The 116,349-nt window shown below is 34.2% G+C and overlaps 4 protein-coding genes across 5 annotated transcripts; 1 reads left to right on the forward strand and 3 right to left on the reverse strand.

Moving 5' to 3' along the window:
• The first annotated feature begins 38,244 nt into the window (after window positions 1-38,244).
• Window positions 38,245-44,559, forward strand: LOC147073997 (uncharacterized). The gene is made up of 4 exons (XM_085944469.1): window positions 38,245-38,319; window positions 40,000-40,226; window positions 42,084-42,360; window positions 44,064-44,559. Exons 1-4 carry the CDS (start codon window positions 38,265-38,267, stop codon window positions 44,456-44,458), a joined length of 954 nt encoding a protein of 317 aa, XP_085800595.1. The 5' UTR covers window positions 38,245-38,264; the 3' UTR covers window positions 44,459-44,559.
• A 4,988-nt stretch (window positions 44,560-49,547) lies between these two features.
• LOC147073998 (uncharacterized) lies at window positions 49,548-53,640 on the reverse strand. The gene is made up of 4 exons (XM_085944470.1): window positions 53,575-53,640; window positions 52,010-52,236; window positions 51,278-51,554; window positions 49,548-50,126 (listed from the first exon to the last, which is right to left on the reverse strand). The coding sequence occupies exons 1-4, from the start codon at window positions 53,630-53,632 to the stop codon at window positions 49,807-49,809; spliced, it is 882 nt and encodes a 293-aa protein (XP_085800596.1). The 5' UTR covers window positions 53,633-53,640; the 3' UTR covers window positions 49,548-49,806.
• An 8,323-nt stretch (window positions 53,641-61,963) lies between these two features.
• LOC147073999 (uncharacterized) lies at window positions 61,964-74,790 on the reverse strand. Of its 2 annotated transcripts, none has more exons than XM_085944467.1 (4): window positions 74,710-74,790; window positions 71,167-71,393; window positions 67,833-68,109; window positions 61,964-64,896 (listed from the first exon to the last, which is right to left on the reverse strand). In XM_085944467.1, exons 1-4 carry the CDS (start codon window positions 74,762-74,764, stop codon window positions 64,493-64,495), a joined length of 963 nt encoding a protein of 320 aa, XP_085800593.1. In that variant the 5' UTR covers window positions 74,765-74,790; the 3' UTR covers window positions 61,964-64,492. The 2 variants fall into 2 exon arrangements, with proteins under 2 accessions (XP_085800593.1, XP_085800594.1); XM_085944468.1 differs by lacking the exon at window positions 74,710-74,790 and adding an exon at window positions 72,618-72,662.
• Window positions 74,791-98,697: 23,907 nt separating this feature from the next.
• Window positions 98,698-105,808, reverse strand: LOC147074000 (uncharacterized). Its single transcript, XM_085944436.1, has 3 exons — window positions 105,723-105,808; window positions 105,160-105,381; window positions 98,698-102,991 (listed from the first exon to the last, which is right to left on the reverse strand). The coding sequence occupies exons 2-3, from the start codon at window positions 105,370-105,372 to the stop codon at window positions 101,750-101,752; spliced, it is 1,455 nt and encodes a 484-aa protein (XP_085800562.1). The 5' UTR covers window positions 105,373-105,381; window positions 105,723-105,808; the 3' UTR covers window positions 98,698-101,749.
• Between the last annotated feature and the right edge of the window lie 10,541 nt (window positions 105,809-116,349).

Consider the following 116,349-nt stretch of genomic DNA (forward strand, 5'->3'; position numbering starts at 1 on the left):
CCTTCCACCCGAGAGTTCCTGGGTTCGATTCCCGGTCAAGACAACACAATATTTATGTGTTTTTCTCAAAGCCTGGGTGTTTGTGATTGTTCAAAATTACTAACAACCACCTTGTACGAAAAAGCAAGGATATGGTTATTAATAATTCTAAAAAAAATAAATAATATGTAAGATTAGACTAAGAATGTACCGTATAAGTCGGTGTACAAAAAACAGCTAGAAACAATTTTCAAATCGATCATAATTCCGCGAGCTCGTAATTTTCTTGGTATCTGTAAACGCAATCCCTTCTAGATTAAGATTACCTATCTTTTGACACCTCAACGAGCTGATTAGGAGAAAGCTCATTTTTTCGGAATGTTCGTGTGACAGGTGAAAGAATGGGGTGAGAAATTTTCAAAAGAATTTAAATGAACATTTTCCGGAATTTCTTTTTGGAATCAAGTACACCCACTTATATGAAGAAAAAAAAAATAACTACAGCCTTTGGAAATGTCAGGTCGCCAAATAAAGTGGAGAAAACGGCGCAGCATTTTGTAAACACATGGGCTCTTTAACGGTCACTTTGGGAATCGACCAATCACAACTCTGCAATGGCCGCTGCGGATCTATGAGACCGCCCACTTCTTTTAAACAAAACAGTTATAAATTACCACTCAAAAGGATACCACGTCTGTTGTCTCAAAAAAACAAGCACCTGCTGTCACATTGACAGTTTATAATTTAATTACTTTCCTTAATTAATTGAGTTAGCATTTACTTGGTAGAATTCCATTTTACAAGAAATGAAAATATAATTAATATTAAATTCTACAGGTTTTTAAAAAAGGTTTGTCGATAGCTATTTCGGTTGTAACACCATTATCAAGACTATTCAGATAGGAAATATAATAATCGTGTTGATTATTTAAATATAAATTACTATAAGCGAATAAAGACGATTAAGTTAATTGATAATATTACTAATGTAAATAAATAATAAGATTATAAAGTCAACCTGTCGCGGATAAACATAGTTTCAAATTTAATAAATATTAAATTACGCTGACGAGCAAACAATATAATATTAACCAGTGGTTTCCAATTTTGGTTCAATATCCTGAACGGGTTAATTTTATTGTGGATAAACATAGTTTCAAATTTAACAAATATTAAAATACGTTGATGAGCAAACAATAAAGTATTAACCAGTGGTTTGAAACTTTGGTTCCATGTTCTATAGGAATTAATTTTAAAGGTGGATAACGTTAAACTAAAGGTTCTCAAGAGGAGTTCTAAAAATTTATTTCTTAATGAATACAAATTCTACTTAAGAAGTCGACTCCGACGAATGGAGTTGGAAATAAAAGTAATACTAGACCAGAGGTACCCAACTAGGATCCTGTTCCTCACTTTATTAGTGATCGTAATATAAACAATGTGTATCTGTCACCTGTCTCACTGGCAGAATAGTTTTAATTACTTCGAGTAGAATAAGTTAGTAAATAAATATTACATATTAATTAATATAAATTAAAATAAGTTAATACCAGAAGTTGGCAAATAATATTATGTGTTAATATAATATAAAAAGGAATATATTACCTGAATATAAACTAAAATAAGTTTATAAGATTAAACTGAATAAACATACCTTAGAAATTAAATTTAGTGCTAAAACCAAACGTCGGTGTGTAATAACAATGTGAACTTCTGTGGGAAATATAAACAATATCTAAACTTCTGACGAGTTTCATTTGACTGCCCCTTGAAAGTAATTTGGACAGTTCCGACTAAAGAGAAACAGTTATATAATAAAAATATTTGTACTATCAGGGGTGTGAAACAATACCATCTGAGTTACCCGACGCCCCTAGATATGTCAGTACGTGTCTTCCGTAATTTTAAATTTATCCAAATATTTTTGTCAGTCACTCGCGAAATTTTAGAAGTTATCAGGCGTATTTTTAGTAGATATAATATATCTGAAATTCCGGTAAAATACTGTTCATTTCTATAATTATAAAGAAAGTGTCAATAGTTCAACCACTGGGTATTTATAAAGATCAGTCAAATCAAAACAATTAGTATCTCTACCTTTACCTATTTTTAAAAGTTTACGTCATATAAAATATGTACTTATTTAGATATTTTTGCTATAGAATATTAATATTTTAAAGAGATTTTTATGTCTATATTTATTATTGATAGATACTTCTGTGTTTTTCCGAATACCGGTATTGATATTTTCATTCAGTGTTACAATCCCCATGAACTATGTATCACATGCTTACTTTAGCACTAGTAGCACAAATTATTTGAATATTATACGTATCAGGCACAATGTGACGTCACTTTTAAAGATAATATTCCTATATACTCCGTGTCAGTCTACGAGGAATTCACCATAATTTGTTCTCCAAATTATACGGTGTTTTTCTATGCTTGATATTATGAGTGCCATTGATAAAGATTGCTTTTGGGTCAGCTAAACACCTTTGTCTTTGAGACACTTATATATAATAAACAGAGCTCATTTTCTTTACCCTAATATATATTTAAGCGCACGTATCTATATTTAGTTTATATAAAATTAGATTGGCGCGGGAAACCGATAAAGTTGGAAAATTGCTCGGAACTGGCTGTCAAACCTTAATTGTCATTCCGCCAATATACAATAGTAAAATCAAAAGTATCAAACAACTACAAAATACACTTCCGGTTTCTGAAAGCTTTCACACAAAGATATTAGTATTCTAGATTTAAAAATACTTTATAATTATTCATAAAACAACAAATTTTACAATATATACCTACTCGCCGGGCCGGATTTATCACATGGCTATAAGAGGCCCTAAATTGACAGGAGCCCCTAGGCTCTAGAAATAAATTGACAAAATTCACGAAACTCATGAGTTATTGAATGACTGTAGAATTTGGTGAGATATTTCAAGGTAAGTTTTAACAGTCAAAAATTTCGCATTTGTGCGAACTTATAGAAGGTGAGAAACCAATTCTAAGTATCCACCAAACTATATTTTTAAAAAAGGTACCTCTCATCAAATTATTGTGATAATGATTATATTATATACCATCATAAATTATTGTCCGATGTTCGAATTTAGAACTAAGCTCGTCATAAAATAAAAAGATTTACGTCGTATGTCAAATGTTAGCATGTGGCGCCCTCACTTAGCGGACAAATAATTCTGGTGGATCTATACTTCTACTTATTCTTTGAATGTCGAACAGCAAATTAACGGGTTGGCCGAACTTTTCTTGATTCAAAAGACCTGTGGCCACTAGGGGACAGGTGGCAAAATGGTGGAGCTATCTGTAGAACCTAATGTTTGCTTTAATATTCCGATGTAACATATTGTCTATAAGACAAGACAGCGCAAATGATACAAACGGACACTAACAATCCTAATAGTTACGGCCATTAGACTATGTGCATTCGATAGCCATTTGTAGATGTGACAGATCTCAACAACTTTTTAGTGACAACCCGTAGTTATAAATTCAAGCTAGGTGTTCACTGATAGGTAAAGTGCGGAGTGTCTGGGTATAATTAATGTACCCGAAAAAGTGCGGATGGGGTCCATAGTACGGTGTGAAGCAACGCGCATTTGATACGTTTGCTCGCAATAACTTTACAGCGTTAGTTATGCCTGCAGGTTATGTGTTTATAGCTAGACTCAAAGTGTTTCGGTATGGGGAATGTATGTGTAAAATTGCAGCATTCCGTTGTTGAAGCGACAAGAAGTTATAATTAGTATGCCGAGTATATGTGGAAGTCAGTGGCACTAGATTTTCTTAATCCCTTCCCCGCCAATAATCTATCTAAAAATCAATTGAAAATTTCATGGGTATTTATAACAGAAATTCTTAAAATAATAACAACGTTTTCCATGAAGTTTTCTTTTTTCAGATAAAGTAGAATGTAATATTATTAGGTATTAATGATTTATTTAAAGAGGTTTGATCGTTAATAATAATAATATTAAATAACTTCACTAAGTGTAATTTATTACTATTGTTATTAATTTGTTATACCTACCCAATCCCACTCTTTCCAATGGCTTAATTTGGGGTTTATCTAAACCTAAATGTTCATGAAACGATTGCTTTCAGGCAATTGAATTCCGAGTCTTTACGAAGACTTTCATTTACATTTATCCATTAGCTTGTTACAGTATTAACTAATGTATAATTTTTATAAAGAATACTGGATATACCTAACTCCTGGCAGAAAGTTACCTTTTTATCATTTAATTTAATATCGACGTATTTCAATTAAATCGAATTGTTTGTAATTAATATTTCTTTAAACAACTTTTAGACACGGTATTTTTTCCGACCATGTCCGATCCTAATAGGATCATATGGGTTAGTTTTTTTTTTACGAGAAATGGGTGTCAGCCACTTGCTCAACCTATTAGGTCCATACCCTGACTCACACACAAATTGAAAAACAATATGTGTACTTGCCAGACCCAGGATTCGAACCTGAGACCCACGGCGTGGTAGTCCAACGCTTAAGCCGCGCGGCCACCGTGGGCGTCACGGTATTACTATATAATAATTATTATAGACTCAGGCAAGGAGTTCCTACCTATCTGATATTCAATAAGGCTAGAAAAGGTCATCAGAGACTGTTACATCTAAACAAGTGTTATATATTATTACTATTATCATACAATATAGCAGTGCAACTTTTCGGATAAGTTGATGATATAAATATAGTGGAAGATCGGAACCAGCTCTAAAAGAAGCTTTTATCTCACTGTAAAGAGCTTGCGAAAGAAAAGAGGCTGTGTTTAAATAAAGTGAAAACCATATACACGTGCCTGCGAGTGAGTCCCCACAAAGCACATTACTTATGATCAATGGTTACGTTTATTACTATGTAATATTAGGAATAAAACGAATTGGCATCTGGACAAGATATTAGAATACTATAATAAAGAAAAAAATATTTTTGACTATACCTAGTGTGACCAATATAATAATGCATCAATAATCAAAGTGAACTACATATTGTATGATTGGAAATTAATTTGACAAAAATATGATCATTTGATTTTTGTATTAGGTAGATAGGTGTCCTGATCCAGATTTCCCTCTGATTAGCGACGGACAAAACATCGAGAGCGTCGACAGCTTCTAGTACCTGGGGGTACACATCACGGGAGATGGCATTTTGCAGAAAGAGCTCGCTATCCGAATGACAATGGCAGGAGCAACATTCAACTCGATGCGGAATATCTGGGACTCACGTTTGTACTCGGTCAAAACCAAATGCCGCCTAATCGACGCTTGCATTCTGACGGTGCTGCTTTACGGTAGCGAATCATGGCACCTTACGAAGGCTCAGAGCAACCGTATACTGAGCTTCGAAAACAGATGTTTGGGACGAATACTGGTTGTGCGGTATGGTATTAGGAGCAACGAGGAGATAAGAGAATGCACCAAGCTGCTTCTCATCACGCTGGATCGACGTTGGATCTGGCTCAGCCACGTGCTGCGGATGCCAGAAGAGAACCTCAACCTGGCTTGCCTGTTTTTTAAGCCGACCGGATTCCGGCGTCTTGGAAGGCTGCTAAATACTATCTACAGGGTGTATACGGCGGAGCTACGGGATGCTGACCTGGAACGAAGCAAGAAAACTGGCGAACGACAGGGATTCTTGGAGGTGCCGCGTGGTGTCCATATGCCCCAATTAAGGGGCGGATATGGCCAAAGAAGAAGAAGAAGATAGTGAATAGTAGGTAGATGGACTGTGTATCTAAATATGAAAAATATCCACTGAAAACCATTCGTTAAGTATCTAGATCTCTGTTAAACAATAACGTATTTAATAAGTAGGGCTAAAATATAATTTAGTATTCCACCCGTCAGTGTTTTTCGGGGCGTGAAAACAGGACTTTGTCTTGAGACTGGTTTTTGCATTTTAAATTAAGGTAACTGTGTAACTACAGAACAGATTAATAGATAGAAATCAGATAGGATATACCCCAATACACTACATTTTGAAGCATAGTTTTGGATTTGTGATAGATGTCCTACGAAAATTAAACATAAATTCAAATTTCTCATCAATTTCAAAACCTTCAAATACGCCAATACGCCTCAGTACGTAAACCAAGAGCAGTTGTCAGAACAAAGGACAAGCAAAGACGTATTCTTGATATGTGTTTAAGTTTATCCCATATTCATGCATACTCGAGATCGGTTGCCTGTTACTCCACACCCGTTAGGTATTTCAGTTCCCATTAATTCTATGTTCCATGAATGTAACTGTGTGGCAAGAAGTGAAAATATAATTATTATTAAATTCTACAGGTTTTTAAAAAGTTTATCAATAGCTATTTCGGTTGTAACACCATTATCAAGACTATTCAGATAGGCCGTTTGCCTTTCCTTAAATACTACTAGATATAGTATATATAAGCAAAGGCAAATGGCCTATCTGAATAGTCTTTATAATGGTGTTACAACGGTATTGCTACCGACAAACTTTTTAAAAACCTGTAGAATTTAATATTAATTATATTTTCATTTCTTGTAAAATGGAATTCTACCAAGTAAATGCTAACTCAATTAACAAAGTAACTGTGTGGCTTCAATAATATAATATATTATTGTTTTAGTGCAATAAATGATGATATTATAAATTATTCTATAATATTTTTTTTTTGTCATAGCAAAGGTAATATTCTAAATAAATTATTGGAATATAATTTTCTACTACTTGAGGCCAGTCACTTTACGGAAAACACGTCGTATCGAGCCCCTATGTCATTTTCATCTGAGAGGCGCAGACGGTTTTATTTTTAGCTTTTCGTTTTCCCGATTTTCTTTTTACGGCTTCATTATGTAGAACGCAGGCGATCGAGCATAACTTTCATTTGAACCCTTATTATCTTGCGATATACAGTCTTCGAGGAAAGCTTATATATCAAAGAGCAATAAGAAAATAATAATGACTGCAAAAACTTTTTAAAGGGATACCTACAAACCTACCCAAGTTTATTTATATTGAAACCGTCTTATTTCAATGCCGAGTAGGTTTGGAATGTATGAATCTAGGCGCGCACACAGAAATATGGAATGGGGGAATCCATTTCTAAAAAATATCAATAATAATTATTTTTTTATTTTTAGGGCGCATGGGGGTAGGTTTGGTTTTAAAAAATCTAGCATCTATAGTCGCTCAAACTACGGATCTCACACTTATCCGGGTGCATTCCCCATAGCCAAATACTCCACAATTTGAGCCTAGATTTTAATACTCAGCCTACAGTTATTATACGGATGCTCACTTATGAGTTATTACGACCCGTCGCATTCACGAGTGGTTAATGAATACACGTGGCCTAACGGTCATAATTATTAGGATTGTTAATATCAGTTTGTGTCAACTTATCTTTTAGACACATGCGTCAAAATATTACAGCAAATATTTGATGCATTAGATGATTGCACTATTTTACTAAGTTTCGCGGGTCTTCGACTGACATATGCTTTGCGTGTCGTAGAATGCCAAGTGAATATAGGTCAACTCTTTGAGACAGCCAAATCATTTGGGTCACGATCCTCAGTCATGCGTCCCGACAAAGGAAATAGAAGAAGTAATATTGCATTTACCTTAATAATTTGTATTTTTTCATTCCTGGGCCAGAAAACATCCCCTTTGTGTGCGTGCCTGTGTGAAGCTCTTGAAGATTCTTCGACTGTGGATATTGATATGTTACTTTCCTACTTAGCCATTTGCTCAACCTATAAGGTCCATACTCTGACTCCAAACACAAATTGAAAAACAATAATGTGTATATTTTTCCAGACCCAGGATCCGAACTTGGGACTTAACCGTAAGCCGCTCGGCCATCGTAGGTGTAATGAATGGTTAATGACAAATTACATTATCTTTACGTATATTAAGATATCAATATTAAAACCGGTCCTGCACATATAATGCTGAAGGATTTACTGACATGATAAATTATGTATGCATCCCACGATAGCAAGATAAGACCTGAATAGCTGAATCTGAGATGGCTAGATGCACACTAGGTGATTTAAGGATGCTCTAACAATGCAATTAGAAAGGGGTGGCACTGGATTACCTCCAAGTACTAGTAGCACAGAACAGATAATTAATAGAATACCGATAGACTATATTCAATACGCCGCATGGTGAAGCAGGCTTTTGAATGTGTGAGTGTCCTACGAAAATGAAGCACGCATTATGCACGTGCAATAGTGTGTGTAAAACACCAACATTAAATGAGCGTAAATGCTTAAACCGAGAGCAGTTTTGAGTATTCGACGTAAAACGTATTCTAGACACGTGTGTAAGTTCAACCCGGATTCTTCCTTACTCGAGTCGCTTACCTGCTATCGCCTTACCCGTTGTGTATTTCAGTTCCCATTATTTCTGAGTTCCTTGATTAGTAGTGACAAAAATTATGATTAATATTAAAACTAACCTAACGTAACACGGTAAAAATATGCGCATTTTTAAGGAGATATTTTATTACATAATAATTATAAATGAATACATGCTGTTTTCAAATTTTGGTAAAAAATACATTATTATTTTGAGAACTTATTATAATATAAATCTAGATATTCCTCAACTTGTAACCTTGTTCAAATTAATTAAGGTTGGATGTTCAAAAACTGTTGTGGTTTACGGCACGTTTTACAAAATCTAAAAATAACTTATTATTTCCGCATTGAAATTTACATCTTTTAATAGCTATCCCTACATTATCTGTTCAACATATTGTTTTTTATTATATTAATAAAATAATATTATCTTCTTCTTCAATGTCATAACCTGTAGTTGTTCATCACTTTCCCCGGGCATCCTTTGTAGTTATTTATAAATGAATCTGACACATATTTTAATACACGAAACTATTTTTGGATGTTATCTTTATTGTTTACTAGTAAAGACCATCTATGTTATAATTTGACATTGTAATGTTATGCTATAATGATTTAAGGTTATTTAGTTTTACATCACTTTCGGATGGACACATTAGTTTATTCAAATTCATTTTTTATTCAAATTTATTTTACATACCTATAATGAACATGACAAATTATAAATTCAAAGCGTTCACGACATGACATAAAGTAAGTATTAACAATTTTTAAAATAAAAATACAGGGTAATGTGAGTAAATAATACAATAATAAATAAAAGTACATGGAAGCACACCGAGTGAACAACTTTGATAGAACCTATCGTAAAAACTTATAATCCACCTAAATTTACCCTCACGTAAGTGGATTATATCAATATCTGAAGCGATTTGATTAAACATAGTTATTGCCCTCCCAATTGGCATTACTAATGATAGGTTGATTATGCGGCTCTCGTGGTGCAGTGGGTAAGGCGCTGGCCTTCCACCCGAGAGTTCTGGGTTCGATTCCCGGTCATGACAAAAACATTTATGTGTTTTTCTTAAAGCCTGGGTGTTTGTGATTGTTCAAAAATTACTAACAACCACCTTGTACGAAAAAGCAAGGACATGGTTATTAATAATTCTAAAAAAAAATGATAGATTGATTATGTAAATTTTTCGGTGACGAGCACAGAACAGATAATAAATAGAATACAGATAGGCTATATTCAATACGCCGCATGGTGAAGCAGGCTTTTGAATGTGTGAGTGTCCTACGAAAATGAAGCACGCACTGTGCACGTGCAATAGTGTGTGTAATACAACAACATTAAATGAGCGTAAATGCATAAACCGAGAGCAGTTTTCAGTATTCGACGTAAAACGACGTATAAGTTTAACCCGGATTACTCGAGTCGGTTACCTGCTATCGCCAAACCCGTTGTGTATTTCAGTTCCCATTATTTCTGAGTTCCCTGGTGACGAGTGATTTTACTGTCGACAGAGACAGTTAGTTATATTTTCTTTTCAATAGATGTTGCTATATACGAGCCAAATCAAGCCTAAACTTTCTGACTCCACTATATTCAGTCTTCCGCTGCACCGCTCTAGTTATTCACCACTAGCTACGCATTGGCGTCATTTCCCATATTATCTCCCAAAGGGTCGCTCCTGCCTTGTATGGTAACAAACCGCTATCTGGTTGTGGATTAATATGGGGGAATCGAGGAGTAACATAGTTGAATGGTTTTGTTTAAAGTAATGGGATGTTTAAGGGTGAATACTGATTTTGCAAAAATGATTTTTTATGATAGATGCACAGTAAAAATTATAAAATGATTTACACTGCAAAGTAAAGTCCACGACGTTTGCGTCGGAACATGTATTTTTTTTCATTATACAACGCGTGTATATGTACGAAATGAATATTGATTAAAAGTGCATCTTAATTAACGACCCACGTGCACCACGTAAGTCAAAATGGAGATTTTGTGGTATTTTCAAAGCATAACCCTGGACATTTTTTAAACGTTGTAGATAATCTATTTATATAATTTTGAAGCCTTATTATCCTTTATATTTATTTTAAACATTTGATGACTGCATAAAGTATTTTATTATATAAAATAGTATTCTTTTAAACGTCTCGCTCTAATGTTTTAGAATAGTCATATTTCAGTACATCCATCTGTATTGGTGTTCAGATTTTTTAGATTTATTAATTTTTAAGCGCATTTACAAAACCATTAGTAAAAGTAATGTTAACATTATATAGTGAAATATTTACGGGAAAAAATATATTTTATAATCTCTGTGATCCCAAATTTGACAGAATTAGGCATTTTATTATTCAAAAAATGGGCACAATTAACACATTTGAGGATAATTCTAAAGGTATTGATTATAAGCTATGTCTTTGATCATTCAAATGTGATAAACAGCTTACGAATAATGATTGTTTTATAATAATTATTGACCTTAGAATAAGTTAGTATTTTTTATGAAATACGCCATTTCTATTGGCATTTCCCAGTGGTTAAGCTACAACATACGGCCGTAGCCATAAGTTGACAAACGATAACTGAAGTAGGAAGTAAGATCATGTTAACGCGCATGTTTGAACATGTACCTAACTGAAAAAAATCGTTTTTTTTAAACGGTTTTATGTGATAAAAATACTTTATGCAGTCATCAAATGTTAAAAATAATTATAATGGATAATAAAGCTTCAAAATTATGTAAATAGATTATCTAGAACGTTTAAGGAATGTCCAGGATTATGCCCTGAAAATACCATAAAATGTCAATTTTGACCTACGTGGGGCATGTGGGCCCTTAATAATGTAAAAAACTAATTCTAAAAACACTTTGTTCATATGGGGAATTAATTATTACTTATTGATACTAAGATAAACGTTTTCTTATTATTTGTAACATGCAATTAAGTATAATAAAAAATATAGTACGCTGAATCTAAAACAGTAGGCACGCTTTATCGTTCATTTGATAGGTGAGTATTGCTGAGTGACAAAAATAGGATGTATTTTGGGGGATTTTTAGATTGCGTATTGCAATACCGACTTCGTCCAAAGGTACACGACTTGTCCTACGCATGATTTTTTTTAAAAGAAAATCATAAAACTTTTTCATGATGAATTTCACACTCCTCTGCTAGACAGTCTACCTACACAATAATCAAATATGGTACTTAAAAAGTAAAATACTGTGTATTGCAATAAAGTGGTAACCAATATTTAATTTGCTTTGCTTTTTTTATTTGCAGAATGGGACGAGAGCGTGGAAGGTCCTCCAGCCGAGGTAGAAGTAAGCGTCAGGACAGGGCCTGACGACAGAAACACCACTGATGGATATCCACTGCTAGAAGGTAAAATATAGTCCATACAGTTTATTGATTTATACTAATATGATTACCTCTAACAGTCTAACACATAAATATACGTAAAAGTTGCGAACGCGAATTACGATACGTACCGTTATTGTAATGGTCCTATATAAAACTCGTTTTTCAACCACATACTACAGTTTTAATTAATTTGGATTTGACAGTATTTAAGAAAAAAACGGTACTGTTCGGTTGTCAGGAATACAGCAGAAAACACATTTTGAAAATAGCCGATAAACTGGATTATTTGTTAGGTTAACCTAACTAAACTTAACCTAACTTAACCTAACCTAACCCAACCTAACCTAAACTTACCCAAACTACCGAACAGTACCAAAAAAACCATGCAAATATGATAATCGCCTCACTCCACAACCACCCTACACCACGCCCGGTCTTAATCGAGCGTATCACGGAACCTTATACATGGATGTGAAGAATCATTATCTTCATTTCTGGGAATGGGACCAGTTACTCAAGTTCGCCATGGACTCGGGTGTGTTTTGACTGAATTTACACGACTTTAGGTTAACAGTGCCCATGGGAGAGACGTATGAATTTAGAGGCAAAATTTAAAAAATGTTGCAAATAACAATAGTTAATACAAAGCTACTGAATGATATAAATAAAAAGAGATCTTTACATATGACACCACATTTTTTTAAATGCAACGAAATTGGCATTTATTTTATGTGTATGTAGCAATATTAAATTTGGCAGACACGTCCTGAATATTCAATAGAAGACTAGGACAGGGGTCGGAATAAGCGGCTCGCGAGGCGCATGCGGCTCTTTGCATATACGTTTGCGGCTCTTCAGACATGAGCTTCAATTTCACCTCATCTCAAGCAGCCTTATAACTTATGAGTTTATGAGATAGAGCCGCCGAACAAACTTAGACTCGTACGGCATACTCTCTACTCACATCACGCGAAAAAACATCAAACATCAGGAATTGGAAAAAGATACATGGCTATAAAATTACAATTTATGGTCGACATTACTTCACATTACTTTGAATATATTGTTGCAAGGGAAAGGATATCTCGCATATACATTATTGGAAGAAGTATAGTGCTTTGAAAATAAAGTACAAGTTATATCTCACTAAAGATATAGAGAGAGGTGAATTACTTCATTTCAAGAATTTAAAACAGAATCGTGACGAAAAAAGCACTTTTCTCGATGCAATTTATTTCAGCAGCGTACTAAGAAAAATGAAGAATAGTTTTGGTGAACGTCTTCACCAGTTTAGAGCAAATAAGACTACACTAGCTTTTATAGTAGGTACGTCCTCTCATAATAAATGTCAATGAACTTAACTTGACACCATTCGACACAGATGCTGGTCCACAGTTAATAGATTTAGTGTGGAGTAACAAATTAACAGATCTGACCAGTCGCTTGGAAGAACTCAAAAGAGAGAAATCCAATTTGATTTCTCAGCACAATTTCAAACAACTGCCTAAAATAGAAACAATAATATAAAATTTTATACATGGAATAGTTTGCCTGAAACATATTATTATGACGCGTTAAAAAAACTACCTTTTGGTATTTTCACAATCTTTGGCTTTACATACGAGTATATATGCGAACAAACATTATTATCTATGAACCAAATATAAAATAAACTTAGAAGCAGAATAACGGATGAAAATTTACAATCATGTACATATTCAATAAAAAATAAGTAACTACTTGCCAAATATAGTAAAGCTATCAAAAGCGATGCATGGATGCCAATCTAATTATTTTATTTAATAAAAAATCTTGAACGTGTTTTTCTCCTAAAAATCCATATCCATATACATACTTATGTATATTATATATATGCGGCTCTGTTACCTTTGGTATCCTATTTCCTTGACAATTTGGCTCTTCTCACTTGACAAACTGCCGACCCCTGGACTAGGAAAACGATACTGTAAATACGTTCGAACTCCAATTTTCAACATACACCATAATTGTAATGGAAATAAAATTTATTTTTAACTGTATGTTAATGAAATAATAAAATTCATACCAGCAAACGTTAAAGGGGGCACGTTTATCCTTCAGATACTTTTATCCATTAGTAAATTAATGACAGTAAAAATAATTCTAATGGATTTAAGTTTTGTACTATTCTGTTTGAGTCGTTTTTTGCGATCCGGGTTTCGCCTTTCGGCATCTTCAGGCGCCGTGTACACTCACCAAAGGCAAACACACACTGACAATGAATACTCTTAACTCTAGCTTATATTAAATCAATACAATAAAGTAGGTAAAAACTCCATTACCTACCTGTCAAGTCAAAGGTCACAAAAAATATGAAAATGAAGATGCCGAAAGGTGAAACCCGGGTCGCAACAAACGACTCAAATGGAATAGTACAAAACTTAAATCCATTAGAATTTAAATGCAAATTCCATCAAGTACCTTCGGTCGATAATAGTAAAAATGTCTAATCATTCGTCGAAACGGAATAAAAAAATGTATGACGTATTATTTTTATAATCTTCCATAGTTTTTTTTACAAAAATAGTATAGGGTGGCAAATATTAAATTAATGTTATTAAGGCTATACTTCAGCTGGGGCACGGTCTAAAACGATCGTGACTACGCTACGCGATGATTGTGCAAACGACGCGTGCAGAACAAAACATAATAATTTGTCATAAAAATTCGACATGCATCCATTTTATGTTATATTTATTGTTCTAATAATAATAATAATAATAATATATTCATTGACATTTTTTCTTTTTCAATTAAATGGGTAACGTTTTTTAGTCATCTTAACACGATTTAAGAATTCATTCCCCCGACCCCATCACAAAACAAATTGACGTGTTCACAGCTCGACTTTCGCTTTCCGATTGGCAGCGATTCCGAAATTTCGTCGCACCTATAGTTGAAAATTATTTGCCGTTTCACTGAAGTATGCTCTTAAGTGAGTGTTTGTAAAGCCTACGCCACACGAGGTTAACCTAATAACTTTGTACCTATATGAAATTCTCGGGAATACACAATAATATAATATGTCTGTTTACTGAAACAACATAAACTTCAGTTGTGTATAATCCGTCTTCATTATACAATTGTTATTGATGGAACAAATATGAATATATGTATGTATTGGGTTATATTATAACAACTGTATTAATACAATACAATATAATATTAATATGCCTATGGGGATGTGGATAAGGACGAGGGTAGGTAAGGTTGTAATGACAAGACTCAGATAGGATGCGTGTGATTGAAAAAAATAAGCGGTTTATTCCCCCATAAATATATTCATTTTTTTCGACCATGTTCGATCCTAATAGATCATATGGGCCTCCACAGAGTGGAGGTTTGTATTGAGAGGTTTTGTTTTTACGAGAAATGGATGTCAGCCACTTGCTCAACCTGTTATTAGGCTATATTTTATATAGGTTGTATTTTATATAATACCAATTAAATTAGTATTATATAAAATACAAAGTTTGTTGTCTGTTTATTCCATCCAATTTTAAATTTTTTACTACATATTAATACTATTAATAACGTTTGCATATTCTGGATTCGTTTTTATTTAGTGTTCTTTTGTTTGGCCTTTACTCCTATTAGAATTATTTTCATATTGCCATATTGTATTACACAGATATTTTAATATTAAAAAGATAATTACTTATTATTATTTTTTAAATATCTAAGATAAATGTATCCACGAAGCAACCCTGTGCGAAGCCGGGTACTTCAGCTTGTAATATATAAATAATTTAATTTGATCATACGGAAATGTATAAGAGGAAATTCGTTAATGAGAGATTTTATTTATCACATGCTACGTTCCTTTGTAAGTCACTCAGGATTATATAAATATTATAATTATCAAAATAGAAACTAGATATTTAAACAGCTTTAAATAGTGACTAGCTGAATTTGTAATAAGCAGTGTCTTCGAAACTTGAAGACAAAGGACAAAAAATGTTACTTATTTATGTTAATGACTTTTCTTAGTCAAGAGCAATTAAAGTGAAATTGAGATTGCACGTTTTGCAAAACGAGCGAACGATTCCAAGGAAAGTGGATCTGACTTAATAACCTGCTATTCGACAACCGTTAAAAGGAAAGTTCTATTCGAAAAACACGTATTCTCAACATTTTTCGAGTGCACGGATTATAAACTTAAATGACCAGTAAATTTTATACAAAAAAATATGTGCAGAAATTTTCTTCATTTTTTACGTAAGTAGATAAATGAACTCTGTAAATTATTAAGTCTTAAAATAAAGTAAATAACTTATAATAAAACAAATTGTTTTTTTATGTAAATTACACAATTTTGCGTTAGGTTTCTGTCAAGTCATTTTTTCAATATATTATAATTATTTGTTGTTACCATTAAAAATACAAAAATTCTGTATGTAATACGCGTACAGTAAAAACAAAACAATGATTCGGTTCGTGGATTGTATGCGTACGAATACGTGTACAGTTGTCAGCGCTACAGGCACACCGGCTGCCAGGTAATTAGTACCATTAGTAGGGCTTGAACATCCGCACCTATCCGCACGCACACCATCGACCAACCGAATCATTGTTTTGTTTTTACTGTACGATAATATTATTTAATTCTGTTTTTTTTTCATTTTACTAAAAATAACATGAAGAAAAAATGGTAACACTGATTACTTCTCCTATAATACTGAAATAGTTGCCGTGAAAAGGAATATTATGTTTTTACAAACTGTCTTCTAAAATGTGAAGGACAAAATCGAACAACGCGACGATATATTTTGTCCTGTTAGATAAAGTAAATTAAGAAAATATATATTTCTCTACAATGTCCAATCCTAACAAGATCGTAATATGGCCTCCACAGAGTGGAGGTTTGTAATAACATATTTGTTTTTACGAGAAATAGATGTTAGCCACTTGCCCAACCTATTAGGTCCATACTCCGACATGTCAATATGTGCATTTTCATGAATCGAACCTGGGACCCACGACTTTATAGGTAGACGCTTAAGTCGCTCGACCATCGTGGGCATTTGGTGGTGTATTAATAAAATTTAGACAAACCAAAAATCGGAGATCTACTCTCTACAAAAAACCCGTGTGTTTAAGTTGGAAACACTTGTTTAATAAACGCAAGTAACCTACAATTTCCAAAAATATTTGGATAAATGCATTGTTAATATGAGATGAAAACACATTTAAAAATGGTGTACTGTTTTTACTTGGGGTGAATTATCATCTCGAATTACGTTAATTTTCGCCCACGGTGGCCGCGCGACTTAAGCGTTGGACTATAACGCCGTGGGTCCCAGGTTCGAATCCTTGGTCTGGCAAGTACACATATTAATTTTCAATTTGTGTGTGAGTCAGGGTATGGACCTAATAGGTTGAGCAAGTGGCTGACACCCATTTCTCGTAAAAAAACAAAATCTCTTAATACAAACCTCTACTCTGTGGAGGCCCATAATTTGATCCTACTAGGATCGGACATGGTCGGAATTATCAATGTTTATATTTTTTTATTTTTGACTGTACCTATATTTCACTGATATATTGTTTGATTCTGCTTTTAAATTAGCAAACATTTCATTGGGTTTCAATTAACATTTGGTTTTTTTCTTTGTAAAAATTTTGTTCGTTGTACCTGCCTACATAATTTATTAATTTTATACTCAAATTAATCAGATTCTGCAAAGATCAATTTTCAGCAGTCTGTTATTCGGACATAAAAGGCTGATTAAAAATTAATTTTAATTGAATTTTCCATCAGAGGAAAAAAAACTGTTTACTATTTAAGAGCATACTTCAGTGAAACGGCAAATATTTTTCAACTATAAGTGCGACGAAATTTTGGACTCGCTGGCAATCGGAGAGCGAAAGTCAAGCTGTGAACACGTCAATTTGTTTCGTCATGGCAACGGGGGTATTCATTCTTAAATCGTGTAAAGACGACTAAAAAACGTTACCCATTTACTTGAAAAAGAAAACATGTCAATGAATATATTATTGTTGTTACTAATAAAACAATAAACAGAACATTAAATGCACGTATGTTGGATTTATATGACAGATTATATTTCGTTCAGCACGCGTCATTTGCACAATCCGCGCATCGCCTAGCCACGATCTTTTTAGACCATGCCTCAACTGAGGTATAGCCTTAATAGTTTGTGACCCTAAGCAAACACCTTGCAACCCCCTCCCCGTTCTGTGAATCACGTCGCATGGGTTGAGGACCTGTGTTCTTAAACAAAGCAAATACTTAACTCGACTGTCTCGCGCCTAACCCTTTTTTGTCTTTCAAAATTATTTACTTCAACCATTCTAAATTGAGATTGTCTGTAATAAGCTTACTGAAGACCACTTGGAATGTAACAATCGAGTCAAACTTTTAGGATCTAAATTGGGAACAAGATTAATCACTTGGGTCTTAAAACACTCCACCCGGGTTAATTTACATTATTTGAATAAAGAACGGAGACAAACAGTAAACTCACAACTGTATTTTAAACGAAATAATTTAATATAAGTAAATAATTGTATTGTTATTCTTCAATAAAAATATATGCTTTCATAAATACAGCAATATAGTCAGTCAACACTGAAATTAAAACTGTTATCGAAGTATAAATTCTTAATGAAATAATAATCCCTTCTCTCGCGTTATCGCGTGAAAGAATAAATTAAAATATAACAGAAATAACAGAATGCTTTCTATCTTTATAAACAAAAATTCTTCTTCTTCTTTCGACCATGTCCGATCCTAATAGGATCATATGGGCCTTCACAGGGTGGAGGTTTGTATTGACAGATTTTTGTTTTTACGAGAAATGGATGTCAGCCACTTGCTCAACCTATTAGGTCCATACTCTGACTCATACACAAATTGAAAAACAATATGTGTATATGCCAGACCCAGGATTCGAACCTGGGACCCTCGACTCTATAGGCCGGCATTTAAGCCACTCGGCCATCGTTCGAAAATTCAAAAATTCATTCAATGTAAACGATGTTAAGGCAGGTCCACACGAACCATTAGCGACCGCAAAATCACATCAACCTAGACGCGTTTTTGTGGTTACTTGTGGTCGGTATTGTTCGGTGACGTCCTAAGAGGGTGGGAAGATTATTCACTGTTTAGGGGTAGTCAATAAAATAAATATGTGAATATCACAACTTTCTAACGTAGATTTAATAGAGAAGAGATGTTTTGTTTGCCTGCGGTGCTGCTAAAATGTACATACTCTGAATATCAGTGGGTTTTTGTAAGAATGTAAACTATGTTTTTCCTTTAATCATCCGCGCACATGAGAACCATTAGATGTTACTACACACCGTAAAAAGTAACAGGCTAGCTATTTATTTGCGTGACGTTTTGGACATGGGGATATTACGTGGGGAGATGTGAAGGTATTGCACGTACACGAATTCACTGGGAAAATTATTAATTTATTAATTTAAGAAAACAAAACATTGTGGACATAACAAATCTAAATTGAAGACGTGCACAACATGAGATTTACATTATAACAAATATTACCCTCACAAGAGAGAAGAAGAGAATATATAAAATAATAACAATAACAACAAAAAATAAAAAAAACATACTAAGTACAGAAAAATAAAATTTTGAAAACAAAAAAACATGCAATTTTATACATAAAACTGAACTTTGAGCTGCTTGATTGAAAGGTTTGATATCGTCTGATTAATATGATGTTCGAGTGACGAGTACTTAATAATCGTCCGACCTCATTAGATATAACTTATGTTGATAGATGTTACTATACATTGTTTCATATTACAAATATCATACATTTGGTTTTATATAATATGCCATTTACTGTAGGCTTATCATTGTAAGTCCCAGTGTCATCTTTTTTGAGTAACTGATAAGATCAATTGAATTCGCGTACCCCATAAGATGTACAGATTTTGTGAAAATGGTCCCTGAGCAATTTATTGAGAGTATCAAATTACTTTTTCGGGTGCGACTTCATTCTAGTAATTTCTCTTTAGGGTTCATAATTCAGGGCTATAAAATAAAAAGGTATGTGTTTACACATTTTGAAAACCCTTTTTATGTATCCTTGTTAACAAGATATAACCAGTATCATGTATTTACCTACAAAGACAGGATTCGCCTGAGCTTGTCGGACTGATTGTGTTTTAATTTAATCCCTTAACCTTTTACGGGACACTGAATTCCCAAAAATCGATAGTTAAAGGGTCACTGATAATTAATGATGGTGTGGCTAAATAATAATGCCTTCGTGGCTAAGTATACAGAGCATCTAAGTGTACTTAGTTGTTAATTTGATTGGATATTTTAGTGTTTGTAAAATAATTTAATTAATTTTCATTAGCTATTTGAAATACTCTGGGAATGCTCAAAAACTACCTAAATTTTAATTTATTAATATTGTTCAAAGGCTGATAATTAGAAGCCTCCAACTCTACTACAATTTACCAATCCGTTTATTGGTAAAACCATAATTTAGCGGTAAATATAAAATATCACGATGTGTTATAAAAAACATGATAAATTTACGTATGGATTATTACAGCCTTTCAAAGCATGGGTGGTAGTGCTGAATATATGATGCAGCGCGTGTGTAGATATTTATATGTATTGCGATAAGTATTACATCAGTGTTTTCCAAACCTTATGTTCTACGCCTCCCTATTGAAAAAATCTAATTTTGGCGCCTCCCCCCCCCTTTATTTCATTAAATAATACAGACACCTTTTTAAATACCCAACAATGTACGTAGGATACAAAAATGAAAAAAAAACTTAGTTAATTATAAAAATAAACAAGGTTTTACTACTTAGGTATATTATATTCATTTTTAAATTTATTTATTTTTCATACGATGGATGTGCTTGTTTATTAGCACAAAGTGCTCTTTTCCTACTAAACGGGATCGATATTTGGATTTCATTGCAGCTAATGCAGAAAATTCCGTTTTGCATAAATATGATATTACGAATCAATGGTAGCAGTACTTTACTTACAACTTGCATTGCTTTTCTTGACAAAGTATTATATTATTACACTTTGATTCAACCAAAATTGAACTAGGGTTTTTGTTTCAATGATCTATCGCATGATAATTCTATCAATTTTTCCTTTTCAATAGTAGTCAATCTAAATTCATCATCGTTCATTGACAAATGGATTCTATCATGTGCCCCACATCCTGAAGCGGGCCCCCAGGCCAGGATCTTTGTCGGGCCCACTTACCTATCGCTGAGGTTAAAGGCAGTGATTTGCTCTGAAGTAGTGTTCCTAAATTATACACGGGAGTTATCATTTAAGTATAGCAATCATCATATAGGTATCCCATAAAATAATTGCAGCCCACGACCACATATTTAAAATATTTAATAGTCCTGAAACAAAGAAACGCCGCAGGCAACTTTTTTAAACTATTAGAGTAAATTTGTGATGTGTGTGTGTTATGCACGGGCCCCCAAGCTTTTTATTAACTATGCATTTTCAAACTGAAAACCTGTGGCTACATTTGTGTTATACTTTTCGCGCCTCCCTTTGCAACACTCCGCGCCTCCCAGTTTGGAAATCGCTGTATTACATTATATTACGTTTTGATGCCTTTGTTAATCTGTCACTGGTATAATATCTATATATATAAAAGAAAGTCGGGTTAGTTACACCATTTATAACTCGAGAACGGCTGGACCGATTTTTACGATCTTCGCATTGTTGGATTTGTCTTAGCCCCAAATAGCAGAATAACTATTAAAACATTGGAAAAATTCACGGGAAAAAATTATGAAGAAAATTAATTTTCTCATACATTTTGACATTTTGAACAATGAACGCGCAATCGAAAATAAAAGAAAATCACAAAAAAATTAAATCCATATACAACGATACATGACAGAAAGAATAAACAAGAAACAAACAAACAAATGAAAGGCGTTGTGTGCATTATCTATCATTTGACAGTTGATTCAGTTCAGCCTCAGATAATCCCGAAAGACTTTGTTGTATACTCCGGCGAATTTTGGAGGAAGTTGTCCTGCCTGAATCTTTTTTACTTCTTCGACAGCGTCCAAAAATAAAGCCAAGGATAAAATTACATGATCTCATTGCTGGTATTGCTCATTATTTACCTACCAATTTCAAAAACAATCATTCGAACTTCATTCGACAATCGATCTACGTGAATAATCGAGCCGATTACCAGCTAGGTGCGCAAATAGCTATTTCGATCGTGATTTTCAAACGGTAAGTTGCCTTCGAAGATGTTCACTTTGTGAGGTTATCAAATTTGTGATTGTGTGTGCATCGATAACTGCTTCATTATGTAATTTTGAATTATGTGATTAATTTTCCAGTGTTTATCATTTGATGATTCGTCAAAATGCTGACAACTATTTGCTGCGATTTCGTCGATTGCTTAAAATCGAGACGGAGCGCCTCACTATCATTCGGTTGAACCAAGCCAAACTGCGATCGGAGGAGTATATTCATTTACGCGATGCAATCAGCACCGTAGGAGATGCAGCTAATGTTGGTCGATTGACTATTCTATCGGCGATGTACATTGGCAGCCCACGTCATATGCATGAATATGCGCAAGATGCAATGACATATGTTCGTCATTACGGTCGTCCAGATCTATTCATCACCTTTACATGAAATCCGAAATGAATAGAAATTGTTCAACTGCTACTCCCCGGACAAACATCAAGTGATCGGCACGACATCATCGCACGTGTGTTTAAACAAAAAATCCTGTCGCTGATGAACTACATTGTTAATCATCGCGTCTTTGGGGATACTCGATGCTGGATGTATTCGATTGAATGACAAAAACGAAGCTTGCCGCATGCACACATTCTTATTTGGTGAGTCGAAAGAATTCGACCAGACCAAAAAGATGACATCATATGTGCCGAGATTCCTGATTCCGAAACCGATCCAAACCTGCATGATGTTGTAATTACTAACATGATTCATGGACAGTGTGGCGCCATCAACCCCCAATCACCGTGCATGGTCGACGGCAAGTGTTCCAAGCGTTATCCATGAAGTTTAACGGCGGAGACTATCACTGCCAATGATGGTTATCCACTGTATCGGCGTCGATCACCCAATGATAACGGTATAACTATCACAACGAAAATGAAGTGAAACAATATCGTGGTCGACAACACTTGGATTGTTCCGTATTCGCCACTTTTTTCCAAAACATTCAAGGCGCATTGCAACGTGGAGTTTTGCAATTCAGTGAAGTCCATCAAATACATCTGCAAATATGTCACCAAAGGCAGCGATATTGTAGTTTTTGGCATTCAAACTCCCAACACCAACGATGAAATCACGCACTATCAAGTTGGTCGATATGTGAGCTGCAATGAAGCAATTTGGCGTATTCTCTCATTCCCCATTCATGAACGTCATCCCACTGCTGTACATTTGGCGGTGCATCTGGAGAATGGTCAACAAGTTTATTTCAACGCATCGTATGTTGGTCAACGTGCTGAAATATCTCCAGCGCCAACATTGACCAGTTTCTTTTCGATTTGCCAAAGCGATCCGTTTGCACGAACGTTGTTCTACTCTAAGATGCCACTATATTACACTTGAACGCTTCATCGAAGAAATTTCAGCGTCGGAAGCAAGGCGATGCGGTTCCTGATCATCCGGATGTGCATTCTACTGATGCTCTTGGTCGCATTTACACAGTTCATCCGAAGAATGGCGAATGATTCTACTTGCGGTTGTTGATGGTAAATGTTCGTAGGCCGACATCGTTTGAATCACTTCGAACTGTCAATGGTATAGTGTGCTGCATGTCAAAAGCTCAATTTGCTTGAAAATGATACTCATTGGGACATGACAATCGCTAAAGCATTTGTTTCTGCATCTCCAAGTCAGATACGCACATTATTTGCTATCATTATTTCGACATGCTTCCCATCAAATCCACCTGAGCTGTGGAACAAGTACAAGGATGACATGTCAGAAGACATTTTACATCGAATTTGTGTCAGTTCAGAGAATCCCGATCTCGAAGTGAATGAGGAAATACATAACCAGGCTTTGCTTTTGATCGAATACATGTGTTATCTCATGTGCGGCAGTTTGTTAGTCGAGTTAGGAATGCCAACGCCTAATCGTGGAATGAATGACGCTTTTAATCGAAAATTGGAACGTGAACGTGAATATAATCAAGATGCATTGAACCTATCGGTTCGATCGAATGTACCAATGTTGAACCTCAAACAGAAGGAAGTGTACGATACGTTAATGAAGGCAATTGATGATGGAAATGGTGGTTTATTTTTCCTCGATGCGCCTGGTGGAACTGGGAAGACATTTCTCATGACATTGATTTTGGCCACTGTTCGTGCGAGATCCGAAATTTCTGTAGCAGTTGCTTCTTCTGGGATAGCGGCCACGTTGTTAGAAGGATGCCGAACGGCTCATTTAGCGTTGAAATTGCCGTTAAACCTGCAAATGACTGGAACACCGACAAGCAGTATTGCGAAACACTCAGCAATGGCCAAAGTTTTGGTAGCAAGTAAAATCATCACCGGGGATGAATTCACAATGGCGCACAAATGCGCATTGGCAGCACTCAATCGAACTATGAAAGATCTGCGCAATTACTCAAGATGTTTTGGTGGCGCAATGATTCTACTATCTGGCAATTTCTGCCAAACACTACCAGTCATTCCAAGATCGACCGCTGCCGATGAAATGAACGCTTGTCTCAAATCATAGACTCTGTGGCGCTATGTGAAGAAACTTCGGCTGACGACGAACATGCGAGTTGCATTGCTAAACGATCCACCTGCCGACGATTTCTCTAAGCAATTGCTGACTATCGGTAACTGCCGTGTTCCTGTCGACGAATCGAACGGATTGATTTCGTTTCCGCCGAATTTTTGAAATTTCGTCTCAGCGAAGGACGACCTCATCAACAAAGTATTCCCGAACGTCATTGCTAACCACAAAAATCACAATTGGTTGAGTGAACGAGCAATTTTTGCGGCAAAGAAAAAAGATGTGGATCACTTAAACTCCACAATTCAAAATCAAATCGTTGGTCCAATGCATTCCTTCAAATCTATCGACTGTATAATAAACGAAGAAGAAGCAACCAACTATCCAACTGAATTTTTAAACTTATTGGATCTGCCTGGCTTGCCACCGCACAATTTATAACTGAAGATTAACTTGGTAGTTATCATGCTTCGAAATCTGAACCAACCAAAACTATGTAATCTATTTCATTTTGATTTGATTTTTGCACATTTATTGAACTCAATTCATTTTGAGTATTTTAATTTAGCTAATAAGTTAACACAAGATTATTGATTCTGAGGCGGCACGAAGTTCGCCGGGTCAGCTAGTAATATTATAAAATTTATTTATTTTAAGGTAGGCTCTAAATAATCACGTCATAGCGGTGAGTTTTCACTACTGACTCGGACCATGTCTTGTTTAGTGTGAAAATTATCGAACCTCACAACCAAACAAATTTCCAATAGAGATAATAATTTTTATTATTTTGTATCAGTTATCTGTCTTTACACTAATAATGTTATTATTGACAATCAAAGAAATGAGTGAATTTGTCTCAAGATTAAGGAGTGACATGCTCAGCTTAGGTCAAAATGGAGCTTTTATTCTATTTTCAAAGCATGATCCTGGACATTCCTTAAACGTTGTAGATAATCTATTTATATAATTTTGAAGCCTTATTATCCTTTATATTTATTTTAAACATTTGATGATTGCATAAAGTATTTTTATTCTACAACGTGTACCTAACCGATTTTTTTTAAACGGTACATGTTCAAACACGCGCGTTAACATCATTTTACTCCCTACTTCAATTATAGTTTGTCAATTTATAGCTACAGCCATATGTTGTAGCTTATAAATATATAAACAATTATTATAAAAATATAAATAAATAAAGTTTGATTTTGTGTGGCAGAACTAACGAAGTCATCAGTAGAGTATGTTTGTAAAATGCAGGATATTTCTCCTTGTCCAAATATGTTTTGTAAAAGTCTTCCAAACCAATTTCTCCTTTCACTCTTCATCGCAACATATTTCACAATGATTATTTGTAAATTTCCCGGTAATAAATTCACGTCTACGGAGAATGGCATTGCAAATGCAGCAAAAAGCACACGGTGCTTTTTTAAATCTTGAGCTAATATCGAATCTCAATTTGCGAAATAAGCACATCTAGCGGCAGCATTTGATATTATTTTTTATTTTCTCACTGCTTCACGGGCCATAAGTTGACACCCAGTGGGCTGCGGGTTGACCACCCATGGCCTAGTTTATGCAATTGCTCCGAGTACCTAATAACAGAGTTAACTTAGAGTATTAAAAATAACGGAAACGTGTTAACTATTTAAAATAGCTCTGCATGTTATCAGCTAATTCTCGGCGTAATATAATAATATCTCCAAAAAGCTAAAGAATACGGGTGTTGACATAAGGAATTCCCAATCTTTTATATTAAAATTATTTATATGACTATTTTCTATTGTCGATTTTATTTGTATATTATCATCTCTATTATATTGTTCGCAGATGGCGCTGGCGTCGTGGTGAGGGCTGAAGAGGCGCTTATTGTCCTGTTGGTGCTTTTGTTATGGGTGGCGGCGATCGCGCTATTTTTTAACCGATGGGGGAAAATAAGGTGAGATTTATGTAATATTTATGTGTCCTAGCTATACAATGAAGACCGGATAACTGCCCCATATTTTCTATTCCCATTGTTGAATCATATTACCATTAACGGTCCACATGCTCAGCATACGTCAAAATGGAGCTTTTATGCTATTTTCAAAACATGATCCAGAACATTCCTTAAACGTTGTACATAATCTATTTGCATAATTTTGAAGCCTTATTATCGTTTATATTTATTTTAAACATTTGATGACTACTACCTAACCGATTTTTTTAACGGTACATGTTCAAACACGTGCGTTAACATCATTTTACTCCCAAATTCAATTATAGTTTGTCAATTTATGGCTACAGCCGTATGTTGTAGCTGAACTACTGGGGAATTCCAAAAGAAATGGCGTATTTCAAAAAATCACTACCTTAGGTCAATAGGTCTTAGGTCAATAATTATTATAAAGCAAACATTATTCATAGAATGTTTATCACATTTGAATGGTCAAAGACATAGCTTATAATTAGCATCTTTTGAATTATCTTAAAATCTGTAAATCTTGCCTATTTTTTTAATAATAAAATGCCTAATTCCTGTCAAATATGGGATCACAAAGATTATCAATATAATTTTTATTGTAGATAGTTCACTATAATAATGTCGACATAAATTTTACTAATGGTTTTATAAATGCTTTTAAAAATAATAAATATAAAAAATCTTAACACCACTTCACATGGACGTACTGAAATATGACTATATTCTAAAACATTAGAGCGAGAGGTTTAAAAGAATACTTTTTTATGTAATAAAAATACTTTATGCAGTCATCAAATGTTTAAAATAAATATATAGGATAATTAGGCTTCAAAATGATGTAAATAGATTATCTACAACGTTTAAGAAATGTCCAGGATCATGCTTTGAAAATAGCAAAAAAGCTCCATTTTGACGTACGCTGAGCATGTCCCGGGTCTAGGATGATTTGGCACCGGACAACTGGACGCCACGGAATTCGAAAATAAATAGACGTTAGGTACTTTAAAAAAAATATTCAATATTATTATGTATATTTAAATGATTATATTATGATTTAATAGTTGGTGAGAATGTAAATATGCAGACGAAAACAATGATTTAATCGTGCATATGTTTAAGTTCCAACGAAAAAAGAGTTTTTTATTCTATATAAAGCCTTAGGCATGGTAATTCTCAATCCACGATAAAGAATACACTATGTTAAGAGTAAAATGAATTGAAACTACTAAGTAGTAGATAGAAACTGATTAAAATACCTCGTCTACGTTCTGTATACGTGTCTACGACAGTGCGGCGTCCAATTGTCCAGAGGCCAGTCGTCCCATTCCCGCATGTCCCCTCTTAATACATACTTTGCATTAATAGTTTGTTTACCTATACCTAAACAAGTGCCGATAAATAAACACACTTAAGAGGGATGCTCATACCGGCAGAGGCACCTAGCGGAAAAATACGAAGCTTGCAATTTAAGACATTTTTTTGATAATTTAAAATTTCAACTGTAGTAATTAATAAATATGTATCTGAAAACATTAAAAAGTTACCATTATAAAAAAATATCTGAATTTGTTACATATTTATGTCTACAGTTACGGTTATTATTACATATTATATTTTATGGTAATATTTTTATTATTAAAATTTAGTTTATTAAGTTTTTTATGTTTTGACATAGAGATTTTTGACTAATTCATATTTTTTATATTTATTTAAAAAAAACATCGATTTTTATAAAAATATAAATGTGTAACTTGAAATCCTTTTACGATTCCCTTTAATCCTTTTTAAATCCTTGACGATACACTTTTAAAGAATAAGGTTGATGAATCACAGGAGTCGGTATCACGGCTTACTAAGACAAGTGTTCAGAATTAGATATAGATCAGATTAGTTCGATTGGACGACAGTTACCCTGTATCAAGTTGACCCGGTCATGGTCTATGAATGACTGACTGTTATCAAATCACGGTCTACTGATGACCTGTACCGTGAAGTGTCTGAATGACGATAATAAATAATGATGGTAGGTGTGGCATATTTTTACGGATTTAAGGATGAGATTGGGATTATAATTGGCCCAATCATTCGACTTTTTTAAAATCTTGTGAATTATTTGTCGATTAAAAAAAACAATTTATTGAGTTGGAATAGTTTAATTTTTTGAAATTGTATTTTTCAGAAGTTTGGAGCCATATCAACCGAAATTTCAACAGCAGCACCGGCAGAGTTGCGCAATGGTTGAATCACAGAGCGTCTTACCGGTAAGTTCATTAATCCCATCTGCCTGTTAATCCGCTTAAGACGTTTACGTTTCAGCCAATTATCATTATTAACGTTACGCTGAACTGTTCGTCGTGCTCTAGTGTCTGTATTTCTACTCAATTTATCATGCTGTACAGTGCGTCATACATAAGTACTCTGTTGGTCAACAACAGCATGGATAAATGGTGATAAGTTAATGGACTGTATTGATTTCACGGAATGGAAAACCATGGGCACTAACATTATGTTCCAAAAGGTACTCCCAGCACCGGCGTTTAACATTAAGGCCATACCTCAGTTGAGACACGGTCTAAAAATATCGTCGCTAGGCGATGCGCGGATTGCGGGTCGCGGGTGCAAATGAGGCATGTCAAACCAAATATAATTTGTCTTATAAATCCAACATGTGTCCATTTAATGTGCTGTTTATTGTTTTATCAGTAACAATAATAATATATTCATTGGCATGTGTTCTTTTTAAAATAAATGGGTAACGTTTTAAGTCATCTTTACACGGTTTAAGAATTATTACGGCCGTCGCCATCACGAAGCAAAATGACGTGTTTCCAGCTCTACATTCTCTCTCCAAATGGGAGCGAGTGCAAAATTTCGTCGCGCCTATGGTTGAAAATTATTTGCCGTTTCACTGATGAACCACCTTAAAGTAACACTCGACACTTTTAACACTAAAATCACATACAATTTGATTCAGGTTGTATCACATAAGGTATGAACAAAAACCAACAATTAGTGGGAGTGAGAAAGCATTCGGCATTAGTATAATCTCCACAATATCAGTTAGAGTAATATAGAACACATACGTCGTGCTGAAAAATATAGTATTTTATGCGAATTATTAAGTTAGTGTAAATAACGTTAGTCAATTTAGTATAAAAATGGGTTAGTTGTATTGAATTATTACTATTGATTTCATGGAAATCAAGATAAATTCTAATGTATTTTAGTTTTTTGCTATTCCATTTTCGTATGGAATATTACAACACTTAAATGTATTATCCTTCCATTAGTATTTAGCTGTGTTGTGTTTAAATTTCGTAGCCATATTGAGAAGTAAGATAACGTTTCATAGGTAAGTTAAAAATAATAAAATTGAGGTTCTACCGTGCGTCATTCGCAATGAAAATGGCTTTATATAGCCGCACAATACCTCATATCTTTAGTATTAATACTCTGAGGTATTCAGAGTGAACTATCCTTGTTTTGGTACTGCTTTAATCTCGTTCAGTCACTTGTAGTCGTGTGTATGTATATGTTACGCCGAATGTGCGAAATTGAATATTACATGAAATGGGCAAAATTTTGCCTAAATCATGAAAAATGCAAGCCCGTTACCTTATTCATGAATTAGACAAAATATCTGGAGAGTGCGTGAATTCGGCAGTAATTTTTCTGTCTAGTTCATGTATTTGACAAATTAAATAGTAGCGCTACGGTGGTATTTTTTGCAACTAAACTTTAATGTATCAAAATGCTCATGCATTGGTCAAAATGTACATATATTATCTATGGTCAAAATAGATGATCGCGCTCCGGTGGTATTTTTTGCAACTAATCAAACTAAACAAATGTGTCAAATGTCATTGATTATAATATAAAAATATACCAATCAATATTCATCAATATGACGTTCATATCCATTTACTATGCGCAAAAAAAATCTAGAACTATAATATGATAACGGAAGAATTTTATTGAAAAGTATTTTCGTGATTTGATTCGTGCTTGGTCGATTGAATGTTTGTGATAGTTTGTTTACACTTTATAGCTAACCTCAAAATGGACATTCAGTTGAATACTTTAATTCAGAATTACAAAACCTAACCTAACCTAACCTGATAATAGTAATATTATATTATGTCCAATTATAACTAATAAAACCATCCGTATTAAATTTACTTTTTCTTCTGTCATGTTGACAGTTCAAGAATTCCATACCCTGGCGAATTCATGTACTCAGCAGAAAATTTACCTACTTCATGAATAAGGCAACAGGCTTGACTGTTACATGAATTAGCCAAAATTTTGCCCATTTCATGTAATAGTCAATTTCGCACATTCGGTGTAACATATACATTAATGATGAAATGAACTCGTAGCTGCTGACCCTATCAAGGTCGGTGAGTCAATGGTGTCTGATTCTATAAAATATACGGAGAGGAAGAGTTATTCGAAGAATTGATTTGCAATATATAAAATAATAGCGCATGACATATAAGTGTTTTTATTAAACAAAATTACATGCTACTATTTTCTTCCTGGCAATACATATAACCCAAATAATGTGTTACTATAAATCAATGACATTAATATGGACGAAGCATCTGGGAAAAAAAATGACACTCACTTTTTTGTCGGGTCTGCCGAATGGCATAATCTGTTCTAACGCCATTACAATAAAGGTGATATTGCTATAAATTCCCGATGCCTTTTTTCGGGTCTGCCGAATGGTTTGGTTCGAACGGGTTCGCTCAAATTAACATTGATACTAGAAACACTGTTCTAACGCCATTACAATAAAGGTGATATTGCTATAAATTCCCAACGCGTGATATCGCATAATGGAAATTGCGTGACGTCACCTATACATGTGCGAATGTGGCTATGCACGAATTTACTTGCTAGCTACTGTACTGAGTGCGTTGTCCATTAATAATGTCATTGCTATAAATAGAAGAAGAATCTTTAAAAATCGATTTACTAAAAATGATACTTCTTCTTCTTCTTTCACCCTGTCACGTCCCAACGTTGGGGCATAGGGCAAGCACAAGTTGGCGCCACTTCCCTCGGTCCATCGCCAACTCCTGTGCCTCCCGCCATGTCAGACCTGCAGCACGTAGGTCGCTTTTGTAGCATCGCTGCAGGGTGAGGGAGGGCCGGCCACGGCGACGGAACCCTTGAGGCTGTGCCACAAGGGTACGAAGTGCCGCACTCTTTGGCAGCATCCGGAATACATGTCCCAGCCACGTGAATCGTCTCTTCGTGATAACTTCAATCACCGAAGGCTGTTGTGTCTGCTCACGAACTCGGATGTTTGTAACGCGGTCGTACCAATGTAACAGAGAATGATATTTGCTTGTGGTCTTCTTGTAAAGAAATGCGTTATATCAGATTATATGATTATTTTGAGTATGTATGAGATTGACAAAGCCTCTTAATTTATTATTGATAATAGGAATTATTTTTTTAATTCATCATAATATATAAATCATAATTTCTGTCAATTGGAATTATCAAATTAACCAATATCTACGTTGCGATGTCTGGAAATACGCACAGCAATAAAATAAATTAGGGAATTAAAGTTAACATTTCCTTCTTACGTCTTTTTTGTTTCATACTAAAGTATATTGTTCTTGTAGAAGGAAAATAAAAAAAATAATAGTGAGTTAATACTACACATTATTTCCCCATCCAAAGTAGAGTGGTGGTAAAGTGTCCGCCTTTGAAACTGAGGTTTGTATCGTCGCCTACTGAACAACACTGAATGCATATGTTCAATAATATATTGTAACTATACAATAATACATAGTTATGATTTTTAACCGCCAGATGGTAACGTTAAAACCATTCTACCAACTTTATAAGAACAATATAAAATCACCAGGACGTTACTAACTTAAGCCTGTAATCACTTTCCCTCCTCAAGTTAACATATGATTTTATTAGATTCACAACCAAGTCTCCAAGTATTAAAATATCAAGCTATGTTCAAATAAATCAAATATTATAACGAATTCCTAACACTTAAACTCTTTTAATCCATAGAATCCTTCAAATCAATCCTGCCGTATTTCCTTCGTACAACATAAAGAACAATAAATGGGGAATGATTTCTTCTAGAACCATAACCAACCTAGACTGACAAAATTTCAATGTGCGCTTGATTGATAAGGCGTAGCGCGTGGTCAATATCAATTGAACAAAATTATGACTGTCATATTATTATCTTGCAAAAATTGTTAATATTAAAGTGTAAATAATTACACTTTTGTCATTAACAGCGAACCAATTGAACGTGTGACCCATTATAAATGTTTAGGTACATTTTAATAGTCAATGAGTCAATAGCAACTAGAATTGAGATCGTAAGGAGTGCCTTTCTCAAAATGTGACACCTCCTTAGCAATCGAAACCCTAACTTAGGTCTGAGACTACGTACGGTACGTGTATGTTAGCTCAATTCTTTTCTATGGTATGGAAGTATGGACGCTAAACCAAGAGATGTCACGGAGAGTTGAAGCTTTCGAGATGTGGCTGTATAGACGCGTCCTCAAAATTCCTTGGATTGACCGGGTAACAAATGTTAAAGTTCTCAATCGAATTGAAAAACAGGAAACTATAGTACCTACCTCGGCCACATTATAATACGATAAAAATACCTACAGCATTCCCCAACTTGTCATTCAAGGAAATGCGTGGCATAGGAAGACGCCGCATTTCATCGCTTAAAAACCTCTGTGATTCGTATAAGTGCAACTCCACTGAACTGTTCCGAGTAGCAGACGACAAAGCTAAGATCGCCTTAATTGCGGCCGACCTCCACGAGAGGATGGCATAATCATAAAAATAACATATACAATTCAATGTAAATGATTAGTACATAGGTATATCTGTTTTCATAATATAAAAGTATAAACAAAGTAATTTATTAGCCCTCTTTCTTTATATGCATTAAATCAACCTGATCATTTACATCCTTTTGCGTTGATTCACTGATCACATGGCAAACTTTTGACTGGGTTCGTTATAAAGCTCATTGAAGTTTACATAGCACAATAAACATCACTACGTGTGTTTAACTACTTACCATACTATTATTTACGGCCAGCTCATACTTTTTTAACTGTCCATATATTATTTATTTTATAATTTGCACCTGATATTCTCAATTGATAAATTAAAATGTGAATTTGTTGGAGAGTTGTAGTAAGTGGGATAGATAGACAAATATTCAAATTAATCAGCGCCCTGGGACTTTTTTTATTTGACACTGCAACACTGACAATGATCAATAAATTGGACGAATGGCTGACAACATTCTTTCTAAAATAGTTGTTAATAATATAATGTCCTAGGAGAACAAAAAATAGTTTATAGTGTTCTGACTTATTTTCACAATAAAGAGTAACAATAATAAATGATGAATTTTATTTAAATGTTTTATTATGGATAAGTAGGTACAAGTTTTCAGCATTTTTTTAGTCTGGAAAGTTTTCAAATAATAATTAATAGCTTCGAAACAAAACAAAACAAACACAAACTTGTTAACGATGGTAATTGTTTGTTACATAGAAAACTAAAACGGTTGTTCAAGCACCATATTGTTACCAAAAAAATCATACCATTTAAAAATACAACAATTTAACAATAACAAACTTTCTACTAACAAAATGTTATATTATTAAAAAAAAAAGTTTTCAATGCTCTAATCGTTTTCTTATATTAGGTAGGTATTGCGTACCTATTACATTATAATATATTCGTTCTGATATATCGGTCTGATTATCTATAACGTACGAGAGAAAACTTAATATATAAGTACGTACGACAGAGCGAGACAGGGTAAAGACGTATTCAAATGGGTGGGTGAGAGAAAATTTACACGTAAAGGCAAATTCTAAATTTGAAAAATAAACTAACATGCGAATAAAGGAATCGTTTGTTTTAATCGGGTCGTGGTGACAGAAAACAAATGATAGAATACCAACGTTCATAATAATAAGACAGATGCTTACAATTAGGGATTGCAATACCGAATGAAAATGTCAATACCGGTTCTTCGGTATTTCTTATTGAATACCGGTATTTCTTAAACATTAAAAAAACATAAGTAGATGCTTATCAATAAATATAGCTATTAAAATCTTTTTAAAATATTATTTTATAGCAAAAACCTATATACCTACATTTATTATGTTGACATTTAAATATATATATTCATCATCATTGTAGAACTAGTGATTTTTTACAAATAATTTGAATATGTTGATAATTTTAACTAAAGCCCTCAAAAAGTGCAAATTAATAAGTCCCGGCAGCAGAAAAAGCTTCTTAAATTCAACGTTTGCACGGTCATCAATAAATTATAGAATAATTGAACATTTTTGTCACGGATGTTTTCTATTTCGAAATAATATTATGATAATTTATCGCAACAATTACTTATATAAATATATTTGATGAAATTTGTTTTATTATTTTTTCACTTCTGTTGAATTCACTTAATATATTTGCATTTTAGCAGCACATAACTTATAATACATTTTCAAAAACGAAAACGAGTGTGCTTTCTTAATTCCGAAAATTCCGGTATTTTGGATTTTTAAAACCGGTATTTCGGTATTGATAAATACTGGAATACCGGTATTGCAATCCCTACTTACAATGCTGTACTAGCATACTATTATGAACATAATAATATACGAATATACCTATAGATTTTATAATTAATTTATGCCAGATTGACCGAAAGGTGTGAACAATAATGGTATCGAATAAGAAACCCAATTTTAAAATGATATATCTATGAAAATGTAAATTTCTATTATAATTATGTCTGATTCAAATTGCAGAGATTTTAGTACTCGATAAAATTGAAGTTAAAGTATTAAAAAGTCACTCGAAAAATAATTCATCACTATACTAAGTCCGTTGCATGCTCATTCTTATTTCAGCGAGAGATATACGAGAATTTATGTCAGATACCATGCACATGACGTAAACAGTAAGTGAAATTTTATGTGAGATACATGATATAAGTATCACGATATAAATATCAGATGTAAACTTAGCATTACGCACCGCGTCAACTGTCTATACGTCAAATAGTTTTAAAAGTTTCACAGGATTTTATAATGCTGATTATAAGACAAAGAATAATATGTAAAAATCAAAGAGATTGGATGGTGCCCAAAAAATATTATTTTGAAAATACTGTAAGTACACAAAACAAATGTTTTGAATCCTTCAAAATTATAGTATTTTTGCTTACTTCGCTTAAAATTATAGTAGGTATTTGACTATTATATTTTTTTCTGCTTAATCATTCGGTTGGCAACACTGACGTGATGTTGAACAGAAATTCATCAGTGATGGAGCTATGTGCGCCAGCACTTTCATCACGAAAAAAGGCCATTTGAAAGCAGTTTCAAGCAAATAATGCGCAAGCTATAGGTGTTTCGTTCTACAGCGACACTGTTGTACGCTAAAAACGATTTGCAGTTGTGTTGGTGTTCTTTGGTAGTATTGACACAGGGTGTGCATGAAGAATTACGGTAAATAAGCATATTTTTATGACTTATTTTTTTAATAAAATATGGAATAAAAATGCGTACATTAGAACATATGTACCTATATATTATTATTTACTTATACTGATAGTTACAATTCAATGGCCCTTATATTGACCATTATACCAATGCACTACGATGCATTCATCTAGCAAAGGAAAAAATGTCTAAATGTAACTGGCATATTTATAGCGTAACTGCTGAATCATTATGTCTGACTAAGATTAGCGATGTTGTTAATTATTTATTTATTTAAGTCGTATTTACATTACTATATTTTATCGCGATCATAATAAACATAACATATTTGACACACCCGACAATATATAATACACAGTGACGTCCATATGCAAAGTGCCACCCTTAAGCAACCTTAGAATACCATCTCCTTTTAGTTTTAATTTCAAATTATCTGCAAACTCATTAGGTAACTACCTAGTTTATTTTATTAATTATTTTAGGCATAACAAATAAACTAAAGAATTTTAAAATGATAATTACAGCTTTTCCACGAAACCTACTCTCAAACAGTGTTGGCTTTAGGCGCATGGCCTGTGGCGTTGACAAGATTGGAGGCACCCCTGTAAAAAAAATGTAATAAACTGCCATTACAATACAATAACAGTTAAACATATATAATTTTGAAAAACACTTTCTGAGAGAATATATTATAGCCAATAGAAAAAATCTTTTTTGAAAAAAAGTAAGCCAACCCGACAGGGAATCGAACCCCGTATCTCCCAGGTTTACGCCCTATCCGTTGCATTACTACTATGATATACTAATTGCAACAAATTTTAACTATTGGTCAATTTTAATACCTACTCATCAGTGCTCTTCCAAATGTCACCTCGTAAGAGGGCTTAGTGTCAAACAACACTATCTACAAAAGTGCAACTTTACAGGAGAACCAAAATTCGTTATTTTAGATTCTTGTAACTCAACGAGGGAAATGTTTATTTAAAACCTAATGTTAATATTTTATAATTTATTGTGTATTGTACATTTATCTTGCTTATGATGATGTTAAAATTTATAGGGATAATTTAAAAAAAAATATGAAAACAAGGGTAACTTATGTAGTTAGCGTTAAACTTTACTGACGATTTAATAAGAAATTAGAAAAGATTGACATAACCTTGTTTGACTATCATGTAGCCATAAATGTAAAATAACGTTATCTCAAAAAAACACTTTTTTGTAGATAACGTTGTCTGACTTTAAGCACTCTATTATATTCTCTCAGAAAGTGTTTTTCAAAATGATATATGTTCAATAATCAGAATGATATATTCTTAAATCTTGTGAATTATTCGTTGAATATAATAATTAGTTAATTATAAATAACAGTTAAGTTGTCAGATTTTTTGACCTTATCTGAGCCTAAAAACACATAATATGGGCCTCCACAGGGTGAAGGTTTATAATTATTAATAGATTTATTTTTATTTTTAAGAGAAATGTATGTTACCCACTTGCTCACCTATTATGTCCATACTTTAACTCCAGACGTACATTGAAAAACAATATGTGTTTATGTGTCATATATGCGAGACCCATGATTCGAATCTGGGACCCACGACATTATAAGCTGACGCGTAAGTCGCTCTGCCATCGTGGGCGTTTTTTAGAAGGGTAGAATTTTGTATTCTTCGAATATTTTTAAACTAAGATATCGATAGTTTCTAAAAAAGCAACCGCATCGTTTACTTCCTATTTGTATCCATTCATTCATTTTCCGCCTTATCTAATGTGCGCTCTTATGCAACGCATGCCCTGCCTACCCCCAAAGGACGTCACTGATAATATATAATATTATAGTATATACTATAATATATTATGATGATATAATTTGATAATAAGATATCGGTTGATGAAAAAGATATTGTAAGATTTAATCATAGGTTTTTTTTTATATTAAACATGATTTTTCTGGCACTTGAAGAGAGATAAAACAATAATTAAAAATACAAATACAAATTCCGCCAGTGGAAAATAAGATTTAATCTCATTTTAAAAAAAACTATGACAATTTTAATTGTTATCGTGCGATTTTAATTGGTGATAAGCAGGTCAATTTTTAGTGTAGTGCTTTGTCATTTTTTTAAAAATCTATAGGTATATAAGCATAAAAAAGGTTTATATTAATTAGTATAGACGAATAACACACACAAAAATGAAGTTTTTTGTGGTTTTGTTCGCCGCTTTGACAGTCGCCAGTGCCGATACGTGTAAGTTACTTTATTTTACTAAATTATAATACAATTAATTTGATATAGTATTGTAATTAATAATGTCACCTTAGCTATCTGTTTTATGTAAATATTTTTACTAACTATTTTTTTATTCAACGAATAATTCACAAGATTTAAGAATGTAACATTCTAATTATTGAACATACATAATTTTGAAAACACTTCTTGAATCGAACCTGCATCTCTCGGGTATCGCGCCCACGCACATATATCACTATGCTTAAGGAGTTATACTTAATTGCGACAAATTTTAACTAATGGCTTTTGTTTAATATTCACTGAAGCGCTTTCCAAATTGAGCTGCTTAGTATGTATGTTCAATAATTAGAATTTTACATTCTTAAGTCTTGTGAATTGTTCGTTGAATAAAAAATAGTTAATTAAAGATTATTGTTAGCGAGAGTTGTTAAGTTTTGAGGATTAAACGAGTACAATTGAAATATAATTAAAAACTACGGTAGAAACAGTTTTCACTTTAACACGCTCTATTTATACATTAGACAGAATTATTCATACATGTAAGTATGAAAAGATATAACCATTTTACTTCCAATATTGGTGATGACATGGTATATAAAATGCAGTTATTATTTTGGCTGATTGGCAATAAAAATAAAACATACATTTATACGTAACATTATGTATTCTTTTTAACATTATATCAAGCCATGAGGCCCAATGAGAAAAGTGTAGTAATAGAAGTGAATTAATCACAAACACCCAGGCTTTGAAAAAATCACATAAATGTAATAATATGGCCTCATCGGGATCGAACCCGGATACTCAAGATAGTAGACTACGATGGACTTGTCCTCGTTCAAACATTCAAAGCATAAAGATATATCAATATTAAAAAATCTTTCTTTTCTTTCGACCATGTCCGATCCTAATAGGACCATATGGGCCTCCACAGAGTAGAGGTTTGTATTAACAGATTTTTGTTTTTTACAAGAAATGGATGTCAGCCACTTGCTCCACCTATTAGGTCCGTACCATGACAGGCACAAATTGGAAAACAATTCGTATACTTGCCAGACCCAGGATTCAAACCTGGGACCCACGGCGTTATAGTCCAACGCTTAAGCCGCGCGGCCACCGTGGGTGTCTAATATTAAAAAATAGTATATAATAAACAGTTGAGAATATGAATTTATTTATAGAATGTTGAAAACAGTTATAGAATACAACCGCAGATTTTACTTTCAAATCAGGGCTCGAAATGGACCGGAAAGCACCGGAGCACAGCTTCTGTTCGTGAAATCCCCGAGGCTATCACTATGTCTCGCGGAAAAATTAAATATTGCATTACAGTTCGTGAATCATTAAAAAGTACTAAAATACGAAACTTGTCGGAAGATATTCGTCAGCGTCGTCAGCACAACATTATGCCGTAATCTTGCATACTACGAATTTGAAGACAGTTACTCGATTTGAAGGGTTTTAACTTGACAATCTTTCTATATAATAAATACTTAAATATGTAAATATTTTCGTAAAATTATCAAGCGCTCCGGTTCGTAACATCTTCCATTTCGAGCGCTATTTAAATCGATTTTCTCCCCGGCCACCTATATCAGATCAGACTTAAGTATTACAATTATTAACACCCTAAAAATTATTCGAATTGGTTTTTTTTTATTTTAATTCTATTTTCAGCAAAATGGAGCCAAATTCGTCTCAAATTTGGCTTCAGTGGCGTACTGGAAAACATTGACGTATTTTGGACTGTCAATAATACTCTGACGGAAGCTTTGAATAGCAACTGGGTGAAAGTGGACAGTGTCAATGAACTTGGACTAACAACAGTCTGTGTCTCGCAGGAGGACGTGAGGGTCTGCCCTCTTTACGATGCCAATGGATTCGTGGCTGGAATGCAATTGGCTGTTGGTTGATTTTTTTTACTATTTTTTTAACCGTCAAAAATATTAATTAATATTTTTATTAGATGTAGTATTTTATCTGTAGAATTCAGTTTTACAATAGTATGACAATAATATCATTAAATTCTACACTTTTTTTCTGTTGGTAGCTAAGTCGGTTATTCGGTTTTCGGCTAAAATAAATTTGTGGAATTTTATTATATTAATAATAATATAGGTACTTATTATCCTTTTTTAATATAATTTTTATTACTTTAAGATTTAGAATTCCGTGTTATTTATTACCACGTTTTTCTTAGCTCGTATTCTTGTTTGTCCGGTGGTTGTTTATCCAGTACAAATCTTGCAATCGATTTTGAACTAACTTCCCGACTAGCTAGATATTTAAAACTTTTAAAATATATCAGAACACGATGCCAATGTATTCTTTTAAACTTTTAGCCATCTTTAAGTAGAATTGAATTCAATTTCAGTTAATTCTGTTTTGTATGAAAAGTTATTTCGGAAGAAATCTGTAATCCAATCCACTATTATTGGTTGCTAAGGGGGTGGTCCTGGCAACTAAATTATTAATATATACGTGCGTTACTATGGAAATCAAAATTACATTTCAGTATTCTATATTTGTTTGTTTGTTGCAAAATAGCAAAAAAATGTTTTTTTGACAATTGCCTTATTTGTCCTAAATTATTAATAGGTACATAGAATTGTCAAGTTTATATTATGATTCAACAAAAAATTAAAAAACGTGGTATATAAAAAGTTCTTTTTATCTTGAAATTATTTATATGTTTAGCTTTCTGTGATAACAAAGTTTTAAAAGAGATTTGCACTTTGAAAACTACTTTAATTAAGATGATGTCATGAAATCCCTGCATATGACGTTTTTATTTTGGGACTATTATTATACTACCTACATATATATATATATTAGGACATCAGCTCTTCTTTGAGATTGTTTTTGTGTTTCGCCGAAATAATATACGCTGAGAGAAAAGCATTTCCGTATTGGGGCAAAAACCACAAGGTCGCGTAACTTACCTCGGTCCATTGCCACGTCTCACGCCTCCCACCATGTGTGACATGTGGTGCGTATATCGATTTTGTAGCACCGCTACAGGGTGAGGGAATGTCGACCACGGTGACGGAGCCCTTGAGGTTGTGGCACAACGGTACTGAATGTCGCACTCTCTGGCGACATCTGGTATACATGTCTCAACTACGTGAAGCATCTCTTTTTTATTATGTACAATATATATACATATAGACATAATTTATGACATAATTGAGAATATGGAAAATTAGTAATAATAATATCAGTTTTTATTTGTATGAGTGTGAATACGTTTTTTAGATTTACGTATTATATACTGGATTATTCATTTTAGTCATAAAAGTTAAAAAAAATATATATATACGGTTTCGAGAACTAGAAGGAATGACCTAGAAAACACAAGCATCATCGTGAGTTTATGGTTAATTTCATTTTTAACGTTGGTGGAATTCGAAATGCGACCAGCCAATATGACGGTTTGATTACTAAGGATAAATCCAAAATCGACTCAATATGATACTTTTAACATCCGGTAACTAAGAAAATAGAACAAACTGTTTTATTCACATGATTAAAGCCGCTATTGTAAGGACTTTGCGATATATATATTATTAATTATGTAAGCACAGGAAATTATTGATGTTTAATTGATAATTTATGATGTGTTAATGGATCAAGCGAAATTCTATTTTAATATAATTAATATAAATACGTAATATTATGACAATATAGCACTATACCAGATAACAGCCATGCGTTAAATTAATAATTTATTACGAGAAATATAATACTATCTTCAAACCCAGATCCCCCCTACTGACGTAGAAGGAAAAGGCATCCCTTACGACTTCAACAATTTCCCAGTGTACGAAAAGAAGACAATTAATGGAGTTGAGTACTGGACTTCTACTTACTATGTTGTGAACCCTGTGACCCTAAGATCTGGTGGAAGGTCCTCCATGGCCAATCTTGGTGATGGTCTCTGGCTGAAGAATGGAACATCTCACACAGAAGTGCCTACTGACGAGGCAACTATTGCATCCACAACCCCTTACACTAAACAGAACTGCCTACCTAATATGGGTTAGTAATTTTTTTTATATGTTTATACGAGCTTATGGATTAAAAATTATATATACAATTATTTGATACAATGATACTACAGTCAAAATAAATTGTAGAAGTTTGCACGATTTGATGTGTTCAAATTCAAGCCAGACAAGCCGATAAAATTTTGTGATACCGATTGACGCTAGTAAAATTAGCGTTGCTCTGTTTCTTACAGAAGGAATTTTATTTTCTCACATTATTTGACTCTGGTACCTAGGCTAATTACCTGACTCGATTAAAGTATAATATTTATTTTTTTAATTTAATCATTAAACTGAAATTTACAATTATCCCGAAAAAGGTTCTACGTTGATCACAAGTAAAGCTTTGCGCAGACTATAATACATGAGACAGTTTTTAGTCAGTTTTGTCTTTGTCATAAAGAAATTAATTGTGACAAAAGAGTTTTGTCACAATTAGCGCACACTAGGTCAAATCAGTATTCAGACTACGACAAATTTATTAGTTAGTATGGAATTGGACATCACCGACGCTACTTAACTGCCCTAAGCAGGGATGCGCCGGGGGTGTTAGGGGTGCGAAACACCCTGGCGGCAGCCAAAGTCCAAAACAAATATTTTTAGTGATATTATTAAAAAATATACGTTATTCAATTACATAAAATGAACTTTATGCTTAAAAAAAGGCTTAATTATTCTCTTTCATGGCATTAAATATCTATTCATAATTGCTTCCATGCTCCATCAATACATATATATCGATTTAACACACTAAGTATTATAATTCAGAACATTAAAATGTTAAATAGATAAATATGTAAAAACTTTGATGATATTAATACAATAAGAAGCAATTATTGCAACTTTTCTTTGAGTTCTGCCATATTTCTTAAAATAAGTTTTTATTTGGAAGGGGCCCTGAACGTCCTAGTATTACGTATATGTACATAAACCAAAACGTCGCGATTGTTGGATATAAAAATGTGTATTATTCAATAGATTTTTTATGCTTCGATTATTATTTAAACTAAGATCTCGAGCCTTTCTAATGAAGCGACCGCATCGTCTGCTTTACGGAAACCTGTCACTGCTCTCAAAAGTTGTAATAAATTCATTTCTTCATCCGCCGCCTTTTATTATGTGTATGCAAGTCATGACCTAACTGCCTCCACAGAATGGTTACATGTAAATTTATTGTACTTAAAATATTTCATCGTAGCACAGTTCGCAGTGAGGTTTCTATCGGAAAGATATGACCGTATACTATACGGTCTCCAATTTTATTAGATTCAATATGAATATTTATTCAATTTTCATAGCCGGTTTTTGACAGATTTCATGAATTCAAGAATGAAAACCTAACCTAACCCAACCTTACAATAATAATCCAGTATATCGGCTATTTTCAAACTTTGTTTACCGCTGGCTTCCTGTAAACAGTGTAAACCGATAAAAACCGTGTTTTATTATTTAGACATGAATTTTATCTCAGTACTATACGACCCAAAGAAGTTGGACGGTCTTTAATATACCACCATATATTTCCGATACAACATTTCACGGTGAAGTGTTATATGGCGAACTGCGTACATACAAATTTCCGGACACGCCATGAATCGTCGTAGTGTGTGTATGTGTTCAATATGAATTAATAAAAAAATATATGTAATATTATATTTTGAACATCTACTGTTATTGATTTAATTCATTTCACAGGAACTCATTACTATTTCGATACAACCAAGAATCTGGAATGCAGCGCCTTCCAACCATTCTTCCTGTTGACCAAAGATGGAAATATGGACGGCATCGGTTGGCAGTTTTTCGGAAAGACCAAATTCGTCGAAAGAGACTGGTATGACTCCATCAACCGTCAAGCCGCTGACACGACAGTTCCTAACGGGCCCGACTGCATGGGGGACTGGACTGCTAAATATGGCGTCATCTCTGTCCATATGTACTTCGTGAATGAGCCTTGGACCATAACTTGCGACCAGGCCAAGGATAGCGCAGTACCAATTACAGGATTGAAGAATATTTTGCTCAAGGCTATGTATACTGCCGCTGATGTTGCAGGCAAGGCGAAGAGAATCCTTCTCGGATACAATTAAATTGTTTTTCTTAATCTAATATTCAGCATATGAACATTTGTTTAAGAGATTAAGTAAACTTCAGCATAATATTACTTAACAGCAATAAAAATTCAGTCATTAAAAAAAGTTTTCATTTACACCTTATATTTCCGCTCTACAAAACTTGAAATATTATCTACTTTATCTTTCCAATATAATATTCACTTTTTTACCCCTACCACACAATATTGGCAATGCTGCATGTGGGATTCGACTCCACTGTGGGAGTCGTTGACATGTCGTAGGTCATGGTGTTGAGGATGATGATGAAGAAGTCAAAGATAGATGTAGGAGCGAGTTTTATTTGCGGCGTAACGGTCGGTACAATAGTATGTTACAGTATTTATGTTACAATACTTATGATAATGTTCCGAGGTCCGGATCTCGGTAAAATGAGATGTTGTGCGAAGCGATATAGAAACTGCGATAGTAACAGGCCGGTAACTTATATTCGAGTGACTTTTTTATTATTCGCAATTTATACAATCAAAATAATATTATTTTTATTGAAATAATCGAGTCAGTTTTTTCTATCTGGTGTTTGCGTCAATGGATAACTGACTAAGTGAAAAATGGATATGCAGAATTTATTCTTGATGTCAGCTCCTTAACAAGTTTACTATATAATTTGAGACTACGAAAAATAGATATTTAATTTGTAATTCTATATATCTACATATATTTGTTTTGATTTATCTATATGTATACCTATACGTATATACATTTTATATATTATGATATTTCTAATATCGGTAAAGGTAGGTATATATCGTAGGATTGCTGCGAAAAGTTAGTTAGGTAAGTCGATAATTGAGGTATTTAAAGTTAACAACAAATGTGTCTATATGCATATACATTTATATATATATATACATATGTATGGTAGAAAAAAAATCAAGGTCATCTGATATGTAGAACATGCACAAAAAATTGACATTATGCCTGATTTTACATGCATTTTAGAGCACTTTACAAGCATAATGATGGCATAGCACATAATATATAGTACTTAATATAAAAGTACCATCATTCAATTATCAAATCTAAAAAAAAACATTAGACATTATTTTCGCTAAGTTCTAATTTTTGACTCAGTTGTTCGTTCTTCAATTCACAACAAAAATGAAAACTGACAGGTTAATTATTTTTCTTTTTATCATAAAAGGTTTTCCAAGAAAAACATTTTTCCTTTTGTTTTTATCATTGTCAGTCAAGGCTTTATTACGTACGTAACCTTTCTTCACGGTCCGTTTGACTTTTAAAATTTAAAAATATTTATTATTTTTGTACGTCTTCCACTCTCTTACCAAACACAATATATTTTTTTAAATAATTATATTTTAAAATTATGCTTTTTTATGATTTTACCGAGACTTTGACTGCGCTGTTTTTACTGTCATATTATCACTTTTTTTCATCTAGAAGAGGATCCGCCGATCAGGTCCTCACTCCTATTCGGTTAAATAACTTTTCAATTTTGCCAAGCTCTTCCGTCTTACCCACCGCCAGGGCACCTTTCAATTCATCGACATTCTTAAAGATATCCGCAATTCGCACCTGTACTCTGTGTCGTTCATATTTTGGGCATTGTACTGCTATATATACAATGTCATCCAAAACATCACATTCACCGCGGAGCTGCGAATCGCTTCTTCACATGAGGACGTTAAATCTTTTAACCATTGTGTGTCCTGTTCTTAGCCTCAGCATCAGCTTAAGCTCTAAAATTATGTTATAAATACTAATTACAATGACGTGTGTGTGCTTTAAATATAACCAATGAAAACAATAAATTATTTATTTACATGCATAATTTGAAAAACCTCAGATATATATCTATTAGAAAAAAAACTTTGAAATAAATTCGACGCCAGGCGGAAAGCGTACCCCATTCATTGATTTCGCGCCAATGTGCTTTTCCATTGGGCCACCTGCGTCCTATCAAATAACGACGAAATAAGCTAATATGCATGCATGCTTTACAAATTGCGTTCATTTTAACAATCGACATTTGTATTAAATACCTACCTACCGAAATACAAAATTTAGAGAAAATAACGTACAAAAGTAGACAAAAAATTAAACAATACCTAGGTACCATAAGTAGAGTATCAAGTAGTTGAAAATTAATTGTAAGTACCTATTAAAAGAATCATGAATGATTTAAAACAATATAACGTAGGTATGATAACATCAAAGATCATTGACAAAAATGTTTTTTCAAATGCATTTATTTTATAAGACACGAGATGGCTGCATAAGATACACTGAGTAAAACATTTTTTAATGTAAGTTTAAAAATAAACAACGAATCTATATGTGTTGTATACAGCGGCGGCTCCTCTAATACCATGCAAGTGCAACGCACTGCCTGCATTTTTGAAGACATCGCTCAACTTTTTATTGTTATTCATACGTGTATCACTCACTTCGCGAAGTAAAACATGTAGCAGTATTATTAACGATTCTCCGTTCATGAGCGCAAAGCAATTGCGTCCAAATAGATTTTCAGTTTGCACAGGATAACAATGAGGTCATTGTATACTGCTTAAACGGTGGCCGAATGTTCCTGTAATAGCATTTTCTGTAGTTTTTTTTACACACTTTTAGATCGGCGCACGAAACGAAGGACTCTAGAAACAAAAACGCCAGTTTCTGTTTTATAACAATTTTGGGGAGTTAATTTTTAATATTTTTACAGTTAACATATTTAATGAATTGCCAACATTTTACGAAAATACAAACGTGCCGCGTTTATTTCGAACACTCAACTTCATTCAAAATAATAAAAAAATACATCAGCGGTTATTTATTTGGCTAACGCGCTAAAGTATTATTCGCGTAAGCCATAAACTGTGACATTTATATTTCTTTATTGATATTAAATCATTCTTGCTGTTATATATATGTATAAATAAACAAAGGCATATTTAATTTACCTACTGAGAAGTCGGTAAGAGAACACGGTATCCTTCGGTGATTGAGGTAATCATGAAAAGACGCTTTACGACCTTACGTGGCTAGGACACGTGCTCCGGATGCCGCCAAAAAGTGTGACACATCGTACCCTTATGGCACAGCCTCAAGGGTTCCGTCGCAATGGCCGGCCCTCACTCACTCTGCAGCGGTGCCACAAAAGCGACCTACGTGATGTAGGTCTGACATGGCGGGAGGCGCAAGAGTTGGCGATGGACCAAGGGAAGTGGTGCGAACTTGTGCTTGCCCTATGCTCCAATGCTGGGTAGTGACAGGGTGAAAGAAGAAGGTCTTTTCTTTATAGAAGGTAAATCATTGCGTACTACCAGAAAATGCTATTCTGAAGACCACCGGCCGCCACTGGGTGTATATCCACAGTCATGCAATGTTTGCATTTTTAAAAAATTCTTGTTTCTACCAATCCATTTTTTTTATTAAGTAAGATCGTTCATTTTTATACATATATTTTCAATCTACTAAATTTAAAGAAAATCATCTGGCAACTCTGAAAAACCGCCCAGACATTGCCGCCAAACCAAATCCGCCGGTACCAGTGCTCCAGATACCGTCCAGACAAAACCGCCCGCAAAAATACATAAAACAAGTGCTTTTTTGGGTTTTCGAATTGCGTATCGATAGAAATTTACATAATTACGATAATCAGTGTAATTTGAGATTTAATCACTTGCAGCTATAAGTAGAGACTACACTACTACAAATTATCATACATAGGCTTACACTAACACTTAATACTAAAAACAAAAAATACCGATAATACGTGTTAAATCCGATGTAGCTGCATAGCTTATATCTGAGTTCCTTAATGGAATACCTGGAATATCTACGAAATCCCGCGATATATGCCGATAACGAGCCATAAAGTCTACTTATATACAAATATCGAATGAAAATAATTAAAATTTGTTAAATATCTTTATTTTTACAACGTTTTTATTAGCTCGTATTCTTGTTTGTCCGGTGGTTGTTTGTCCAGTACAAATCTTGCAAACGATGTTTAACTAGCTTCCCGACTAGCTAGACATTTGAAACTTTTAGAATATATCAGAACACGTTGCCAATGCATTATTTTAATACTTTTAGCCATCTCTAGCAGAATTGAATTCATTTTCAGTTAATTCTGTTTTGTATGGAAAGTTATTTTAGAAAATTCCGTAAAAAGTAAAAGACTATTATTGGTTGCTAAGGGGGTGGTCCTAGAAACTAAATTATTAATATATACGTGCGTCACTATGGAAATCAAAATGAAATGTAAAAATGACATTTCAGTATTCTATATTTTGTTTGTTTGTTTTTTATTTATTTCATATCAAGTACAAGTTTGAGTATATTGAGCATAATAATTCAACAGAAAATTTAAAAACGTTGTAAAAGTTCTTTTTATCTTGTAATTAATATATATCTTTATTCGTATGTTTTTTTTATTTGTGTAAGTAGGTATCTAAATATAATATTACTTACAAATAAAAATTGTCTCATTTCTAAATTGTCTGGGCGGCAGTGTCTGGGTGGTTTTGTCCGGGCGGCTTTGTCAGGACCCACGTAAAGAGTGGCAGCTTTTCTTAATGCTGTCCAATTCTGTGGGTCTATTCTATGCTTATCGACCGCTAAAGTGATAAAGTGATAAATATTATCAAACTTAGGGTAGGTTTGTATCAAAATATTAGCACTTATTGTAACAATTACACGAAGCTGGTTTTTATTGTTGCAATAAGTGCTATATTTTAACAGCACATATCTTGCTGCTGTTAAAATATCGCACTTATTGCAACAATAAAAACCAGCTTCGTGTAATTGTTACAATAAGTGCTAATATTTTGATACAAACCTACCCTAAGTTTGATACTATTTATCAATTTAGTGTTCGATAAGTATAGAATAGACCCACTGTTAGTGTTATGGTGTATCGTCTAGTAAAGAACTTTTCTCTGAACGTCGTTGATTAACGTAGACTACTTGACTTTTCTTCGTCACAACATCAAAATAGCATAAATTTAATTTATGGTACATTTATGGAATTCTTTCGAATTAGGTGTAAATATTTTTTTTATTCAAATGATAATACACAAGGTTTGAGAATGGAACAATCTTTATTGAATACACGTACTTTGGAGCCACATTAGAAACATTAGAATTATCGAATAATCTTAAGAAAATATATTGAACCGAATAAAACTTCCATCGCAACATACATCGTAATTCGGGCGAGTGAATAGTTAGTAAATATTATAATCGGACAGTTTTTGCAGTAGAAATAAACTCCATAGACTGCAAGTTTGAACAACAACGTGCAGTCTCTATATGTTACCTTTTATATTACATTTATTAACCACTTATGGAAGTCCAGGAATTGGTGATACGCTGTCAATCGCCTGTGTGCATGGAATAGTCCAGGGTTTGTCAACAAAATACATATGGATGGAAATAACACCATATTTGTCGGCGCCGTCAGACAGGCAAGATGGTCCATTTGGCACTATCTTCCTAACAGCTTGACCGTTGATGCTGTCATACCAGTTTCTTTCAACTACTTGAGTCTTTCCGAAGAACTGCCATCCAAGTCCAACGAGATTTCCGTCTTTCACCAGTAAGAAATATGGCTGAGCGTATTCACACGTCAATGTTGACGTCATGTTGTAATAGTAATGGATTCCTGTAAATAGAACATAATATTATGGAGTAGGCTCAATATCAATTTACAACATTTTTTTACAACTCCTCGTTAACTCAGACAAAATAGCCATTATCTTGAAAAACGGAAATGCGTGCCCAAATATGCCTTTGGTGTATTGAAAAAATCTTTATATTTATGAGTATGAGCCCCAAAATTAATTAAACTATGACAAAGTTTATGTCTTGATGCATTTGCAGGATAAGTAAACTTCGAGCTGGTGTATATTTATTACGAGGATTCGGTGTAGAGCGGTTCCGGTGAAGAATGTTTATTCATTGTAGATACGTATCAGTGAATAAGCTGACCCTGGTCAGCATGAATTTCGACAACGTAAAATCAACAATTCATTTAACTATCAATTGCTTCATCTAGCATCAGCGTTTTTGTGACAGGCAATGACATAGCAATCGGCTATCTCATATTTTCTCATCAAAATAACTCGTAGTCATAAGACACTGCAATTAGCAGGTTTCTTAATCGTTACCTAGATAAACAGTGATTTGGTATGATTTATTAACTTAGATAAACAGTGATTTGTATAATGTATTGATTTAATTTATACAAAAAATGTCGAAGGACGATTACCAAGACTCAGTCTCACTTCTCAAGTCTCACTCCGTCATTAGTTTTCGATATTATAGTTAATAGTGGATCGGTAGTCCGTCTGAGCCGTTACGTCGTTAATCTTTACTCATACCATTGTAATCCTATGTAACACTTCATCAAAATAATAAATTCTACTTTCATCTCCACTACTGCTGCCTTTATCAAACCAAATCACCATCTCGAAGTATACATACCTGCTGTACAGCATATAATAAGTGTACAATAGTCAAGCAGTCAAACATTTTAAACACAAAAGTGTTAGTTATGAGCTAGGTATTGCCATATATTATCCGATCCCAACTTAAGGTAGAGAAGCCTGGTACCTGTGGTCTGCCTTCCCGGAATTGGGCAGTCAAGACAAGTATTTTCTGTCACATTTCGTATATCTAATTTATACATAAAATATGAGATACTTAATATTATTATATTTGTAAATTCTAATTGAGACCACTATCCTCAATAATAAAGCATCAACTGAATAAGACACTGTTTAGAAAAATTAAATTAAATGAAATAAGTCTTACCCATATTAGGAAGACAGTTTTGCCATGTGTATTGAGCTCCACTTTGAATGCTAGCCAAATCAGTTGGCACTTGATTGTATGTATTTCCACTCTTCAACCAGAGCCCTGTTCCAATAAGGTCAGCGGACGGTCTTCCTCCGGCTTGGATTACCTGAGGGTCTACGATATAATAAGTGGAGGTCCAGTAAGTTACTCCATCTATGGCCTTCTTCTCGTAGACGGGGAAATCGTTGAAGTCGTATGGGATTCCTTGTCCTTCGACGTTCTCTGGAGGTACCTAAAGTATCGAATAGTATTTTTGAAACTATAATATTGTACAATTAATAATTTATGATTAATTAATTTAGCGGTCATTATGTTATAGTTATATCATTTCACTTAGCTCCACAAGCTGGTATTGTTTGAGACAATTTCTTTTGTTACCCTCTTTAAACACTCCCAAACCTTTGTTGTCTCTGGGCTCTATTATCAGTGTTACTTTGACTGTGAGGGGAAAGAGATAGGAATGGCATTCGTCCAGCAATGAATAATAATTGACCACTGTTCATGATCAGAACTTAATTATAAATATGTGTGTTGTTCTAAACGCGTGTATAATCATTAATCAATTTAATGATCTAGCTTCAAGTCGTTATATAAGATATAAAACTTGTTAAGTGAAAATATAAACTATGGCAGTTAAAGAGTTTTATCTCTGATCTGAGATGATAGTATATATAAGTAGGCACTCACTGCCAATTGCATGCCAGCAATGAAGCCATTAGCATCATAAAGTGGGCATACTCTGACATCAGTTTCCGAGTAACAGACAGTGATTGCTCCCAAAGAATTGGTAGTGGTGACCTTCACCCATCCCGCTGATAATGCGTCTGATAGAGTCTTCTCGATGGGCCAAAAGGCATTGGTGCCGGCATCAGCGGGGTTTCCTGAATACTTCACGCGGAAGTCGACCCATTTTGCTGAAAATTATTTGTTTTTTTAGTTAGATATGTATAATTGTACTTAGGCTATAACTGCTATGAGCTGTCATATCGCTTCTTATCCTCTGTGACGTTTCTCAAATTCTGTTGAAGAACTTTACGATTTTACCGAGCTTTATTTACCCAACACTATGGCAACTATTTAACCCTGTCAAACGTTGTAGTAATCACTATCACATGTTGTAGTTATAACATGAACCCCTCAAGCTAAGCTTGTTATAGTTACTGATGGATAGGTTGCTGGAATGAAAAGGGAATAACTAATTAAAAAGGAATCACTGTAGACATTTAGAGCCCGATCCAAGGCTGGTCAAATGACAATAACATTATATTTCACACTCAAGTTCTTATTTCAAAAATTGATATTATTAGAATCTCGGATTTTGGGATAAAAAAGACATATTTTTATTAACAATATATTTCATAAATAAAAAAAACATTAAATTCTCAGAAATCTTTAACGGTATTATGGGATAATACATAATAAGATTAGTAACTTGTCTTCATATAAACCAAATCACCAATTAACGAAGTGCTACTAAATTTTGTTGTATCTAGTTTATTTTTTAATATAAATTTATCAATTGCTGAGCAAATACAATCAGTCAGCTGTAAACAAGATGTAGATGACATCTAAAAGATAGCTGTCGTTGTTGACCCTGGATTAACGAAATCGTTGTGGATAACATATTTAAATATAATTCAATACTCAGGACAGAAAGAAATAAGATTAGTTTAGGGATATCTTCATTTGGTGAAGATTCATGCTCATCACGAAATATTCATACTATATTGGTGTCAGATGCTAAAAAAAGGGGTGAAATTGACTTGTTTTTGTCCAATCCCTGGATCCAAACACCTTATCGCAAAACTCAAGCACTAAATTATAATTAATAATAATATAATGAACATACGTAATTCTGAAAACACTCATGAGAAAATATAACCAATAGAAAAAATCTTTTTAAAAAAAAGTAAGACACCCGGCAGGAATCGAACCTGCGTCTCTTGGGTATCGTCCTGTGCATTATGAGCAGGTATTAAAAAAAGGCTAATAATTAAAATTTGTCGCAATTAAGTATGGCAGTCGTAGTATAGTGGTTAATGCATAGGGCGCGATACCCAAGAGACGCAGGTTCGATTCCTGCCGGGTGTCTTACTTTTTTCAAAAAAGATTTTAGATATTCTATATTTAGATTAAGATGGTACATTCTTAAATCTGGTGAATTATTCGTTGAATAAAAGAAATAGTTAATTAAAATATTATAATGAATCGATGTTCGTCAATAAAGTAAAATTATTTTAATAACAACTTACATGTGCTAGCATTCGCAGCGCAGACAAATGCCAAGAAAACAATTATTGAGAGCTTCATTTTTTGTTTATAATATATTTCAAATACATAAGTCATCTTATATAGATACCGAATTATCAATTTAATATTTTCAGGTGTGACCTTATCTTTAGATATTATTAAAACGATTAAAATATTGAGGAGACTCGCCGGGAAAACGACATTTTTACATCGTTTTTATTAGCTCGTATTCTTGTTTGTCCGGTGGTTGTTTGTCCAGTACAAATCTTGCAATCGATTTTTTACTAACTTCCCGACTAGCTAGACATTTGAAACTTTTAGAATATATCAGAACACGATTCCAATGCATTATTTTAATATTTTTAGCCATCTTTAAGCAGAATTGAATTCATGTTCAGTTAATTCTGTTTTGTATGGAAAGTTATTTCAGAAAAATCCATTAAAAGTAAAAGACTATTATTGGTTGCTAAGGGGTGGTCCTAGCAACTAAATTATTAATGTGCGTTACTATAAAAATCAAAATGAAATGTCAAAATGACATTTCAGTTTTCAATATTTGTTTGTTTGTTTTTTATTTACTTCATATCAGGTACAAGTTTGAGCATATTGAGCATAATAATTCAACAGAAAATTTAAAAACGTTGTATATAAAAAGTTCTTTTAATCTTGTAATTATTTATATTACCTAATAATTAACGTTCCCTTTTCCGTTATAAAGAACTAAATTGGTGCAGAAACGTGTTATTCCTATTTATTATGTTAAGCAATGTTTTTCGATGTTTTTTATTTATTATTTTAAAAGTCTCTAGTTATCCGAATATTGCGACATGCTTTTAGGACAACCTGAAAAAGCTTATAGTTATATGTAGTAAAATATATATACGTCAAATAGTTTAATAAAAAAATACAGCTATTTATATTGTAGCTTAAATTTTAACTACCCCACTCACAACAACTAAGGTCATTATATACTTATATATCTCTTCTTCTTTTCTTTCGACCATGTCCGATCCTAATAGGATCATATGGACCTCCACAGAGTAGAGGTTTGTATTGACAGATTTTGTTTTTTACGAGAAATGGATGTCAGCCACTTGCTCAACATATGAGGTCCATACCCTGACACCCACAAATTGGAAAACAATATGTGTACTTGCCAGACCCAGGGTTCGAACCTGGGACCCACAGCGTTATATTCCAACGCTTAAGCCGCGCAGCCACCGTGGGCATTACATATATATAGTGCAGAATTATGGATTTCCATGCGCTCGTCTATGTTTTTATTTGCATAAATATATATGTATAAAAGATAAACACATATGTACTTTAAATAATAACATAATACAAAAACTAGATACCTACGATTATTTACAAATAGCGTCGATAGCTTCAAATACCTGGAGGTACACATCACAGGAGATGGCATTTTGCAGAGAGAGCTCGATATCCAAATGTGAAGTGTTGGAGCAACATTCACCATGATGTGGAGTGTATGGTACACACAATTGTACTCAGTCAAAACCAATTGTCGACTATTCGACGCTTGCATTCCGACGGTGCTGCTTTACGGCAGCGAATCATGGTACCTTACGAAAACTGATGAAAATAGATGTTTGCGATGGATACTGGGTGTGGGCTGGTATGACTTTAGGAGTAACACGGAGATAAGAGAACGCACCATGCAGCCTCTCATCATGTTGAGAGTGAAGAGGCGACGTTGGATCTGGCTGCGGATCTCAGAAAAGAATCTCAAACTGGCTTGCCTGTTCTTCAAGGTAAACGGATTCCGGTGTCCAGGAAGACCGCTAAATAGTATATGTCGAGTGTATACGGCGGAGCTACGGGATGCTGGTATGACCTGAAACGATGCAAGAAGACTGGTGATCGACTGGAATTTTTGGAGGCACCACATTGTGTCCATATGCTCCAAATAAGTGGCGGATCCATGGCTGAAGAGAAGAAGATTTACATATTATATAAAAGTTGAAATTTTTTTATTTCCGTTACCTACTTGCCCTCAACTGCATCTACATAATATAAGTAACAAGTCAGTTTGTTCCAAATAACCTTTCCTGCTAATTCTAATTTTAAAATTTCGCTACAAATAAAGTTTGTATGTTTTGGATTCGATTTCAAATTCCATTGTTTGACTTGACCGCCAGAATAATTTTGATTTTGACATAAAAGAATGTAATTGTTATTGTTTTGTTAAGTAATATAAGTGTATATCGATCAATGAAGCGACCTCGTGCAAAGCCGGGTACTTTCTTTTTCTTATTGTGGCATCCCCTAGTGGAGGTCGGTCACTATCAAGGAGATCTTATCTTTGTCGTCTGCTACCCGGAACAGTTCATTGGAGCTGCACTCGTACCGAAATATCGAAATGCGGCGCCGCCCTCTGCTACGCTTACCGTTGATCTTTCCTTGAATGACAAGCTGGGAAACGCTGTACTTTTGTCCTCTCATAATGTGGCCGACGTACTGTAGTTTCCTGATTTTGATACTACGTAGAACTTCTCGGTCCTTCCCCATTCGATTGAGAACTTCATCATTTGTCACCCGGTCAGTCCAAGGAATTTTGAGGATGCGTCTATACAGCCACATCTCGAAAGCTTCAAGTCTCCAGGACATGGTGACCGGGTGGGAACTTTAACTAGTTGTAAATATAATACTAACCATGATTATTTGTTGCTTCCTCGTATTTAATAAAATTAATGCTAATTAAGTAAATAGATAGGTACATACTATATTAATTACTTTTATACGTTTAATACCAATTTAATGTAGACAACGTTTTGTGAACATCAAAATATAGGACAGAACCACCCCTCGCGGCTTTGCTCGATGGGTACTTTTTTGATCAATTATAAATACGGCTTCTTTGCGCATTACATTAAAGTGTTTATTTAAAATAAAATGAGAATGTGGCATTTTTATTTAATTCAAAAATTATCAAACATTATGTTAGGGCGTTGTGAAAAATATTTTTTCACTAAGGACGATAGGAAATGAAAAAGTTTGAAAACCTCTGCTCTAAAGAATATGCTGGAAATGGGAGGAGAGCTTTCTCATTCGCACTACTTATGCTTAGATTTCAGGCCTTGATCGTCAGCACTACAATCCATAAGATCATTCATTCTCATTTCATTCATCTTAGTGAATGCCAGTTCAATATTCATTTTAATAATATTATATTAATAATGTTATTATTTCGTCTCTGTTGACCCCAGTCCGTAATAATTACGTAATTTAAATCTGATAATCACGACATCTTATCTTAGTCAAAATTAGCAATAATGTGACATGAATTTTAGATAACTACATCTTATCTTAGTCAAAATTAACAATCAGTGTGGCGTGAATTTTTAGTTTATGTCAGTGGTATTCAGACTGTACGCCGTGACCAATACCAAACGGCGCTGAAACCCAGATAATTGTAATAAACCACCAAACACAGTTTGTGACGGGATGGTTTCCAATTCTGGCGTCCTAAAGAATTAAAATTTTCATGCGCCTTTCAATTACCTACGTGGTCGCAGCAGCCATGACCGATTTTCAGTCAGAACTTTACTGTTTAATCGAGTCAAGCCTATCAGGCACCTTCAGCGAGGGGTGCAAGACTAGTCAATGGGCTCCCTAAATATATTGACATTTTTAATGATGTGCTGTGCATTTTGTTTTTAAAACCTTATTTTACTGTATAAAATTGTTTATGTTTTTTATTTTCTTCTTCTTCTCTCTTGTGAGGGTAATATTTTTCTTATAATGTAAATATCATGTTGTGAACATCTTTAATTTTTTTTAATTTGTTATGTTTACAATGTTTTGTTTTCTTAAATAAATAAATAAATTACTGTCATACTCACAGCTGCATTGGCTTGATCTATTTTTTTAAGTTAAGAATAATATGTATATATATTATGTATGTTTGTGTATATTATATTATCATCATCATCGACATCATCATTATCCAGGGTCGATCCACTACTAGATGAAGGCCTCCCCTATTTCTCTATACTCTTCTATTAATACACAATATTATGACGTATATATTTATACATGTATATTCTTTTCAACACTACAACAGGACATCAGGCTCACAGGCAGTAGTGTAGTAAAACAGTAGTAGGTACTTTAATTAGCAGTAGAAGAAAAACAAACACCCAAGCTTACCCAAGAAAATTACATAAATATATTATGAAGTCACCGAGTCGAACCCGGAACCCCTATAATCTAGGGCCTAGATGAAAGGCCAGCGCCTTACGCACCTACGAGGGCTCTAAGGTACTAAGCTCAGTCTAATATCCAGCACAAAATATGTGCACTTCTTCCCTTCCTCCCATGGGATATCATCAGTTGCTCGTGCTGCTCTCTGTATCACTGATAACTAACTGAAAAATAAATTACAATCTCTGCGTTACAGTGCCTAAATGACCTTGAAAATGTCAATTGGGGCGGCAATAACTGGGTGTAATAAAATTGTTTTAGATATCTATATTATATTCTACTTAGGTACACTAGAGTGAACTCAAATGGATATTGTTTTATAAATTATTCTTAAAATGGAGTAGGTATATTAATCTAACTTATTGTATTTTCTTGAAACTTATAATATACCTATTTGTCTTTTTTTAAGTATTTATATGTATTGCTTTACTGTTTTCTTTGCGTTATTTATTCTTATATATTTCAAGTTATCTTGTATTTAAAAAAATGTAATTTGTTATGTTTTCCCATCTAAACTAATTGACTGGTAAGGGAAAGACTTACTACACTTACTTATACTACATATAAGTACTTACTAAAATTAATATCTTCGTCGATTTTTATTTTTTTTTCATAAATATATCTACATCGACTCGGTTAATACATATTAAATTCGTTAGGGGTATTTTCTATTAAGTTTTTATATATAACTATTCCAAATTTACAATACATTATTCTGATATCCAATCATTTTATATAAGATTTAAAAAAAATAAAAACCAACTAATACCTATTTCATCTTTTGTCACTTGCATAGAAATTGTGTTTATCTGATAATCTATTCTCTAATGCCAGAAAGTGTCATTTTAAAAACGCATTTATGAATATTTATTGCTAACTTGGATTCCCTGAGAATTTTTACAATTCATTTTCTATATCATCTAAATAATTATTTTGATAAATAATTAAGATAAATTTGCATTCATTTTTTTCCAAAATTAGTAAGATCAGAATTCTAAGAATTATTGCTTATCTAACAAATTTGGATGTCGAATGGGCAAGGTAAACCTTCAAAGAAATTGTAATGTACTACAACAGCATAATAAATGTAATTATATAGAAGTTATTGGACCCACCTGCAGGCATTTAGTGGTATTATTTCTTTAGCAAAATAACTTGGGTGCCCTCAAATTTATTAAATATATTTTTTCTGTCGACTTTTGATACATATTATAATATATTCAATTTTTGGCAAGTATAGATATAAGAATAGCCATCTAACAAAATTGGGTATAATATGGACAAGGTAAACATTATTAATTTTTTTTATGGTGAATTAAGAATTTTAATAGATACTTCAACTATAGAAAGAACAATAGATTTAATCTACATTTTTTTTTAAATAGGTTTTATTGTATAATAACGTTGTACACGACTAAATACACGTTTTGTCCAAAGGATGTAAGCTGCAAATGCCAAATTATTATCTAAATTTTTCTCGTAATTAAAAAAAAATGAGAAAGTGAAATGGAAGAAAAGACTTTTATTAGTTTAATAATTATTAATATCAGATTGGGGATATAAAAACCAAATTATTAATTGTCATGCACTTCAAGCTTATGCCTATTTTACATCTTAACTTTAATCAAAAACCACAACAAAAACGTTTTTATGCTTTCTTAAGATTTGATTTGATGTGGGAATTTCCTTTTTTTCTTTTAATAGTCGAATTATATTATTCCACTATTATGTAATATTAAAACCAAATTTGACATTTCCACTGTACCAATTTTATGTTTCATTAGCTAATAGAAAATCTCATATCATACCATATGTTCTTATATAGGGAGTTGTTCCTGGTAGTTAGTATAGGATTAAAGAGAATATGATTCTTAATCGTATGTTAATATAATTTATACATAATATAATAATGTGATTTGGATATGTGAACAAAGGTTGTGAAGAAATCAAAGACTTTGTTTATTTTATAATTGTTTATTTGAATTGTACTTGAAACATACTGACATTTCAACGACTGTATTTTGGATAGATCCAAGAAATTTGAGTAGTTGCGTATGTGCTCAGATGGTGCATAAAACGAAAAATCTTAAATTCATACCGAAAAGTATGGGTGAAACTAGGATCCCATTGCTCGGAATACCAGCTGGTCGTCATCTTCCAGGCAAACTTTCCAAGATATTGTGAAATAACTAGGTCTTAATTTCGCAAAAACCCAAAGAATCTGAATAAAAACGACCTAACGGTCTACAACAATTTGTTATACGAAGATGAAGAGAATTATTATTGGTAGATACCTAAATAAGAGATGACTTATAATGTATTGCTGCAGATAGTAAAAGGGTGGTGTTAACTTGACGACGGCTTGTAAAGGTAGAAGGAATATTAATTCGGTTTCAGGCAATACATCTTCATCGATTATTATAAAATTTGAAAACATCGATTTATCTTTTCTAGGTCTTCAGTGTTTATCGTATGTGTTATTTCATATGATAAACAGTATTGTTATTTAAGTTTAATCTATATGAAGACAGTAGAAAGGAAAAAGGACGTAACCCTCAGTTTTTTTAAAATAGGTTTTATTGAATAATTTCGTTGTACGCGAAAAAGATGTAAGCTGCAAATGCTGATTTATTATCAAAATTTACCAAGCAATTTAAAAAAAAAAGAGGGAAGTGATGTGGGAAAAACGACTTAACCATAATTTTTGTTGGTTTTTCTTTAATTAACTGAATAATTAATAACAGATTAGGGATATAAAAACCAAATTAATAATTATTATCATGCACTTCATGGTTATGTATACGTTGTATTTAACCTTTGACTGAAAACCACAACAAAAACGTTTTTGTGTCTCCTGTAAAAATTGATTTGTGTGGATTTCGTCTTTTTTCCTTTCTACATTCGATATTATGCAGTGAAAACCAAATGTTAAATAAATATTTTATAAAATAAACTTTTTATTGTAAGTTTTAATAAATTTTTAACTACATATTTATGTGCGAAAGGAAAAGAAAAATAATATATTCAATTTCTAAATGAGTTAAATATGTACATATTTAGGTACGATTATCCGTACCATATACATAAATTTAATGACAAAACAAATGAGTCAAATCAACGCCTCTCAGCCTACATAAAGGTAGAAGACGTTCACATTTAACTTTGTCCAAAACTCAATCTTTAGAGCAGGGGTTCACAAAGTGTGTCCCGTGGGCCAATTATGTCCCGCGAGATTTATGTGAAATCTGTATTATTTTTTATTCTTCATATCGAATATTAAAAATTACATTTAAAATTAAATATACTCCAGCAAGAATGAATGGCCAGACACTTTGATATTAATTGTGTATGTGGATGTGCGATCAGAAAAATACTCAAGGATCATTCAATGGATGTTAGATGAATTTTCTAAGCGCTTCTTGGATTTTAAAGAAACATCAAATGAATTTTAACACAATGCTTACGGACCCTTTTAATTAATTTTGTAATTAACGTGTTAATTTGCATTTGAAAAGTAATTAGCAAAAACACAATTTTGTGCGGCCCGTAAGCTATGGGTTAATAATTTTCAAGATATCTTTTCATGTAACCCGGACGCTGTTCCCGTAAATATTCTGTTTGAATCAATTGATTTGTATGATAACATGGAAGCAAAAGCATCTTATCGTGATAAGAATTTAATTGAATTCTATAAAGGACTTTCACTTAAGGAATATCCAAATATAGTTAAACATGCTCATCAAATAATGGCTTATTTATTTGATTTGGAGATACCCATATTTGTGAAAAAACGTTTTTTACAATAAGCATTAATAAATCAAACTTAAGATCAAAATGAACAGGTATTTTGCATATTCACACCACAAAATTTGATACTAAATTACAGGATTTAGTTTCAAACAAACAATTGCATAAATCACATGGTAAAAAAAATAAATATTATTTTTTAGTATTTTAACAAGAGTAATAATAATGTATATTTAGTTAAAAATATAAGTTTACACAATGAAATTTTATTTTTATTTAAAAAAAAAAACAGAAAATTTTTGATTTCAAAATTGTCCTTTTGACGAAAAAGTTTGTAAACCCCTGCTTTAGAGTCTAAACATATCTCCCTTATCTTTTCGCGCACCGATAGATGTTATGTCATTTTTTTTTCGTTTTCATTACTTAACCGTTTTTTGCGACGGTTTTTTTTAAATTCTACTGATTTTAAAAATTGATCATAACAACAAATATTATGTGTATGTCAATGTGTATGTCAGGAAAACACACAGAAACAGAACATTTTTTCCGTAATTCTGTTTAGAGTGTATTTAAAAAATATTTTACCGTGTAAAGGTCAAAAATGAAGAATTCTATTATAATGACCTGTCTTTTTTCATCGTTGAAATCATCATTTCATAATCATATTGTCATTTAATTAACATTATAGGGTAAATAAACGTTAAAATGAGAATTCAGCCATATTTTGGTACATTAGACTAAATGGTCCTTTATAATAATTCTTTTTTCAATACGTGCAATATTAATTTTTAATATTTCACAGTGCCATATTATTGGTAAACTTTGGATTGGTCATTAAGTAAAGATTTTTTTTATAGTCTAAAATCTTTCTTTAGGCACCAAAGTGCATGATTGCTACATCAGTCCCATGCAGTTTCGTCTCGGGACAAGGAAGCGTGGCACTAAAAAAAATTCAGTCTGACGCGTTTTTAGAATCATGGAAGGCGGCCGTGCACAAATGCGGCTTCATATACACGACGGATGGAGATGGGGTAACTCAAATCGTGGCCATTAACTAATAAGTTTGGAGAAATATTTTACATTCTATATTCGTGTCCCGAAACTTGTACGTATGCAGTTCACCGTGAAATGTTGTATCGAAAATATATGCCCGTATATTAAAGACCGTCCAACCTCTTTGGGTCGTATAGTACTGACATAATATTAATGTCTACATAAAATACGTTTCTTATCGGTTTACACTTTACAGGAAGCCAGCAGCAGACAATTTTTGAAAATAGCCAATATACTGGATTATTAAAGTTGTTTGGTTAGGTTTTCATTCTTGAATTCATGAATTTTGCCAAAATCAGCTATGATATACATATTGAATCTAATAACATTGGAGACCGTATAGTATGCTGTCATTTCATTCCGATTAGAAAGCTCACGGCGTACTGTGCCACGGTGAAATGTTTTACGTACAATTTACATGTAACCTTCTATATTTGCCATAATCATTAAATGCGTAATTATCTCAAGGTCCACTCCTCCCCATAAAAAATACAAAAAAAAATATATTTTAAAATGAAGACAACTCTTTTATTTAATTATTTTACAAGTCTTAAGAATATTGAGATAACAATCATCAAATTATGCCAATGCCAATTACAAAACGCAAACTGGTGAAATTTCTCCATAAACGACGAGTGGATTGTAAAACTCAATGCAAATATTTCTGATTATATTTTACTGTGCAATGATATTAATTAGGTAATTAATTAAAATATATGGCAGTATTCTCAATTTCAAATGACGATGTTTATAAAATGTTGTTGTCTATGATAAAAAAAAGATAGAACATAATAATGGTATATATCAGCGGTGGCGAACCTATTAATAAAATTAATTTACATTTTTTACAAGAACATAATATTGGCTATTCTTCATGACACTTGCAATATTGCGCTTGAGTCAGTCTGATGGTCGTCATTGTAATAATATATACAAGCAAGTTTAAATAGCTTGTCACCAGGAAATTTTTTGGGTGGTCATAGTTTATAATTATAAATGCATAAAAGTCGCATTTAAATACATTACCACTGGAGAGTTTTTTAGTCATTAAATTTCTAATAAAACAAATATATTGTGAAATAAATTACTTGTCATCAGTTTTATCACCAGCAAGGTATTTTTGGTGGTTATATCATAGGTTCTACTTGTAAATTCAGAAATATCATACTTTTGCGCTTTATCCTTGGTTTTTCTAATGAAAATGTATGTTTAACTAGGCGAATGTTATGCTTGTATAAGAATAAACATCGTATTTATAAATGTTTTTATCACTTTATGGAGATGGTAGAGCGGAAATTAAAAAAAACAATATATGAAGCGCCTAGTTTCAAAGGACCCTAGAACGATTTTAGGTAGTTCTGAGAAAAATGAGAAAAATATTAAATCTGTGAACTTTATGTATTTATTTTTTAATTCGTTACATTTGAAATGAAAGAGTATTTTGGCTTTCCATTTTAGGGGTATTTGAAAAGCACACCCAACCATTTTAACGGGTTTTGGAATTTACCCTAATTTTTGATGATACGTATTGACGGTTTTTGGCGTTTTTTAAAGTTCAATATTTGGCCATCATATCATACTAACATATCTAACTCAAAAATTTTCAAAAACCGTTTTAGGGGTTTTTGCAACAAGGCACTTAACATTTCCATATTTTTTTAATAATCAATTAAGTAATACTATTAATAGACACCTAATGCGGTTCCTAATTTATAATTAATTACCCGCAATATTAACCACTGGCACGCCACTCATTATTACGAATATTTTGGCATGTAAGCATTAAAAGGTTCGCCATTGCTGGTATATATTATATGAAGTGATGGTTCTGCTCTCAAATATTATGTAAAATAAATCTTATTTTTTAACTTTACACGACACTTCAGCCATTAATTAAAAGATGTATCGCCCACTCAAGAAGCTTTTAAAAAAACTTCCAATATTTCCAATAGTATATAGACTGGTCAAAATAAATCTACCCCAAAAATTAGTGATGGGAACCGCACTTTCTTTTTCTTGATCACACTTGATCTCCCATGGGTTATCCACGAAATAAAAATGAACAGAGATGACTCCGTACATATCCGTCCAGTCTCCCAAGCATTTAGGTCCATTAGGGACAGTCAACTCAACGGCCTGGCGATTGATATTGTCATACCAGTTTCTTTTAACGTATTTTGTTTTTCCGAAAAATTGCCAACCAATACCGTCCATGCTTCCATCTTTGGTCATCAAGAAGAAGGGCTGAAAATTCTTGCAGCAGCTTGTCTTGTACATGTCGTAGTAATAATGCGTTCCTATATTTAAAATATCATAATATGAATGAACAAATGAATGAAAACCATCATACAGAGCGTCAATCAATAACTCTCCAATTGACGTGGATGATGTGTTTACATGTATTACAAATAATTTTCACTCTGAAGAGACCGGATATCCTTAGATTTTTAAAGGAATGTAGTAACTATGTAAAAATATGTCGACAGGGGAAAGTGGAAGTTGTCAAAAGTCACTCCAAATCATAAAAGTGGTGGGTGCTTACAGAAAACTTCCGTGTCCGGAAACTTGTACGTATGTAGTTCGCCGTATCATACTTCACCGTGAAATGTTGTATCGGAAATAATATATGGTCGTATATTAAAGACCGTCCAACCTCGTTCGGTCGTATAGTACCTAATGAGATAAAATTCATGTCTAAATAAAACGCGGTTCTTGTCGGCTTACACTTTACAGGAACCAGCAGCAAATAAATTTTGAAAATAGCCGATATACTGGGTTATTTGTTAGGTTAGGTTAGGTTTTCATTCTTGAATTCATGAATTTTACCAAAATCAGCTATGAAAATTGAATGAATGTTCATATTGAATCTAATATAATTGCAGAACATATAGTATACGGTCATCTCTTTCCGATATAAAGCTCACGGCGAACTATGCCACGGTGAAATATTTTACGTACAATTTACATGTACCTAACCGAGAACTACAACATGTTAGTAGCTGTTATCTCTATACCAGGAAAAATTCTGGCGATGATCATGCATTGTTGGATTTCTCCAAAACTTGAGAGTAATTTGTTATGAATGAACAGCGTGGAATTAGAGCAAGCTGATCAACGGAAACTCACATAAAAATATTTATCGTGAATCTCAGAATCACATTAATTCCAGGCGATTTGTCTTTAGTTTCAAGCGGCTTCAAAGGTCCTTTCTTCACCATAACAATAAGTAATAATGTCAATTGTTCAATATGACAAGCAATAACTTGCGTCAACAACAAATAAGCGGGTAATCTAAAAAACCATCGGCAGATGAGAATAATTTCCAAACAAGTGTGTCTGTGTCCAAGGCTGAAAGATTATCTATGGGGGAAAATAGTGTTATCTAACAATGCAAATACACAATATTACAACCTAAAAAGTCTTCAGGGGGTGCTTCTACCTACTAGAGGCACCTAGCGGAAAAATGCGAAGCTTGCTATTTGAGACATTTTTTTGATAATTTACAATTTCAACTGTATTAATTAATAAATATGTATCTGAAAACATTTAAAAAATATATATTTTTTATTTTAAGTCAAAGATAAACTGCAATTGTAAAAAAATGTGAATCTGTTACATATTTACGCACACAGTTACGTTATTGTTACATTATATTTTATGGTCATATTTATAATTAAAAATTAGTTTATTAAGTTTTCTATCTTTTGACATAGAGATTTTTGACTAATTCATAGTTTTAATATTTTTTTATATTTATTTTAAAAAACATCAGTTTTATAAAAATAAAAATGTGCATAACTTAAAATCCTTTTTATTTATATAAAATCTTATTTATGTATGGTCTCAATATTTAAGCTCGATTAATAAAAAGGATTTCAAGTTATACACTTGTAAAGCCAGTGCTCACCTACACATCGGAAACCTGGACATTAACTCTGCGAAATGAACGAGTCGTGAACATTTTTGATAGAAAAATTCTCCGCCGTATATATGGACCGATCAGGGACGGCACCATTTGGAGGAGAAGATATAATGCTGAGCTCTACGGACTGTACGAAAATTGCAGCGCAGTTCAATCAATTAAGATTGGGAGACTGCGATGGCTAGGTCATGTGCACCGTATGAATGACAATGAACCGGCAAAGAGAGTGATGTCCAGCAATCCAATAGGACGTAGAAGAAGAGGGAGGCCAAAGATTCGCTGGTTAGATGGAGCTGCCAGTGACTGCCGTATTCTGGGGGTACCAAATTGGAAAGCGGCCACACTGGATAGGGACAGGTGGAGGGAGCTGTTGGAGGAGGCTAGGACCAACACCGGGTTGTCGCGCCCCTGATGACGATGATCAAGTTATACACATTTTATATTTTTATAAAAATCAATGTTTTTTTTAAATAGATATAAAAAATATTAAAACTATGAATTAGTCAAAAATCTGTACGAGGAAAAATTGAAAACTTAATAAACTAAATCGTAATAACAAATATGACCATAAAATATAATGTAATAATAACGTAACTGTGTACGTAAATATGTAACAAATTCACATTTTTTTTTACAATTGTAAGTTTATCTTTGACTTATAATAAAAAATATTTTTCTTTTTAATGTTTTCAGATACATAATATTTATTAATCAATACAGTTGAAATTGTAAATTATCAAAAAAATGTCTCAAATTGCAAGCTTCGTATTTTTCCGCTAGGTACCTCTGGTAGGTAGAAACATCCCCCTTAACACGCTGGAACAACCAATGACATTAATATGGACGAAGCATCTGGAAAAAAAATACACTCCTTTTTTTGTCGGGTCTGCCGAATGGCATAATCTGTTCTAATGTCATTACAATAAAGTGATATTGCTATAAATTCCCGATGCTTTTTGTCGGGTCTGTCGAATGGTTCGGTTCGAACGGGCTCGCTCAAATGAGCATTGACACTAGAAACACTGTTCTAACGCCATTACAATCAAGGTGATATTGCTATAAATTCCCGATGCGTGATATCGCATAATGGAAATTGCGTGACGTCTACCTATACATGTGCGAATGTCGCTATGCGCGAATTTACTTGCTAGCTGCTGTATTGAGTGCGCTGTCCATTAATAATGTCATTGGGAACAACACATTCAGGATTTTATTTTTCGTCAAGTAATATGGAACAATAAAAATACAAAGACAACAAATGAACACCCCGTGCGAAGTCGCGTACAAATGCTAGTAAATTATAAAACTTACCCATATTAGGCAAGCAATTTTGTTTGGTGTAAGGTGTCTCTGAAGCTATTATAGCCTCGTCTGTAGGAACTTCAGTAAAAGATGTTCGATTCTTGAACCAGAGTCCATCTCCAAGAGTTTCGACGACATCTCTTCCACCATCCTCGATGGTCTCGGGACTGACAATAAGGAAAGTTGATGTCCAGTATTCGACCCAGTTAATAAATTTCTTCTCAAAAACTCCGAACTTATTGAAGTCATAAGGGATTCCTTTGCCTTCTACGTCTGTCGGAGGGATCTAAATAATGATATCAAGAAAATTTGCAATTCAAGGGTCACAAAATCATCGAAGTAATTAAATACTTCATTCACTTATATTTTTATGTTTTAATAATTATTGCTATTTATTTTAACATGTACTCAGAAGCTATTTTCAAGGAAACACGGTGAATCGGTGGGTATTATGGTTAATGGCAAACATATTAACAATATACGATATGCCGATGATACTGTGCTGATTGCTGATAGTTTAAAAAGTTTACATCAACTGGTAGAAAAGGTTATTGAGGTCAGTAATTCTTATGGTTTAAAAATGAACCTCAAGAAAACTAAACTATTACTAGTATCAAAAACAGCGACACCAGACACCAACACAAATTTTGTCATTAACAGCGAACCAATCGAACGTGTGACCCATTATAAATATTTAGGTACATGGGTCAATGAGAAATGGGACCAGTCTTAGGAAATAAAAACTAGAATTGAGATCGCAAGGAGCGCCTTTCTCAAAATGAGACGCCTTCTTAGCAATCGAGATCTTAACCTAGGTCTGAGACTGCGTATGGTACGTTGTTATGTGCTCTCAATTCTTTTCTATGGTATGGAAGTATGGACGCTAAACCAAGAGATGTCATGGAGACTTGAAGCTTTCGAGATGTGGCTGTATAGACGCATCCTCAAAATTCCTTGGACTAACCGGGTGACAAATATTGAAGTTCTCAATCGAATGGGGAAGGACCGAGAAGTTCTACGTAGTATCAAAACCAGGAAACTACAATACCTCGGCCACATTATGAGAGGACAAAAATACAGCATTCCCTAACTTGTCACTCAAGGAAAGATCAATGGAAGCGTAGCAGAGAACGGCGCCGCATTTCGTGGCTTAAGAACCTCCGTGATTGGTACGAGTGCAGCTCCACCGAACTGTTCCAGGTAGCAGACGACAAAGATAAGATCGCCTTGATGGTGGCCGACCTCCGCTAGGGGATGGCACAATAAGAAGAAGAAGCTATATCCGATGACGCAAACTCCATATAGTGGCTGACTCAATTAAAACAATTATTTCCTAAATATACTTTTCAAGATATTATTTTGATTGTGAGTAGGTACGTCAATAAATAGCGGATCATAATTCATTCGTTATCTCTCGAATATAAGGTCCCGGTCTGTTAGTATCTCGGTGTCGGAATCGCTCCACACAACATCACATTCTACCGAGATCGGACCTCGGAATAGTATCATAAGTATTGTAACATAACTACTGTAACATACTCTTGTACCATCGGATCAACCACCAAATCTCGAGTTCTCGTTTCTCCTTCTGACGACCTCTTCACCAACAACACCATGACCCTCACAGTGATGCCTAGCATAATGGTTCGTCTCAAAATCATGATAGGAAATCTTCATCGTAAGCCGGTACGGCCACATCTCGATCTCTGATGGCTGTCCGGAAATTTGTACCTATGCAGTTCGCCGTATCACATATATTATATTAAAGATAATTATATTAAAGACCATCCAACCTTTTTGGGTCGTATAGTACTGAGATGAAATTCATGTCCAAATAAAACACGGTTCTTGTCGGTTTACTTACAGGAACCCAGCGGCAAAACAAATTTTGAAAAAGCCGATATATTGGATTATTTGTTAGGTTAGGTTTTCAATCTTGAGTTCATGAATTTTGCCATAATCGGCTATGATAATGCTCCACGAACAACCCGTATTTTTTTCATCTCAGTACTATAATAGAGATGACCGTATAGTGTACGGCCATCTCTTCCGATAAGAAAGCTCACGGCGAACTGTGCTACGGTAAAATGTAATACGTACAATTTACATGTAACCCTCCAATGGTACGTTTCTTTAACGTCTAGGCCTCAACACCATACGTCTAATTCGGTTGTAATTGAGTATCTGCCTACCACCGTAGGGGATGTATCTTCATTAGCTACCGGTAGTCCCAGAAGTACCCGACCTGATGTATAGATAGCAGTTTGTGTTTGAAAATAATGACCATGATAAAAAGTACCAACCTTATAAAGCCTAAGTTTTAAGTTTGACGACGCTACGTTGTTCAGTAATTATTTGTCAGCCATCAACAGTGAACGCTCTCAGTGAATTTGTAAACATGGAAAAAATTGGTCATACTTATGTGATACAATACTTTCATTTGAAAGGCTTCAGTCCAACCAATATCAAAGCGGCGCTAGATTCTACTCTGGGGGTGTCTGCTTCTTTGTTTACAATAGTAACATATTGGGTGGCTGAGTTTAAACGAGCAAACAAAAACAGCATCGTGAGGATGTTTCAATCGACTGTTTGGCGAAGTTTCACAGCAATAAAGCAGAGTTTTTGCGTCTATTCATAACCATGGATGAAACATGGATCCATCACTTCACACTGAGACGAAGGAACAGTCAAAACAATTGACTGAAAGGGGAGAATCGGCTCCAAAGAAGGCGAAGACAGTTCCATCTGCAGGCAAGGTCTTGGCGTCAGTTTTTTGGGATGCGCGTGGGATAATTTTCATTGATTATCTTCAGAAAGGAAAATCAATCAACGGCGTGTATTATGCAAACTTATTACAGCGTTTGAGTGATGAAATAAAGAAAAAACAACCGTATTTGGCGAAAAAGAAAGTTTTGTTTCATCAGGACAATTCGTCAGTTCCCACATCCGTTATCGCGATGGCCAAAATCAATGAGTTAAAGTTCGAATTGCTTCCTCACGCAGCCTATTCGCCAGATTTAGCCCTCTCGGATTATTTTCTGTTTTCAAACTTGAAAAAATGGCTCGGTGGTAAAAGATTTGCCAACAATGAAGAGGTGGAGTATGCGGTTGATGGCTATTTTGAGGAGCTCGACGATTCTCACTGTAAACAGGGTATCGAAACTATTGAACATCGCTGGGAAAAGTGTATCGACCTAAAAGAAGACTACGTAGAGAAATAAAAATATTTTTTCCCATTTTTTTTGTATTTTCTTTGTTAGGTCGGGTACTTCTGGGACTACCCTCGTATCAGTGGTAATAATAATAAGACTCGTCTGAGTGGACGTATTTTCTTGATACTTACAGCACATTGAATACCAGCAATGGACCCCTGAACATCATACAAAGCACAGACACGTACATCCTCTTGAGATAAGCAAAGAGTGGTGAGACCAAGTGAATTAGGGCATTCCACCTTTACCCATTTGTCGGCCTCGGCATCTTTCTGGGTATTGCGAATAATCCAAAAGGCATCCACATTTTCCATATATCCACTGAAGGCAAATTTGACACGAATCTGGGTCCAATGTGCTGTAAAATATATCGATTATAAACATTTATTTTTTGATCAACACTGCCTTACCCACGTTTCACACTTAGCGAATACTATCGTCAACGTGTGTATTGAAAATGGTGGCGTGACTTTATACGGTGCGATAATATTCACTCCGTATAAAACTAGGGTTAGGTGTAAGGTATCAATATTAAAATACATACCTGACGAAAAGAAGTGAACGCAAATTTGAAATATGTATCCGTATTTAAATGTCGGTAGAGTTTATTTATCTACTGCATAATATATTTACGAATGAATAAAATTTGTATGAATAGGCTCTGATGTATATGATCAGGGTCGTTTCAGGGTCACTTTATTCTTCAAATGATACCGTCCACCTAATGTCCTAACACAGTGATGGCGAACCTATGGCATGCGAATGTTTTATTTCGAAGAGAAAAAGAATTAAGTACCTGAATTAGTTTAAAAAATATTTTACAGGTAATATTAAAAAGAAGGACGACTCAGCCATGCATATTTGCTTCAGTTTTTAATATCATTTACGACGCAAACGGAAACGACGAAATTAATGCATAAATGACAGATTGCATTGTATAAAAAATGGTAAGCAATACTCTAAAAATAAGCATTGCCTACGATTAATGTAGATATATAATTGGGTTGGTCGATCCTTGGTTTTTATGTATCACACATAATATTATTGCCCTGACCTCATCAGGTGGCGGGAGAAACCGTGCCGCGAACCTCTGATTTTGATCGATTTACAATGCTTGAGACCACTGTAGCGAGAAAATACCTCACATTCTGATCGAAGCAATTCTGGTATCAATTTGTGCGTAAAGAACCAAATTAAGTAATACAGTAATAAACAATTTCATTTCTACCCACAGAAATGGCTTTACCAAATAAGAATCAAAATTTTCGTAAAGCTTATATTTAATAGTAATTCTGACAAATAGTTTCAAAATTGGTGGACTGAAATGTATGGCAAAAGTGAAAAAAGTGATAAAGCTAGGTTTACTTTTGTGTGCTATGTTCTGACGTGATATCTATAACATTATCATTTTTTTTCATCATCGAATTTTGAATACGGGAATTTGAAGAAAAGGTATTATGAGCGAGACAGAAAAACGTTACAGCTTTTAGCTTACCTTTTAGTTTTATATTATATACCTACTAGATACTACATAATATTATACATACAATCTAATAAATAAGTTATATATAGTTTATAATACCTTTTGTTAATAGTATGATGTTTTTCTTCCTGTGCTACTATTCCATCGTAAGCCCGGTCGCACATACAAAACCGCCTCGACTGGCACATGCTCATAAATCAAAACTGACGGCTAATGTTGCAACTCTCTTCCTCACACACAGGCGGGACCATGTCAGGACAGTGACGTCACATGGCTAGCCGAAGCGAATGACTGACAGCGAAAAGCAGAATCTATGAATGTGCCGTCGAATTTTCCTATTCTACCTGCGGCCCCGTGGCGAGGGGTGGAGGTAGGCTGTTCTTCGACATAACTAGTGCACACTAAAATTTGTCAGTCATAGTTATTTGTTTTCATTGAACTGTAGTAATCATACCACTCAGCATTACAAGTGCGACACACATCAATATTCATGTTTTGATTTCAAAACAAATCGGAGTTGCGGTTGTCAGCATTTCTTCAATCATAACCTAGATCAACAGTGTCTAATATGATTTATTTAATTGCGACAATGACTTTTGTAATGTATTGATTTCATTTATATAAATAACGAAAGACAGTTGAGAAGAACTCACTCCTGACTCGTCACTTGACACAGTCACCTCACTTCTCACTCGATCACCGTCACTCTTAGTATTATAGTTAACAGTAAATCGGTAGTCGTCGCTGCGGATCGCGGCTTGGCCGGAGTACGAGCTCACCGCAATTACTCTGCACCGTTAATCTTTACTCCTACCATTGTAGCCCTTTGTCACTCTTCATCAAGACAATAAACATCTACATCCATCTCCGCTACCGCCGCGCAATCAACTCACCTGCCTAGCTTATCATACTCCCCAAAGTGGTGACCCCGACTTTGAAAACCACGCAACCTTCAGATATTCAAACCTTCTCCGTTTCGACATCCCAGCATCATGAAATTCACTCGCAGCGTCATCACCACGACATCATGAACTCTACGGCGACCGGACAAGAGACCACCGGCTACGACGATGGCAGACTAGCCCGGTTTTGCGCTTGTCACCATTTACATAGTAGGCATGGTCATCCCAGCCTATTTCACTTGGCGGACTTGCGGGAAGGAGGAAGATGACCCGGCAGGTCTTCGAAGAGCTCCGCGTCAACGGAGAGACGCGGATGCAGCCACCTCCACGCTAGATTTATCCAGTCACTATTTTCACAGCACATTACACACGACATACACAAACGTACAAAGGTTTTTCACGTATTCACATAATAGTTTATATTTTCATATACTATGCACTGATTTCAGCACATGTCAGACATCACGATTACACATTTAACATCACTAGAAACATGTTTAATAAACCTTAGACCATCGTTCATTAAAACCATGTCCGGAATTTTGTACGTATGCAATTCGCCGTATAACACTTGACCGTGGAATGTTGTATCGGAAATATATATGGTCGTGTATTACAGACCGTCCAACCTCTTTGGGTCGCATAGTACTGAGATAAAATTCATGTTTAAATAAAACACGGTTCTTGTCGGTTTACTTTAAAGGGAAGCACTATGCTGCACCTATGCTATGTGTGGTAGTACATTAAGTTACATGTGTTTTGTGAATGATAAAATCACATCGACAAATTCGATGTGTTGCAGTCGAGATAAGTTTCAATATGCGACGTGATTAAAAGTTAATGCCATCTGCGGCACGAACTTGCAACATCTGATTGTAGTGCTTGTTATTTCTACAATCTTCTTTATCTATACAAACAATTTATCGTATTGAATTTTTACTCAAAGTGTAAGTAATAACTGGCACTAGAATAGAAATTTACAATTTCGCGCACAGCCTAAATACATAGGACCTTCATAAACAGTTTATTAAATTTCTTATGAATACATTGTCACCACGTCAATGCTAAATCGAATATGTCACTAGCAATGTTCCCTGCAAGATATGCTCATGCGTGCGCGCATACCTACAAAAATGTGTCCGCATTTGTGACGGGTGACACCAACCGTAGTTACGCCACTGCTCAGATGCGTCGATGATCCGCACACACAATATAAAAATAAAATTAGAGGGAATGTTTGTTACTGGTAATAATAATATAATGTAGATAATAAATATTATTGAACTCACAAGTATTACAGAAGACATAACCCACTAGAGCAGCAAATAAAATCAAAGACTTCATTTTAGATAGAGGTAATTAAACTGACTAGTCAAACACCTCATCGAATCTGTTTTATATTGAAATATTTAATTAGACAGGAAAACAGATGTTATCAGTTATCATCAACACATGTGGCAATAGTTAATTTAGAACTGTGTGCAAAATTACGTAAATGAATAAGTAAACAAAAACTTTCCAAAAAACACAGTCGGAATGTTATAAATTATACCTATTGGTATATAGCACAATAATACATCGTCAAAGCATGTGAGGAGATGTAGTATTGTATCGAGGAGAAGTAAGGTTCGACAAAAAACTAGTAGACGTAGACAACAGTTTGTCCTGTATTTCATCAGGGCGCTTCTACGAAGCTTTTTCATGGGAATTGCTACTACGCTGCCAGCGTATGGTGTTCACGTATCCATAAAAGTGTCAAATTTAGAAGCACTCTGTTAATTGGGCAGAGCGGTGTGCTGTTATAAATTACGAAGGCCTACCGCTCAACTTCAACGGACACGTTTCCAGTCCTGGCTAGCATTCTTCCACTTAACCTGCATATACAGGTACGCGGTGCATCCACAATGTTCTTCAAAAGCGAGGAGGCCGTTGTTGGTGACTTTCACCTTGCCCCGCCTCCTCTGCTTGTTGCTGAAAAAGTAACCTAGTTGAAGTGGAGAATACGTCTTAAAATGCATGTATTATAATGCGGCGTCGAAGACCTGGCAGCGAAAGTGGAATGAATATACCTGCACACATATATGTTCTTTCCGGATATTAAATGGCGATTGGAGATAACCAGGTTGAATTCTGACCATCACAAAAGTAAATTTTTGACAGGCTACGGTGGGTGCGCTGCCAAGCTCTTTGAGCTTGGACTTGTTACCCGACCGACATGTCCATGTGGCGGAGAAAAACAGGATGCAAACCACATCCTCTGGGAATGTACGAGAATGTGCTTCGAGAGGGAAGAGTTACTCAAGTCGGTCCAATCAGCTGTTGGGCCCATCGGGCCGTCCGACCTGGTCGCCTCCAAGGCCAATTATCTTGCATTTAAGAAAAATGCGGCGTCTTAGTGTGGGCGTGAAAATCTCTTCACATATTTTTTGCCGTATGATTAGCTTGATTTTTTGTTATATTTATTAAATTCCTTTAATTTTTGTTAATTTTCTTGTGCCTTTTCTCTCCCCAGCACTTGGAGTAAAATCAGTAAACTCAGTCAAAGCTCACTTGAGAGCGTGGCGACCTCAGTCTCTGGTAACTACTCCTGGGACATTACTAGGCATACACAACTGCACAGATGCTTCACATCAAACGTAGTGCCTCATAATACACTCGATTAAGACCAAGTGTGGTGCGGGGCGGGTTTGGTTTGGAGGGCATGTTTGTGATGTCCGTATTTCATCCGCGGGCCGGATTTACTTTAGGGCTATATAGGAGCTATCCCCAGTGTCCCCAAATTGGTAAGGGGCCCGGACCCCGTCTTTCGCGCCAAACTAAAACGAATGTATTATTTTTTAATACAATAGGTATTATTGAAATCAATTTTCAAATTGTATTTTCCACCATAAGAAATATTTAAGTACAATGCACAAATATAATATATTTGAGCATTGTGCAATAAATATATTATATAATATTATATAATATATTTATTTATTTAAGAAAACAAAACATTGTGGACATAACAAATCTAAATTCAAGACGTTCACAACATGAGATTTACATTATATCAAATACATCATGCTCAGTAAGTTCTCTTTTGTCCGTTCCTAATAAGATCATATTATGGGCCTCCACAGAGTATTAACAGATTTTGGTTTTTTCGAGAAATGGATGTCAGACACTTGCTTAACCTATTAGGTCCATTATACCCTGACTCACACTCAAATTGAAAAACAATATGTGTACTTGCCAGACCCAGGATTCAAGCCTGGGACCCACGGCGTTATAGTCCAACGCTTAAGCCGCGCAGCCACCGTGGGGAATGAAAAACTACTCGGTGATATAAAATTCAGATACTCTCTGAATGATGAAGAGCCCTTCAGAACAATGAAGTTATTAAGGAATTCCAGAGGGCGTCCACATATTCCTAGAATACCGAGGACTCATATTATGGCACCTGTACGAATAAATCCTCAAAAAAAGAGGACTTACTGAGCATGATGTATTTGATAGATCCCGTGTATCATACTTTCTATAATTCACTTGAAACTTAACCTTCTGTACCCAACATTGGTAATGCTGAAACCAGTGAAGACAATTAAACATGGATGTTATTTTTAAGCTACTTATAATATATTAATAATATGCCTAACCTAGATACATAATATGAGATATGGTACATTATTTTTAATATTGAATTTGCCAAAACCTTATATGTTCTTTAAAGTGATTTTTAAGAAAAACTATGCTATTTAAATAAAAATGCTTATAATTGATTAAAACTCAGTTAATTTCTTCATAATATTTCATTAACTTTCCTTCATAATTAAATAAGTAGTTAAGTACTTATCACCAGAAACACAACATTCAAATTGCTCCCCTGAAAAGTAGGTGAAATGACTATAATTATCTGCTTCTGCCAAATAGCCACAGATATTTATAAAAATAATAATAAAAATTTTAAAAACATGATTTAAAATATAATTATTAATATTCTTGCTTTAAAATAACTTGGCAGTAAGTTCTTATCTATCGATATTTTAAGAATATCACGTATCGAGGCTTCAACTTTAGTAGGTATTTTTGTGTCAAGGTAAAAATGCAATTCACTGATTACACAGTTGCTACACGTAAATTTACCAAATCTTTGTCACTGATCCAATGTCTTATATTGATTTAATAAGGTCCACTATATTGCGGAAGTGACGATGTAAAAAAATATTACCATCATATACATAATTATATTATTATTATCGTATTTTAGATAATTTCGCTTCCTTATAACTACTTAAAATGCAAAAACAATTAATGACAGCATTTTATTCTATATAATATCGCTCATGAGAAAACAATACCTCGTATGCCACATAACACTAATTTATACATGAGATGAAAAACATATGTATTTCTCGTATTCTACTCTATATCGGTAAATTAATCGGAATAGTGGTATTTTGATGGTATACAAGGTATTTTTTTCTCATGAGCGATATATATCATTAAAATGATAGATACTGTGTTAACTTAAATTAATAATAGTAGGTATTCTCTTAAAATGTGGGGAAAAATGCAATAATAGGTCACCATACAAATGCAAAAAATCTTAAAGCTTATTCAATTTCAATTCAATTTTTTCAATTCAATTTAAATTTTAATTTATTTTACATATTGTGGACATTACAAATTATAAGTTTAAGACGTTCACGACATGACATTTAGAAACAAAGAAATATTATTAAAACAGTATTATGTAATACTGTAATTATGCAATATTAAGTTATTCTACAGTATAAATGTATAAATACAAAAAATATGAAGTATATAGGTACAAGGAAGTACACCGGATGAGTTAAGCAGACCCTATTTTAATAATTTATAAAATAACGTCCACATATACTCATTCTCACGTAGATGGAATATATCAACATCCGAAGCAATTTGGTTGCCCTCCCAATTGGCATCACCAATGGCAGGTTAGTTCTGCTCCTCGGGAGAACAAACAACTGATGCTCCCGATTTCTAAGATAGTTATCAGGGACACACAAGTCAATATTAGCAAGAATGGCAGAGTTCTCATTCACACCACGTATTAGTCGAAAAAAATACGTGGCCAAATATTGATATCTTCTAGCACTTAAACTACAGTATGTAAGCATACCTAAGAGAAAGTCAGTTAGATAAAGCCACGGATAGTATCCATATACCCTCAAATAAAGGAGTCTCAAAAATTTCTTTTGAACTCGCTCCACCATAAGGTCATATTTCAACTGATGCGGGGCCCAAACAATCGACCCACTCTCAAGCCGGCTTCTCACTAAGGAATTATTGAACATGAAAACCTTCTGACGATTATAGTAGATACTTATAAGTACTTTATCAGCGTCGCAGGCGAAATGCTCCGTGAAGCATATTCTCAAGTTACCTTCTTCACTTTTTTCATTTATTTGCCACTTATTAGTATGTGCAGCCTCTGAGCAGTGAATGTTCTGCCTACCCTCAAGGGACGTCACTGTCCCATTATAATATATAGTATTATATGGTTTAAAAAAATATATTAAATCGGTATCGTACGCATATCGTCTTCTTCCATGTCACGTGCCGTTTACCACGGCGATACGAAAACAGTGTCAACTAAAGCCGTTACACTATACCTACAGTGCCACAAATTTATCTGAAGAATTGATGGGGGAGCCACAGTCGAAAACTACCCAATCGAGACTAGCGATGGGACAGAATTTGACAATGGAATGACGTATTCTATATGCTGGAATAGTAGTTCCATTTTTGTCCGTTCTTCAGATAAGTTTGTGGTACTGTACATACTTAGTTAATAATCATAATATCTGAAGTAGACATGTGTCGTTCATGAATGAGTGAGTTGAAACACAGAGGCCATGGCCCCCACATCCTTAAGCGGGCCCCCAGGCCAGGATGTATGGCGTGTCCCCCTACCTATCGCTAAGATAAGGGAATTGTGATTTTCGACAGTAGTGTTCCCCAAATGGTTTCCGCGTATTCTTAGCGATTTTTAAATAAATCCAGTGGATTTATTGAGTTGTCTGCACTCATCGTCATATTATTATGAAGCACTGATCGCGACATCCTTTTGTGGTAGCCAAGTATCATTATCATGCAAACCGTCGCCATATTAGATAAATAGCCATTTTGTAAATCAGGAAGCACTTATATTAGCAATAATAGAATAAAATTCTACACATGAATAATTGTCATTTAATTATGTATATCACTCATCATACCATATGAAATTGCATCGCAACGCCACATATTTTAAAATGTTAATAATCGTATAGGAAAATAGCGCCGCAGGCAACTTTTTTTTACTAATACAGCAAATTTGTGGTGTGTGTTGTCGACCTGCCGCGCCGGGCCCCCAGGCTAGAGCCCTGTCAGCCCCCTCATATGGGGGCCATGACAGAGGCTGTTTGTAAGGAATACGTGTATTAAATATGGTTCTAAGTACCAAAAAGTAGTATTGCCTGTAGTTACAAAATACCGAGTCATTGCAGTAAAATTTCATGAAGCAGACCTTTTGAAAAATGTAGTTTTACAGTGTGAAGCAATCACGGCAGCTTCTATAATTTTAAGTATTAAGAACTCGCAAGTGTCAACACACCATCGTCAGCTATTTTATATTGAATGCCGTTGACCACTGCAGTGCTACTTACACCATTATAAATAAAACACGCCAACGGACTTACAACGTCGACAGGTTTAATTATTTTGCTGTATTTTTTTGACTTGCTTGAGGCACTTAGACTATAGTTGAAGTTATTGGCGTTGGTATGTAGAACATTTTTCTATAAAAATGTCAGTTTTTATGTTTTTGGTACTTAGCGCCTTAATTAATACATGTATTCAGTTAGTCGTACACCGTCGACTGACTCAATATCATGGCGTCTTATCTAAAAAATGCTACGTTTCAGTCCATTAAGTCAATGTTATTTGAACGCTCTCAAGACAGAATCGAGTCAGAACGTTCATCATGAAGGCGTTCAAGCAGAAATAAAATAATGTTGTTCTCCTTGGGTCAAATGACCTAATCAATCGGAACGAGACATACAAAGTAATTGGCGCGAAGACCTACATTCATACAATTAAATTTGTATGTAGATACATAGTAATTAACAATCTTTCTTTTTTTTCAGCATCGAACATCCTTTTCCCGAATGTGTTTGGGAGACAACGCTCTCTACGCCACTGGCCCGAATTATCCTCTCGTCCGTCCTAGACAGGTGTGTTACAAATTATTGATATATTATATTTTTAGCGTCTAGCTGGGACGATTTGGCGCCGGGACAACTGGCCGTCACGTAATCGAATGAACTTTGAAAATAAATAATAGACGTTTGTCAATTATAGGTACAGTCGAACTCGGTTATTACGATCCCGGAGATAGCGAGATCTCGGATGTAATGAGGAAACATTCGTTGACATTTTACTTTATGATTTTCTCCATACATTTATTCACTTTTATAACGAGCTCTTTATCGGATATACCGAGCTAAAATATCGTCAATTTTTTTCTTAAAACTGTTATTGTGTCGATCGTTTAAAAACATTTCGACCCTAAGCAATAAAATCCGACCGGACAGGATGCCGCCGGGGTCGGATTTCGTTTATGACACTAGTTAAGTGTCAAAGTACTACCTAATTGGTGTTTTCGCCGGCAATATTGAAAAAGTATCCACGCATATGGTTGAAATTCCGTCTAAAAATTCCAAGGTTTGCGAAGTCAGTAGGATACAATAAACAACTTCTTTTGTAGTTTATGAATGCCATGCTTGTTTAGGGGAAATATTCTAATTGTGTATTTTTGTTTGAATCGTGACTTTTTGTTATATGTGACCGCTCATTTAAAAATACCTATTCTCTGATATTACTACTAACGCTATAACGATATAACGAGCAAATACAGTCGGTCCCATCTTCCTCGTAATAACCAAGTTCGACTGTATTTTTAAAATGTAGCTACTTATGTTTAATATTATTATTTATATTTAAATTATTATTTTATTATTTAATAAGTAAGTACTTGGTGAGAATTTAAATATTCACACGTAAATAATGATTTAATTGTGCATATCTTTATGTTCCAATGAGAAGAGAGTTATTTTATCTTTATATAAAGCCTCAGGCATGATAATTATTCTGAAGTCACAATAAAAATCATTATGTTAAGAGCAAAATTAATTAAAACTACTAAGTAGTAGATAGAAACTAATTAAAATTCCTCGTCTACTTTCTGTATAAAATCGTAACGAACGTCTATCTATTTCATTCGACAATGCGGCGCCCAATTGTCCTGGCGCCCAGTTGTCCCATTCCCTATTATTATACCTAATACATGGTGATCATTTTTTTTTTAAACCATATCCGATTCTAAGAAGATCATAATTATGAGCCTCAAAAGATTGGAGATTTTTGTTTTTACGAGAAACGGATGTATAATATGTCCATACGTGGGTTCAAAATATAATTTTACTTTTCTAAGCTATCCAATAAGCAAGTATTGGACAAGTTTAATACCCCATGTCAATACAAAAAATACTTATTTCTCATTTACAGAATTCAGTATTTGTCGGCAGCACTACAACCATGGCTTTCATTCCTGAGAACGCTCCACGCAAGAGCAAATCAGCGATGGACATCCAATCGCTGGTTATGTCAGAATCAGCGTCTGAATCCAGAGACCCTCGATGTCCACGCATGATGGCCCGCTCTCACTCCCCAACCGTTGGATTCGTCCCTGGCAACTCCCTAGGCGTCTCGTGCGTAGGATACACCTCGCCGTATGGAAGCCATGCCCATTCCCCGAGCCTCGGAACAATGCGAGGGAATTCACCCAGTTTGTGCACAATGCGGGGGAATTCTCCCAGTTTAAGCGCAATGCGGGGGAACTCCCCCAGTTTGAACGCTATGCGGGTGAATTCCCCCAGTATGACAACAATGAGAGGGAATTCTCTGGGTGGGTTTGGTACACCGGGAAGACTGGGTTTGCTGACTGCTTCGTCTACGGGAAGACTACATCGGAATTCGATATGCAATATGCCTAGCACGAGCAAGGGGAACTATCTTACTGTCACTAATGTATAACTTGTAAATTGAAAATGTCAATTCACATTTTATTACTATATTCCATACTTTTGTTAATTTTCTACAAACACGTATCTCAATTTTTGTCAGTTTTGAGTTGTTTGATGGAATGAATTCTGAATTTGAATACACACATATTCCACTAACACGTATCTCAAAACATACTTTATAACATAATAGATTTAAGCAATTACATAAAACCTGTATCACAATAAAAGAGTTTTATAAATATTATAAACTCGTATCTTGAGTTACGTGTTTGTAAATATACAAAATACTGAACTCCGACAGATGATTATGCTGAAGCTCTTTCTCGTAAGTTAAGATACATGTTTACTGCAGTAATATTCACAGTAAAGTTGCAACGCATTCTCGTATCTTCGACAATATGACTGATCGGTCGAAAGTATACTGCGATAAATTGAAGAAACATTACATTTTTTTCATGAAAATATGTATAACTAAACGAAATGGATATTTCATAGAAGAAAATTTGTTTCTAAATTAAAAACCGAGAGAATAAAGTTGTTATTTGCCTCTCCTGAAAAGTTGTGTTTTTTGAGATACGTGTTTGTAGAAAATTACTGACATTACGCTATAAAAAGTCAGTTACCTGAATCAAACATTCTGCCCCTGTCTTTTGATATCATGTAACATTGTGTCGACCAGTGACGTCCCGTGGGGGTAGGCAGATTGAGCGTCGCTTGGGGGCGGCAGTTACTCGAAGGGTGGCAAATGAAGAGATTCATTAATTTGGTATTTATAGGCATATAGAAATAGCTACCTAAATTTAGTAATAACGAAAATATCTTAAATTAAAAATTCAGTTCACTAGTTGGAAACAGAATGTATTAATTAACATAAAAACATACAAGTCTGTATTTTTTTGTCGCGATGTCTAGTTTACTTCCGTTGCCTTTCAACGTCCTTGGTGACCAGGAACGGCACGTGCAGATTTGCAGTTTAGTGCAGGTTTTGTGAAGAAAAAAGCGACATGGATTGTCCTTAATTCATCAAGATAGAGCAAATTATATGTAAGAAACCACTGTATTACCAACGTCAAAAAATTCCCACTTTTGGGGGAAAAATATTTATAAATTAAATTTTGTATACTCAAGTATATGTACATACAACACATTTTTTAGATATTGGAGTCATTGGAGGGTGATAAAAAATACTGTATAAAAATGGGGCGGCATTTTGTCTAGGGACGTCGCTGGTGTCGACGTATTTTATACATATAAAAACATCCATAAATCCTATGCATTCACAACACTATCTTTTAATAACAATCAACATAACAACACTAAAATAAAGTGTAAAAATTAAAATAGCACCGACACTTGTAAAATGTTATATTGTATTAACAAAATGTTGACATTAAATACCATGTGGCACTGCATTAAATTCTATTGGCCATGTCAAAGCGGGACAGCATGTTTATTACAGGTAACTGTTGTCCTAATTCGGATCGAATATAGTATGGATATTTACAATATCATGTTAAATATTTCTTTGGCCAATATTATATATCTATCAGAGAGAATAAATAAAAATATTATGATTGTTAAAATAATAACCCCTTGTTGGTGAAGTTGGTACACTGCCTGAATCCCCCGCGTCTTGTAAAAATTACAATTATTAATATTGTTTCTATGTATTATTATATTTAATTTCAATAGTTTGGGCTAATAATAACTAATTGCGCTCTGCCTGCTTAGGGGCGAAATTGGTAATTTAAGAGTTGGATTGAAGGTGGGCGTATTTGATTACCCATCTAATTAAAGTTTCCAGAAAAATTTAGTTGCACAGTTGCAACAAAAGCTTGCACCAATATCAGTACCTATATTGTTTACGTTTGAACTACTAGTGGCACCTATAGTCTTAATGTCGAAACAATTTTTGTTGACATTGCAATTGCAATTAAAATGGTTGATTAAACCTTTTTATTATAAAATTTGGAAAAAAGCATTATCATTTTTTTGAACCTTGTAAAATCCTATTGGAGTTTATGGGTTATTATTATTATTTAATGGTATAAAAATATTTTCTTTCATTCAAACAAAAGGTCCTAAGAGCGATATTTGAAGCCAATAATAGAGTGATACACATTGGTTATAATAACTAAATCTATGAGGAATTTGGGAAACCCAATATAATTCAAACAATCATAACTTCCCGACAAAAATGGGTTAGTCATGTTCAACAAGTGTTCCGATCAGTCTGGAAAGTTTTTGATGCAAAGCCATCTGGATGGCGAAGTGTTGGGGGACCAACTTATGATCGTAGGATGGTGGAGCCCGTGATGCATGTGGAATATCGCGTTACAAATGATGATGATGATGGTATCAACATATTTTATTTGATCTATCTGTATGAAAAAGGAAAACGGAGATAAGTCTAAAATCATGACTTTTCAGGAGAGTTTGTATGGGAATATCTGAGTTCTTGTATGAAATTTAATATTAATTTAGCTGCCTCATACCTTTAATCTTTTTTTGCATATTCAATAATTAAGTTGGCATATTTAATTACTTTTACTATTTTTCAAACTTGTCCCCTTTTTCCGTTTGCACTCATAAATAATGATTCATATACTTAATGAGAAAAGGTAGAGCATCACAATGACACAAAGTTTACCAATTGTTCAGGCTTAGATCCCTAACATATATATCTAGGTTTATTAATTTGAAATCTTTATACAGCACTCAGTTCCTTAATGAGAATAATGAATAATATCTTAAAAGATTTATTGGCCAACAAAATATTATACTATGTAATATATATTATATTAACTTTCATCATATCTGCTACATATTTTATTGTAATAACTACCCACAATGGGGGTACACATAACTATCTAAATAATATTATTAAATCTTTAATAGTAATTATATTATAAAATTAAATATTATGCTTACTTTATAAGATGTCCAATTATTATACTACCTACTAACTAAAAGTTTTACAGACCAATAATCATTTACTATTTCTATAAATGTATAAATAAACTATTATAATTATTATGAATTCAAACATTAATTATCGATGCGTTTTGTATTATGCTTTTTAGAAATATTCTTTCAAATTGCATGTAGTCATTAGTCATAACGTCGCTATAGGACTTGTTTCCCGAATATCCATTTTTGTCGAAATCGACATTTTAATGCAGTTCAATTTCTTTTATCGAACTCTACCGAAATCATTTATAAAAAAAATATTTTTTTATCTAGGAACAGAGATATTTTTTTAAAAAACCCGAATACGCCATGTTAAGTTACAATTACTCCGTGTTGTTCTCCCGAATGTCCAACTATTCGTACCTGAATATCCAAGTTAATTTCGGTCGAAATAAATCTCTGGCTGAGTTTTTATTTCCCGAATATGACTTTTAGCCAATCAAACCGCGCTGACGCCGTGCATCTCGCTCCCACATTCACGCTGTCTAGCTCTAAAACAATCACGCCCACTTTCATATTTTTTGGCCGTCTGGAATCCTCTTTCAAATTTCGTCTTATTGATATTGTTTTTAAAGTTACTATTGTTTTAATAGTGAATTCATCTAATTTGAAGAGATCGTTTATAGCTGATACATCACCAGTTTGCCCTGAACTTATAGTAAAGTTATGGAAGTGAGTATTTTAACCTAAATAACTGCATTTTGTTTTGATAAATGACACAAAATCCCAACGGTTATATGAATTCTACAGTATGACCCGGCAACTACTATGACGTAAAAAATAATTATTATTTCAAATTATTATTAATCAAACATTGTTTGTCTTTATTTTACTTTTAATCTAGGTATTTCTATGAAAATAAAGGCGATGCTATGATTTATTTTTGAATGCGCTGATAGTTAATTTAATTTAATATGTATGTTAGTAACTATTCATTTGGTGAATATTATATACTTAGGATATTGGTACCTACCTAATATTAGCAGCCAATGGTAATTAATTTATAGATGCTATTATTTTGTGTTGTCATTCCAATAGTAAATATATAATATTTATTTGGTGGTTTGTAATAAGTTTAATTGTTAATTATAGAAATAATATATAGGTATAATAATATACAGATATATATACATAGTTTTTTTTTTTTTTTGAAAAAGTATTAATATAAAATTGTTAGCAAGTACGAGTAAGTACCATCATAAAATATTGGAGAAATCCGTGACGTCGGATAGAAATTGAAGTAGTAGATACCTACTTTTATTTAATAAACAAAAACCGATTGCCAATAGTCGCTTGATTTTGAAGAATACTGATGAGCAGGTATTAACAGGCCAATAGTTAAAGTTTGTCGTCATAAGTATGTCACCTCGTAGCATAGTGGATAATTCGTGGACTTGGTCGTAAACCCAGGAGATGCAGGGACGATTCCTGCCGGGTGTCTTACTTTTTTCAAAAAGATTTTTTCTATTGGTTTTAATATATTTTCTCAGAAGTGATTTTCAAAATTATGTATGTTCAATAATTAGAATGGTACATTCTTAAATCTTGTGAATTATTCGTTGAATAAAAAAAAAAGATTATTAAAAACTATTTTATTACTTATTACGAAAAAAACCGAAAAAAGCGAATGCCGCAAGTTATTATTACCTACGAACTTGGGTTATTACGATCATTAGGTATTTAAATAGTAAAAGTAATCATTACCAAATATCGTGTAAATAAATATAATATTTGAAGTGCGTACTTTTTAACCACTCAGTAATCCGTGGGCCGTGCAGCAATATGCTACGGTCTTAAGTCCCGAACGTCCATGTTTTGTCCCGAATATCCATTATTCTGAGAGAGCGCTAAAAATTTCCCGAATATCCACAACGAGTACTTGTAAATAAAACGCATTTTCTGTGCATTTACTGATTTATACCAGTATATTATTCTTGGAATCTATTCTTAGATAATGTTGCAATCATACAGTGTAGAAAGAATGATTGATACATCTACTGATATTTCAATATACGACAATGAAATTTGTTTTTCGTCTCCTGAAAAATTGACATTTGGTCTATTCGGGAAACAAATCCTATAGCGACGATAAGTCTACATTAACCTATTCTGCTGTCATAAAATGAATAGTCTTAACTCACATTTTGCTCAAAAATAGTTGATGTTGTTTTTTATAGTTTTACTACACTGATTACCGAAATTACAGAAAAGTGTTATAAACCAATATGTATAAATCAGCCTGCAAAAGGAAGGAGATATGTCTAAATTCACTATATTTCAGGGGAGTCATTAAAAGATTTTGACATCTTTATAATGTGAATTTCTATATTCCAATGTTAAATTAACTACTTAATTATTAATCCGTGTTGTGTTGATTCAACACGATCCTTATATCTTTATGTATGTATGCATTATGGTTAATTTGAGATACTTTTTCATCTAATTTTAAAAATATCTGACTTATCTCATTTTTTCTTTGACACATTCAATTATTATCTGTTGGCAGTATTCTTCCATGTGAACGAAATTGATTCTGATCAATATTAAATTATCTTGCATGACTGAGGATCGTGACCCGGATGATTTGGCTCCCTGACAGCCATGTCCAATTCTTTGCTCCACCCCCTCAGCATTCAGCTGCATAGTTGCATAAAGAGTGTCAGTAGAAAATTTTCCATGAAAAAAAAATGGCATTATTGATTTGGTTCTTCCATCTGGAAGGAGCTTCGACTATCGACCCGACCAAATGGCACGAGTTTTTCCACGCTATCTATACAACTAAAGAAAATGGAATGTTCATCACATACAAACCGAGGAGAGTATGTCCTGAATCTGGAGTCTGCTGATAATCGAATCATTTGTACGTTTGGCCATGCATGAGACTCTCAGCATCTGCCCCAACACCACATTTTAAATATGTCTAGTCTCTGTCTTTTTATTGTTTTAATCATTTACGTTTTGAAGGGATATGTACAAATTGATATCAGTCTCGCATCCACGTTTATCGAAAAATATGCTCTAACCAAAATAAACATAATTATTATTTGCTAACCATTTCCATCCATGTCTTTTATTAGCAGACTGGACTGCTGCATGGTAGGTATTGTCATGGTCTATGAATATCAACTTCTTCTTGAATATGTTTACCTTTAGACCCATCAATAATGTAGTAATAATATAATAGTTGGGTACATTGTGTTTTCTATAAATTAATAAAAAGTTTAATCATGTATATATTTTCATCCCATCACTTTATGTACTAATTAATGTATTTGCAAAAATATGATGATTTTTATGCTATAAACATGGCAGCCATTTATCTCCTAATCATCTAATATGGAGTAAAGGATATTTATTTTAAGATGGCGGGGTACGTAGTGTAGTTTTATAGATTTAAAAAAATTAGAAGCCACTTGGATCTTATGACTCTGACCACTAGAATAATACTTATTCAAAGCAATTAATATTCTGACTTATTCTAAACACAGTGTTCATAAAATCAGACAAATTACCATATACCTATTTGATATTTGTGTATTTGCAAAAGCTGTCATGTCAATTCAACATGAACATTGTTTTCATATTGGTTGATTTTTTATTGTATTTAAAATATGATTATAATAATAATATGGAGGTGAATAATTTCAGTGGGTAGTATTTGTCTCCAGCAATTTTCATACCTAAATTAATATGCCTACATATGAGGCGTCTAATTCCAAAAAGCGATAAGTCCACATTTGGTCAAAATAGAGAAAAAAATACGCACGTATTCTTTGTATAATTTTACACAATATGTATTGATCTATAAATTCCACAACGCGACATAACCCTAAGAAAAAAAAAATTTTAAGTCTCGATTTATTACAAAAAGCGTCAAGTCCGTGTTTCATATTATTTAAAGCTTGGGTTATTTTGCGCGTGTTTAAGTCAACCAATAAGGGAACGTTCAATATTGAAAAGGGCGTCTCCCATGCTGTGGCATCTGGTAAACTCATGACAGTGCCACGGAAATATGTGCTTTATGCGGAATAAATTAAAAAGTGAGGTACAAGTAGCGCTACGTCCAATTTTATTTTGCCTATATTTATTACATTTAAGAGTTTATCGGCTGAAACAAATTGCCATTTGGTTCTAATTTCGACATAGAATACAACGGAAAAAATAATCTCACGTTAAAACAAATTGAAGCTTGAAACATAATAACGTTGTTTCCCGAAAATATTGAATTGTGGACTTATCGCTTTTTGTAATTAGACGCCTCATATACAGCAGTGTCTGTCAAAATATGTGCCGCAGAATACTAGTGTGTCACGAAAGAAGTCTGTGAATCTGTGTATATTATATTACAATATATTTAGTATTGTGTACGTTTCTTTAAACAAATTTTAAATTTTGTCAGAAGTACAGAAAACAGTGGAAACCCTCACTGCATAGGTATTTTCCATCACTTAATTAATTATCAAACATCTGAAAAGAATAATCAATCCTTTCGCAAGATATGATGGTAAATACTTACCCGGCATTAACAGTGGAAGAAAATGGAAGAAAATGGAATAAAATTGAAAAATGATCCTGTGCAAGAGGTTTCATTTTCTGAGCTAGAAATGTCTTGGAAACATTTTGGATTTCGGTTTGAAGTCAATATCTTGTTGCAGTTTAGAACGTCATATCTTTGTAAATGAGGTCTTTATTATATATTATTTTATTCGTATCTGTACTTACTAAGATTTTTTTTTATTCATATATAAAGTAAATTTAATATATTGGGGGATTTTTATTTGGTGTGCCACGAAATAAATACCCCTTCTCCAGTGTGCCGTCAAGTAACAAAGTTTGACAGACACTGGTATACAGGGACAGAAAATCAGACTGACATCTCACGATTTCATGTATGATTTTAATTATTAAATAATGGTTTTGCATTTATGTTTACAATTTGGAATACCTAGAATACACACTTACTTAAAGCATATAAATGATGTATTTATTAGAAAATATCTACATGGTTGGCACTCAGTTCGGTAGCTTAGTGGTTACAACTATCACCCAGCAAACAAAATATGTGTGTTTGAATACTACTCAGTCATTGCCCACTGAAGAAGAAAGCCGATACATTACACGACTGGTCCTACTTTTCGCCCCTCCCGTTGTCTATGGATGACCTGTCATTGCCTGTCATTGTCTATAGAGTGCTCATACTGACGCGTCTGTTGTGTTCACTTGTTGGAGTATTCTTTCAGATTGTTTTAACGTATCTTGGAGACCTTGGAGTTCATCTGATTTAGTGGTTCTGTGTCTTTAATAATTGGAAGTGACGATCAAAGTAAGCCTTGACACAGTGAATGGTTTGATTTGGATAGATGAGTTAAATGATAAATAATACACTAGCATTAATACACTTTCAACAAATGTAATGCATAGATCAACGCTACATATTTTTTTGAAATCGATGTTATCACCGGTTTTTGTGTGAAGGACTAGTCTGACTTTGACAGCTGATGAATAACAGGAATGTATTATATTATTTATAAATAACAATGATAGTTAATATATTTGATTTGAGAATTTTTCATAATTCAGTTTGAAACGAAAAAGTGCGAATCAATATGTCAAGTAATCTGGGATCTGATTTTGACAGCTGAAAAGTGGACCACTCGTTGCTTGTGCAAAAAGTTATGCTCAGGCTTTATTAATATATAGATGGCGGTGACTCAGTCCAAGACTTATCTAATAGGTTTCCCATGTCTGAGGCTACTAACGCTCATGCATTTTATCCTACTGCTGCCCTGGAAAATAAATCTCAGAGCATAAGTGTGAAAATTGCTGCAAAAGCTTATTTAATTATAAACCTTAGTAAACTGTTTTTCGGTTTCACTTTCATAATATAAATATTACAAAGGAGCTTGTCTTAAACATATTTGGTTAACACTGTGTTTAGAATAAGGTAGAAATCATATAATAAAAATTTAAATCATTGCATTAATACCAAACTAACAATCTAAAAATAATATTAGATGCTAGTTTTTCATTATTTCTGTAAAAATGCAAAATTCATTTCTCTACATCAAAGGTAAAAGGTTGGGTGTCAAATATCAAATAACTACAAGATAAAAAGAACTTTTTATATACAACGTTTTTAAATTCTGTTGAACCATATAAATTTGACTTGGCTAGCTTAAACGATCAAAAAAATTTGTACTTGACGTGTCATATTGATTTCCATAGTAACGCACGTATATATTAATAATTTAGTTGCTATGACCCCAGCCCCTAGCAACTGATAATAGTGTCGAAATAACTTTTCATACAAAACAGAATTAACTGAAAATGAATTTAATTCTACTTAAAGATGGCTAAAAGTATTAAAAAAATGCATTGGCATCGTGTTCTGATATATTCTAAAAGTTTCAAATGTCTAGCTAGTCGGGAAGTTAGTTAAAAATCGATTGCAAGATTTGTACCGGACAAAGAACCACCGAACGAATAAGAATACGAGCTAAGAAAAACGTTGTAAAATGATATGTAAAATAATGCATCTGTTTCGGCACATACTCAACTGTTAAATTGATGTATTTTTTTCTCTATATTATTCTATTTTTCTTGTTACTAATAGAATATTACTAGGCTTTTAACTATCTGAACTTCAGAACATTAACTTGTAAAATACCTATGGGTATCGCTGACTTAATACAATTATTTAGGTTCAAATTACATTGACAGATTCTCAGATCAACTGTCTGGCCCGACTGTCTGCAACGATCGCCACGAATTGTGAAATGTCACTTTTGAGTCGTTCCCTGGAGTCATGATCAAACTGGAACAATTACTATTTTTGGGCATGGTCGTGTCGAAGATTTATCTTGAGCTTCCAAGTGTGACCACACGTGGCGGGTCCTGTCTTAAGTTTGACATAACAACACAAATTTGATGTTTACATAATGAAGGCTGTCTGATTTTATTCATATTTTAACAGACAATAATATAATACAAAACAAAAATAATACCCTAGTAAATACAATCAGGCACTTGTTACGAATTATCTAAATACTATCTCCAATTAACATAATACATAATACCCAGTTTACACGTGCATGTATTTACTGCTGACAGTACGTATTATCGCAGCCATAAGAAGAAAATGCACATGTTAACATGTATTATCATGCAAGTTGCAATATTGCTTGCATGAGTAAAAAAATTCGGAAGCTTCTGAATTTTCATGCGACAGTTGGTTTGTTCGATATCTGCGCCTGCGCAGTAGAACGATAGTGGCAAACCTGCCGGTATAAAAACAAACTACACCGCCACACAGAGACTCATTTTGAGGTTAACCGATTTTCACACCCTGTCAAATAGTACTATAAAATGACAATATTGCGTCTTGCTTACTCTTGAAAAATGAAATTGGCAAGACAGTTAGAACTTGTACGTGAAAACAGTTATTATCGCGATAGTTTAAAATACACACTATTGCTGCAAGTAAATCCATGCATGTGGACAGGCGCTATAACGAGGGAAACGGTTTAGTGTATTTACACTAGAAACAGCGTATAATATGAACCAACTGAATCGTTCTATGCAATTGCTATTCAAAGTCAAGACGATTGTTGAATCTTGTTCGGTCTGCGAGTCTGCTGGTTTAATTAGGACTTTAAATTTTAGGGTATCCATTATTTACAAATATGCAGATAAAAGTAAGTTAAGAATGACAGCATAACTCATTTTCATAAAAAACTGACACCCGACCTTTTAGTTACTTCAGATGCACAGATTTATTAATCAATTAAAATAATGTATTCTCAGTTATGGTGTAAAATACAAAATAATCTTTCACAAATCTATCTTTCTTGTAGTCTAATATGTGTGTGTGTGTGTGTAGATTAGATTAATATATTATATTTCTGATTTTGAAGTCTTATAAAAAGTCTTATAATCAACTCAGTCAATTGCTCAATCAGTGTAAATATTTATAAATATTTTTTTAAATCATAAGGTCAGGTAAACTTTTAACTAAGTATTCATTTCACAAAATCTTATTATATTATGATAATAAATTATAATTATTCAAAATTATATTGAATGACTAAAATTTTTAATATTTAGTTAGAAAACTGAATGCAATAGTTTATTATGTAAGGAGATATGAAGGGAACATTTTTTGCCACTATGGTTGCATGTAAGATACAACTTTAAAGGTTCAAATACATTATGATCACATTACTTACTGTCACATGCTGATATGGTGACAAATTAAGTCTATGGTTTCGTCATTCTGCAGAATATTTTAAATGATCACTATCTCTATAAATTCAATGATAGAGAGTGCCAACTCTAATGTGTTAGTTTTTTAATTATTATTCATGCTAATTTTAACAGTTTCTATGAGTGAGTATGTTAAAATTACTTGCGATATTGCATCCATTATTTTGAATAAAACCCAACCTGCAGACCATAGATAATTTAATGGAAAATCCATAGAGAAAACCACAAAAAACATAGAATATGCGATTTTCACGTGAGTCGAAAATGTATAGGTATGTAGAAAATGTTAAAAAATGTTCATTGAGTCATGCAGGTGTTGATGTAGCGCGGTATGGGTGAGGTGACCTCATTATTGTTCTGGTGATTACGGTAGATTTTGCTGACAATATTCATTTAAAATGTGTTACGGAATGGGAGCATCAGTCGGATAACATTTTAAATACCAAGAAAAACAACATTACACACTTTTTTCCCTTAGTGGCAGCACATAACGTGATCATAATATATTTGAACCTTAAATGTTTATTTTTTCAATAAGCCGGGTCTCACATCAAAACTCGTCTTGTCTATGTGTCGATATGACATCATCGTTATTCACAAAATACAAGTTGCCAAATGGAGCACCACAGATTAATCGAATACGACTGTTTAGTTTGAAAAAAACATCTGCCGTTCCAATTGACAAGTTGCATGCTTCTCGGGCTCCAAGTTGATAATGCCAGGTGGCATATAAGCACCTACGAATTGGTCATTCCTATAACGGCTCGCCGATTGCAGCATTCAAATATCTATACGTTTCAACTGTTGCTAAGTAGATCTACGCGGTCTTCATATGCAACACAGGATCACCGTTCTTGGAAGGTTTGATTTATGGCTGTGCGGCAGACGAGGCGAGTTTACGTGTGAGAGCCGGCTAACACACTATTAGTTTAACTCATGACATTCGTGAATGAATAAAGAATAATGGACCATTTTATTATATTCTTTTTATGTTTCCCTAGAATAGGAAATAATTTTTATAAATATTCTCAAAATAAGTATAAATGTGTAGCTGTAAATTCTTGTGGAAAAATAATTCTCTAATATTATACCATTGAATGTATTAAAAAATGTTTTTGAAATGATAATAAAAAAATATTATACTTTATATTATGTATGAAGTAAGCTTGTAAAACATGTTATATTTTTTTACAAGTCAAATCCCCATTAAAATAATCACTATTTTGAAACAAACCATCGACCGTAATGATGCCTACAATGTCAAATAAATTTTTTTGTTACGTTAATCTAACTTGAAATCAGTACTTATTACACTTTTAATCGTTATTATAACATTTTATTTTGACAATTACCCAAAAACATTCATATCAATCCATGTCAATTCAAAAAAACAAATGTCAAAACTTCTCAGACTGTTTATTTAATATATTATGTATGGGGATTTATTATTTGACCATATCATATAATGAAAGAGAGCATCTGTTTCTGATTGTATATTAAGTATTAAAATTGATTTCAAACTTACTAGATAATAATATTAACTCATATCCGTGTTACTATTATTATTATATCCCAAATCCTATGAATTTAAGTACCTATCCAATATAAATACACTATAAAACTATTTGAAATTTTGTTTTATTTTTATATGCATTATGACATATTCTTATACCCTGTTTACATGTGCATAGATTTACTGTGCACAGTAAGAAAATGTATGGGGAAACATGTATTATCCTGCAGTTGGCAAGATTGCGTGCATGAATCAAACAAGTTCGGAAGGTTCCGAATTCAACGCGCAAGTAAGATTATTTTCGATCTGCCCCTGCGCAGTAGAGCGATAGGGGCGACCATGGCAGTAAAAAAACAAACTAATCATTTTGAGCTTAACCGATTTTCAATAGGACCTGTCAGACAGTACTATAAAATGACAACATCACGCCTCGCTTACTCTTGAAGAATGAGATTGGAGAGACAGTCAGCACTTTTACGTGTAAACAGTTATTGTCATGATAGTTTAAAATAAGCACTATTGCCGACAGTAATTCCATGTATGTGTACAGGCGCTATAATGCCATAGATTGTTATCACATTAAACGAGTTCATCTAAGTTCAAGTCACGAGCAAAAAGTTTAATCGCATCACACCATAGCCACCTAGGCCAATGCATTCTTTTTTCTTTCGACCATATCCGATCCTAATAGGATCATATGGGCCTCCTCAGAGTAGAGGTTTGAATGAACAGAAGTCAGTCAAAACAATATGTGTACTTGCCAGACCCAGGATTCGAACCTGGGACCCACGGCGTTATAGTCCAACGCTTAAGCCGCGCGGCCACCGTGGACATTCTACCAAATACATAAATGCTAACTCAATTAATCAACATATCATTAAGAGGCTTGGGATGATTTTGGAAGCTGCCTACAAATTAATAATTAAAACAATATTTTTGTAGGTTGTCAGTTTTTATTATTGATTGTTCTGGTGGTTCTAGGATGTGAGCTGGCATGATGTATTAACAATCTATTTCTGGCCACATGCAGTATAATGGAATGGAATTTAGTCGTGTCTTACCCGCTTACTTAGCTGTTTGCCGTTGATTTGCAGAATCACTGTTGACCGGGCTTCAGTCATTTAGAGCTATGTCTACATTAGATTGCCTCGTCGTTGTAATAATGGAAAATTTTTGGATTTTCTTTTCTTCAAATTCTTCATAAAATTTTTAATCTAATTTTTCACTTGTTAGCAAGTATAATGAAAAGTGCTATGCTTTTTATACCACCGAAAAATCAGGGATCTTTCAATTTTAGGGCACTGTATATTTATTAAAACCTTACATCATGAGTTATATATTTGTAGAATTTAAATTTGTTAATGGTAATCAAACAAACATGAATTTAGTATTTATGGGTAGTATAGGTAAAAGTATACATAGGTAACAGTGGCGAAGGGGAGAGGTAGGCTGTTAAGATCTGACATAAGTGGTGCACACTAAACTAAACTTTTGTCGGTGAAACTTATTTGATTTCATTGAACTAAGGCTACAATATATGTAGTACAAACACTATTGTAAGTTTTTAAAATTCAATTAAACCCTGCATAATACAAACCATAGTTTGTTTATCTATAAAATATCTTAAATTATGCCATTATATATATACATAATTTTAGATATTTTAAAGATACAAGAATATTTTCTATCGATTATGGTTTGGTTAGGCTGTGCTGAATTTTAAAAAAACTAAGCAACACCAAGTAATATGTATTCTAAATTCAACGAAACAAATATGTATGAAAAGGTGTGCACTATTATTTTTGTCAGATCGCTCATAGCAAACTTAAACCATTATGGTTTGGTTTAGACAGGGTTATATTGAATTTGAAAAACTAACCAGCACCATCTCCGAATTGTATTCTTTGTTCGATGAAAATAAATAATTAATATGACTGACTAAGTTTAGTGTGCACTATTTATATCGACAGCCTACCTACACCCTTCACCACTGATACCAATGCAAGTTTTGTATCACGTATGAGGGGCATTTTTTATTACTACCTCGCCGCATAAACACCCAGCTACTCCTCTGAGTTTTAGGCTATATTTAGTTTTTAATTTCAATACCAATTTTAGAGCTCTACCGGACCACAAAGAGTTGAAATTTATTGATATATAAATGAGGTTGAAACAAAATATATGCCTGCCTGCCACACTAAGAGAATCTGTACCTAAATTGGACATCGGTACAGGTAAGGATAGGCGGAGAGAGTTGTTGTGCTCTTGATGATGGTGATAATGACTTGCTTGTTGGTTGCACATTGGCTGGTTAGCCTGTACATATGCATGGATTTACTGCCAGCAATAGCATTCCAATAAAATTTTCACAATAATGACTGCTTACAAATGCTAATTGTCGCGTTGATGGTCGCATTTATCAAGTGTCAGTAAGAGGCGTTCACTGTTGTTGCGTACTACATTTTGAGTGCTGAGCAGTATATTTTGTATATTTGCCACCAGCGTGAAAATTCAGATGTCGCAAACGTTTTTTAATCCATACACGCAGTTTTGCAACTTGCATGACAATACGTACTGCCAGTAGTAAATCCATGCATGTGTAAATTGGCTATTATGATACAGTGAGAGACGTAGTAACATATAAAATATTTTTATAATATTATAAGTTTAGTTGTGTTTAGTGGGGTTAGGAATATTGAAAAAAATATCATCTAAACAAAAAATTCATTATAAACAGTTTATTAAAAACAGAAAAAGTATTTTTAGCGACATTTTCATATTAACAACACACATGCAGATGAAATATTAAAAAATAATTGTCGAACTTCAAAGAAAATCAAAACGTTTTAAAATAAATATTATCAATCTAAAGAATGTTTGTAGTGCTACCAGGGGGCATCTAGTGACAGAACATGAAGCATACAATTAAATACAATGTACTAATAATTTACATTTAAACTGTTTTTATTAATCAATACATAATCAAAAACCTTTTAAAGAATTATATTTTTTTTTAAATTTAAAGATAAACTCGCAATTCAAAAAAATATTATATAAAATATGCATTAAACATACATAATAACGCAATTCGATAAGCATTTCATGTAACAACACTACTAGTTAAAATCATCATAATTAAGTAGAATGCCCATAGCTTAATAATTGGAAAAGCACACTGGCGCCAATCCAGCGGATACAGGTTCAAGTCCTGGAGGGCGATTCACGAATGAAGCAGTATGACCGGTTGCACAACGTAAGCGCAAACCTACTTCAACGAAGTATATTAAAAGTCGACCGGTAGTGTCGAGTACAGTATGCAATTTAAGTATACACGCTTTGCCGGTAGAGGCGCTAGCAACTCTCCGTTTGACATATTATTAAACGTCAAAAATTCGTACGTCGTGAACAGGCTGTTATTCTATTTTTTTCTATCTTTTACATAACTATTACCGCTGAAAGTATTAGTTTGTGTTTAAATTCTCACTTAAATATTTATTGTGATTTTGTAATACAGAAACACACATGTTTGTTTGCAAAATACAACGGAAATTCCGTGTTGTAATATTGTTATATTGGAGACGTAACTATCTTGTTTAAAGATTAATTTGCTACGTACTTCAACAATGAATGATTTAATCATGCAATGTTAACGGTAAGTACTGATTAAATATGAAGTCATTACCAAAATGGATAAAAATGTTATATAATTTCACGAACGTTCCGTTATGGCATGTTTACTTTCTATCTTACTCTAACGCATGGACATGAGGTATAAGCATGCTGAATGCTTTCTCACTGGCATGTATCCATTTCGTTCGAAGCTCTATACACACAATATCTCCTGTAAAACTAAAAATTTTACGTGCTTCAGTTAAAGCGGTGTTTTTCACTGCTTCATTTGTGAATCGCCCTTCTGTCGGGTGTCATATTTTTTACTACAAAAAGATTTTTTCTAGTGTGTATATGCATGTGATGTTTTCAAATGATTTATGTTCAATATATAGAATGTTACATTCTCAAATCGTGTCTTATTTGTTGAATAAAAGAAATATGTAGTTCATTAAATATGCATTAGTTGAAGGGTGTCTGCTATACAGATTATTCCTATCTTTAAAATATTGTTTCATAAATAAAGAGATTCTTGAATAATCCATAACACATATACAATAATTTAACTATAAATACATCCGAGCCTGATGCAAGAGATGTCACAAATCCTTATTAGCTATTTACTTGTTGATCGGTTTAATAACGAATGGCGAAATAAGATTAAAACAATACAGCTGACACCATCGGTGCAAAAGGTGCGCGCGCACAAGAATATAAAATGGCGTGACATCACTAATTGGCAGTTTTACTGTCATTGCGTTTTCGTTAATGTGTGTATATCGACGTTATTTAAAGTTAATGTAATTACTTATATATCCTAAAAAGTGTCTTTTCGAAAGAACTTATTGAACTACATTTGAATGATAAAAAGAATAATATATAATAGGAGAACCTTCAGTTAGTACAGTTTTTTTAAAACTGTAAGTTTATCTTAGAATTAAAAAATGTTATTAGTTATCTTTTCAGATATTATATTATGTACTGATTACAACAATTTCAAATGTAAATTATCAATATATTGTATTAAGTTGCAAACATTGTATTGTTACTATAGATGTATCATCATAATTAGTCCGGTGTTCGAATTTAGAACTAAGCTCAACACAGTATAAAAAGTATTGAATGACAATATATCAAATGTTAGCATGTGGCGTCCTCACTCAGCAGATAACTTATAATGGTGGATCTATAGATGCTCCTACTAGAATTACAATAGCACTACACTTCGCCTCAATATATGTTTTCATACTTACACATTTTAACCTTTTCTATGCCTCACGATATTACGAGGGTGGGTCAATAAGTCCTTAGAAAAGCCGACAGGTGGCGCGACTAGTACTGTAAGCGGTTTGTTTTCATGCAGCGGCACTACCGATTCAGTATGCTGCGAAGTTTCAATCAGATTGGTCGGGTTGTTGTGTGTTTCTCGTACATTTAAAAAAAAATTTGCTTGTTTACAAAAATGGAGAAAATTGAGTTTAGAGCTGTTATTAAACATTTTAATATAAAAGGGTTAACAGCAAAGGAAATAAAAAATGAGTTGGATTTAGTTCACGGCATATCTGCTCCTTCACTTGCAACTATTTGTAACTGGTTAAATGAATTTAAACGTGGTCGTACATCAACAAAGGATGAACCACGCTCAGGACGTCCTGTAGAGGTGACTACACCAGAAATGATCAATAAAATCCACGATATGGTGTTAAGTGACCGAAGATTAAAGTTGAGTGAGATAATTGAGGTTACAGGGATCTCAAAAGGTAGCGTCATTTCTATTTTACATGACAAATTGGGCATGAAAAAAATTTCTGCAAGATGGGTGCCGCGTTTGCTCACAGTCGAGAATAAACGCAATAGGGTGGTGGCCTCTAAAGCCCTGTTGTCGCTTATGCAACGCAATCCGGATGAATTTTTTCGTCGCTTTGTGACTGTAGATGAAACATGGATACACCACCATACTCCCGAGACGAAAGAACAGTCAAAGCAGTGGATTGCGAAAGGCGAACCATGTCCAAAGAAGGCGAAAACCGTAAAATCAGCTGGTAAGGTTATGGCTACTGTATTTTGGGATGCACGTGGAATTATTTTCGTTGACTATTTGGAAAAAGGAAAAACAATAACAGGGGATTATTATGCATCTTTATTGGACCAGCTAAAAAACAAAATTGAAGAAAAACGGCCTCATTTAAACAGGAAAAAAATCCTCTTTCATCAGGACAATGCCCGTGTTCACACATGTTTACGATCAATGGCTAAAATTGAAGAATTGAAGTTCGAATTGGTCGACCACCCACCGTATTCGCCAGATTTAGCCCCCAGTGACTTTTTCCTTTTCGCAAACTTAAAAAAATGGCTAAGTGGACAACGTTTTTTTTCAAATGAAGAAGTCATCGATCGGACAAATGCTTATTTTGAGGACCTTCCGAAAACTTATTTTTCTGACGGTTTAAAAAAAATTGAGAAACGTCTAACCAAGTGTATTGAGCTCCAAGGAGATTATGTTGAGAAATAAAAAAAAATACAAAAATAAAAACTGTTTTAATGTTTTTTTCTAAGGAATTATTGACCCACCCTCGTACTATGGCAGTATCTGACAGGCCACAGATTTTTAACAACATAAATTGAATGTAAAGCGTAGTCTTACTAAAATTGCTATAATATCGATGATTTGTGGCTTAGTATTTTGTGATTATTCAAACAGATGTCACTGTGTGTCTAATTTTTTAGATTATGCAAAACAATTGACAGTGGCTAGTAATTTGAGTTGAAAGTCGGACGAGATAACTCGCGAAATTTGTATGTGTGGCCTGTTGATCACGGCCTCATAGAGCGAAAAAACTCACTGAAGGCTTAGAACCGGTTAAGGATTACCAAAAATTTTCATTCTCACATTTTATATCTCAACGTCGAAGGAAACATCTCAGAATGGACCATTCTAGCGAGTTCAGGACTAAGAAATGGAACTATTTGTGCATATAGTCCTGCTTTTGATAACCTTCTGGTTCTAAATGATTTCTGTACAGTCCTACTTTTGAAACTAGAATATTTCTTTCCTGCCTGCTGTCCGAGCAAAATCTCTTTCAATTCAGAAATCTCTTTCGAATTTTGATGAATCAATTTCATATAGTCATTATTCAAAGAATTTTCTTGTATTTTTGGTTCTGCAACTTTTTGTAAAGTGTCTTGTCTTTTTCGTTCAACTTTTTGTACAATCTCTTCTCGACAATTAGATGGCGGTTCGTCTATTTTATCTCCCGAAATCTTCCTCGATATATTATTCATTTGAGCACTTTTCTGTTTTGAATACTGCATCAATTGTTGATGTATAATTGTAACAGGAGAACACGGCTCATTTACAGGCAAGCTCTGACTCATATCAATAACCTGTGACGGAACATCATTTTCTGTAAACAATATAGGGTGACTTTCATTTTCAATATTCCTTTGTTCATGGACTATATTATCGGATAGTATATTCATTTTAACAGGAAGTTTTTTAGGCGGCTCCGATTCTACAATAGGACTATCTTTAGATAGAAGTGTATCATTAATGACTCGCTTTCTTAAGTTCAATTTCCTTTTAGGTATCTCCACATCCTTTACTGTATCTTTACTTTTGTCAATTGTCTTAATGGACTTAGGAGGGGTCTTAAAAAGATCTGTAATAATAATAGCGTTTGAAAGAGAAACATCTCCATTCTCTTTTGCTTCTATATTATAGTGATCGGTTGGTTGTTGTAACACTATTTTATTATCATTATTGATTGCGGCGAGTTCTGCTGTGGCAGATTTTTTGTTGATGGATGACTTCGAAAATCCAATCGGCCGTTTAGGCAAATGATGGTTATTGTGTTGCCGAGTGAGCAATTCAATATACGGCGCCGAATTCTTTGATCTCTTCTCATGAGGCGGTATAAATGAAAAGCCAGTTATTGGAGAGACATTCACGGTCATCGTGGATGCCTCGCGATCTGTAGGTGAGACGTCTGTTAACAAGTTATATGGATCCTGAATCTCAATTTCTATGTCTGTTTGTTTTGAAAATGGTTCGTTTGGTGAGGAGGAATCACTTTTGTCCTTCGAGTTATCTTCCACGGTAGGTATGGCTGTGTGTATGAGACGATCATGCTGAAATAATGTTTGTTTTTAATTGAAGTTTAATTATTATGGTTCCTATATTACAGCCATTGGCGTAAACTACATACAGGCAAAAAACCGCAGCCTGTCTGGAAAAACAAGGGGTGTTTTTCATGTAAGTGCATATCGATCTGTTACCAAACAGATTAGTCGATTGAGGTGAACGGAAAATACAAAATGAATTCATTCTTCACATTCATGGTATGCAATTTGGCTGGCAGCATCATTGGATGGTTTTTCTTCAAAGATAACAAAATGAAAATGCTGTTGCTGTAAACGGTAATCGACATCGTATAATGCTGCAATTTTTTTATTTCTGAATGAATATACATTTAAAACCTGGTAACACCAATTTCCCACCTCATTCACATGATTTAATAGTGCCAGATCGTTTTATTCGGGGTTATTATTTAAAGGAACCGAGTTACGCAAACCAAGGCTTCGATCCGTTATTTTTTTTATTTCGGTTTTCGTTACGGTTCAAGCAAAAAAAAATATATATCGGTTCGGTTCTGGTTTTCGTTCCGAAAAAAATTATGGTTTTTCCCATTTTCGGTTTAGCTCTCGGGTGATTATTTTTAAATGTATTAAAAATAATTCTACCATAATTTAGAACATTTTATGGTACTTGTATGATAACCAGGCATCACACTTTGAAACCAATGGTTATGCTGCACCGCACGGCCATAGCCATTAATTTTTAAATAATATACAGTATAACCTCGTTTTTACGTGCCCGGAATTCACGTTTTCCCGGAAATCGCGTGTAATTTTTTCAGAACCGATGTATTTCAGTACATTTAATACCCGCATTTACATTTTTCTTTCCCGCGATTTACGTCGGATATATTCAAAATATGCGAGTTAGGCGCGCTTGACAATGATTGGGTCGTGACATTCGAACGGCGTAAGGTGTTTGGAAGGAAAACTCCATGTTTTTAGAACGGCACACGGTGATTGATCGGCGAGCGACGCTGTGATTGGCCCGATTTTTCAATAAAAATTTAAATTGAATGTTGTTTTTTAATAAAACGTTATTTTTTTAAAAACATAAAATTTAAATGTTCTTTTTTTCAATACCCCCTTTACATTTTCCCTCCAATTAGGTTTTTTTTTTCAGTCCCTTAAAAAACGTAAAATAGGGGTTATACTGTATTATAAATAATGAGAATAATGTTGAAATGCCTCACGACAATTATTGGACAACTGAAGTGGTTACTAAGATTATATTAATGCACATGTTTGAACATGTACCGAACCGAAAAAACTGAAGAAAAAAATCGATCCGGTTCCGGTTTTTGTTATGATAAAAATAACGGTTTTCCGGTTATCGGTTCAGTTACGGTTCGAAACCCTTATGTAAACAATCTAACAGAAAATAAAACACAAAAGGAGAATCAGTCAGTGGTCCCAAAATCAGTAATGAGGTTACGTAAAATGGCGAAGATCAACATCAGGTTGTAGGGCCAATGATAAAAAATAATAATTACAAGATAAAAAGAACTTTTTATACCTACACAACGTTTTTAAATTCTCTTGAACCATATAAACTTGACTTGACTAGCTTAAACGATCAAAAAAATTTGTACTTGACATGTCATATTGATTTCCATAGTAACGCACGTATATGCACAAACAAAATACAATTAGGAAGGGAAACAATTTTTATTTTTTACATAATAATTCATTTTTGATACACAAATGAAAAACATACAAAAAAAAAATAATTAAATCTCATTATTTTTTGTTAGGTTGGGTTAATTGAGGTTAGGTTAAGTTAGGTGAGGTAAATTATTAATAATTTAATTGCTAGGACCCCAGACCCCTAGCAACCGATAATGGTGTCGAAATAACTTTTCATACAAAACAGAATTAACTGAAAATGAATTCAATTCTACTCAAAGATGGCTAAAAGTATTAAAAAAAATGCATTGACATCGTGTTCTGATATATTCTAAAAGTTTCAAATGTCTAGCTAGTTGGGAAGTTACTTAAAAATCAATTGCAAGATTTGTACCGGACAAATAAGAAAAGGAGCTAAGAAAAACGTTGTAAAAATAAATATTTTAGTGGGGATTTTGTGTTGGCAGAATATGGCTTTTAAGAAGGTTTGTTCGTTATCCATTCACTCTCTCAGATTATAATTGGTAGCGACTTACTTTGTAATTCATAAACATTGAATCGACAAAATGATACTCGCATACTACTTTGTTCTTCAGTTGAGAGACAGACAGTTTATGGAATTCTGGTCGATTGGCTTTCGCTATCCATTTTGAACATCTATGCGAGTCTCTGACAGGGTAATGGAAGAAGTGGGTTTTTCCGTTTGTTGCGTAAGTGCAGGACTGGTATGAACATCTGCAGCCACCCATTTTCTTTGCCTGAAACAAATACCAATATTTACCACCATCAGAAATTATCTTCGAATTCATTGCAATGCACGACTCAGACTTATTTTATTAAAAAAAATTATTTAAAATATTAAAATTAAATAAAATTTATTTATTTATTTATTTATTTTATCTAATGAAGGTTAGTATACTATAAGTAATATGCATACGAAGAATACGGCAGTTCACGTTATTTTTTAATATTCACATGTAAAAAAAATAGTGTCTTGATTAAGCATCGGATTGAATCAATGTATATGTCATAATAGTTTCTTTCCATTCTCACATCGATCAGTATAAACACAAACAAAACTATTGATATGGCTACTCACCTTACAATTAGGTGTATAATTGTTTTAAAACATTATAATATTGTAAACAAGCCACTTCGGACAGGTTGTCTAATATATTTTGACGTAAGATCTGACAATAGACCATAAACAAATTAATCAAATCGAGCATAGACAAAATTACGTTTCGCGCTTATTCAAAATAATATTTTTATGACATTTTTATTTAATCAATAATAATTATAATGAATCGGAACAGTTAGTCATTTATAGGAACATTCAATTTATACGTAATCAGGGCTCGAAATGGACCGGAGCGCACCGGAGCGCGGTTCCGGTTCGTGAAATCTGTAAAGTTATCGCTCCGTCTCACGGACAAAATAATTTGAGCGTCTGAGCTAGATATGCCATAGAAAGATATATCAAAAAATCTAGTACACTTATGTTTATAAAATACACATAAAATTTGATAACGTTGTTAATATCCTCAGAAAATTTTCGAGCGCTCCGGTTCGTAAACTTTTCCAATTTGAGCGCTGTACGTAATTAGCATGTTTCTATATTTTATTATATTATATTATATTATATTATATAGATATTACATAAATTAATAAGCCTTTGGACATCTCTCATGTTGAGGGTCCACGTCTCGCAGCCATACGTGAGCACGGGTAGCACACATTGCGTGACCCGAGAACTACAGGGTTCTAAGTGAACAACTGCAGCAAAAAAGTTATGGGCTGTTGAAGTTTTGAACGCTTGTATTTTGTTAATTGTGAATGTTTTCAATATTTTTTGATTGAATATATCAATGATGGTACTACCATGTTGTAACTATCAATGAAACTACTGTGGTAAATTTTATATATCATAAATTCAGTTGAACTTTGTCCACCTGAAACTCAAACAAATCGCCTTTACTACAAGGTTTTTGTATTTGTATGGAAATCCTGGTGATTCAGGACACATAGTTTCACTTCTCATGTTACTTACTTACTTACTTATCGTGTCCGGGATCACACCGCTCCTTTCCAAAACGTTGCAGCGGAGACTGCCCTATCATTGGCCTTCAACAGGTCCTCCTCAACACACACAATCCCAATTCGAGGGCAAACCAACATATTATGCTTCGCATGAGACATCCTCGCCGGTTAAGACACCCCACTTCTTGAGGTTTGTCTTGCACCTTGTGACACCGACTCTTAGTCTGTTCAGTGCCTTCCAGACATCGAAGGGAAGTTCGTGGCCCGGCGAGAGTTCCTCTGTTGGCTCTATCCAAGGATTGCAGAGTCTTTCTTTCCATTTCTGGATACGACTCTCTTTTGGGAGGCAATCTACTTCCGTTGTCCTTTTAAGGAAGCTTTTTCTGGACTTGAGCCTTGAGGTCTCTGCTTGATGTCCATGGAGTGGGTGTCTGGGATCATGCGTCTGCTTCCTTCTTTCGACATTCGCCGCTACTTCTCTTCGTTTATCGGGAGGAGCTATGCCTATGATGGGGTATATTTTATCAACGAGGGTCGGTCGCAGGCATCCCGATATGATGCGACCTGTCTCGTTGATTTTTTTTTTCTTTCTAGATGCCTTTATGGATACCTCGCATTTACTATCGAGATTTCTTAAGGACTTTAACACGCAAACTACTCTACTTGATGCTAGTCAAATGAAAATTGTGCCGGCTGAGAGAATATGCCTTATTGAAAACTGTTCTTCTACCCGCATCGGGTATTGCTAATTTGAATTCGGCCAGGGCTTATGAAACCGCCTTGCAAAAACCCTGGAAAACTCTTAGTAGCGCAAGGTGGAGGTGATTCTGATGAATATTTTGTCGTATTCATTGGGAACTGAGGACTGCGATTTGTAGTCGAGTTTTTTTCCCGTGGCAAAATAAATGTCGCATAGGACTGATATTCTGAGCATATACTTATCCTATCTTATATGATTGCAGTCACTGGATCTGAAAGGCATGAATCATCTTTACATGTCACCATTTATTATTTTTATTCTTTTTATCAATACAGAAATTAAAAAGTGCATCTCTTCCGGCCTCGTTTGCCATGGTCCCCGGAAGGTCTCGAATGTCCGCATCTGCCATCTGTAATAAAAAGTTCAGGTTATGCCGCTCCTTGCTAAAGATTTGACAATCTAGGAGTAAATGTAGGACGTCCTGGTCCCTTCCGTCGTCGCATGGACACTTTCCATCAGATGTTATTTTAAACCGGTGCAGGTATGCTCGCATGACTCCGTGACCTGTAAGAATCTGAGTCATCTCAAAACACAGCCCCTTATGCACCCTGACGTCTCGTGCTGCTAAAATTGAAGGTAAAAACTTTCGGGTCAACTCCCCTGTCGATGAGTTTATGTATCGTGAGTTCCATTCGTTTTTCACCATATCTGAAATTGTAATTTTCGCGTAGCTCAGAGGAAATTTGTCATAAGCTATCGCGGTCTTGGGTTCAGTGGCACCATGCCGAGCCAATTTGTCAGGTCTTTCATTTCCTTCTATCCCGGTGTGTCACCTTATCCACTTGAAGTGCACCTCGGGGTGGCGCCGTCTCAGTATTGTGGATTCGCTGTGAATAGAAAAGACAATCGGATTAGTAGACAAGCGATCTCCAATTGCTTGGATTGAGCTTTTGGAGGCCGAATGAATACAAATACTATGGTTTTCGATTAGCTTTCGTTGGATTGGATCTGAGCTTGCCCACTTCAGAGCGCATTGGATGGCATAGAGTTCGGCCTGCATTACCGTGCAATAGCTGGCAAGGCGGTACTTACGAGCCGCTATCTCACCGCCATGAATGTATGCCACAAACCCTGCACCAGTACCGCCATCAATTTTGCTCTTATCCGTGAAAATTGGCATGTTATTGCATTCGTTGCTTTCCAACGTTGCAGGATAAGAAACCACTTCAGAAAATAGTCTAGCCGGGTGTGGCAGCCTTCTATAAATAGTCCACTGGTTTTTCGTAAAGCCTGTCGTCAGGCAGAAAACCTGCGGGGCCCTCCTCGCCCTTCTTAGCTCTGTAAATGAGAGCGATTTGTTTTAAACGTAAATCTAGAGGCATAAGTCCTGCTAGAGCTTGCGTTGAATTGAACGAAGCCGTTCGGTAAGCTCTGCATATTCGTATCGCTAGTGCTCGCTGAACCGTATTGAGTTTTTTTGCTATGTTTTTTTTCCGTTTGGCAACTTCATACCATATGCTGGCCGCATACGTGATCATAGGCTCAATAGCACAAGTGTAGAGAATTCGAAGAGCTTCAGAAGATACACCCCATGTGGGTTTGGCCATTCTTGCTAGTTTGAGCGAAGTCACCGCTGCTCTTTTGCAGATGCTGTCCGCGTGCTTTGACCAATTTAGTTTGTCATCGATTACTACCACTAAAAGTTTAAAATCACTAGAAAAAGATAGAGGGTGCCCATTCATCACCAGCAAAGGCGGAGAGACGCGCCTCCTAGTAAAGAATAAGGCCTTCGTTTTCTCCGCGGAGAAAGACAGTTTGACCTTCCTTCCCCAGGCCTCGATGCTCTCCAACACGTTGTTAGTCATGGTTTCTAGAGAACCAAGTTCTTTGGATTCCATAATCAGAAATACATCATCAGCAAAGGCCTGTGCGTGTACACCTTCAGGAAACGGCATAGAGAGAAGATCGTCGAGAACTATGTTCCACAGTACAGGGCCGCAAGACGAACCTTGTATGCATCCCTTTGATGTCTCTTTGGTAGCAGATGCTAGATGCAGATATTCGACGAAGACTTCTCGGTCGGATAGATAGTTTTTGATGAGCCTGAAAATGTTAGCGGGACAATTTATAGATTTTAACTGTTGAAGAAGATATGGCCACCATGCGTTGTCAAACGCGCCTTTGATATCAAGAGATACCGCCACTACGAGCTGACCATCGCGGTTAGCCCCCCTGATTCTATCAATTGCTGCATGAAGTGCTATTTTTCCGGACGCAGTTGACGCATGTCAACTTTTCCTTTTTGGGACATTCCGCTGTCTCGTTGATTGATACATCCACATGTTTGGCATGCACAGATGCGCTCCATACTGGTGCCGCATATACTGCGGCTGAGAAGCATAGGCTTAAGGCAGACGTGCGCAGGGTATGTGGTTGCGCTCCCCAAGATGACCCAGTTAGTTTCTTTATAATATTGTTCCTCGCGCACACTTTGAGTTTTGTAGTAATGCAGTGTTGCTTGAACGTCAATGTGCGGTCGAGGAGTACACCCAGGTATCTCGGCGTTGGGCAGTGGTCGAGTTTATCGCCTCTCTACGTAACACGTAGTTCTCTTTTGACATCTTTGTTTCGAAGATGAAATGCACATACTTGTGTTTTCCGTGGGTTCGGTTTGAGGTGGTTGCTCTCGTAGTACACTGAGAGTTTCTCCAGCGTGACGGATAGCTCATTTTCAACATCTTCGAAAGTCTTGCCTTGAGCTGCTACGGCCGTATCATCCGCGTAAATAAACTGCCTTATACTCGATGGTGTTGGCTGGTCGTTTGTATAAATATTATATAGGGCTGGAGCCTGTTAAAAATAAAATAACATCTGGGCTACATACAACCTTCGATCCATTAACACTGTTATCCAAGTCTATATGGATAACAGGCACCGCTAGCTCAGGGTACTGGGTTTTCGCACTATCTCTCTGATGAATTCCAATCCTGTTACGGAAAGGACCATCGGAATCAATTGGTATCCGATGGATGTGTTTATCATACCGTTGCAGTGGTTAATTGTGAGCTATGAAGACTAAACTCGAACTGGACGCCAAAGCCTTTTCTGTGATAGAAAAGAACGTAAAATAGACATGCGTCGTTCTCGAACGAACGAATCTTTTAAAACTAATCTTTAGCCAGCGAACAAATCGGTCCCGTGTCACCTGGCGCTTTTGTCGTTCGAGGCGAACGAGATTCGCGAGAGTGTACGCGCAGTATAGGAAGAAACGTGGGTGCGAAGGATACGCTGCCCGGCGAACGGAATATGTCGTTCGGGGCGAACGAGATTCGCGAGAGTGCGCGCGCAGTATAGGAAGAAACGTGGGTGCGAAGGATACGCTGCCCGGCGAACGGAATATGTCGTTCGGGGCGAACGAGATTCGCGAGAGTGCGCGCGCAGTATAGGAAGAAACGTGGGTGCGAAGGATACGCTGCCCGGCGAACGGATTATGTCGTTCGGGACGAACGAGATTCGCGAGAGTGCGCGCGCAGTATAGGAAGAAACGTGGGTGCGAAGGATACGCTGCCCGGCGAACGGAATATGTCGTTCGAGGCGAACGAGATTCGCGAGAGTGTACGCGCAGTATAGGAAGAAACGTGGGTGCGAAGGATACGCTGCCCGGCGAACGGAATATGTCGTTCCGGGCGAACGAGATTCGCGAGAGTGCGCGCGCAGTATTGGAAGAAACGTGTGGGGTGGCGACGAGATTCCGTAATTCGTACGCGCTAGTACTATACATTTTATTACAGCTACAAAAGACACAATTGACCTAATCTGTCCGAACAAATCACTATCCGTAATTAACCTATTCGGTCGGAGTCCTCATTAAGTGACTCATTTCCCATAGCTAACGTAAAATAACATAATATAGGGTACAATTAAGTTAAATGAAACACCGTGATAATTTAACCTCACTGTATTTAATATGACATTGTAATTAAAAGTCAATGGTACTATATCGTAATAACAAATAATTACGAAAGTACATAATGGCGGTACAACGCCGAAGTGAATTCACCATCGTTCATACACGATGGTATTATAACATAAAGAACGAATATTTACGTTAAACAAAAGACGTGCTACCGTCTGCAAACTATAATATTTCCTCAGCAACTTAACCTAGCTTAAACAAAATATCCACATGTGAGTGAGGTTATAATTAAAACAAATAACTTAAGATTAATTAATAATAAAAATGAAACGTATTTACAACCGCGTGGCAATAGCCACGCAGAGCTCCTCCCACGACCTATCGTGTCAAAGTTCAACCAAAAAAAATTTTCAAGCGAGCGGATATCAATCGGCCAAGGAACGATCCCCCCCACCATTTATCAAACCCGGATGCTTTCTCGAAGTACCAACCGCAGGATTTTTGTGTTGCCCGCGAGAGAAAAACCTCTCCACTAAGTAAAATTGTTAATTAGGCCGTTGGTGACGTCTGCAACGTCACAAGCCAGCACACTTCCTTGAGGCAGGCCGTTTTTTTGGGATCGCCATCGGCTATTTTTGCCATGTAATGTTACGAAAAAACGTCTATTTTGCAGAAATGTCCCTATGAGCGTCGTTCAGTTGAGATCGCGAGATGAGATAAGTTCATAAAGTTTTCTCAATAACTTTTTATGATTTACCGTGTCATATGCAGCGGTAAGGTCGATGAATACTACGCCAGTTATTTCTTTTCATTCATATCCGTCTTCGATAATATGCTGTGATAGATTTATAATTTGTCCACAGCACGATTTTCCAGGCCTGAAACCAGCCTGCTCTTTGATTATTTTTTCATCCAAGAAATTTGAGATGCGATTAAGGATCAGTCTTTCAAACAGTTTAAAAAGATGGCATAGTAGCGAAACCGGTCGGAAGTGCTTTGGATCATTTGCTTCTTTACATGGTTTAAGAAGAGCAACTACCCGTGCTTTCCTTCAGATTTTGGGAATCCGAAAAGTTTTTACGCACGTATTGAACATTTGTAGTCGCCATTGCAGAGCTTTGGGTCCGAAATGATTAATTTGTTCTCCTCTCAGTTCATCCAATCCGGCTACTTTGTGATTCTTCATATCTTTTATGACGCTTTCTAGCTCTGAATATGTGAGGGGATTTTGAAGAAAGTTGTTTTCACTTATTTCGTTTCGTATTCTAACTTTTTCCTTCGCAACATTTTTGTCTTTTTCCTAGCCGTTTTTCCATTGATAAATAGTTGGTGGGCGATTTGATTTGGCGTGACTACCGTAGTGATTTGAGGTGGACTTGTCGGGTCGTTACTGAGGTTTTTTATTACTTTCCACGCTTTCCTACTGTTTTGTTTCATGTCGAGGTTCTCTACCAGATTGCACCATTTTTCCTTTCGTGCCTCAGATATTGCTTCCAATACTTTTTCTCCTGCTTCAAGTGTATCGTCAGCAAAAGGGTCTTCTTCGTAAAGTGCCTTATATCTGTCTAACAGAGGTTTTGTTTCAGATGACATTCCTGGAATATACTCAGTTCTGCACCCCCTTGGAATATTCTTCCTAGAGATTCTCTTTGTTGCCTCAATGAATTCATCATAAGTCTCTGGTAGTGGCTGCATGTTAAATCTTCTTATGAAAATACTTCTCATGTTAAAATAAATAAAATTCTTGGAAAAGAAATTTGGAAAAATCTTTTTTTGTAATTTTTGTATAATACCATTTTAAAACGAAAATTATGTTGAAAATATAATTTAATAAAAATACAAAACTATCGTTGATGCACAAGCCCAATGTTTATTGTTCTATTTCAACTGGCTTGTTGTCTTCATCTACATCAGATACATTTATTGTAATTGTGTATACAAGATTGTTGTTACTAATGGCTGAGGGAATGTTGTGTAAAAATTCTTCTATTAAATTATTCGCCTCAGTTTTAGAATAATCTTCAAGCCAGCAAGAGGCATATCTTTCAGATCCATCATAACATCATAATGATATTGTATAATTAATATACTAAATCTCTATAGTGTGGGAATTCTCATGAATAGGGATTTTAGCCATGTCTTCACCTCATCTACTGAGATTTGAATCATCTCAAACATTTATATCACTTCCAGGAAGACTTTTAAACCTAAAACATTAAATCTATGAATTAAATAGCCTTAAAATACTCTCAATATTTAAGCATTATTATTAACAAATAAAAGGCTAAAGAATAAAGTGTACAATGTTCTTTCGACATTCACATTATTAAAATAATCAATTATGTAGGTACCTAGGTATTGAAATTAACGGTTTGTGAATATGTAACTGTAACGTCGTTTGTAACGAAATTATAAAAAATAAGGATAATATAATTTATTAAATCTTACTTACGTTTCATAATATTATAATTCATCTAATATGAGTTCACAATTTACTGTTGATATCAAATATCACGAAACATTTTTTTGAGGTTATGTATCTCGAAGCTATATTAGTTTATGTAAATACTGGTGGTTTATTGATAAATACACTGCATGAAGTCTTAATAATAAATTTAAAATACAAAACAACAAGATTTTACTCTTAAATACTCTCGCAATTTAAAACATTTTAACAACTTTAAATGTACCTATTCACAACCACAAAATGTCAAAGCACATAGAACTTTGTAGTATTTCGGATCTTTTTAGATTATGATAGAACTCTGTAGTACCACAGATATTTTGTAAAGTGCACATAGAACTCGGTAGTATTGGGGTTTAATGAAAAAATATAAGAAATATTGACCTCATATTGATATAGTATGTAGATAATGTGACTTGGAAGACTGCCTCATTATTACTTTAGTTTGGCCAAAAATCGACACTTAGAACCTTCTAGTTCTCGGGTCACGATTGGTTGAACACCCTACGCTTAAGGGGTGACATGCTCGTCGAAGGTCAAAATTGAGTTTTTATTGTATTTTCAAACCATGATGCTGGACACTCCTTAAACGTTGTAGATAATCTATTTATATAATTTTGAAGCCTTATTATCCTTTATAGTTATTTTACACATTTGATGACTGCATGAAGTATTTTTGTTACATAAAATAGTATTCTTTTAAACCTCTCGCTCTAATGTTTTAGAATATAGTCATATTTCGGTACAGAACTGTGCAGTGGTGTTAAGATTTTTTACATTTATTAATTTTTAAACGCATTTATAAAACCATTAGTATAATTTATTACGAGATAATTTTTGTAAAATATTCACGATGAAAAATTATTTTGATAATCTCTGTGATCCCAAATTTGACAAGAATTAGGCATTTTATTATTCAAAAAATCGGCAAGATTAACACATTTGAAGATGATTATAAAGATACTTATTATAAGCTATGTCTTTGACCATTCAAGTGTGATAAACATCTTATGAATAATGATTGCTTTATAATAATTATTGACCTAAGAATAAGGTAGTGTTTTTTTGAAATAAGCCATTTCTTTTGTCATTCCCTAGTGGTTAAGCTACAACATACGGCCGTAGCCATAAAATGACAAACTATAATTAAAGTAGGGAGTAAAATTATGTTAACGCGCGTGTTTGAACATGTACCTAACCGATTTTTTTTTTATTTTTTTTAAACGGTACATGTTCAAACACGCGCGTCAATATCATTTTACTCCCTTCTTCAATTATAGTTTGTCAATTTATGGCTACGGCCGTATGTTGTAGCTTAACCACTGGGGAATGACAAAAGAAATGGCGTATTTCAAAAAAACACTACCTTATTCTTAGGTCAATAATTATTATAAAGCAATCATTATTCATAAGATGTTTATCACACTTGAATGGTCAAAAACATAGCTTATAATAAATATCTTTAGAACCATCTTGAAATGTGTTAATCTTGCCGATTTTTTGAATAATAAAATGCCTAATTCTTGTCAAATTTGGGATCACAGAGATTATCAATATAATTTTTTATCGTGAATATTTTACAAAAATTATCTCGTAATAAATTATGCTAATGGTTTTATAAATGCGTTTAAAAATTAAAAATGTAAAAAATCTTAACACCACTGCACAGTTCTGTACCGAAATATGACTATATTCTAAAACATTAGAGCGAGAGGTTTAAAAGAATACTATTTTATGTAACAAAAATACTTTATGCAGTCATCAAATGTTTAAAATAACTATAAAGGATAATAAGGCTTCAAAATATATAAATAGATTATCTACAACGCTTAAGGAGTGTCCAGGACCATGGTTTGAAAATACAATAAAAACTCAATTTTGACCTTCGACGAGCATGTCCCCCCTTAAGACATAATGGTAGGTCACTCTTGAAGATACTTTGACACCTGCTGTCCGAGATAGACGTAGCTGCTGACTCGCTCGAGTGGGGTGCCATAAATACAGATAATCGCAGGGTCTGAAAAACAGTTCCTCATCACGCGAATTCTTGCATTCTACCTTGGAGGTCTTTCGGGTCTTGTGAGAGTATAACAATATCATCTGAAAAGCGCAGGTGACTGAGGTGCTCCCCATTAATTGGAACACCTTTTTCCTCTCAATCAAGTTTCCTAAATAAGTCCTCAAGAGTAGCGGTGAATAGTTTAGGTGAAATGGTATCACCTTGCCGGAAACCTTTGTTAATGGGGAATTTACACGACCGTTTGTGGAATTTCACGCATGCTGTGGCATCACTGTATATACTGTTCAGTATGTTTATGTAGCGTCTGGAAATTCCTTGGTTGCTAAGGGCGTCTATAACTGAGAATTTTTTAATGGAATCAAACGCCTTTTCATAGTCTATAAAACCAAGATATAATGGCAGTTTGTATTTCTGGTAGCGCTCTATGATTTCCCTGACGACCTGTATATGATCCATAGTACTGTAGCCTCTTCTGAATCCGGCTTGCTCTCTTGGTTGGTTCTCGTCTAGAACTGTTTCGAAACGGTTTGAGAGTACCTATTTTCGTGAAATCCTTATACAGAATTGGCAGTCGACTAACTGGTCG

This window comes from Rhyacophila brunnea, unplaced genomic scaffold (assembly GCF_057557595.1).
Source record: "Rhyacophila brunnea isolate RB1 unplaced genomic scaffold, BYU_Rbru_1.0 scaffold_17, whole genome shotgun sequence".
Taxonomy (NCBI): Eukaryota; Metazoa; Arthropoda; class Insecta; order Trichoptera; family Rhyacophilidae; genus Rhyacophila; species Rhyacophila brunnea.

Bases quoted from the DNA above. Each gene is read 5' to 3' on its own strand.
- LOC147073997 (XM_085944469.1), top strand. From the start codon at position 38,265: ATGAAGTTTTTTGTGGTTTTGTTCGCCGCTTTGACAGTCGCCAGTGCC. The intron at 38,320-39,999 runs GTAAGTTACTTT...TTCTATTTTCAG, and splicing joins AGTCGCCAGTGCCGATACGT to CAAAATGGAGCCAAATTCGT. The intron at 40,227-42,083 runs GTTGGTTGATTT...CTTCAAACCCAG, and splicing joins TGGCTGGAATGCAATTGGCT to ATCCCCCCTACTGACGTAGA.
- LOC147073998 (XM_085944470.1), bottom strand. From the start codon at position 53,632: ATGAAGCTCTCAATAATTGTTTTCTTGGCATTTGTCTGCGCTGCGAAT. The intron at 52,237-53,574 runs GTAAGTTGTTAT...AATAATTTTCAG, and splicing joins CGCTGCGAATGCTAGCACAT to CAAAATGGGTCGACTTCCGC. The intron at 50,127-51,277 runs GTAAGACTTATT...TTCTATTTACAG, and splicing joins AAACTGTCTTCCTAATATGG to GAATCCATTACTATTACAAC.
- LOC147073999 (XM_085944467.1), bottom strand. From the start codon at position 74,764: ATGAAGTCTTTGATTTTATTTGCTGCTCTAGTGGGTTATGTCTTCTGT. The intron at 71,394-74,709 runs GTGAGTTCAATA...TATATTTTACAG, and splicing joins TTATGTCTTCTGTAATACTT to CACATTGGACCCAGATTCGT. The intron at 68,110-71,166 runs GTAAGTATCAAG...ATCATTATTTAG, and splicing joins TTGCTGGTATTCAATGTGCT to ATCCCTCCGACAGACGTAGA.
- LOC147074000 (XM_085944436.1), bottom strand. From the start codon at position 105,372: ATGGGTGGCTGCAGATGTTCATACCAGTCCTGCACTTACGCAACAAAC. The intron at 102,992-105,159 runs GTAAGTCGCTAC...ACATTATTTCAG, and splicing joins CAATGTTTATGAATTACAAA to CATGATCGTCTCATACACAC.